Raw genomic sequence first — 142278 nt, forward strand, 5'->3', positions numbered from 1 at the left:
CTGTCTGATGGAGCGGTCATCATCGGAGTTTTCTGAGTCAGAGTGGTAAGGCTTTGGCTCAACAGGGCTTCGGCAAGAACAGGCAGGAGCAAGGTAAGTAGGTAATCTCACTCCTTATTTATTATTTAACTCTGAGAGAATGGGGGTATGTCGACAGGGCCAATGTTCTGTTCTGGATGTCACATGTGGGATTTCCAGGAGACTACCAGCCTCTCCGATGGCCACATCTGCACATGGTGCATCGAGATGCAGCTCCTTAGAGACTGTGTTAGGGAACTGGAGCTACAGCTCAATGACCTACGGCTTGTTAGGGAAAGTGAGGCAGTGATAGATGGGAACTACAGGGAGGTTGTCACCCCAAGAGTACAGGAGATCAATAAATGGGTGACTGTCAGGAGAGGGAAGGTGAAATGCCAGATAGTGGAGGGCACCCTTGTGGCCATCCCCCTCAACAATAAATAATCCATTTTGAGCACTGTTGGGGCAGTATCTACCTGGGGGGGAGCAACAGTTGTGCCTCTGGCACTGAGTCTGGCCCTGTGGTTTAGTAGGGTAGGAAACTTTATGAGACTCTGTAGTTAGGGATACAAATAGGTGATTCTGTGGATGCGACAAAGAGACAGGGAAGGTTGCTTGCCTCCCAAGTGCCAGGGTTTGTGATGTTTCTGAGCACGTCCACAATATCCCGAAAAGGGAGGGAGAAATACAATCTGGCAGATATATCAGCCGAAATAGCTCAGTTGGGAGAGCGTTAGACTGAAGATCTAAAGGTCCCTGGTTCAATCCCGGGTTTCGGCACTGGGAAGTATTTATTGTCACCGCGATAGTATAGCAGTTAGTCTGACACTATTACAGCTCATAATGCCAGAGTGTGGAGTTCAATTGTGGCATCTTCTGTAAGTAAGTTTGTATGTCCTTCCCTTGTATACAGTCCCTCTGTCCAAAGCCAGACTGGTTAGTAGGTTAATTGTATTTCTTAAACTGTACCATAATTAGGTTAGGGTTAAATCGGTGGATTCCTGGGTGGAATAGCTGGGTGGGATGAACAGGCCTGTTCAGCAATCTCTCAATAAAGTAAAATAAATATTATTCTGTAATTATTCGTAGACACAGCAGAATCGTTCCTGTGCAAGTCTGGCTAAAAGCTTTAAAAACCCAGTCTGCATAAAAGAAGGGTCCTGTCTAGTGGAGCGGTCATCATCAGAGTGTTCTGAGTCAGAGTGGTAAGGCTTTGGCTCAACATGGCTATGGCAAGAACAGGTGGGTGCAAAGTAAGTAGGTAAGTTCACTCTATACTTCTTGTTTCTTTTTTTCTTATTTAATTGTTGAGAGAATAGGGGGTATCTCTGAAGGGCCAGTGTTCTGTACTGGGTGTCAGATGTGGCATTTCCGGGAGACTCCCAGTCTCCCCAGTGGCCACATCTGCACCTGGTGCATCGAGATGCAGCTCCTTAGAGACTGTGTTAAGGAACTGGAGCTACAGCTCGATGACCTTTGGGTAGTTAAGGAAAGTGAGGCAGTGATAGGAGCTACAGGGAGGAAGTCACCCCAAGGCTACAGGAGGCAGATAAATGGGTGACAGTCAGGAGAGGGAAGGGAGAACTTCAGATAGTGGAGAGCACTCCTATAGCCAGCCCCTTCAATGATAAATGCTCCATTTTGAGCACTTCTGGGGGGGAGGGTGGAAAGCTCCCTGGGGGAAGAAACAGCGGATCGCAAGAGAGGGAACGTTGAATGCCGTTGAGATGGCATTTTATGAGCAACTTGTACTTGAGCCTACTCGGGAAAAGGCCATCTTAGATTGGGCATTGTGTAATAACCCAGATCTCTTTAGGGAGCTTAATGTAAAGGATCCCTTAGGAGACAGTGATCATAAAATGATTGAATTCTTACTACGATTTGAGAGGGAAAAGCACAAGTCATATGTACCAGTATCGCAATGGAATAAAGGGAATTACAGAGGCAAGAGAGAGGAGCTTGCCCAGGTGGACTGGAGGGGGATACCGGTGGGGATGACGGCAGAGCAGAGATGGGCTGAAGTTTCTGGAAAAAGTTCACAAGGTGCAGGGTTCATATGTCCCACAAAAGCAGAAGTTCTCAAATGTCAGGAATAGGCAGCCTTGGCTGACGAGGGAAGTTAAGGTCTGCATAAAAGCCAAGGAAAGTGCATATAAGGTGGCAAAACTGAGTGGGAAGTTGGATGATTCGGAAGGTCTTAAAATCCAACTTAATGGGTACTTTGCATCAGCCTTCACTGTGGAAGACACTAGCAGTGTGCCAGAGGTCTGTGAGTGTCAGGGAGCAGGAGTGAGTGCCATTGCTATTACAAAGGAAAAAGTGCTAGGCAAACTCAAAGGTCTTAAGGTGCTTAAGTCACCTGGGCCAGATGGACTACTTTCCCAGAGTCCTGAGAGAAGTTGCTGAAGAGATGACAGATGCATTGGTCGTGATCTTTCAAGAATCACTTGATTCTGGCATGGTCCCAGACGACTGGGAGATTGCACATGTCTCTCCACTCTTTCAGAAGAGAGGAAGGCAAAAAAAAACTATCAGTGAGTAGCCTAACCTCAGTGGTTGGGAAAGTGTTGGAGTCCATTATTAAGGATGGGGTTTCAGGGAACTTGGAGACTAATGATAAAATAAATCAAACTTAGAATGGTTTCTGTAAAGGGAAATCTTGCCTGACAAATCTGTTAGAGTTCTTTGAGGAAGTAACAAGCAGGGAGGACAAAGGAGAGGCTGTGGGTGTCATTTACTTGGATTTTCAGAAGGTATTTGATAAGGTGCCACACATGAGGCTGCTTAACAAGATAAAATCTTACGGTATTACAGGAAAGATACTGACGTGGATAGAAGAATGGCTGACAAGTAGGAGGCAACGAGTGGGAATAAAGGGGGACTTTTCTGGTTGGCTGCCAGTTGCTAGTGGTGTTCCACAGAGGTCAGTATTGGGACTGCTGCTTTTCACATTGTTTGTCAATGATTTAGATAAAGGAATCGAGGGCTTTGTGGCAAAGTTGTGGATGATAGTGCGCGAGGGAGGATAGGCAGATGATAGAGAAGGGACAAGCTCAGTCTGATGGTTTGAGATGTGTCTATTTTAAAGAGAGGAGTATCATGAATAAAGCAGATGAGCTTAGAGTGTAGATCAGCACTTAGAGCTATGATGTTATGGCCATTACAGAGACTTGGATGGTGCAGGGCCAAGAATGGTTACTTCAAGTGCCAAGCTGTAGATGTTTCAGAAAGGACAGGGAGGGAGGAAAAAGAGGTGGGAGTGTGGCACTGTTGATCAGAGATAGTGTCACAGGTGCAGAAAAGGAGGAAGACGTGGAGAGATTGTCTACGAAGTCTCTGTGGGTGGAAGTTAGAAACAGGAAGGGGTCAATAACTCTACTGGGTGTTTTTTATAGACCACCCAATAGTAATAGGGACCTTGAGGAGCAGATAGGGAGATACATTCTGGAAAGGAATAATAATAACAGGGTTGTTGTGGTGGGAGATTTTAATTTCTAAATATTGATTGGCATCTCCCTAGAGTGAGGGGTTTAGATGCGGTGGAGTTTGTTAGGTGTGTTCAAGAAGGTTTCTTGACACAATATAAAGATAAACCTACAAGAGAAGAAGCTGTACTTGATCTGGTATTGGGAAATGAACCTGGTCAGGTGTCAGGTCTCTCAGTGGGAGTGCATTTTGGAGATAGTGATTAAAATTCTGTCTCCTTTACCATAGCATTGGAGAGGGATAGGAACAGACAAGATAGGGAAATATTTAATTGGAGTAAGGGGAAATATAAGGCAATCAGGCAGGAACTTGGAAGCATAAATTGGAAACAGATGTTCTCAGTGAAACGAGTGGAAGAAATGTGGCAAATGTTCACAGGATATTTGCGTGAGGTTCTGAGCAGGTATGTTCCAATGAGACATGGAAAGGATGGTAGGGTACAAGATCTGTGGTGTACAAAGGCTGTTGTAAGTCTAATCAAGAAAAGAAGAGCTTACAAATGGTTCAAAAAACTAGCTAATAATAGGAATCTGGAAGTTTATAAAGCTAGCAGGAAGGAGTTTAAGAATGAAATTAAAAGAGCCAGAAGGGGCTGTGAGAAGGCCTTGGTGGACAGGATTAAGGAAAACCCCAAGACATTCTACAAGTATCTGAAGAGCAAGAGGGTAAGACGTGAGAGAATAGAACCGATCAAGTGTGACAGTGGGAAAGTGTGTATGGAACCAGAGGAGGTAGTGGAGGTACTTAATGAATACTTTGCTTCAGTATTCACTATGGAAAAGGATCTTGGCGATTGTAGGGATGACTTGCAGCAGACTGAAAAGCTTGAGAATGTAGATATTAAGAAAGAGGATGTGCTGGAGCTTTTGGAAAGCATCAAGTTGGATAAGTCGCCAGGACCAGATGGGATGTACCCCTGTGCTGTGGGAGGCGAGGGAGGAGATTGCTGAGCCTCTGGCAATGATCTTTGCATCATCAATGGGGACCAGAGAGGTTCTAGAGGATTGGAGGGTTGCAGATGTTGTTCCTTTATTCAAGAAAGGGAGTAGGGATAGCCCTGGAAATTATAGACCAGTGAGTCTTACTTCAGTGGTTGGTAATTTGATGGAGAGGATCCTGAGAGGCAGGATTTATGAACATTTGGAGAGGTATAATATGATTAGGGATAGTCAGCATGGCTTTGTCAAAGGCAGGTCATGCCTTATGAGCCTGTTTGAATTTTTTGAGGATGTGACTAAGCACATTAATAAAAGTAGAGCCATAGATGTAGTGTACAGTATATGGATTTCAGCAAGGCATTTGATAAGGTACCCCATGCAAGGCTTATTGAGAAAGTAAGGAAGCATGGGACCAGGGGGACATTGTTTTGTGGATCCAAACTGGCTTGCCCACAGAAGGCAAAGAGTGGTTGTAGACGGGTCATATTCTGCACAAAGGTCGGTGACCAGTTGTGTGCCTCAGGGATCTGTTCTGGTTCCCCTACTCTTTGTAATTTTTATAAATAACCCTGGATGAGGAAGTGGAAGGATGGGTTAGTAAGTCTGCTGATGACACAAAGGTTGGAGGTGTTGTGGATAGTGTGGAAGGCTGTCAGAGGTTACAACGGGACATTGATATGATGCAGAACTGGGCTGAGAAGTGGCAGATGGAGTTCAACCCAGATAAGTGTGAGGTGGTTCATTTTGGTAGGTCAAATATGATGGCAGAATATGGTACTAATGGTAAGACTCTTGGCAGTGTGGAGGGTCAGAGGAATTTTGAAGTCCGTGTCCACAGGACTCTCAAAGTTGCTATGTAGGTTAACTCTGTGGTTAAGAAGGCATACGGTGCATTGGCCTTCATCAATCCTGGGATTGAGTTTAAAAGCCGAGAGGTAATATTGCAGCTATATAGGACCCTGGTCAGACCCCACTTGGAGTACTGTGCTCAGTTCTGGTTGCCTCACTACAGGATGGATGTGGAAACTATAGAAAGGGTGCAGAGGAGATTTACAAGGATGTTGCCTGGATTGGGGAGCATGCCTTATGAGAATAGGTTGAATGAACTTGGCCTTTTCTGCTTGGAGTGATGGAGGATGAGAGGTGACCCGATAGAGATGTACAAGATAAATGAGAGGCATTGATCATGTGGATAGTCAGAGGCTTTACCCCAAGGCTGATATGGTTAGCATGAGAGGGCATAGTTTTAAGGTGCTTGGAAGCAGGTACAGAGGAGATGTCAGGGCTAAGTTTTTTACACAGAGAGTGGTGGGTGTGTGGAATGGGCTGCTGGCAATGGTGGTGGAGGTGGAGATGATCGGGATTTCTAAGAGACTCCTGGATGGCTACATGGAGCTTAGAAAAATAGAGGGCTATGGATAAAGCCTAGGTAGTTCTAAGGTAGGGACATGTTCAGCACAGCTTTGTGGGCTGAAGTGCCTGTATTGTGCTGTAGGTTTTCTATGTTTTTATGATACAAAGATAGGTGGAGGGGGTAGGTGGTTCTGAGGAATCAAGGCGACTGCAGCAGGACTTAGACAAATTGGAAGAATAGGCAAAAACATGGCAGATGGAATATCATTTTAGAAAATGTATGATAATGTATTTTGGTAAAAGGAACAAAAGTATGGACTGTTATCTAAATGGGGAGAAGGTTCAAACATCAGAAGTGCAGAGGGACTTAGGAGTCCTCAAGCAAGATTCCCAGAAGGTAAATTTACAGGTTGCAGAGAGCAGTGAATCCGTGGAATGCTCTGCCACAGCTGGTGGAGGATAAGCCCGTGGAAATGTTTAAACCAGAAGTTGATAGATTCCTGATCGATCTGGGCATCAAAGTGTATGGCAAGAAAGCAGGTGTATGGAGTTGTGGGGGATCCAGGATCAGCCGTGGAATGACAGAACAGACTCGAGGGGCTGAATGGCCTAATTCTGCTCACATCTCTTATGGTCTCAGGTGTAGGAAAGGTACAATACTGCAGATACATCAACAGTGAGGTACAAGGCTGAGGAGAACCACAGTTCTGCAGATACAGCAATGGTGAGGTACAAAGCACAGGGATGTACAATGTCATAAATAATGGGAGGATAAGGTTTTATGCCAAGTAGAACTAAAATACTCCAGTTGCTGGAATAGTGAGGTACAAGGCAGAGGAACATACAATAATGCAGATACTGCAGCGGTGAGGTGCAAAGCAGAGGAGGAGCAAATACTGCAGATAGTTCAATGGTGAGGTACAAGACAGATGAGTATACAATACTGCAGATAGAGTTGAAGGGACAAGGCTCAAGAGAAATACAATACTGCAGGTGATGGAACGGTGAGGTACAAAGCACAGGGGAAATGCAATACTGCAGATGACGGAATGGTGAGGTACAAAGTACAGGGAAATACAATACTGCAGATGATGGAAAGGCGAGATAAAGAACAGTGAAGATTAGCACTACTGCAGATACGTCAGCTGAAATAGCTCAGTTGGGAGGGTTTTTGTCTGAAGATCTCTGGTTGAATCCCAGGTTTCGGCACTGGGACTTATTTACTGGACACACCGGTACTGTAGTGGTCTGCGTGTCTCTATTACAGCGTGGGGTGTCAGAGTTTGGAGTTCACTTCTGATGCTCTGTCCAAGTTGGTAAGTCCTTCCCATGTCCATTTCCTCCAACTGCTCTGGTTCCCTCCCACAGACCAAAGATGTACTGGTTGTAGGTTAATTGTTTTTTTTCAAACCATCCCACCATTAGGTTAGAGTTAAATCAGAGTTCCTGAGTGGCACAGCTTGGTGGGCCGGATGGGCCTGTTCTGCGCTCTATCTCTGAATAAAATAAAATAAATAATATTCTGTAATGGTGAGGGACGGGGGAGAGGAGATTCACAATACCATAGACAGCAACAGTAAGGTATGAGGCAGAGGAGTAATACAATACTGCAGATACAGCAATGGTGAGGTACAGCCAGAGGAGAACCACAATTGCACAGATGCAGGGACGTTGAGTTACAAAGCCAATGATATACAATACTGCAGATGCATGAACTGTGAGTGACAAAAAATAGGGAAAGAATGCCAGAGATGCTGGAAGGGTGATGTTTAAAGAACTGAAATACTGCAGATACTGGAATGGTGAGACCATGCAGAGCTGCTTAACGGCTATTGTCCGGTAGCACTCACATCTACAGTGATGTGAGGTTGGTCATGACTAGTCTCAACTCCTGCTTCAGCAAAGGCCTGGACCTATTCCAATTTGCCAATCGCCACAATAGGTCAATGGCAGATGCAATCTCAATGGCTCTTCATACAGCCTCAGACCACCTGGACAATACAAACACCTATGTCAGGATGCTGTTCATCGACTATAGCTCAGCACTTAATACCATCATTCCCACAATCCTGATTGAGAAGTTACAGAACATGTACCTCTGTACCTCCCTCTGCAATTGGATCCTTGACTTCCTAACCTGAAGACCACAGTCTGTGCGGATTGGTGATAACATATCCTCCTCACTGACAATCAACACTGGTGCACCTCAGGGTCGTGTGCTTAGTGCACTGCTCTACTCTCACACATGACTGTGTGGCTAGGCATAGCAGAAATATCATCTGAAAATTTGTTGATGATACAATCATTGTTGGTAGAATCTCAGGTGGTGACGAGAGGGCGTACAGGAGTGAGATATGCCAACTAGTGGAGTGGTGCTGCAGCAACAACCTGGCACTCAACATCAGTATGATGAAAGAACTGATTTTGGACTTTAGGAAGGGTAAAATGAAGGAACACATACCAATCCTCATAGAGGGATCAGAAGTGGAGAGAGTGAGCAGCTTCAAGTTCCTGGGTGTATCTTGGAGAGCATTCTGACAGGCTGCATCACTGTCTTGTCTGGAGGGGCTACTGCACAGGACCGAAAGAAGCTGAAGAAAGTTGTGAATTTAGTCAGCTCCATCTTTGGTACTAGCCTAGACAGTACCCAGGACACCTTCAAGGAGCTGTGTCTAAGAAGGGCAGCATCCATTATTAAGGACCTCTAGCACCCAGGGCATGCCCTTTTCTCACTGTTACCATCAGGTAGGAGGTACAGAAGCCTGAAGGCACATACTCAGTGATTCAGGAACAGCTTCTTCCCCTCTGCCATCCAATTCCCAAATGGACATTGAACCTGTGGACATGACCTCACTTTTTTAATATGCTTTATTTCTGTTTTTTGCACAATTTTAATATATTCAATGTATGTAATACTGTAATATCTTTTAATTGTTTATTATTTCTATTGTTCTGCATTATGTATTGCATTGAACTGCTGCTGTTAAGTTAACAAATTTCATGACACATACCGGTGATAAACCTGTTTGTGATTCATATTATGAAATATTGGAATGCTGAGGTACAAGACAGAGGCAAACCACAGAAATGCAGATATATCAGCCGAAATAGCTCAGTTGGGAGAGCGTTAGATTGAAGATCTAAAGGTCCCTGGTTCAATCCCGGGTTTCGGCATGGGAATGAACATATTTATTGGCACCATGATAGCATTGCAGTTAGTGTGACACTATTACAGCTTGTGGCACCAGAGTTCTATTGTGGTATCCTCTGTAAGTAATGTCCTTCCCTTCTACACAGTCCCTCCATCAAAAAGCAGACTGGTTAGTAGGTTAATTGTGTTTTTAAACCAGTTCACAATTAGCTTAGGCTTAAATCAATGGATCCCGGGTGGAACAGCTGGGTGGGTCTGCTGGGCCTGCTCTGTGCTCTATCTCTCAATAAAATAAAATAAATAATATTCTGTAGTGGTGAGGGACGAGGCACAGAGCTGTAAAAAGCAAGAAGTTTCCTCGGCACACGTCGTTGATTGGAGTACCACACAGATGCAGTAGAGTCGTTCACGTCAGGCAAAAACCTTTCAAAACCCAGCCTGCATAAAAGTGTGGTACTGCCTCGTGGAGCGGTCATCATCAGAGTGGTCTGAGTCAGAGTAGTAAGGCTTTGGCTCAACAGGGCTTCGGCAAGAACAGGCAGGAGCAAGGTAAGTAGGTAATATCACTCCTTATTTATTACTTAACTCTGAGAGAATGGGGGGTACTTCTACAGGGCCAATGTTCTGTCCTGGATGTCACATGTGGGATCTATGCGAGACTACCAGCCTCCTCAATGGCCACATCTGCACCTGGTGCATCGAGGTGCAGCCCCTTAGAGACCGTGTTAGGGAAGTGGAGCTGCAGCTCGATGACCTTCGGCTTGTTAGGGAAAGTGAGGCAGTGAGAGACAGGAGCTACAGGGAGGTAGTCACCCCAAGGCTACAGGAGACGGATAGATGGGTGACTGTCCAGAGAGGGAAGGGAGAACAGATAGTGGAGAGCACCCCTGTGCCAGCCCCTTCAACAATAAATACTTTATTTTGAATAATCTTGGGGCGGGGGACCTACCTGGGTGAAGCAATAGCAGCCATGCCTCTGGCACTGAGTCTGGCCCTTGTTGCCCAGGAGGGTAGGGAACTAACAAGGATGGCAGCAGTGATTCGGACTCTATTATTAGGGGGACAGACGGGTGATTCTGTGAATGTGAGAAAGAAACACGGATGATTGTTTGCCTCCCAGGTGCCAGGGTTCGTGATGTTTCTGAGCATGTCCACAATATCCTGAAATGGGAGGGAGAGCAGCCAGAGATCGTGGTACATATTGGTACCAATGACGTGGGTAGAGAAAGGGAGGAGGTCCTGAAAACAGAATACAGGGAGTTGGGAAGGAGGCTGAGAAGCAGGACCTCCAGAGTAGTAGTCTCGGGATTGCTGCCTGTGCCACATAACATTGAGGTGGCAGAGAAATAATTAAAGAATTGGAGGGGGCAGGGATTCAGATTTTTGGATAATTGGAACCTCTTCTGCGGCAGATGTGACCTGCACAAAAGGGGCAGGTTGCACTTGAATCCAAGGGGGACCAATATTCTTGTGGGCAGGTTCAGTGGAGCTGTTGGGAGCGGTTTAAACTAATATGGTGGGGCATGGGAACCAGTATGATAGAGCTGAGGATGAGCTGACAGGATTGCAAGTAGATGATGGGTGCAACCTGAATGTAAGGAAAGACAAGCCTATGATTAGGTACAAATGCAGTCAGAGCAAATTGTACCACTGAGGCAAACTTGTACCACAGAAGAATGCAGGACTGAAGGTGTTGTATTTAAATGGCTTAGCATTCGGAATAATGTGGATGAACTCGTGGTGCAATTAGAGATTGGTCAGTATGAAGTTGTGAGCATCACTGAGTCGTGGCTTAAAGAAGGTCATTGTTGGGAACTTATCATCAAAGGATAAACTTTGTATTGAAAGGACAGACAGGAAGGCAAAGGCAGTGGTGTGGCTCTGCTGGTAAGAGAGGGAATTACATCTTTAGAAAGAGGTGACATAGGGTCAGAGAAGGTTGAAACTTTGCGGGTGGGCTTAACATACTGTAAGGGTGGAAAAACACCATTATGGGAAATGTATATAGGCCTCGAAATAGTAGCCAAGATGTGGGGATGTGATTGCACAGGGAGCTGAAAAAGGAATGTAATATGGGTAATGTCACATTTGTAAATGAGGGCAAACTAGCCAATAATATAAAGCAGGAACAGTAGTGCAGACTATTAACTAAATGGGGAGAAGGTTCAAACAGCAGAGTTGCGGAGGTATTTAGGAGTCCTTGTACATGATTCCCAGAAGGTAAATTTACAGGTTCTCAGAGAGCAGTGAATCTGTGGAATTCTCTGTCACAGACTGTGATGGAGGACAAACCCGTGGATATGTTTAAACCAGAAGTTGATAGATTCCTGATCAGTCAGGGCATCAAAGAATATGGCAAGGAGACAGGTGTATGGAGTTGGTGGGGCATCCAGGATGAGCCTTGATGGAATGACAGAGCAGACTTGATGGGCTGAATGGTACAATACTACAGACACAGCAATGGTGAGGTACAAGTCTGAAGAGGGGAAAACCACTGTAGATGCTGGAATGGTGAGGAACCTTAATACCGCAGATAAAACTATGGTGAGGTACAAGGCGCAGGAGAAATATAAATCTGCAGATACTGTGATGTTGAAGTACAAGACACAGGAAAGATCCAATCACGCAGATACAGCAAGGGTGAGTTACAAAGCACAGAAGTAATACAATACCGCAGATACAGGAATGGTGAGGTTAAGGCAGAGGAGAATCGCAATTCCACATTTACTAGAATGTTGAGGCTCAGAGCACAGGAGAAATACAATACTGCAGAGTCCGGAAAGATGAGGTACGAAGCACGGGGTAGTACAATACCACTGGTGCTGGAGCCGTGAGGTACAAGGCAGAGGAGAAATGAAATACCACATACACAAGAACAGAGTTTTAAAGCACATTTGAACAACAATACTGCAGATGATGGACCGGTGAGGTAGGAAGCATATGGAAATACAACAGTGCAGATGCTGGAATTGTGAGGTACAATGTACAAGAGACATACAATACTGCAGATGCTGCAATGGTGAGGTACACGAGAGTGGAGAATAACAATACAGCAGCTGTATCAGCCGAAATAGCTCAGCTGGGAGAGCGTTAGACTGAAGATCTAAAGGTCCCTGGTTCAATCCCGGGTTTCGGCATGGGAATGAACATATTTATTGGCACCATGATAGCATTGCAGTTAGTGTGACACTATTACAGCTTGTGTCACCAGAGTTCTATTGTGGTATCCTCTGTAAGTAACGTACTTCCCTTCTACACAGTCCCTCCATCAAAAAGCAGACTGGTTAGTAGGTTAATTGTGTTTTTAAACCAGTTCACAATTAGCTTAGGCTTAAATCAATGGATCCCGGGTGGAACAGCTGGGTGGGTCTGCTGGGCCTGCTCTGTGCTCTATCTCTCAATAAAATAAAATAAATAATATTCTGTAGTGGTGAGGGACGAGGCACAGAGCTGTAAAAAGCAAGAAGTTTCCTCGGCACACGTCGTTGATTGGAGTACCACACAGATGCAGTAGAGTCATTCACGTCAGGCAAAAACCTTTCAAAACCCAGCCTGCATAAAAGTGTGGTACCGCCTCGTGGAGCGGTCATCATCAGAGTGGTCTGAGTCAGAGTGGTAAGGCTTTGGCTCAACAGGGCTTCGGCAAGAACAGGCAGGAGCAAGGTAAGTAGGTAATATCACTCCTTATTTATTACTTAACTCTGAGAGAATGGGGGGTACTTCTACAGGGCCAATGTTCTGTCCTGGATGTCACATGTGGGATCTATGCGAGACTACCAGCCTCCTCAATGGCCACATCTGCACCTGGTGCATCGAGGTGCAGCCCCTTAGAGACCGTGTTAGGGAAGTGGAGCTGCAGCTCGATGACCTTCGGCTTGTTAGGGAAAGTGAGGCAGTGATAGACAGGAGCTACAGGGAGGTAGTCACCCCAAGGCTACAGGAGACGGATAGATGGGTGACTGTCCAGAGAGGGAAGGGAGAACAGATAGTGGAGATCACCCCTGTGCCGAGCCCCTTCAACAATAAATACTTTATTTTGAATAATCTTGGGGCGGGGGACCTACCTGGGTGAAGCAATAGCAGCCGTGCCTCTGGCACTGAGTCTGGCCCTTGTTGCCCAGGAGGGTAGGGAACTAACAAGGATGGCAGCAGTGATTCGGACTCTATATTTAGGGGGACAGACAGGTGATTCTGTGAATGTGAGAAAGAAACACGGATGATTGTTTGCCTCCCAGGTGCCAGGGTTCGTGATGTTTTTGAGCATGTCCACAATATCCTGAAATGGGAGGGTGAGCAGCAAGAGGTCGTGGTACATATTGGTACCAATGACGTGGGTAGAGAAAGGGAGGAGGTCCTGAAAATAGAATACAAGGAGTTGGGAAGGAGGCTGAGAAGCAGGACCTCCAGAGTAGTAGGATTGCTGCCTGTGCCACATGGCATTGAGGTGGCAGAGAAATAATTAAAGAATTGGAGGGGGCAGGGATTCAGATTTCTGGATAATTGGAACCTCTTCTGCGGCAGATGTGACCTGCACAAAAGGGGCAGGTTGCACTTGAATCCAAGGGGGACCAATAATCTTGTGGGCAGGTTCAGTGGAGCTGTTGGGAGCAGTTTAAACTAATATGGTAGGGCATGGGAACCAGTATGATAGAGCTGAGGATGAGCCAGCAGGTTTACAAGTAGATGATGGGTGCAACATGATGTAAGTTGGGACAAACCAGTGATTGGGTACAAATGCAGACAGAACAAAGAGTTAAATTGTACCACAGAGGCAAAATTCAAAAGGGTGAAGAATGCAGGACTGCAGGTGTTGTATTTTGATGGTTTAGCATTCAGAAAAAGGTGGATGAACTCGTGTTGCAACTAGAGGTTGGTCAGTATGAAGTTGTGGGCATCACCTAGTTGTGGTGGAAAGAAGGTTTTTGTTTGGAGCTTATCATCAAAGGATAAACTTTGTATTGAAAGGACAGGCAGGAAGGGATAGATAATGGTGTGGCTCTGCTGGTAAGAGATGGAATTACATCTTTAGAAAGAGGTGACATTGGGTCGGAGAAGGTTGAATCTTTGCAGGTGGGGTTAACGTACTGCAAGGGTGCCAAAACACCATTATGGGAATCGTATATAGGAGCCAAGATGTGGGGTTGTGATTTTGTAATGCCTACTATTGTGCACATGGGTTTCCTGCCACGGTCCAAAGACGTACTGATTAGTAGGTGAATTGGTATTTTAAATCGTCACACGATTAGGGCATGGTTAAATCAGGGGGTTCCAGGTCGGCACAGTTTGGTATGCCAGAAGTTCCTGGTCTTCACTGGATCTGACAATGAAATAAAATAAATAATATTCTGTAATGGTGAGGGATAAGGGATTGGAGGTGTACAATACTGCAGATACAGCAACAGTGAGGTTTAAACATCAGGGGAAATACAATCCTGCAGATTCTTTAACGGTGAGGTACAAGTCAAAAAGGCAGATATGTCAGCCAAAGTAGCTCAACTGGAAAAGTGTTAGACTGAAGATCTAAAGGTCCCTGGTTCAATCCTGGGTTTCGGCACTGGGACTTATTTGTTGGGCCCCACGTTAGCAACAGTTAGAGCAACAGTATTGCAGCTCATTTGATTTCAGAGTTCTGACATCCTCTGTAAGTAGGTTTGAAGTCCTTCCTGTGTGCAAATGGGTTTCTTCCAGGGAGTTGTGGTTTGCTACCAATGTCCAAAGACATACTGGTTATTTTAAGCCATTGCAGGATTGAGTTACAGTTAGAATCCACCCAGTGGATTACTGGATGGCCTGAATCCATCAATTTAACCTTAACCTGATTGTCAGGTGGCACAACTTGGTGGGCTGGATGAGCCTGGTCTGCCCTGTAGCTCTCAATAAAATAAAATAAATAATATTCTGTGCTGGTGAGGGTGGAGGGACAGGAGAACTACAATACTGCAGATACAGCAATGGTGAGATACAAGGCAGAGGAATGTACAATACCGCAGATGGAGGAATGGTCAGGTTTAAAGCATGGGGAAATACAATACTGCAGATGATTCAATGGTGAGGTACATGAGAGTGGAGAACAACAATACTGTAGATGTGTCAGCCGAAATAGCTCAGTTAGGAGAGCGTTAGACTGAAGATCTAAAGGTCCCAGGTTCAGTCCCGGGTTTCGGTACTGGTACATGTTTGTTGGCATCGTGATAGCACAGCAGTTAGTGTGACACAATTACAGTTTGTGGTTAGGGTTCAATTGGTGGGTTCATGTGTGGCACTGCAGGGTGGGCTGGACAGGCCTGTTCTGCGATCTATCTTTTAATAAAATAAAATAAATAATATTCAGTAGTGGGGAGGGACGAGGCAAAGAACCTCAATAAGCAGGAGGTCTTTTCAGCGCGAGTCGTCATTGGAGTACTGCGCAGCTGCCATAGAACAGTTCCTATTCAAGTTGGGCAAAAAACATGGATGGCAACTTGCCTCCCAGGTGCCAGGGTTCGTGATGTTTATAAGCACATCCACAATATCCTGAAATGGGAGGGAGAGCAGCCAGAGGTCGTGGTACACACTGGTACCAATGACATAGGCAGGAAAAGGGAGGAGGTCCTGAAAACAGAATACAGGGAGTTAGGAAGGAAGTTGAGAAGCAGGACCTCAAGGGTCATAATCTTGAGATTGTTGCCTGTGTCACACGACAGTGAGGATAGGAATAGAATGAGGTGGCAGTAAATGCGTGGGTGAAGAATTGGAACAGGAGGCAGGGATTCAAATTTCCGGATATTTAAGATCTCTTCTGTGGCAGATGTGACCTGTATAAAAGGGACGGGTTGCACTTGAATCTAAGAGGGACCAATATTCTTGTGGGCAGGTTTACTAGAGCTGTTGGGAGCGGTTTAAACTAATATGGTGGGGCATGGGAACCAGTATGACAGAGCTGAGGATGAGCCGACAGGATTGCAAGCAGATGATGGGTGCAACCTGAATGTAAGGAAAGACAAGCCTATGATTAGGTACAAATGCAGTCAGAGCAAATTGTACCACTGAGGCAAACTTGTACCACAGAAGAATGCAGGACTGAAGGTGTTGTATTTAAATGGCTTAGCATTCGGAATAATGTGGATGAACTCGTGGTGCAATTAGAGATTGGTCAGTATGAAGTTGTGAGCATCACTGAGTCGTGGCTTAAAGAAGGTCATTGTTGGGAACTGAACATCAAAGGATAAACTTTGTACGGAAAGGACAGGCAGGAAGGGATAGGCAGTGGTGTGGCTCTGCTGGTGAGAGATGGAATTATATCTCTAGAAAGAGGTGACATAGGGTCAGAGAAGGTTGAAACTTTGCAGGCGGGGGTTAACATACTGTAAGGGTGGAAAATCACCATTATGGGAATCATATGTAGGCCTCCAAATAGTAGCCAAGATGTGGGGTTGAGATTGCACAGGGAGCTGAAAAAGGAATGTAATAAGGGTAATGTCACAACTGTAAATGAGGGCAAATTTGCCAATAATATAAAGCAGGAACAGTAGTGCAGACTATTATCTAAATGGGGAGAAGGTTCAAACAGCAGAGGTGCGGAGGTATTTAGGAGTCCTTGTACAAGATTCCCAGAAGGTAAATTTACAGGTTCTCAGAGAGCAGTGAATCCGTGGAATGCTCTGCCACAGACTGTGATGGAGGACAAACCCGTGGATATGTTTAAACCAGAAGTTGATAGATTCCTGATCAGTCAGGGCATCAAAGAATATGGCAAGGAGACAGGTGTATGGAGTTGGTGGGGCATCCAGGATGAGCCTTGATGGAATGACAGAGCAGACTTGATGGGCTGAATGGTACAATACTACAGACACAGCAACGGTGAGGTACAAGGCTGAAGAGGGGAAAACCACTCTTCACTTGATGTTCCACTTGGCTGAGGAACATCAGTACCGCAGATGAAGCAACGGTGAGGTACAAAGCACAGGAGAAATATAAATAGGCAGATACAGTGATGTTGAGGTTAAAGGCATAGGAAAAATACAATAACACAGATACAGCAACAGTGAGTTACAAAGCACAGAATGAATACAATTCCGCAGATACAGGAATGGTGAGGTACAAGGGCAGGAGAAAGACAATTCCACATTTACTGGAACGTTGAGGCTGAAAGCACAGGAGAAATACAATACTGCAGAGTCCGGAAATTGAGGTACGAAGCACGGGGAAATTCAATACCACTGATACTGGAGCAGTGAGGTACAAGGCAGAGGAGAAATAAAATAGCACATACACAAGAATAGAGAGTTTTAAAGCACAGTAGAACTACAATACTGCAGATGATGGACTGGTGAGGTTCAAAGCTCATGGAAATACATCAGTGCAGATGTTGGAATTGTGGGGTATTATGTACAAGAGACATACAATACTGCAGGTACAGCAATGGTGAGGTACAAGGCAGAAGAGTGTACAATACTGCAGATAGAGGGATGGTCGGGTTTAAAGCATGGGGAATACTGCAATGAGGTACACGAGAGTGGAGAATAATAATATTGCAGCTGTGTCAGCCGGAATAGCTCAGTTGGGAGAGCGTTAGACTGAAGATCTAAAGGTCCCTGGTTCAATCCTGGGTTTTGGATCTGGGACTCGTTTACTGGCACCACAGTAGTGCAGTCTCTATTACATCTCGGGGTCTTGGAGTTGAGAGTTCAATTCCGGCGTCCTCTGTAGGTGGGTTTGTAAGTACTTCCCATTTCCCTGTTTCCTCACACAGTCCAAATGATAAGAGGTTACTTGGCTATGTTAAACCGTACTACAAATAAGTTTGGGTTAAATCAGAGGGTTCCTGAGTGGACTGTATCTCTCAATAAAATAAAATAAATAATATTCTGAAATGATGAGGGATGAGTGAGAGAAGATTCAAAATACTGCAGATACAGCTACAGTACAAAAAGCATAGGAGTTATACAATACACAAAATGCTGGTGGAACACAGCAGGCTTGGCAGCATCTATAGGGAGAAGCGCTGTCGACATTTCAGGCTGAGACCCTTCGAAGGAGACCATCAGGATGAAGGGTCTCAGCCCGAAACGTGTGTGGTGTTTGAATTTCCAGCATCTGCAGATTTCCTCGTGTTTGGAGTTACACAATGCTACAGATACAGCAACGGTGAGGTACAAAGCACAAGAAAGGTACAATACCACAGATACAGGAATGATGAGTTACAAAGCACAGAAGTAATACAATTCTGCAGATACAGGAATGGTGAGGTTAAGGCAGAGGAGAATCACAATTCCACATTTACTGAAACGTTAAAGCTCAAAACACAGGAGAAATACAATACTGCAGAGTCCAGAAAGATGAGGTACGAAGAACGGGGAAATACAATACCACTGGTACTGGAGCAGTGAGGTACAAGGCAGAGGAGAAATAAAATACCACTTACACTAGAATAGAGAGTTTTAAAGCACAGTAGAACTACAATACTGCAGGTGATCGACTGGTGAGGTACAAAGCACATGGAAATACAATACTGCAGGTGCTGCAATGGTGAGGTACATGAGAGTGGAGAACAACAATACTACAACATTGTCAGCCGAAATAGCTCAGCTGGGAGAGCGTTAGACTGAAGATCTAAAGGTCCCTGGTTCAATCCCGGGTTTCGGCACTGGGACTTATTTATTGGGCTCCACTTTAGTGTGACTCTGTTGCAGCTTATGTTGTCGGAGGTCAGAGTTTGGAGTTCAATTGCAATGTCCTGTGTAAGTGAGTTTGTAATTCCTTCCATTTTGCACATGGGTTTCCTCTGGCTGCTCTGGTTTCCTGCCACGGTCTGAAGACCTACCGATTAGTAGGTGAATTGGTATTTTAAATCATCACACGGTCAGAGTGATAATTTTCTCAGTGGGAGTCATTGATTGTAGTAATGTGCAGATGTAGTTGAAGAGTTCTTGTGCAAGTCCGGCAAAAAGCTTTAAAAACCGTCTCCATAAAAGAGGAGTTCCGTCTAGTGGAGCGGTCATCATCGGAGTGGTCTGAGTCAGAGTGGTAAGGTTTCGGCTCAACAGGGTTTTGGCAAAAGCTGGGAGCAAGGCAAGTAGGTAAGTTCATTCCTTACTTCTTGTTTCATTTTTTTCTTATTTACTTGTTGAGAGAATAGGGGGCATGTCTAAAGGGCCAGTGTTCTGTACTGGGTGTCAGATGTGGCATTTCAGCCAGACTCCCAGCCTCCCCAGTGACCACATCCACACCAGGTGCATCGAGATGCAGCCCCTTAGAGACCGTGTTAGGGAACTGGAGATGCAGCACATTGACTTCTGGGTAGTTAGGGAAAGTGAGGCAGTGATAGGAGCTACAGGGAGGAAATCACCCAAAGGCTACAGGAGGCAAATAAATGGGTGACTGTCTGCAGGGGGACGGGAGAGCTTCAGATAGTGGAGAGCACCCCTGTGGTCTGCTCCTTCAATGATAAATACTCCATTTTGAGCACTGCTGGGGGAGGATGGAAAGCTCCCTGGGGGAAGAAACAGTGGATGTGACTCTGGCACTGAGTCCTGCCTAGAGTCTCAGGAGGGTGGGGAACTGACAAGGATGGCAGCAGTAATTGAGGACTCTATAGTTAGGGGACAAACAGGTGATTCTGTGGATGTGACAAAGAAACACAGATGGTGGTTTGCCTCCCAGGTGCCAGGATCTGTGATGTTTCTGAACAGAGAAGGTGAGCAGCCAGAGGTCGTGGTACAAATTGGTACCAACAACATTGGTAGAAAAGGGAGGAGGTCCTGAAAGCAGATTACAGGGAGTTAGGAAGGAGGCTGCGAAGGAAGACCTCAAGGGTACTAATCTCCAGCTTGCTGCCTGTGCCAGATGACATTGAGAATAGGAACAGAATGAGTGGACAGAGAAATGAGTGATTGAAGAATTGGAGCAGGAGGCAGGGATTCAGATTTCTAGATAATTGGGACGACTTCTGCTGCAGATGTGACCTGAGTACAGTTTGGGAGTGGTTTAAACTAATATGGTGGGGAATGGGAATCAGTGTGATGGAGCTGAGGATAAGCCAGCAAGTAGATGATGGGTGTAACATGAACGTAAGGAAGCACAAGACAGTAATTGGATACAAATGCAGACAGAGCAAAGAGTTAAATTGTACCACAGAGGCAAAATTCACAAGGGTGTAGAATGCAGGACAGAAGGTACTGTATTAAAATGTGCTCTTTATTATACTTGGGGCACAGTTGTCCGGTATGAAGTTGTGGACATCACTGAGTTGTTGTTGAAGAAAGGTGAAAGTTGGGAGCTGAACATCAAAAGATATACTTTGTATTGAAAGGACAGACAGGAAGGCAAAGGCAGTGATGTGACTCTGCTGGTTAGAGATGGAATTACATCTTTAGAAAGTGGTGACATAGTGTCAGAGAATGTTGAATCTTGCAGTTGGGGTCAATAAACTGTAAGGATGAAAAAAAAACATTATGGGAATCATATACTGTATGGGCCTCCAAATAGTAGCCAAGGTGTGGAGTTGTGATTGCACAGGGAGCTGAAAAAGGAATGTAATAAGGGTAATGTCACAACTGTAAATGAGGGCAAACTAGCCAATGATATAAAGCAGGAACAATAGTGCAGACCATTATCTAAATGGGGAGAACGTTCAAACATCAGAGGTACTTAGGAGTCCTCGTGCAAGATTCCCGAAGATTAATCTACAGATTGCCACAGAGTAGTGAATCTGTGGAATACTCTGCCACGGATGATGTGGGATAAGCCTGTGGGTATGTTTAAATCAGAAGTTGATAAATCCCGAATTGGTCAGGGTATCAAGGATATGGCAAGGAGGAAGGTGTATGGAGTTGAAGGGGATCCAGGATCAGCCATGCTGGAATGACAGAGCAGACTCAATGGGCTGAATGGCCTAATTCTGCTCCCATCTCTTATGGTCTAAGGCACAGGAAAGGTACAATACTGCAAATGCAGCAATGGTGAGATGGAAGGCTGAGGAGAGTCACAGTTCTGCAGATACAGGAACAGTGAGGTTATCTGCAGCTGGATCTTCAACTTCCTCACAGACAGGACCCAGGCTGTAAAAATAGGGGACAAGCCCTCTTCTACAATCATTCTGAGCACCGGTGCCCTACAAGGCTGTGTACTCAGCACCCTGCTGTACTCACATGATTGTGTAGCCAAGTTTCCATCAAACTCAATATATAAGTTTGCTGATGACACCACAATTGTCGGTCGTATCTATTTTCTAATTACGATTTATAATTTACATTTTTTATTATATTTATTTGGATTTGTACTTCAGGGAGCACGAAGCGCAGAATCAAATATCACTGTGATGATTGTACTCTCTAGTATCAATTGTTTGGTGACAATAAAGTAAAGTAACGGTGATAGATCAGCCAAAATACCACCAAAATACCGGTGTCAGCACTGGGACTTGTTTATTGGACACCATGGTAACAGCAGTTAGTGCAACACTATTGAGGCTCACTTGATTTCAGAGTTCAGTTCAGACGTCCTCTGTAAGTAGGTTTGAAAGTCCTTCCCATGTGCATATGGGTTTGTTCCGGGGAGCTGCGGTTTGCTCCGATAGTCCAAAGACGTACTGGTTAGTAGTTGAACTGTTGCAGTTTGTTGTTCTCCACTCTCGTGTACCTCACCATTGCAGCATCTGCAGTATTGTATTTCCTCGCGCTTTAACCCTGACTTTTCCTCTATCTGCGGTATTGTATACTCACCTGCCTTGTACCTCACCATTGAACTATCTGCAGTATTTTGCTCCTCCTCTGCCTGGTTCCTCACCGTTGCTGTATCTGCAGCATTGTTGTTCTGCTCTGCCTTGTACCTCAGTATTCCAGCATATAAGTTTATACGTCCTTCACTTGTACAGAGACCCTCCAAAGATAGTATAGTTAGAAGGTTAACTGTGTTTTTAAACCAGACCAAGAGAAATACAAAGCACAAGAGAAATACAATACTGCAGATGATCGAACACCGAGGTACAAAGCACATGAGAAATACAATACTGCAGATGCTGCAACGGTGAGATAAAGAACCGTGGAGAATAACAGTATTGCTGAAATAGCTCAGTTGGGAGAGCATTAGACTGAAGATCTAGATTAGACTGAAGACTGATTAGACTGAAGACTGATTAGACTGAAGGTTTCGGCACTGGGACTTGTTTATTGGGCCCCATGGTCCCATAGCAGTTGTGACACTATTGCAGCTCGGGGCTTCAGAGTTTGGAGTTCACATTGTAAGTTTATACATCCTTCACTTGTACAGAGCCCCTCCAAAGATAGTATGGTTAGAAGGTTAATTGTTTTTTTAAACCAGACCATAATTAGGTTAGGGTTAAATCAGTGGATTTCTGGGTGGCTGGACTGGCATGTTCTGTGCTCTATCTCTCAACAAAATAAAATAACTAATACTCTGTAGTGGTGAGGGATGAGGCAAAGAGCTTTAAAAATCGGGAGGATTTTCTCAGTGGGAGTTGTTGATTGTAGTAATGTGCAGATGTGGTCGAAGTGTCCATGTGCAATCCAGAAAAAAGCTTTAAAAGCCCAGTCTGCATAAAAGAGGGGTCCCGCTTAGTGGAGCGGTCATCAGAGTGGTCTGAGTCAGAGTGGTAAGGCTTTGGCTCAACAGGGCTTTGGCAAGAACAGGTGGGAGCAACGTAAGTAGGTAAGTTCATTTTTTACTTCTTGTTTTTTGTTTATTTAATTGTTGAGAGATTATTGGGCATGTCTACAGACTCGGAGTTCCGTTCTGGGTGTCAGATGTGGGATTTCCGTGAGACTCCCAGGCTCCCTGATGGCGACAGCTTTAGCTGGTGAATCGAGATGCAGTTCCTTAGAGACCGTGTTAGGGAACTGGAGCTGCAGCACATTGACCTTTGGGTAATTAGGGAATTTGAGGAAGTGATAGGAGCTGCAGGGAGGAAGTCACCCCAAGGCTACAGGAGGCTGATAAATGGGTGACTGTCAGGAGAGGGAAGGGAGAACTTCAGATATTGGAGAGCACCCCTGTGGCCAGCCCCTTCAAAGATAAATACTCCATTTTGAGAACTGCAAAGGGTAGGGGGAGGATGGAAAGCTCCCTAGGGGAAGCAACAGCGGATGTGACTCTGGAACTGAGTCTGGCCCCGTGTCTCAGGAGGGTAGGGAACTGACAAGGATGGCAGCTGTAATAAAACTAATATGGTGGGGAATGGGAGCCAGTGTGATGGAGCTGAGGATAAGCCAGCAAGTAGATGATGGGTGTAACTTGAATGTAAGGAAGCACAAGACAGTAATTGGATACAAATGCAGACAGAGCAAAGAGTTAAATTGTACCACAGAGGCAAAATTCACAAGGGTGTAGAATGCAGGACAGAAGGTACTGTATTAAAATGTGCTCTTTATTATACTTGGGGCACAGTTGTCCGGTATGAAGTTGTGGACATCACTGAGTTGTTGTTGAAGAAAGGTCAAAGTTGGGAGCTGAACATCAAAAGATATACTTTGTATTGAAAGGACAGACAGGAAGGCAAAGGCAGTGATGTGACTCTGCTGGTTAGAGATGGAATTACATCTTTAGAAAGAGGTGACATAGGGTCAGAGAATGTTGAATCTTGCAGGTGGGGTCAATAAACTGTAAGGATGAAAAAAAATTATGGGAATCATGTACTGTATAGGCCTCCAAATAGTAGCCAAGGTGTGGAGTTGTGATTGCACAGGGAGCTGAAAAAGGAATGTAATAAGGGTAATGTCACAACTGTAAATGAGGGCAAACTAGCCAATGATATAAAGCAGGAACAATAGTGCGGACCATTATCTAAATGGGGAGAACGTTCAAACATCAGAGGTACTTAGGAGTCCTCGTGCAAGATTCCCGAAGATTAATCTACAGATTGCCACAGAGTAGTGAATCTGTGGAATACTCTGCCACGGATGATGTGGGATAAGCCTGTGGGTATGTTTAAATCAGAAGTTGATAAATCCCGAATTGGTCAGGGTATCAAGGATATGGCAAGGAGGAAGGTGTATGGAGTTGAAGGGGATCCAGGATCAGCCATGCTGGAATGACAGAGCAGACTCAATGGGCTGAATGGCCTAATTCTGCTCCCATCTCTTATGGTCTAAGGCACAGGAAAGGTACAATACTGCAAATGCAGCAATGGTGAGATGGAAGGCTGAGGAGAGTCACAGTTCTGCAGATACAGGAACAGTGAGGTTATCTGCAGCTGGATCTTCAACTTCCTCACAGACAGGACCCAGGCTGTAAAAATAGGGGACAAGCCCTCTTCTACAATCATTCTGAGCACCGGTGCCCTACAAGGCTGTGTACTCAGCACCCTGCTGTACTCACATGATTGTGTAGCCAAGTTTCCATCAAACTCAATATATAAGTTTGCTGATGACACCACAATTGTCGGTCGTATCTATTTTCTAATTACGATTTATAATTTACATTTTTTATTATATTTATTTGGATTTGTACTTCAGGGAGCACGAAGCGCAGAATCAAATATCACTGTGATGATTGTACTCTCTAGTATCAATTGTTTGGTGACAATAAAGTAAAGTAACGGTGATAGATCAGCCAAAATACCACCAAAATACCGGTGTCAGCACTGGGACTTGTTTATTGGACACCATGGTAACAGCAGTTAGTGCAACACTATTGAGGCTCACTTGATTTCAGAGTTCAGTTCAGACGTCCTCTGTAAGTAGGTTTGAAAGTCCTTCCCATGTGCATATGGGTTTGTTCCGGGGAGCTGCGGTTTGCTCCGATAGTCCAAAGACGTACTGGTTAGTAGTTGAACTGTTGCAGTTTGTTGTTCTCCACTCTCGTGTACCTCACCATTGCAGCATCTGCAGTATTGTATTTCCTCGCGCTTTAACCCTGACTTTTCCTCTATCTGCGGTATTGTATACTCACCTGCCTTGTACCTCACCATTGAACTATCTGCAGTATTTTGCTCCTCCTCTGCCTGGTTCCTCACCGTTGCTGTATCTGCAGCATTGTTGTTCTGCTCTGCCTTGTACCTCAGTATTCCAGCATATAAGTTTATACGTCCTTCACTTGTACAGAGACCCTCCAAAGATAGTATAGTTAGAAGGTTAACTGTGTTTTTAAACCAGACCAAGAGAAATACAAAGCACAAGAGAAATACAATACTGCAGATGATCGAACACCGAGGTACAAAGCACATGAGAAATACAATACTGCAGATGCTGCAACGGTGAGATAAAGAACCGTGGAGAATAACAGTATTGCTGAAATAGCTCAGTTGGGAGAGCATTAGACTGAAGATCTAGATTAGACTGAAGACTGATTAGACTGAAGACTGATTAGACTGAAGGTTTCGGCACTGGGACTTGTTTATTGGGCCCCATGGTCCCATAGCAGTTGTGACACTATTGCAGCTCGGGGCTTCAGAGTTTGGAGTTCACATTGTAAGTTTATACATCCTTCACTTGTACAGAGCCCCTCCAAAGATAGTATGGTTAGAAGGTTAATTGTTTTTTTAAACCAGACCATAATTAGGTTAGGGTTAAATCAGTGGATTTCTGGGTGGCTGGACTGGCATGTTCTGTGCTCTATCTCTCAACAAAATAAAATAACTAATACTCTGTAGTGGTGAGGGATGAGGCAAAGAGCTTTAAAAATCGGGAGGATTTTCTCAGTGGGAGTTGTTGATTGTAGTAATGTGCAGATGTGGTCGAAGTGTCCATGTGCAATCCAGAAAAAAGCTTTAAAAGCCCAGTCTGCATAAAAGAGGGGTCCCGCTTAGTGGAGCGGTCATCAGAGTGGTCTGAGTCAGAGTGGTAAGGCTTTGGCTCAACAGGGCTTTGGCAAGAACAGGTGGGAGCAACGTAAGTAGGTAAGTTCATTTTTTACTTCTTGTTTTTTGTTTATTTAATTGTTGAGAGATTATTGGGCATGTCTACAGACTCGGAGTTCCGTTCTGGGTGTCAGATGTGGGATTTCCGTGAGACTCCCAGGCTCCCTGATGGCGACAGCTTTAGCTGGTGAATCGAGATGCAGTTCCTTAGAGACCGTGTTAGGGAACTGGAGCTGCAGCACATTGACCTTTGGGTAATTAGGGAATTTGAGGAAGTGATAGGAGCTGCAGGGAGGAAGTCACCCCAAGGCTACAGGAGGCTGATAAATGGGTGACTGTCAGGAGAGGGAAGGGAGAACTTCAGATATTGGAGAGCACCCCTGTGGCCAGCCCCTTCAAAGATAAATACTCCATTTTGAGAACTGCAAAGGGTAGGGGGAGGATGGAAAGCTCCCTAGGGGAAGCAACAGCGGATGTGACTCTGGAACTGAGTCTGGCCCCGTGTCTCAGGAGGGTAGGGAACTGACAAGGATGGCAGCTGTAATAAAACTAATATGGTGGGGAATGGGAGCCAGTGTGATGGAGCTGAGGATAAGCCAGCAAGTAGATGATGGGTGTAACTTGAATGTAAGGAAGCACAAGACAGTAATTGGATACAAATGCAGACAGAGCAAAGAGTTAAATTGTACCACAGAGGCAAAATTCACAAGGGTGTAGAATGCAGGACAGAAGGTACTGTATTAAAATGTGCTCTTTATTATACTTGGGGCACAGTTGTCCGGTATGAAGTTGTGGACATCACTGAGTTGTTGTTGAAGAAAGGTCAAAGTTGGGAGCTGAACATCAAAAGATATACTTTGTATTGAAAGGACAGACAGGAAGGCAAAGGCAGTGATGTGACTCTGCTGGTTAGAGATGGAATTACATCTTTAGAAAGAGGTGACATAGGGTCAGAGAATGTTGAATCTTGCAGGTGGGGTCAATAAACTGTAAGGATGAAAAAACATTATGGGAATCATGTACTGTATAGGCCTCCAAATAGTAGCCAAGGTGTGGAGTTGTGATTGCACAGGGAGCTGAAAAAGGAATGTAATAAGGGTAATGTCACAACTGTAAATGAGGGCAAACTAGCCAATGATATAAAGCAGGAACAATAGTGCAGACCATTATCTAAATGGGGAGAACGTTCAAACATCAGAGGTACTTAGGAGTCCTCGTGCAAGATTCCCGAAGATTAATCTACAGATTGCCACAGAGTAGTGAATCTGTGGAATACTCTGCCACGGATGATGTGGGATAAGCCTGTGGGTATGTTTAAACCAGAAGTTGATAAATCCCGAATTGGTCAGGGTATCAAGGATATGGCAAGGAGGAAGGTGTATGGAGTTGAAGGGGATCCAGGATCAGCCATGCTGGAATGACAGAGCAGACTCAATGGGCTGAATGGCCTAATTCTGCTCCCATCTCTTATGGTCTAAGGCACAGGAAAGGTACAATGCTGCAGATGCAGCAATGGTGAGATGGAAGGCTGAGGAGAGTCACAGTTCTGCAGATACAGCAATGGTGAGGTACAAAGCACAGGGCAGCACAATGTCATAGATACTGGAAGGATGTGATTTTAAGGAGAGAAGATCTACATATGCAGGAATACTGAGGTACAAGGCAGAGCAGAACCACAATGCTGCAGATACAGCAACGGTGAGGAACCAGGCAGAGGAGGAGCAAAATACTGCAGATTGTTCAATGGTGAGGTACAAGGCAGTTGAGTATACAATTCTGCAGATAGAGGAAAGGTCAGGGTTAAAGCGCGAGGAAATACAATACTGCAGATGCTGCAATGGTGAGGTACACCAGAGTGGAGAACAACAATATTGCAGCTGTGCAGCCGAAATAGCTCAGTTGGGAGAGCGTTAGACTGAAGATCTAAAGGTCCCTGGTTCAATCCCGGGTTTCGGCACTGGGACTTATTTATTGGGCCCCACGGTCCATGGTCACCTAGCAGTTGGTGTGCCACTATTGCAGCTCGGAGCATCACAGTTTGGAGTTCAATTGTGACGTCCTCTGTACACAAGTTTCTACGTCCTTCTCATGTGCACATGGGCTTCCTCTGGGAGCTCTGGGTTCACCCCACGTCTAAAGACAGACTGGTCAGTAGTTTAATTGGTTATTTTAAAAGGTAATAGGATTAATTTAGAGGGTTCCTGAGTGGCACAGTTTGCTCTCTCTCAATAACATCCAATAAATAATAACTTGTAATGGTGAGGGACGAGGGAGCAGAGAAATACAATACCGCAGATACAGGAATGGTGAGTTACAAAGCAGGGAAGTAATTCAATTCTGCAGGTACAGGAATGTTGATGTTAAGGCAGAGGAGAAACACAATTCCACATTTACTGGAATGTTGAGGCTTAGAGCACAGGAGAGATACAGGAGGGTCCGGAAGCTGAGGTACGAAGAACGGGGAAATTCAATACCACTGATACTGGAGCAGTGAGGTACAAGGCAGAGGAGAAATAAAATAGCACATACACAAGAATAGAGAGTTTTAAAGCACAGTAGAACTACAATCTATCCAGCAGGTGATAGACTGGTGAGTTACAAAGTACATGAAAATACAACAGTGCAGGTGCTGGAATTGTGATGTACATGAGAGTGGAGAATAACGATACTATAACATTGTCAGCCGAAATAGCTCAGTTGGGAGAGTGTTAGACTGAAGATCTAAAGGTTCCTGGTTCAATCCCGGGTTTCGGCACTGGGACTTATTTATTGGGCTCCACTTTAGTGTGACTTTGTTACATTTTGTGTTGTTGGAGTTTGGAGTTCAAATTGCAATATCCTGTGTAAGTGAGTTGGTAATTCCTTCCATTTTGCACATGGGTTTCCTCCAGCTGCTCTGGTTTCCAGCCACGGTCCAAAGACGTACTGATTAGTAGGTGAGTTGGTATTTTCAATTGTCACACCATTAGGGTATGGTTAAATCGACCTGTTCCAGCTCGGCACAGATTGGTGGGCCAGAACTTCATGTTCTTCATTGCATCTTGCAATGAAATAAGATAAATAATATTCTGTAATGGTGAGGGATGAGGGAGTGGAGGAGTAGAATACCGCAGATACAGCAACAGTGAGGTTTAAAGCACAGGGGAAATACAATCCCGCAGATACAGGAACCGTGAGGCGCAAGACAGAGGTGAACCACAAAAGTATGCCATATAGTGGAGTGGTGTCAAAGCAATAACCCGGCACTCGCCGTCAGTAAGACGAAAGAGCTGATTGTGGACTTCAGGAAGGGTAAGACGAAGGAACACACACCAATCCTCATAGAGGGATCTGAAGTGAAAAGTGTGAACAGTTTCAAATTCCTGAGTGTCAAGATCTTTGAGGACCGAACCTGGTCCCAACATATTGATGCAGTTATAAAGACGGCAAGATAGTGACTATACTTCGTTAGGAGTTTGAAGAGATTTTGCATGCCAACAAATACACTCAAAAACTTATATAGCTGTATCGTGGGGAGCATTCTGACAGGCTGCATCACCGCCTGGTGTGCGGGGGAGGGGGAGCTACAGCAAAGGACAGAAAGGGGGTTGTGAATTTAGTCGGCTCCGACAAAGTACCCAGGACATCTTCCAGGAGCGGTGTATCAGAAAGGCAGTGTCCATTATTAAGGTTCTCCCAGCAGCCAGGGCATACATTATTTTTTTTTTCATGATTTTGAACTATTCAATATATGTGATATGGTAAATCGACTTATTTATTTATATATATATTTTTCTTGTTCCATGTTATGTATTGCATTGAACCGCTGTTGGAAAGTTAATAAATTTCAGGACACATGCTGGTGATAATGAACCTGATTCTGATTCTGAGATACTGGAAGGGTGAGGTTTAAGGAACTACAATAATGCAGAAGGTGGAATGGTGAGATACCATACAGAGGGAAATACAATACTGCAGATACTGGAATGGTGAGGTACAAGACAGAGGTGAACCACAAAAATTTGCCTCCCAGGTGCCGGGGTTTATGATGTTTCTGAGCATGTCAACAATATCCTGAAAAGGGAGGGAGAACCACATTCTGACAGATAGATCAGCTGAAATAGCTCAGTTGGGAGAGCGTTAGACTGAAGATCTAAAGGACACTGGTTCAATCCCGGGTTTTGACACTGGGACTTTTTTATTGGGCCCCACGGTCACATAGCAATTGGGGGATATTATTGCAGCTCGGGGCTTCATAGTTTTAAGTTCAATTGTGGCATCCTCTGTATGCAGGATTCTACGTCCTTCCCTTGTACAGAGACCCTCCAAAGGTAGTATGATTAGAGGGTTAATTGTACTTTTAATCCATACCATAATTAGGTTAGGGTTAAATCGGTGAATTCCTGGGTGGACGGACTGGCGTGTTCTGTGCTCTTTCTCTCAACAAAATGAAATAATTAATATTTTGTAGTGGTGAGGGATGAGGCAACAGCTTTAAAAATTACGAGGTTTTTCTCAGTGGGAGTCATTGATTGTAGTAATGTGCAGATGTAGTCGAAGAGTTCTCGTGCAAGTCCGGCAAAAAGCTTTAAAAACCGTCTCCATAAAAGAGGAGTTCCGTCTAGTGGAGCGGTCATCATCGGAGTGGTCTGAGTCAGAGTGGTAAGGTTTCGGCTCAACAGGGTTTTGGCAAAAGCTGGGAGCAAGGCAAGTAGGTAAGTTCATTCCTTACTTCTTGTTTCATTTTTTTCTTATTTACTTGTTGAGAGAATAGGGGGCATGTCTAAAGGGCCAGTGTTCTGTACTGGGTGTCAGATGTGGCATTTCAGCCAGACTCCCAGCCTCCCCAGTGACCACATCCGCACCAGGTGCATCGAGATGCAGCCCCTTAGAGACCGTGTTAGGGAACTGGAGATGCAGCACATTGACTTCTGGGTAGTTAGGGAAAGTGAGGCAGTGATAGGAGCTACAGGGAGGAAATCACCCAAAGGCTACAGGAGGCAAATAAATGGGTGACTGTCTGCAGAGGGACGGGAGAGCTTCAGATAGTGGAGAGCACCCCTGTGGCCTGCTCCTTCAACGATAAATACTCCATTTTTGAGCACTGCTGGGGGGAGGATGGAAAGCTCCCTGGGGGAAGCAACAGTGGATGTGACTCTGGCACTGAGTCCTGCCCAGAGTCTCAGGAGGGTGGGGAACTGACAAGGATGGCAGCAGTAATTGCGGACTCTATAGTTAGGGGACAAACAGGTGATTCAGTGCAGGTGAGAAAGAAACACAGATGGTGGTTTGCCTCCCAGGTGCCAGGGTCTGTGATGTTTCTGAACAGAGAAGGTGAGCAGCCAGAGGTCGTGGTACAAATTGGTACCAACAACATCGGTAGAAAAGGGAGGAGGTCCTGAAAGCAGGAAGGAGGCTGCGAAGGAAGACCTCAAGGGTACTAATCTCCAGCTTGCTGCCTGTGCCAGATGACATTGAGAATAGGAACAGAATGAGTGGACAGAGAAATGAGTGATTGAAGAATTGAAGCAGGAGGCAGGGATTCAGATTTCTAGATAATTGGTACCTCTTCTGCTCAGATGTGACCTGAGAACAGTTTGGGAGTGGTTTAAACTAATATGGTGGGGAATGGGAATCAGTGTGATGGAGCTGAGGATAAGCCAGCAAGTAGATGATGGGTGTAACTTGAATGTAAGCAAGCACAAGACAGTGATTGGGTACAAATGCAGACAGGGCAAAGAGTTAAATTCTACCACAGAGGCAAAATTCACAAGGGTGTAGAATGCGGGATTAATGGAGCTGTATTTAAATGAGTTTAACATTCGGAATAAGCTGGATGAACTTGTGGTGCAATTGGTTGGTATGAAGTTGTGGGCATCTGAGTGTTGTTGCTGAAAGAAGGTGAAAGTTGGGAGCTTAACATTTAAGGATATACTTTGTACTAAAAGGACGGGCAGCAAGGGATAGGCAGTGGTGTGGCTCTGCTGGTAAGAGATGGAATTACATCTTTAGAAAGAGGTGACATAGGGTCAGAGAATGTGGGGTCAACAAACCTCAAGGGAGAAAAAAAAACCATTGTGGGAATGATACGTAGGCCTCCAAATAGTAGCCAAGATGTGGGGCTGAGATTGCACAGGGAGCTGAAAAAGGAATGTAATAAGGGTAATGTCACATTTGTAAATGAGTGGAAACTAGTCAATAACATAGAGCAGGAACAATAGTGCGGCCTATTATTTAAATGTGGAGAAGATTCAAACATCAGAGGTACAGAGGTACTTAGGCTCCCAGAAGGTTAATTTAGAGACCACCACAGAGCAGTGAATCCACGGAATGCTCTGCCACAGGTGGTGGAGGACAAGCCCGTGGGTATGTTTAATGCAGAAGCTGATAGATTCCTGATCGGTCAGGGCATCAGAGGATATGGCAAGGAAGCAGGTGTATGGAGTTGAGGGCGATGCAGGATCATCCATGATGGAATGACAGAGCAGACTCAATGGGCTGAATGGCCTAATTCTGCTCCCATCTCTTATGGTCTAAGGCACAGGAAAGGTACAATACTGCAGATGCAGCAACGGTGAGATATAAGGCTGAGGAGAATCACAGTTCTGCAGATACAGGAATGGTGAGGGACAAAGCACAGGGCAGCACAATGTCATAGATTACTGGAAGGATGTGGTTTTAAGGAGAGAAGATCTAAATATGCTGGAATACTGAGGTACAAGGCAGAGCAGAACCACAATGCTGCAGACACAGCAACGGTGAGGATCCAGGCAGAGGAGGAGCAAAATGCTGGACCGGTGAGGTACAAAGCACAAGAGAAGTACAATACTGCAGATGCTGGACCGGTGAGGTACAAAGCACAAGAGAAGTACAATATTGCAGATGCTGCAATGGTGAGATAAAGAACCATGGAGAATAACAATACAGTAGCTGTGTCAGCCGAAATAGTTCAGTTGGGAGAGCGTTAGACTGAAGATCTAAAGGTCCCTGGTTCAATCCCGGGTTTCGGCACTGGGACTTAATTATTGGGCCCCATGATCACGTAGCAGTTGTTGTGACACTGTTACAGTTTGTAGTAACAGTCTGTGTTTGGATTTAAATTCTGGCATCCTGTGTAAGTAAGTTTGTCCGTCCTTCCAATGTACACAGTCCCATTGTCCACAGCCAGATTAGTTAGTAAGTTAATTGTACTTTTTAAATCATACGTCCCGGGTGGAACAGCTTTAAAAATCAAAAGGTTTTCTTACTGTCAGTCATTGATTGGAGTACTGTACAGACACAGTTGACGTGTTCCCATTCAAGTTGGGCAAAATGCTCAAAAAGCCCAGTCTGTGTAAAAGAGGGGTCCCGTCCAGTGGAGCGGTCATCATCAGAGTGGTCTGAGTCAGAGTGGTAAGGCTTTGACTCAACAGGGTTTCGGCAAGAACAGGTGGAAGCAAGGTAAGTAGTAAGTTCACTCTGTACTTCTTGTTTCTTTTTTTCCTTATTTAACTCTGAGAGAATAGGGGTATGTCTATAGAGCCAGTGTTCTGTTCTGGGTGTCAGATGTGGGATTTCCGCGAGACTACCAGCCTCCCTGATGGCCACATCTGCACCTGGTGCATCGAGATGCAGCTGTTTAGAAACAGTGTAAGGGAACTGGAGCTGCATCTCGATGACCTTCGGCTTGTTAGGGAAAGTGAGGCAGTGAGAGACAGGAGCTACAGGGAGGTAGTCACCGCAAGGCTACAGGAGACAGATAGATGGGGAGAGGGAAGGGGAAATGCCAGATAGTGGAGGGCACCCCTGTGGCCATCCCCTTCAACAATAAATACTCCATTTTGAGCATTGGTATTGGGGTGAACCTACCTGGGGGGAAGCAACAGCTGCTGTGCCTCTGGCACTGAGTCTGGCCCTGCTCAGTAGGGTAGGGAACTCTATGAGACTATATAGTTAGGGGGTCACATAGGCGATTCTGTGGACGCAACAAAGACACAGAGATGGTAGTCTGCTTCCCAGGTGACAGGGTTCGTGATGATACTGAGCCCGTCCACAATATCCTGAAAAGGGAAGGAGAACCACAATCTGACAGATACATCAGCCGAAATAGCTCAGCTGAGAGAGCGTTAGACTGAAGATCTAAAGGTCCCTGGTTCAATCCCGGGTTTCGGCACTGGGACTTTTTTTTGGGCCCCATAGTTCCATAGCAGTGGTTGTGACACTATTGCAGCTCGGGGCTTCAGATTGTAAGTGGAGTTCACATCGTAAGTTTATACATCCTTCACTTGTACAGAGTCCCTCCAAAGATAGTATAGTTAGAAGGTTAATTGTATTTTTAAACCAGACCATAATTAGGTTAGGGTTAAGTCGGTGGACTTCTGGGTGGCCGGACTGGCATGTTCTCTGCTCTATCTCTCAACAAAATAAAATAACTAATACTCTGTAGTGGTGAGGGATGAGGCAAAGAGCTTTAAAAATCGGGAGGACTTTCTCAGTGGGAGTTGTTGATTGTAGTAATGTGCAGATGTGGTCGAATCGTCCTCTTGCAAGTCCGGAAAAAAGCTTTAAAAACCCAGTCTGCATATAAGAAGGGTACCGTTTAGTGGAGCAGTCATCATCAGAGTGTTCTGAGTCAGAGTGGTAAGGCTTTGGTTCAACAGGGTTCTGGCAAGAACAGGTGGGAGCAAGGTAAGTAGGTAAGTTCATTTCTTACTTCTTGTTTTTTGTTTATTTAATTGTTGAGAGATTATTGGGCATGTCTACAGACTCGGAGTTCTGTTCTGGGTGTCAGATGTGGGATTTCCGTGAGACTCCCAGGCTCCTCGATGGCCACAGCTGCAGCTGGTGAATCGAGGTGCAGTTCCTTAGAGACCGTGTTAGGGAACTGGAGCTGCAGCACATTGACCTTTGGGTAATTAGGGAATTTGAGGAAGTGATAGGAGCTGCAGGGAGGAAGTCACCCCAAGGCTACAGGAGGCTGATAAATGGGTGACTGTCAGGAGAGGGAAGGGGGAACTTCAGATAGTGGACAGCACCCCTGTGGCCAGCCCCTTCAAAGATAAATACTCCATTTTGAGCACTGCAAAGGGTAAGGGGAGGATGGAAAGCTCCCTAGGGGAAGCAACAGCAGATGTGACTCTGGAACTGAGTCTGGCCCCGTGTCTCAGGAGGGTAGAGAACTGACAAGGATGGCAGCTGTAATAAAACTAATATGGTGGGGAATGGGAGCCAGTGTGATGGAGCTGAGGATAAGCCAGCAAGTAGATGATGGGTGTAACATGAATGTAAGGAAGCACAAGACAGTAATTGGATACAAATGCAGACAGAGCAAAGAGTTAAATTGTACCACAGAGGCAAAATTCACAAGGGTGTAGAATGCAGGACAGAAGGTACTGTATTAAAATGTGCTCTTTATTATACTTGGGGCACAGTTGTCCGGTATGAAGTTGTGGACATCACTGAGTTGTTGTTGAAGAAAGGTCAAAGTTGGGAGCTGAACATCAAAAGATATACTTTGTATTGAAAGGACAGACAGGAAGGCAAAGGCAGTGATGTGACTCTGCTGGTTAGAGATGGAATTACATCTTTAGAAAGTGGTGACATAGGGTCAGAGAATGTTGAATCTTGCAGGTGGGGTCAATAAACTGTAAGGGTAAAAAAAAACATTATGGGAATCATATACTGTATAGGCCTCCAAATAGTAGCCTAGGTGTGGAGTTGTGATTGCACAGGGAGCTGAAAAAGGAATGTAATAAGGGTAATGTCACAACTGTAAATGAGGGCAAACTAGCCAATGATATAAAGCAGGAACCATAGTGCAGACCATTATCTAAATGGGGAGAACGTTCAAACATCAGAGGTACTTAGGAGTCCTCGTGCAAGATTCCCGAAGATTAATCTACAGATTGCCACAGAGTAATGTATCTGTGGAATGCTCTGTCACAGATGGTGCAGGACAAGCCTGTGGGTATGTTTAAACCAGAAGTTGATAAATTCCTGACCGGTGAGGGCATCAAAGGATATGGCAAGGAGGAAGGTGCATGGAGTTGAGGGGGATGCAGGATCAGTCATGGTGGAATGACAGAGCAAACTCAATGGGCTGAATGGCCAAATTACACTCCCATCTCTTATGGTCTAAGGCACAGGAAAGGTACAATACTGCACGTGCAGCAATGGTGAGATGGAAGGCTGAGGCGAACCACAGTTCTGCAGATACAGGAATGGTGAGGGACAAAGCACAGGGCAGCACAATGTCATAGATACTGGAAGGATGAGGTTTTAAGGAGAGAAGATCTACATATGCTGGAATACTGAGGTACAAGGCAGAGCAGAACCACAATGCTGCAGACACAGCAACGGTGAGGATCCAGGCAGAGGAGGAGCAAAATACTGTAGGTAGTTCAATGGTGAGGTACACGGCAGGTGAGTATACAATACTGCAGATAGAGGAAAGGCCAGGGTTAAAGCGCGAGGAAATAGAATACTGCAGATGCTGCAATGGTGAGGTACACCAGAGTGGAGAATAACAATACTGCAGCTGTGTTCAGCCGAAATAGCTCAGTTGGGAGAGCGTTAGACTGAAGATCTAAAGGTCCCTGGTTCAATCCCGGGTTTCGGCACTGGGACTTATTTATTGGGCTCCACTTTAGTGTGACTCTGTTACAGTTTGTGTTGTCAGAGTTCAGATTTTGGTGTTCAGTTGCAACGTCTTGTGTAAGAGAGTTTGTAATTCCTTCCACTTTGCACATGGGTTTCGTCCAGCTGCTCTGGTTTCCTGCCATGGTCCAAAGACGTACTGATTAGTAGGTGAGTTGGTGTTTTCAATTGTCACACCATTAGGGTATGGTTAAATCGACCTGTTCCAGCTCGGCACAGTTTGGTGGGCCAGAACTTCCTGTTCTTCATTGCATCTTGCAATGAAATAAAATAAATAATATTCTGTAATGGTGAGGGATGAGGGAGTGGAGGAGTACAATACTGCAGATACTGCAACAGTGGGGTTTAATGCACAGGGGAAATATAATCCTGCAGATACAGGAACTGTGAGGTGCAAGACAGAGTTAACAAATTTCTAAGTTTACAAATTTCAGGACACATACCAGTGATAATGAACCTGATTCTGAGATTCTGGAAGGGTGAGGTTTAAGGAATGACAATACTGTAGATACTGGAATGGTGAGGTATAAGACAGAGGTGAACCACATTCTGACAGATATATTAGCTGAAATAGCTCAGCTGGGACAGCATTAGACTGAAGATCTAAAGGACACTGGTTCAATCCTGGGTTTTGACACTGGGACTTATTTATTGGGCCCCACGGTTACATAGCAATTGGGGGATATTATTGCAGCTCGAGGCATCACAGTTTGAAGCTCAATTGTGGCATCCTCTGTATGCAGGATTCTACGTCATTCCCTTGTACAGAGACCCTCCAAAGGTAGTATGATTAGAGGCTTAATTGTACTTTTAATCCATACCACAATTAGGTTAGGGTTAAATCGGTGAATTCCTGGGTGGACGGACTGGCGTGTTCTGTGCTCTTTCTCTCAACAAAATGAAATAACGAATGTTTTGTAGTGGTGAGGGATGAGGCAACAGCTTTAAAAATTACGAGGTTTTTCTCAGTGGGAGTCATTGATTGTAGTAATGTGCAGATGTAGTTGAAGAGTTCTCGTGCAAGTCTGGCAAAAAGCTTTAAAAACCGTCTCCATAAAAGAGGAGTTCTGTCTAGTGGAGCGGTCATCATCGGAGTGGTCTGAGTCAGAGTGGTAAGGTTTCGGCTCAACAGGGTTTTGGCAAAAGCTGGGAGCAAGGCAAGTAGGTAAGTTCATTCCTTACTTCTTGTTTCATTTTTTTCTTATTTACTTGATGAGAGAATAGGGGGCATGTCTAAAGGGCCAGTGTTCTGTACTGGGTATCAGATGTGGCATTTCATCCAGACTCCCAGCCTCCCCAGTGACCACATCCGTACCAGGTGCATCGAGATGCAGCCCCTTAGAGACCGTGTTAGGGAACTGGAGATGCAGCACATTGACTTCTGGGTAGTTAGGGAAAGTGAGGCAGTGATAGGAGCTACAGGGAGGAAATCACCCAAAGGCTACAGGAGGCAAATAAATGGGTGACTGTCTGCAGAGGGACAGGAGAGCTTCAGATAGTGGAGAGCACCCCTGTGGTCTGCTCCTTCAACGATAAATACTCCATTTTGAGCACTGCTGGGGGGAGGATGGAAAGCTCCCTGGGGGAAGCAACAGTGGATGTGACTCTGGCACTGAGTCCTGCCCAGAGTCTCAGGAGGGTGGGGAACTGACAAGGATGGCAGCAGTAATTGAGGACTCTATAGTTAGGGGACAAACAGGTGATTCAGTGCAGGTGAGAAAGAAACACAGATGGTGGTTTGCCTCCCAGGTGCCAGGATCTGTGATGTTTCTGAACAGAGAAGGTGAGCAGCCAGAGGTCGTGGTACAAATTGGCACCAACAACATCGGTAGAAAAGGGAGGAGGTCCTGAAAGCAGATTACAGGGAGTTAGGAAGGAGGCTGCGAAGGAAGACCTCAAGGGTACTAATCTCCAGCTTGCTGCCTGTGCCAGATGACATTGAGAATAGGAACAGAATGAGTGGACAGAGAAATGAGTGATTGAAGAATAGAAGCAGGAGGCAGGGATTCAGATTTCTAGATAATTGGGACTTCTTCTCCCACAGATGTGACCTGAGAACAGTTTGGGAGTGGTTTAAACTAATATGGTGGGGAATGGGAATCAGTGTGATGGAGCTGAGGATAAGCCAGCAAGTAGATGATGGGTGTAACTTGAACGTAAGGAAGCCCAAGACAGTGATTGGGTACAAATGCAGACAGGGCAAAGAGTTAAATTCTACCACAGAGGCAAAATTCACAAGGGTGTAGAATGCGGGATTAATGGAGCTGTATTTAAATGAGCTTAACATTCGGAATAAGCCGGATGAACTTGTGGCGCAATTGGTCGGTATGAAGTTGTGGGCATCACAGTGTTGTTGCTGAAAGAAGGTGAAAGTTGGGAGCTTAACATCAAAGGATATACTTTGTATTGAAAGGACAGACAGGAAGGCAAGGGCAGTGGTGTGGCTCTGCTGGTAAGAGATGGAATTACATCTTTAGAAAGAGGTGACATCGGGTCTGAGAATGTGGGGTCAACAAACTGCAAGGGAGAAAAAAAAACCATTGTGGGAATCATACGTAGGCCTCCAAATAGTAGCCAAGATGTGGGGCTGAGTTTGCACAGGGAACTGAAAAAGGAATGTAATAAGGGTAATGTCACATTTGTAAATGAGTGGAAACTAGCCAATAATATAAAGCAGGAACAATAGTGCGGACTATTATTTAAATGTGGAGAAGATTCAAACCTCAGAGGTACAGAGGTACTTAGGCTCCCAGAAGGTTAATTTAGAGACCACCACAGAGCAGTAAATCCACGGAATGCTCTGCCACAGGTGGTGGAGGACAAGCCCGTGGGTATGTTTAAAGCAGAAGCTGATAGATTCCTGATCGGTCAGGGCATCAAAGGATATGGCAAGGAAGCAGGTGTATGGAGTTGAGGGTGATGCAGGATCATCCATGATGGAATGACAGAGCAGACTCGATCTGTTAACTGTCCTAATTCTGCTCCCATCTCTTATGATTTAAGGCACAGGAAAGGTACAATACTGCAGATGCAGCAATGATGAGATATAAGGCTGAGGAGAATCACAGTTCTGCAGATACAGGAATGGTGAGGGACAAAGCACAGGGCAGCACAATGTCATAGAAACTGGAAGGATGAGGTTTTAAGGAGAGAAGATCTAAATATGCTGGAATACCGAGGTACAAGGCAGAGCAGAACCACAATGCTGCAGACACAGCAACGGTGAGGATCCAGGCAGAGGAGGAGCAAAATGCTGGACTGGTGAGGTACAAAGCACAAGAGAAATACAATACTGCAGATGCTGCAATGGTGAGATAAAGAACCATGGAGAATAACAATACAGTAGCTGTGTCAGCCGAAATAGCTCAGTTGGGAGAGCGTTAGACTGAAGATCTAAAGGTCCCTGGTTCAATCCCGGGTTTCGGCACTGGGACTTAATTATTGGGCCCCATGATCACTTAGCAGTTGTTGTGACAGTGTTACAGTTTGTAGTAACAGTCTGTGTTTGGATTTAAATTCTGGCATCCTGTGTAAGTAAGTTTGTCCGTCCTTCCAATGTACACAGTCCCATTGTCCACAGCCAGATTAGTTAGTAAGTTAATTGTACTTTTTAAATCATACGTCCCGGGTGGAACAGCTTTAAAAATCAAAAGGTTTTCTTACTGTCAGTCATTGATTGGAGTACTGTACAGACACAGTGGACGTGTTCCCATTCAAGTTGGGCAAAATGCTCAAAAAGCCCAGTCTGCGTAAAAGAGGGGTCCCGTCTAATGGAGCGGTCATCATCAGAGTGGTCTGAGTCAGAGTGGTAAGGCTTTGGCTCAACAGGGCTTCGGCAAGAACAGGTGGAAGCAAGGTAAGTAGTAAGTTCACTCTGTACTTCTTGTTTCTTTTTTTCCTTATTTAACTCTGAGAGAATAGGGGTATGTCTATAGAGCCAGTGTTCTGTTCTGGGTGTCAGATGTGGGATTTCCGCGAGACTACCAGCCTCCCTGATGGCCACATCTGCACCTGGTGCATCGAGATGCAGCTGTTTAGAAACAGTGTAAGGGAACTGGAGCTGCATCTCGATGACCTTCGGCTTGTTAGGGAAAGTGAGGCAGTGAGAGACACCCCAAGGCCACAGGAGACAGATAGATGGGGAGAGGGAAGGGGAAATGCCAGATAGTGGAGGGCACCCCTGTGGCCATTCCCTTCAACAATAAATACTCCATTTTGAGCATTGGTATTGGGGTGAACCTACCTGGGGGGAAGCAACAGCTGCTGTGCCTCTGGCACTGAGTCTGGCCCTGCTCAGTAGGGTAGGGAACTCTATGAGACTATATAGTTAGGGGGTCACATAGGCGATTCTGTGGACGCAACAAAGACACAGAGATGGTAGTCTGCTTCCCAGGTGACAGGGTTCGTGATGATACTGAGCCCGTCCACAATATCCTGAAAAGGGAAGGAGAACCACAATCTGACAGATACATCAGCCGAAATAGCTCAGCTGAGAGAGCGTTAGACTGAAGATCTAAAGGTCCCTGGTTCAATCCCGGGTTTCGGCACTGGGACTTTTTTTTGGGCCCCATAGTTCCATAGCAGTGGTTGTGACACTATTGCAGCTCGGGGCTTCAGATTGTAAGTGGAGTTCACATCGTAAGTTTATACATCCTTCACTTGTACAGAGTCCCTCCAAAGATAGTATAGTTAGAAGGTTAATTGTATTTTTAAACCAGACCATAATTAGGTTAGGGTTAAGTCGGTGGACTTCTGGGTGGCCGGACTGGCATGTTCTCTGCTCTATCTCTCAACAAAATAAAATAACTAATACTCTGTAGTGGTGAGGGATGAGGCAAAGAGCTTTAAAAATCGGGAGGACTTTCTCAGTGGGAGTTGTTGATTGTAGTAATGTGCAGATGTGGTCGAATCGTCCTCTTGCAAGTCCGGAAAAAAGCTTTAAAAACCCAGTCTGCATATAAGAAGGGTACCGTTTAGTGGAGCAGTCATCATCAGAGTGTTCTGAGTCAGAGTGGTAAGGCTTTGGTTCAACAGGGTTCTGGCAAGAACAGGTGGGAGCAAGGTAAGTAGGTAAGTTCATTTCTTACTTCTTGTTTTTTGTTTATTTAATTGTTGAGAGATTATTGGGCATGTCTACAGACTCGGAGTTCTGTTCTGGGTGTCAGATGTGGGATTTCCGTGAGACTCCCAGGCTCCTCGATGGCCACAGCTGCAGCTGGTGAATCGAGGTGCAGTTCCTTAGAGACCGTGTTAGGGAACTGGAGCTGCAGCACATTGACCTTTGGGTAATTAGGGAATTTGAGGAAGTGATAGGAGCTGCAGGGAGGAAGTCACCCCAAGGCTACAGGAGGCTGATAAATGGGTGACTGTCAGGAGAGGGAAGGGAGAAATTCAGATAGTGGAGAGCACCCCTGTGGCCAGCCCCTTCAAAGATAAATACTCCATTTTGAGAACTGCAAAGGGTAGGGGGAGGACGGAAAGCTCCCTAGGGGAAGCAACAGCAGATGTGACTCTGGAACTGAGTCTGGCCCCGTGTCTCAGGAGGGTAGAGAACTGACAAGGATGGCAGCTGTAATAAAACTAATATGGTGGGGAATGGGAGCCAGTGTGATGGAGCTGAGGATAAGCCAGCAAGTAGATGATGGGTGTAACATGAATGTAAGGAAGCACAAGACAGTAATTGGATACAAATGCAGACAGAGCAAAGAGTTAAATTGTACCACAGAGGCAAAATTCACAAGGGTGTAGAATGCAGGACTTGAAGGTACTGTATTAAAATGTGCTCTTTATTATACTTGGGGCACAGTTGTCCGGTATGAAGTTGTGGACATCACTGAGTTGTTGAAGAAAGGTCAAAGTTGGGAGCTGAACATCAAAAGATATACTTTGTATTGAAAGGACAGACAGGAAGGCAAAGGCAGTGATGTGACTCTGCTGGTTAGAGATGGAATTACATCTTTAGAAAGAGGTGACATAGGGTCAGAGAAAGTTGAATCTTGCAGTTGGGGTCAATAAACTGTAAGGGTAAAAACAACATTATGGGAATCATATACTGTATGGGCCTCCAAATAGTAGCCAAGGTGTGGAGTTGTGATTGCACAGGGAGCTGAAAAAGGAATGTAATAAGGGTAATGTCACAACTGTAAATGAGGGCAAACTAGCCAATGATATAAAGCAGGAACAATAGTGCGGACCATTATCTAAATGGGGAGAACGTTCAAACATCAGAGGTACTTAGGAGTCCTCGTGCAAGATTCCCAGAAGATTAATCTATAGATTGCCACAGAGTAATGAATCTGTGGAATGCTCTGTCACAGATGGTGCAGGACAAGTCTGTGGGTATACTTAGACCAGAAGTTGATAAATTGCTGACCGGTGAGGGCATCAAAGGATATGGCAAGGAGGAAGGTGCATGGAGTTGAGGGGGATGCAGGATCAGTCATGGTGGAATGACAGAGCAAACTCGATGGGCTGAATGGCCGAATTCCGCTCCCAATTCTTATGGTCTAAGGCACAGGAAAGGTACAATACTGCAGATGCAGCAATGGTGAGATGGAATGCTGAGGAGAACCACAGTTCTGCAGATACAGGAATGGTGAGGTACAAAGCACAGGGCAGCACAATGTCATAGATACTGGAAGGATGAGGTTTTAAGGAGAGAAGATCTACATATGCTGGAATACTGAGGTACAAGGCAGAGCAGAACCACAATGCTGCAGGCACAGCAACGGTGAGGAACCAGGCAGAAGAGGAGCAAAATACTGTAGGTAGTTCAATGGTGAGGTACACGGCAGGTGAGTATACAATACTGCAGATAGAGGAAAGGTCAGGGTTAAAGCGCGAGGAAATACAATACTGCAGATGCTGCAATGGTGAGGTACACCAGAGTGGAGAATAACAATACTGCAGCTGTGTTCAGCCGAAATAGCTCAGTTGGGAGAGTGTATCTGGTTCAATCCTGGTTTTTGGCACTGGGACTTGTTTATTGGGTCCCATGGTCACATAGCAATTGGGGGATATTATTGCATCTCGGGGCATCACAGTTTGAAGCTCAGTTGTGGCATCCTCTGTATGCAGGATTCTACGTCCTTCCCTTGTACAGAGACCCTCCAAAGGTAGTATGATTAGAGGGTTAATTGTACTTTTAATCCATACCATAATTAGGTTAGGGTTAAATCGGTGAATTCCTGGGTGGACGGACTGGCGTGTTCTGTGCTCTTTCTCTCAACAAAATGAAATAACGAATGTTTTGTAGTGGTGAGGGATGAGGCAACAGCTTTAAAAATTACGAGGTTTTTCTCAGTGGGAGTCATTGATTGTAGTAATGTGCAGATGTAGTTGAAGAGTTCTCGAGCAAGTCCTGCAAAAAGCTTTAAAAACCGTCTCCATAAAAGAGGAGTTCTGTCTAGTGGAGCGGTCATCATCGGAGTGGTCTGAGTCAGAGTGGTAAGGTTTCGGCTCAACAGGGTTTTGGCAAAAGCTGGGAGCAAGGCAAGTAGGTAAGTTCATTCCTTACTTCTTGTTTCATTTTTTTCTTATTTACTTGTTGAGAGAATAGGGGGCATGTCTAAAGGGCCAGTGTTCTGTACTGGGTGTCAGATGTGGCATTTCATCCAGACTCCCAGCCTCCCCAGTGACCACATCCGTACCAGGTGCATCGAGATGCAGCCCCTTAGAGACCGTGTTAGGGAACTGGAGATGCAGCACATTGACTTCTGGGTAGTTAGGGAAAGTGAGGCAGTGATAGGAGTTACAGGGAGGAAATCACCCAAAGGCTACAGGAGGCAAATAAATGGGTGACTGTCTGCAGAGGGACGGGAGAGCTTCAGATAGTGGAGAGCACCCCTGTGGTCTGCTCCTTCAACGATAAATACTCCATTTTGAGCACTGCTGGGGGGAGGATGGAAAGCTCCCTGGGGGAAGCAACAGTGGATGTGACTCTGGCACTGAGTCCTGCCCAGAGTCTCAGGGGGGGGGGGGGGAACTGACAAGGATGGCAGCAGTAATTGCGGACTCTATAGTTAGGGGACAAACAGGTGATTCAGTGCAGGTGAGAAAGAAACCCAGATGGTGGTTTGCCTCCCAGGTGCCAGGATCTGTGATGTTTCTGAACAGAGAAGGTGAGCAGCCAGAGGTCGTGGTACAAATTGGTACCTACAACATCGGTAGGAAAGGGAGGAGGTCCTGAAAACAGATTACAGGGAGTTAGAAAGGAGGCTGCGAAGGAAGACCTCAAGGGCACTAATCTCCAGCTTGCTGCCTGTGCCAGATGACATTGAGAATAGGAACAGAATGAGTGGACAGAGAAATGAGTGATTGAAGAATTGAAGCAGGAGGCAGGGATTCAGATTTCTAGGTAATTGGGACCTCTTCTGCCACAGATGTGACCTGAGAACAGTTTGGGAGTGGTTTAAACTAAAATGGTGGGGAATGGGAATCAGTGCGATGGAGCTGAGGATAAGCCAACAAGTAGATGCTGGGAATAACGTGAACGTAAGGAAGCACAGGACAGTGATTGGGTATAAATGCAGACAGGGCAAAGAGTTAAATTCTACCACAGAGGCAAAATTCACAAGGGTGTAGAACGTGGGATTAAAGGAGCTGTATTTAAATGAGTTTAACATTCGGAATAAGCTGGATGAACTTGTGGCGCAATTGGTTGGTATGAAGTTGTGGGCATCTGAGTGTTGTTGCTGAAAGAATGTGAAAGTTGGTAGCTTAACATTTAAGGATATACTTTGTATTAAAAGGACGGGCAGGAAGGGATAGGCAGTGGTGTGGCTCTGCTGGTTAGAGATGGAATTACATCTTTAGAAAGAGGTGACATAGGGTCAGAGAATGTGGGGTCAACAAACCTCAAGGGTGAAAAAAAAACCATTGTGGGAATCATACGTAGGCCTCCAAATAGTAGCCAAGATGTGGGGCTGAGATTCCACAGGGAGCTGAAAAAGGAATGTAATAAGGGTAATGTCACATTTGTAAATGAGTGGATACTAGTCAATAACATAGAGCAGGAACAATAGTGCGGACTACTATTTAAATGTGGACTCCCAGAAGGTTAATTTACAGACTACCACAGAGCAGTGAATCCACGGAATGCTCTGCCACAGGTGGTGGAGGACAAGCCCGTGGGTATGTTTAAAGCAGAAGCTGATAGATTCCTGATTGGTCAGGGCATCAGAGGATATGGCAAGGAAGCAGGTGTATGGAGTTGAGGGTGATGCAGGATCATCCATGGTGGAATGACAGAGCAGACTCAATGGGCTGAATGGCCTAATTCTGCTCCCATCTCTTATGGTCTAAGGCACAGGAAAGGTACAATACTGCAGATGCAGCAATGATGAGATATAAGGCTGATGAGAATCACAGTTCTGCAGATACAAGAATGGTGAGGGACAAAGCACAGGGCTGCACAATGTCATAGAAACTGGAAGGATGAGGTTTTAAGGAGAGAAGATCTACATATGCTGGAATACTGAGGTACAAGGTAGAGCAGAACCACAATGCTGCAGACACAGCAACGGTGAGGAACCAGGCGGAGGAGGAGCAAAATGCTGCAGATGATGGAACTGTGAGGTACAAAGCTCAAGAGAAATACAATACTGCAGATGCTGCAATGGTGAGATAAAGAACCAAGGAGAATAACAATACAGTAGCTGTGTCAGCCGAAATAGCTCAGTTGGGAGAGCATTAGACTGAAGACCTAAAGGTCCCTGGTTCTTTCCCGGGTTTTGGCACTGGGACTTGTTTATTGGGCCCCATGGTCCCATAGCAGTTGTTGTCACATTATTGCAGCTCGGGGCTTCAGAGTTTGGAGTTCACATCGTAAGTTTATACATCCTTCACTTGTACAGAGCCCCTCCAAAGATAGTATAGTTAGAAGGTTAATTGTATTTTTAAACTAGACCATAATTAGGTTAGGGTTAAGTCGGTTGACTTCTGGGTGGCTGGACTGGCATGTTCTGTGCTCTATCTCTCCACAAAATAAAATAACTAATACTCTGTAGTGGTGAGGGATGAGGCAAAGAGCTTTAAAAATCGGGAGGACTTTCTCAGTGGGAGTTGTTGATTGTAGTAATGTGCAGATGTGGTCGAAGCATCCTCGTGCAATCCAGCAAAAAGCTTTAAAAGCCCAGTCTGCATAAAAGAGGGGTCCCGTTTAGTGGAGCGGTCATCATCAGAGTGTTCTGAGTCAGAGTGGTAAGGCTTTGGCTCAACAGTTCTACGGTAAGAACAGGTGGGGGCGAGGTAAGTAGGTAAGTTCAATCCACACTCCTTATTTAAATAAGAACTCCAGATTTTAATTAACTGTTGAGAGAATAGGGGAATGTCTACAGGGCCAATGTTCTGTTCTGGTTGCTCACCGTCCCCAGTGGTGACATCCGCACCTGGTGCATCAAGATGCAGCCCCTGAGAGACTGTGTTAGGGAACTGGAGCTGTAGCTCAATGACCTTCAGCTTGTTAGGGAAAGTGAGGCAGTGATAGACAGGGACTATTGGGAGGTCGTCACCCCAAGAGTACAGGAGATCGATAAATGGGTGACTGTCAGGAGAGGGAAGGGAGAACACCAGATAGTGGAGAGCACCCCTGTGACTGGCCACTTCAACAATAAATGCTCCATTTGAGTACTGTTGGGGAAGGGGGGGATCTCCATGGGGGAAGTGACAGTGACGATGCCTCTGTCACTTAGGAATCGGTATTCCTTTTTTAATATTAGAAAACTGATTAATATAATTTATACTTCATCACCTATAACCCCAGAATGTGTTATCTCATTAGATGCTGAAAAAGCCTTTGATAGAGTGGAATGGACATATTTACTTAATGCATTGAGAAATTTTAATTTTAGTCCTAATTTTATATCATGGATTAAATTAATATATTATAAACCTGTTGCTTCTGTTCTTACAAATAATTATAGATCCTCTTTTGTTCAATTATCTCGTGGTACGAGACAAGGTTGTCCTTTAAGTCCTTTATTATTTAATATTGCATTAGAACCTTTAGCTATTGCTATTCGTGAGTCTCCTAATATTTTTGGTATTACCCGTAATGAGAAGTTATACAAATTATCGCTTTATGCTGATGATTTGTTGTTATATATTTCTAATCCTAGTAGGTCTATTCCTGCTATTTTATCCTTGTTGGCTCAATTTGGTAGCTTTTCTGGTTATAAGCTAAACTTAGATAAGAGTGAGTTATTCCCTTTAAACGCGCAAACCTTATTGAGTGATAGGATGCCATTTAAAGTTGTTACTGATAACTTTATCTATTTAGGTATAAAAATCACCAAGAAATATAAAGATTTATTTGGACTGAATTTTTTACCTATGCTTCATCAAATTCAACAACTTACTACAAGATGGTCTCCCTTATTTTTATCATTAGTTGGTCGGATTAATGCTATTAAAATGATGATTTTACCGAAATTTTTATATTTATTCCAAGCTTTACCAATTTTCATTCCTAAATCTTTTTTTGATAATATTGATTCAAAAATTTCCTCATTTGTGTGGCAAAATAAAAATCCTAGGTTAAGCAAACGGCAATTACAAAAGTCTAAAAAAGATGGTGGTCTAGCTTTACCTAACTTTAGATTTTATTATTGGGCGAATAATATTCGTAACCTAATGTACTGGAAACTAGATTTGGATTCACCTGTGTGCCCACAGTGGGTAAATTTGGAATGTAGTGAGGTTAAGGGATATTCTATATTTTCCGTTCTTGGTTCTTTTTTTCCTATTGATTTAGCCAAATTCAATAAACAGATATCTAACCCTGTTGTTAAACATACACTACGAATTTGGTTTCAATTTCGCAAATTCTTTAATCTGAAAAACTTTGCTTTGGACAGCCCTATTTTATGTAATTTTTTTTTCAAACCTTCATTGACAGATCAAGCTTTTAGTATATGGAAAAGAAAAGGTATAAAATGTTTTCGTGATCTTTTTTTTGAAGGTATTTTGATGTCTTTTGATCAACTATCCAACAAATTTGAATTACCTAAATCTAATTTTTTTAGATACTTACAAATTAGAAATTTCTTACATAAAATTCTTCCGTCTTTTCCTAATTCAACTCCATCGGATTTTTCAGATTTGATTTTTACTTTTAATCCTTGTCAGAAGGGATTAGTAGCTTTTATTTATAACATGATTATGAAGATACAGCCAGAAATATCGGATAGAATTAGACAAGAATGGGAAAAAGAACTTCGATGTAATATATCAACAGATAAATGGGAAAAAATTTTACAAATGGTTAATTCCTCTTCTATTTGTGCTAAACATGCTTTAATACAATTTAAAATTGTACATAGAGCTTATATGTCTAAAGATAAGCTTGCCCGATTTTATTCGCATATTAATCCTCAATGTGACAGATGTCACTTAGAAGTGGCTTCATTGACTCACATGTTTTGGTCATGTCCCACTTTACATAACTATTGGAAGGACATTTTTGATGTCATTTCCTCAGTATGGAATATCGATTTACAACCCCATTTTATTACTGCAATTTTCGGTATACCAAATGAAGATGGCAATCAGCTTTCCCCTTCAATCAGACGAATGATTGCCTTTGTAACATTAATTGCCAGAAGGTCTATATTACAAAACTGGAAAGAAGTAAATCCTCCTACTACATTTCAGTGGTTCTCCCAAACCATTTCTTATTTGAGTTTGGAAAAAATCAGAAGCACTATCTTTGATTCTTCAATTAAATTTGAAGAAACCTGGGGACCATTTATTCGACATTTTCATATGAATTAATTTGGCCTATTTCAGATCCTTTTCTCTACTTATCCTTGTTCAGGTATGGAGTTCCGGAGTTCTTTTCTTGACACCTTTATATATTTATAAAGTGCTATTATTGCCCATGTTAGTTTAGTTTAGTATTTTTTTTTCAATATATATTTTTTCTCATATATAATTTCAATTTTTTTTTTCTTTTTTCGATGATTATTTTTGTTTTTTTTCATATATATTTATATAGACTTGATTGATTTATGTACCTTTTGTTGATTGATGTTTAATAGGATATTATTATCCTATTACTAATGTAATTTCAAGTTTATTGAATTTGTAATCTGTTCATTATTATGTGTTGTTTTTTTTATATATGAAATTTAATAAAAAGATTGAAAAAGAAAGATGCCTCTGTCACTGAGTCTGGCCCTGTGGCCCAGGAGGGTGGGGAACTGACAAGGATGGCAGCAGTGATTTGGACTCTATAGTTAGGGGGACAGACAGGTGATTCTGTGGACGCGACAAAGAAATACAGATGGTAGTTAGACTCCCAGAAGCCAGTGTTCGTGATGTTTCTGAACGATTCCACAATATCCTGAAATGGGAGGGAGAGCAGTAAGAGTTTGAGTACATATTGGTACCAATGACGTGGGTAGAAAATGGGAGGAGTTCCTGAAAGCAGAATACAGGGTTAGGAAGGAAGCTGAGAAGCAGGACCTCAGGGGTAGTAATCTTAAGATTCCTGCCTGTGCCACACGACAGTGAGGATAGGAATAGAATGAGGTGGCAAATAAATGTATGGGTGAAGAATTGGAGCAGAGTGCAGGGATTTAGATTTCTGGATAATTGGGACCTGTTCTGTGGCAGGTGTGACCTTTACAAAAGGGATGGTTTGCACTTGAATCCGAGGGGAACCAATATTTTTGTGGGCAGTTTTACTGGAACTGTTGGGAGCGGTTTAAACTAATATGGTGGGGCATGGGAACCAGTGTGATAGAGCTGAGGATGAGCCAGCAGGTTTACAAGTAGATGATGGATGTAACATGAATTTAAGGAAGGACAAGCTGATGATTGGGTGCAAATGCAGACAGAGCAAAGAGTTCAATGGTACCACAGTGGCAAAATTCAAAAGGGTGAAGAATACAGGACTGAAGGTGTTGTATTGAAATGTCCTTAACATTCAGAATAATGTGGACAAACTTGTGGCGCAATTAGAGATTGGTCAGTATGACATTATGGGCATCACTGAGTTGTGGCTGAAGGAAGGTTATTGTTGGGAACTGAACATCAAAGGATATACTTTGTACGGAAAGGACAGACAGGAAGGGATAGGCGGTAGTGTGCCTCTGTTGGTAAGAGATGGAATTACAACTTTAGAAAGCGGTGACATAGGGTCAGAGAATGTTGAATCTTTGTGCATGTGGTTAACAAACTGTAAGGGTAAAAAAACCACTATGGGAAATAAGGGTAAAATAAATGTAATAAGGGTAATGTCAGAACTGTAAATGAGGGCAAACTAGACAATGATACAAAGCAGGAACAATCGTGCAGACTATTATCTAAGTTTGTGAGGGTATCAAAGGATATGGTAAGGAGACAGGTGTATGGAGTTGGGGGGGGGGGGTGGGTGGATCCAGGATCAGCCAGGGTGGAAATGACAGAGCAGACTCGATGGACTGAATGGCCTATTTCTGCTCCCATCTCTTATGGTCTAAGGCAGAGAGAATTCTGCAGATGCAGCAGCGGTGAGGTACAAGGCAGAGGAGGAGAAAAACACTGCAGATACTGGAACAGTGAGGGACCAGGCAGAGCAGAACCACAATAATGAAAATACAGCAATGGTGAGGAAAAATGCAGATGAGTATACAATACTGCAGTTATCGCACGGTGAGATACAAGGCAGAGGAATAAAATATTGCAGATGCTGGAATGGGAGGAACCTCAAGACCGCAGATAAAGCAACGGTGAGTTATAAAGCACAAGAGAGTTACAATACCGTAGATAGAGCAATGGTGAGTTATAAAGCACAAGAAAGGTACAATACCGCAGATAAAGGAATAGTGAGGTACAAAGCACAAGTGGAGAATAGCAATAGTGCAACTGTGTCAGCCGAAATAGCTCAGTTGGGAGAGTGTTAGACTGAAGATCTAAAGGTCCCTGGTTCAATTCTGGGTTTCGGCACCCGGACCTTTTTATTGGGCCCCAACTCCGTTACAGCTTGTGGTGTCAGAGTTCAGACTTTGGAGTTCAATTGCAACATCCTATGTAAGAGAGATTGTAATTCCTTCCATTTTGCACATGGGTTTCCTCCAGCTGCTCTGGTTTCCTGCCACGGTCCAAAGACGTACTGATTAGTAGGTGAGTTGGTATTTTTGAATTATCACACAATTAAATCAGGGAGTTGCAGGTCAGCACAGTTTGGTGGGCCAGAAGTTCCTGTTCTTCACTGGATCTCTCAATGAAATAAAGTAAGTAATATTCTGTAATGGTGAGGGATGAGGGAGTGGAGGAGTACAATACCGCAGATACAGCAACAGTGAGGTTTAAAGCACAGGGGAAATACAATCCCGCAGATACAGGAACAGTGAGGCGCAAGACAGAGTTGAATCACAAAAGTATGCCATATAGTGGAGTGGTGTCATAGCAATAACCTGGCACTCGCCGTCAGTAAGACGAAAGAGCTGATTGTGGACTTCAGGAAGGGTAAGACGAAGGAACACACACCAATCCTCATGGACGGATCAGAAGTGAAAAGTGTGAAAAGTTTCAAATTCCTGGGTGTCAAGATCTCTGAGGACCAAACCTATACTTTATCAGGAGTTTGAAGAGGTTTGACATGTTAACAAATACACTCAAAAACTTATATAGCTGTACCGTGGGGAGCATTCTGACAGGCTGCATCACTGTCTGGTGTGCAGGGGAGGGGAAGCTAAAGCACAGGACAGAAAGGGGGTTGTGAATTTAGTCGGCTCCGACAAAGTACCCAGGACATCTTCCAGGAGTGGTGTCTCAGAAAGGCAGTGTCCATTATTAAGGTCCTCCAGCACCCAGGGCATGCCCTTTTCTCACTGTTACCATCAGACAGGAGGTACACAAACCTGAAGGTGCACACTCAGTGATTCAGAAACAGCTTCTTCCCCTCTGCCATTCGTTTCCTAGATGGCCATTTAACCTGCGAATAATACCTTAGTGTTTTCCTCTACATTACTTCTGTTTTTGCATGATTTTAACCTATTCAATATATGTGATACGGTGAATTGACTTATTTACTTTTTGTTATTTTTTTCTTCTTCTTCCGTATTATGTATTGCATTGAACTGCTGCTGCTAAGTTAACAAATTTCAGGACACATGCCAGTGATAATGAACCTGATTCTGATTCTGAGATACTGGAAGGGTGAGGTTTAAGGAACTACAATACTGCAGAAGATGGAATGGTGAGATACCATACAGAGGGAAATACAATACTGCAGATACTGGAATGGTGAGGTACAAGATAGAGGCGAACCACAAAAATTTGCCTTCCAGGTGCCAGAGTTTGTGATGTTTCTGAGCATGTCAACAATATCCTGAAAAGGGAGGGAGAAACATATTCTGACAGATAGATCAGCCACAATAGCTCAGTTGGGAGAGTGTATCTGGTTCAATCCTGGTTTTTCTCAGTGGGAGTCATTGATTGTAGTAATGTGCAGATGTAGTCGAAGAGTTCTCGTGCAAGTCTGGCAAAAAGCTTTTAAAACCGTCTCCATAAAAGAGGAGTTCTGTCTAGTGGAGCGGTCATCATCGGAGTGGTCTGAGTCAGAGTGGTAAGGTTTCGGCTCAACAGGGTTTTGGCAAAAGCTGGGAGCAAGGCAAGTAGGTAAGTTCATTCCTTACTTCTTGTTTCATTTTTTTCTTATTTACTTGTTGAGAGAATAGGGGGCATGTCTAAAGGGCCAGTGTTCTGTACTGGGTGTCAGATGTGGCATTTCAGCCAGACTCCCAGCCTCCCCAGTGACCACATCCACACCAGGTGCATCGAGATGCAGCCCCTTAGAGACCGTGTTAGGGAACTGGAGATGCAGCACATTGACTTCTGGGTAGTTAGGGAAAGTGAGGCAGTGATAGGAGCTACAGGGAGGAAATCACCCAAAGGCTACAGGAGGCAAATAAATGGGTGTCTGTCTGCAGAGGGACGGGAGAGCTTCAGATAGTGGAGAGCACCCCTGTGGTCTGCTCCTTCAACAATAAATACTCCATTTTGAGCACTGCTGGGGGGAGGATGGAAAGCTCCCTGGGGGAAGCAACAGTGGATGTGACTCTGGCACTGAGTCCTGCCCAGAGTCTCAGGAGGGTAGGGAACTGACAAGGATGGCAGCAGTAATTGAGGACTCTATAGTTAGGGGACAAACAGGTGATTCTGTGGATGTGACAAAGAAACCCAGATGGTGGTTTGCCTCCCAGGTGCCAGGGACTGTGAAGTTTCTGAACAGAGAAGGTGAGCAGCCAGAGGTCGTGGTACAAATTGGTACCTACAACATCGGTAGAAAAGGGAGGAGGTCCTGAAAACAGATTACAGGGAGTTAGGAAGGAGGCTACAAAGGAAGACCTCAAGGGTACTAATCTCCAGCTTGTTGCCTGTGCCAGATGACATTGAGAATAGGAACAGAATGAGTGGACAGAGAAATGAGTGATTGAAGAATTGAAGCAGGAGGCAGGGATTCAGATTTCTAGGTAATTGGGACTTCTTCTGCCGCAGATGTGATCTGAGAACAGTTTGGGAGTGGTTTAAACTAATATGGTGGGGAATGGGAATCAGTGTGATGGAGCTGAGGATAAGCCAGCAAGTAGATGATGGGTGTAACTTGATTGTAAGGAAGCACAAGACAGTGATTGGGTACAAATGCAGACAGGGCAAAGAGTTAAATTCTACCACAGAGGCAAAATTCACAAGGGTGTAGAATGCGGGATTAAAGGAGCTGTATTTAAATAAGCTTAACATTCGGAATAAGCTGGATGAATTTGTGGCGCAGTTGGTCGGTTTGAAGTTGTGGGCATCTGAGTGTTGTTGCTGAAAGAAGGTGAAAGTTGGAAACTTAACATCAAAGGATATACTTTGTATTGAAAGGACAGACAGGAAGGCAAGGGCAGTGGTGTGGCTCTGCTGGTAAGAGATGGAATTACATCTTTAGAAAGAGGTGACATAGGGTCTGAGAATGTGGGGTCAACAAACCTCAAGGGAGAAAAAAAAACCATTGTGGGAATCATACGTAGGCCTCCAGAGAGTAGCCAAGATGTGGGGCTGAGATTCCACAGGGAGCTGAAAAAGGAATGTAATAAGGATAATGTCACATTTGTAAATGAGTGGAAACTAGCCAATAATATAGAGCAGGAACAATAGTGCGGACTATTATTTAAATGTGGAGAAGATTCAAACCTCAGAGGTACAGAGGTACTTAGGCTCCCAGCAGGTTAATTTAGAGACCACCACAGAGCGGTGAATCCACGGAATGCTCTGCCACAGGTGGTGGAGGACAAGCCCGTGGGTATGTTTAAAGCAGAAGCTGATAGATTCCTGATCGGTCAGGGCATCAGAGGATATGGCAAGGAAGCAGGTGTATGGAGTTGAGGGCGATGCAGGATCATCCATGATGGAATGACAGAGCAGACTCGATCGGTTGAATGTCCTAATTCTGCTCCCATCTCTTATGGTCTAAGGCACAGGAAAGGTACAATACTGCAGATGCAGCAATGATGAGATCGAAGGCTGAGGAGAACCACAGTTCTGCAGATACAGGAACAGTGAGAGACAAAGCACAGGGAAGTACAATGTCATAGATATTGGACGGACGAGGTTTTAAGGAGAGAAGATCTGCATATGCTGGAATACTGAGGTACAAGGCAGAGCAGAACCACAATGCTGCAGATACAGCAACGGTGAGGAACCAGGCAGAGGAGGAGCAAAATACTGCTGGTAGTTCAATGGTGAGGTACACAGCAGGTGAGTATACAATACTGCAGATAGAGGAAAGTTCAGGGTTAAAGCGCGAGGAAATACAATACTGCAGATGCTGCAATGGTGAGGTACACCAGAGTGGAGAACAACAATATTGCAGCTGTGCAGCCGAAATAGCTCAGTTGGGAGAGCGTTAGACTGAAGATCTAAAGGTCCCTGGTTCAATCCCGGGTTTCAGCACTGGGACTTATTTATTGGGCCCCACGGTCCATGGTCACCTAGCAGTTGGTGTGCCACTATTGCAGCTCGGAGCATCACAGTTTGGAGTTCAATTGTGACGTCCTCTGTACGCAAGTTTCTACGTCCTTCTCATGTGCACATGGGCTTCCTCTGGGTGCTCTGGATTCACCCCACATCTAAAGACAGACTGGTTAGTAGTTTAATTGGTTATTTTAAAAGGTAAAGTTTGGTGGGCCAGAACTCCCTGTTCTTCATTGCATCTTGCAGCAATGAGGTGTGAGCAATGAGCAGTGAGGTGCTAGACAGAGTTAACAAATTTCTAAGTTAACAAATTTCAGGACATATGCTGGTGATAATGAACCTGATTCTGATTCTGAGATACTGGAAGGGTGAGGTTTAAGGAACTACAATACTGTAGATACTGGAATGGTGAAGTACAAGACAGAGGTGAACCACAAAAATGCAGACATATCAGCCGAAATAGCTCAGTTGGGAGAGCGTTAGACTGAAGATCTAAAGGTCCCTGGTTCAATCCCGGGTTTCGGCACTGCTACATCTTTATTGTAACCGTGATAGCATAGCAGTTAGTGTGGCACTGTTACAGCTCATAGTGTTAAGAGTTTGGAATTCAGTTGTAGCATCCTCTGTAAGTAAGTTTGTACGTCCTTCCCATGTACACAGTCCCTCTGTCCACAGCCAGACTGGTTCATAGGTTAATCGTATTTTTTAAACCGTACCACAATTAGGTTACGGTTAAATCGGTGGATTCCTGGGTGGAACAGCTGGGTGAGCTGGATGGGCCTGTTCTGTGCTGTACCTCTCAGTGAAATAAAATGAATAATATTCTGTAGAGGTGAGGGACGAGGCGAAGAGCATTAATAAGCAGGAGGTTTTCTCGGCGCACTTCGTTGATTGGAGTACTGTGCATACACAATGAAGCATTCCTATTTAAATTGTGCAAAAAGCTTTATAAATCCAGTCTGCATAAAAGAGGGGTCCCGTTTAGTGGAGCGGTCATCAATGGAGTTGTCTGAGTCAGAGTGGTAAGGCTTTGGCTCAACAGGGCTTCGGCAAGAACAGGTGGAAGCAACGTAAGTAGGTAAGTTCACTCCTTACTTAAATAAGAACTCCAGCTTTAAAAATCCAGTCTGCATAAAAGTGTTGTACCGTCTTGTGGAACGGTTATCATCAGAGTGGTCTGAGTCAGAGTGGTAAGGCTTTGACTCAACAGGGCTTTGGCAAGAACAGGCAGAAGCAAGGTCTGTAGGTAATCTCACTCCTTATTTATTATTTAAATCTGGAGAGAACAGGGTGTATGTCCACAGGGCCAGTGTTCTGTTCTGGGTGTCAGATGTGGGATTTCCGGGAGACTCCCAGTCTCCCCAGTGGCCACATCTGCACCAGGTGCATCGAGATGTAGCTCCTGACAGACTGTGTTAGGGAACTGGAGCTGTATCTCAATGACCTTTGGGTTGTTAGGGAAAATGAGGCAGTGATAGACAGGAACTACAGGGAGGGAGTCATCTCAAGGTTACAGGAGACAGATAAATGGGTGACTGTCAGGAGAGGGAAGGGAGAACTTTAGATATTGGACAGCACCCTTGTGACCAGCCCGTTCAACAATAAACTCTCCATTTGAGTGCTGTTGGGGTGGGGTGGGGTCGGGATCTACATGGGGGAAGTGACAGTGGCCGTGTCTCTGTCACTGAGTCTGGCCCTGTGGATCAGGAGGGTAGGGAACTGACAAGTATGGCTACAGTAATCGGGGACTCTATAGTTAGTGGGACAGACAGGTGATTCTGTGGACATGACAAAGAAATACGGATGGTAATTTGCCTCCCAGGTGCCAGTGTTTGTGATTTTCTGAGTGTGTCCACAATATCCTGAAATGGGAGGGAGAGCAGCCAGAGGTCGTGGTACATATTGGTACCAATGACGTGGGTAGAAAAGGGAGGAGGTCCTGAAAACAGAATACAGGGAGTTCGGAAGGAAGCTAAGAAGCAGGACTGCAACGGTAGTCATCTCGGGATTACTGCCTGTGCCACGCGACAGTGAGAGTAGGAATAGAATGAGGTGGAGGATAAATGCGTGGTTGAGGGATTGGAGCAGAGGGCAGGTATTCAGATTTCTGGATAATTGTGACCTCTTCTGCGGCAGGTGTAACATGTACAAAAGGGTCGGTTTGCACTTTTACCCGAGGGGGACCAATATTACTGTGGGCAGGTTTACTAGAACTGTTGGGAGCGGTTTAAACTAATATGGTGGGGCATGGGAACCAGTGTGATAGAGCTGAGGATGAGCCAGTGGGTTTACAAGCAGATGATGGATGTAACATGAATTTTAAGGAAGGACAAGCAAATGCAGACAGAGCAAAGAGTTCAATAGTACCACGGTGGCAAAATTCAAAAGGGTGAAGAATACAGGACTGAATGTGTTGTATTGAAATGTCCTTAGCATTCGGAATAATGTGGATAAACTCGTGGCGCAATTAGAGATTGGTCAGTATGAAGTTGTGGGCATCACTGAGTCGTGGCTGAAAGAAGGTGATTGTTGGGAGCTTAACATCAAAGGATATACTTTGTATTGAAAGGACAGACAGGAAGGGATAGGCGGTAGTGTGCCTTTGTTGGTAAGAGATGGAATTACATCTTTAGAAAGAGGAGACACAGGATCAGAGAATGTTGAATCTTTGTGCGTGGGGTTAACAAATTGTGAAAAAACATTATGGGAATCATATACTGTATGGGCCTCCAAATAGTAGCCAAGGTGTGGAGTTGAGTTTGCACAGGGAGCTGAAAAAGGAATGTAATAAAGGTAATGTCACAACTGTAAATGAGGGCAAATTAGCCAATGATATAAAGCAGGAACAATAGTGCAGGCGATTATCTAAATTTGTGAGGGTATCAAAGGATATGGTAAGGAGACAGGTGTATGGAGTTGGGGGGGGGGGGTGGAATCCAGGATCATCTATGGCGGAAATGACAGAACAGACTCAATGGACCGAATGGCCTAATTCTGCTCCCATCTCTTATGGTCTAAAGCAGAGAGAAGGTACAATACTGCAGCTGCAGCAATGATGAGGTATAAGGCGAAGGAGAACCACAGTTCTACAGATAAAGGAACGGTGAGGTGCAAAGTACAGGGAAGTACAATGTTATAGATACCGGAAGGATGAGGTTTTACGTAGAGGAGACGCAGGGATAGTGAGGGACAAGGCAGAGGAGTGTACAATGTTGCAATGGAGTGTACAAAGGAGGAGAAAAACACTGCAGATGCTGGAACAGTGAGGAACCAGGCAGAGCAGAACCACAATACTGCAACACAGTACTGCCGACAGTAGTAATACAGAAGACACAGCAATGTTGAGGAAAAAGGCAGATGAGTATACAATACTGCAGATATCACACGGTGAGGTACAAGGCAGAGGAATAAAATATTGCAGATGCTGGAAACGGAGGAATCTCAATACCACAGATAAAGCAATGGTGAGGTACAAAGCACAAGAGAGGTACAATTCCGCTGATACAGGAATGGTGAGGTACAAGGACAGGAGAAAGACAATTCCATATTTACTGGAATGTTGAGGCTCAAAGCACAGGAGAAATACAATTCTGCAGATACAGGAATGGTGAGGTACAAGGACAGGAGAAAGACAATTCCACATTTACTGGAATGTTGAGGCTCAAAGCACAGGAGAAATACAATTCTGCAGATACAGGAATGGTGAGGTACAAGAACACGAGAAAGACAATTCCACATTTACTAGAATGTTGAGGATCAAAGCACAGGAGAAATACAATACTGCAGAGTCCGGAAAGATGAGGTACGAAGCACAGGGTAATACAATACCACTGGTGCTGGAGCCGTGAGGTACAAGGCAGAGGAGAAATGAAATACCACATACACAAGAATAGAGTTTTAAAGCACAGTAGAACTACAATACTGCAGATGATGCACCGGTGAGGTACAAATTACATGGAAGTACAACAGTGTGAATGCTGGATTGTGAGGTATAATGGACAAGAGACATATAATACTGCAGATTCTTCAATGGTGAGGTACATGAGAGTGGAGAACAACAATATTGCAGCTGAGTCAGCCGAAATAGCTCAGTTGGGAGAGCGTTAGACTGAAGATCTAAAGGTCCCTGGTTCAATCCCGGGTTTCGGCACTGGGACTTATTTATTGGGCCCCACGGTCCATGGTCACTTAGCAGTTGGTGTGCCACTATTGCAGCTCGGGGCATCACAGTTTGCAGTTCAATTGTGACGTCCTCTGTACGCAAGTTTCTACGTCCTTCTCATGTGCACATGGGCTTCCTCTGGGAGCTCTGGGTTCACCCCACGTCTAAAGACAGACTGGTCAGTAGTTTAATTGGTTATTTTAAAAGGTAATAGGGTTAATTCAGTGGGTTCCTGAGTGGCAAAGTTTGCTCTCTCTCAATAACATCCAATAAATAATAACTTGTAATGGTGAAGGACGAGGGAGCAGAGAAATACAATACAGCAGATACAGGAATGGTGAGTTACGAAGCAGGGAAGTAATACAATTCTGCAGGTACAGGAACGTTGATGTTAAGGCAGAGGAGAAACACAATTCCACATTTACTGGAATGTTGAGGCTTAGAGCACAGGAGAGATACAGGAGGGTCAAGAAAGCTGAGGTACGAAGAACGGGGAAATTCAATACCACTGATACTGGAACAGTGAGGTACAAGGCAGAGGAGAAATAAAATAGCACATACACAAGAATAGAGAGTTTTAAAGCACAGTAGAACTACAATACTGCAGATGATGGACCGGTGAGGAACAAAATATATGAAAATAGAACAGTGCAGAATGCTGCAATGGTGAGGTACACGAGAGTGGAGAATAACAATACCTTAGCATTGTCAGCCGAAATAGCTCAGCTGGGAGAGCGTTAGACTGAAGATCTAAAGGTCCCTGGTTCAATCCCGGGTTTCGGCATTGGGACTTACATATTGGGCTCCACTTTAGTGTGACTTTGTTACATTTTGTGTTGTTGGAGTTTGGAGTTCAAATTGCAATATCCTGTGTAAGTGAGTTTGTAATTCCTTCCATTTTGCACATGGGTTTCCTCCAGCTGCTCTGGTTTCCAGCCACGGTCCAAAGACGTACTGATTAGTAGGTGAGTTGGTATTTTCAATTGTCACACCATTGGGATATGGTTAAATCGACCTGTTCCAGCTCGGCACAGATTGGTGGGCCAGAACTTCCTGTTCTTCATTGCATCTCGCAATGAAATAAGATAAATAATATTCTGTAATGGTGAGGGATGAGAGAGTGGAGGAGTACAATACCGCAGATACAGCAACAGTGAGGTTTAAAGCACAGGGGAAATACAATCCCGCAGATACAGGAACCGTGAGGCGCAAGACAGAGGTGAACCACAAAAGTATGCCATATAGTGGAGTGGTGTCAAAGCAATAACCCGGCACTCGCCGTCAGTAAGACGAAAGAGCTGATTGTGGACTTCAGGAAGGGTAAGACGAAGGAACACACACCAATCCTCATAGAGGGATCAGAAGTGAAAAGTGTGAACAGTTTCAAATTCCTGGATGTCAAGATCTCTGAGGACCAAACCTGGTCCCAACATATCGATGCAGTTATAAAGACGGCAAGATAGTGACTATATAGATTTTGCATGTCAACAAATACACTCAAAAACTTATATAGCTGTATCGTGGGGAGCATTCTGACAGGCTGCATCACTGTCTGGTGTGCGGGGGAGGGGGAGCTACAGCAAAGGACAGAAAGGGGGTTGTGAATTTAGTCGGCTCCGACAAAGTACCCAGGACATCTTCCAGGAGCGGTGTATCAGAAAGGCAGTGTCCATTATTAAGGTTCTCCCAGCAGCCAGGGCATACATTATTTCTGTTTTTGCATGATTTTGAACTATTCAATATATGTGATATGGTAAATTGACTTATTTATTTATAATTTTTTTTCATCTTGTTCCATGTTATGTATTGCATTGAACCGCTGTTGGAAAGTTAATAAATTTCAGGACACATGCCGGTGATAATGAACCTGATTCTGATTTTGAGATACTGGAAGGGTGAGGTTTAAGGAACTACAATACTGCAGAAGATGGAATGGTGAGATACCATACAGAGGGAAATACAATATTGCAGATACTAGAATGGTGAGGTACAAGACAGAGGTGAACCACAAAAATTTGCCTCCCAGGTGCCTGGGTTTATGATGTTTCAGAGCATGTCAACAATATCCTGAAAAGAGAGGGAGAACCACATTCTGACAGATATATCAGCCGAAATAGCTCAGTTGGGAGAGCGTTAGACTGAAGATCTAAAGGACACTGGTTCAATCCTGGGTATTGACACTGGGACTTAATTATTGGGCCCCATGGTCACATAGCAATTGAGTGATATTATTGAAGCTTGGGGCATCACAGTTTGAAGTTCAATTGTGGCATCCTCTGTATGCAGGATTATATGTCCTTCCCTTGTACAGAGACCCTCCAAAGGTAGTATGATTAGAGGGTTAATTGTACTTTTAATCCATACCATAATTAGGTTAGGGTTAAATCGGTGAATTCCTGGGTGGACGGACTGGCGTGTTCTGTGCTCTTTCTCTCAACAAAACGAAATAACTAATATTTTGTAGTGGTGAGGGATGAGGCAACAGTTTTAAAAATTACGAGGTTTTTCTCAGTGGGAGTCATTGATTGTAGTAATGTGCAGATGTAGTCGAAGAGTTCTCGTGCAAGTCTGGCAAAAAGCTTTAAAAACCGTCTCCATAAAAGAGGAGTTCTGTCTAGTGGAGCGGTCATCATCGGAGTGGTCTGAGTCAGAGTGGTAAGGTTTCGGCTCAACAGGGTTTTGGCAAAAGCTGGGAGCAAGGCAAGTAGGTAAGTTCATTCCTTACTTCTTGTTTCATTTTTTTCTTATTTACTTGTCGAGAGAATAGGGGGCATGTCTAAAGGGCCAGTGTTCTGTACTGGGTATCAGATGTGGCATTTCAGCCAGACTCCCAGCCTCCCCAGTGGCCACATCCACACCAGGTGCATCGAGATGCAGCCCCTTAGAGACCGTGTTAGGGAACTGGAGATGCAGCACATTGACTTCTGGGTAGTTAGGGAAAGTGAGGCAGTGATAGGAGCTACAGGGAGGAAATCACCCAAAGGCTACAGGAGGCAAATAAATGGGTGACTGTCTGCAGAGGGACAGGAGAGCTTCAGATAGTGGAGAGCACCCCTTTGGCCTGCTCCTTCAATGATAAATACTCCATTTTGAGCACTGCTGGGGGAGGATGGAAAGCTCCCTGGGGGAAGCAACAGTGGATGTGACTCTGGCACTGAGTCCTGCCCAGATTCTCAGGAGGGTGGGGAACTGACAAGGATGGCAGCAGTAATTGAGGACTCTGTAGTTAGGGGACAAACAGGTGATTCTGTGCAGGTGAGAAAGAAACCCAGATGGTGGTTTGCCTCCCAAGTGCCAGGATCTGTGATGTTTCTGAACAGAGAAGGTGAGCAGCCAGAGGTCGTGGTACAAATTGGTACCAACAACATTGGTAGAAAAGGGAGGAGGTCCTGAAAGCAGATTACAGGGAGTTAGGAAGGAGGCTGCGAAGGAAGACCTCAAGGGTACTAATCTCCAGCTTGCTGCCTGTGCCAGATGACATTGAGAATAGGAACAGAATGAGTGGACAGAAAAATGAGTGAATGAAAAATTGGAGCAGGAGGCAGGGATTCAGATTTCTAGATATTTGGGACCTCTTCTGCGGCAGATGTGACCTGCACAAAAGGGACGGGTTGCACTTGAATCTGAGGGGGACCAATATTCTTGAGGGCAGCATTAGGAGAACAGTTTGGGAGTGGTTTAAACTAATATGGTGGGGAATGGGGATCAGTGTGATGGAGCTGAGGATAAGCCAACAAGTAGATGCTGGGAATAACGTGAACGTAAGGAAGCACAAGACAGTGATTGGGTACAAATGCAGACAGGGCAAAGAATTAAATTCTACCACAGTGGCAAAATTCACAAGGATGTAGAACGCGGGATTAAAGGAGCTGTATTTAAATGAGCTTAACATTCGGAATAAACTGGATGAACTTGTAGCGCAGTTGCTCGGTATGAAGTTGTGGGTATCACAGTGTTGTTGCTGAAAGAAGGTGAAAGTTGGAAACTTAACATCAAAGGATATACTTTGTATTGAAAGGACAGACAAGAAGGCAAGGGCAGTGGTGTGGCTCTGCTGGTAAGAGATGGAATTACATCTTTAGAAAGAGGTGACATAGTGTCAGAGAATGTGGGGTCAACAAACCTCAAGGGTGAAAAAAAACCATTGTGGGAATCATACGTAGGACTCCAAATAGTAGCCAAGATGTGGGGCTGAGATTCCACAGGGAACTGAAAAAGGAATGTAATAAGGGTAATGTCACATTTGTAAATTAGTGGAAACTAGTCAATAATATAAAGCAGGAACAATAGTGCGGATTATTATTTAAATCTGGAGAAGATTCAAACCTCAGAGGTACAGAGGTACTTAGGCTCCCAGAAGGTTAATTTACAGACTACCACAGAGCAGTGATTCCACGGAATGCTCTGCCACAGGTGGTGGAGGACAAGCCCGTGGGTATGTTTAAAGCAGAAGCTGATAGATTCCTGATCGGTCAGGGCATCAAAGGATATGGCAAGGAAGCAGGTGTATGGAGTTGAGGGTGATGCAGGATCATCCATGATGGAATGACAGAGCAGACTCGATCTGTTGACTGTCCTAATTCTGCTCCCATCTCTTATGGTCTAAGGCACAGGAAAGGTACAATACTGCAGATGCAGCAATGGTGAGATATAAGGCTGAGGAGAATCACAGTTCTGCAGATACAGGAATGGTGAGGGACAAAGCACAGGGCAGCACAATGTCATAGATACTGGAAGGATGAGGTTTTCAGGAGAGAAGATCTACATATGCTGGAATACTGAGGTACAAGGCAGAGCAGAACCACAATGCTGCAGATACAGCAACGGTGAGGAACCAGGCAGAAGAGGAGCAAAGTACTGCAGAAGATGGAACGGTGACATACAAAGATCAAGAGAAGTACAATACTGCAGATGCTGCAACAGTGAGATAAAGAACCGTGGATAATAACAATATTGTAGCTGTGTCAGCCGAAATAGCTCAGTCGGGAGAGCGTTAGACTGAAGACCTAAAGGTCCCTGGATCAATCCCGGGTTTCAGCACTGGGACTTGTTTATTGGGCCCCATGGTCACATAGCAGTTGTTGTGACATTATTGCAGCTCGGGGCTTCAGAGTTTGGAGTTCACATCGTAAGTTTATACATCCTTCACTTGTACAGAGTCCCTCCAAAGATAGTATAGTTAGAAGGTTAATTGTAATTTTAAACCAGACCATAATTAGGTTAGGGTTAAATCGATGGATTTCTGGGTGGCCGGACTGGCATGTTCTGTGCTCTATCTCTCAACAAAATAAAATAAATAATACTCTGTAGTGGTGAGGGATGAGGCAAAGAGCTTTAAAAATCAGGAGGTTTTTCTCAGTGGGAGTTGTTGATTGGAGTAATGTGCAGATGCGGTTGAAGCGTCCTCGTGCAATCCAGAAAAAAGCTTTAAAAACCCAGTCTGCATATAAGAGGGGTCCCGTCTAATGGAGCAGTCATCATCAGAGTGTTCTGAGTCAGAGTGGTAAGGCTTTGGCTCAACAGGGTTCTGGCAAGAACAGGTGGGAGCAAGGTAAGTAGGTAAGTTCATTTCTTACTTCTTGTTTTTTGTTTATTTAATTGTTGAGAGATTATTGGGCATGTCTACAGACTCGGAGTTCTGTTCTGGGTGTCAGATGTGGGATTTCCGTGAGTCTTCCAGGCTCCCCGATGGCCACAGCTGCAGCTGGTGAATCGAGATGCAGTTCCTTAGAGACCGTGTTAGGGAACTGGAGCTGCAGCACATTGACCTTTGGGTAATTAGGGAATTTGAGGAAGTGATAGGAGCTGCAGGGAGGAAGTCACCCCAAGGCTACAGGAGGCTGATAAATGGGTGACTGTCAGGGGAGGGAAGGGAGAACTTCAGATAGTGGAGAGCACCCCTGTGGCCAGCCCCTTCAAAGATAAATACTCCATTTTGAGAACTGCAAAGGGTAGGGGGAGGACGGAAAGCTCCCTAGGGGAAGCAACAGCGGATGTGACTCTGGAACTGAGTCTGGCCCCGTGTCTCAGGAGGGTAGGGAACTGACAAGGATGGCAGCTGTAATAGAACTAATATGGTGGGGAATGGGAGCCAGTGTGATGGAGCTGAGGATAAGCCAGCAGGCAGATGATGGGTGTAACATGAATGTAAGGAAGCACAAGACAGTAATTGGGTACAAATGCAGACAGAGCAAAGAGTTAAATTGTACCACAGAGGCAAAATTCACAAGGGTGTAGAATGCAGGACAGAAGGTACTGTATTAAAATGTGCTCTTTATTATACTTGGGGCACAGTTGTCCGGTATGAAGTTGTGGACATCACTGAGTTGTTGTTGAAGAAAGGTCAAAGTTGGGAGCTGAACATCAAAAGATATACTTTGTATTGAAAGGACAGACAGGAAGGCAAAGGCAGTGATGTGACTCTGCTGGTTAGAGATGGAATTACATCTTTAGAAAGAGGTGACATAGGGTCAGAGAATGTTGAATCTTGCAGGTGGGGTCAATAAACTGTAAGGATGAAAAAAAATTATGGGAATCATATACTGTATAGGCCTCCAAATAGTAGCCAAGGTGTGGAGTTGTGATTGCACAGGGAGCTGAAAAAGGAATGTAATAAGGGTAATGTCACAACTGTAAATGAGGGCAAACTAGCCAATGATATAAAGCAGGAACAATAGTGCAGACCATTATCTAAATGGGGAGAACGTTCAAACATCAGAGGTACTTAGGAGTCCTCGTGCAAGATTCCAGAAGATTAATCTACAGATTGCCACAGAGTAATGAATCTGTGGAATGCTCTGCCACAGATGGTGCTGGACAAGACTGTGGGTATGTTTAAACCAGAAGTTGATAAATTCCTGATTGGTCAGGGTATCAAAGGATATGGCAAGGAGGCAGCCATATGGAGTTGAGGGGGATCTAGGATCAGCCATGCTGGAATGACAGAGCAGACTCAATGGGCTGAATGGCCTAATACTGGTCCCATCTCTTATGGTCTAAGGCACAGGAAAGGTATAATACTGCAGATGCAGCAACGGTGAGATGGAAGGATGAGGAGAATCACAGTTCTGCAGATAGAGGAATGGTGAGAGACAAAGAACAGGGAAGCACAATGTCAGATACTGGAAGGATGTGATTTTAAGGAGAGAAGATCTACATATGCTGGAATACTGAGGTAAAAGTCAGAGCAGAACTACAATGCTGCAGATGCAGCAACGGTGAGGTTTAAAGCAGCGGGGAAATACAGATACAGGAACAGTGAGCTAATCTGCAGCTGGATCTTCAACTTCCTCACAGACAGGACCCAGGCTGTAAAAATAGGGGACAAGCCCTCTTCTACAATCATTCTGAGCACCGGTGCCCTACAAGGCTGTGTACTCAGCACCCTGCTGTACTCAAATGATTGTGTAGCCAAGTTTCCATCAAACTCAATATATAAATTTGCTGATGACACCACAATTGTAGGCCGTATCTATTTTCTATGTTCTAATTATAATTTACATTTTTTATTATATTTACTTGGATTTGTACTTCAGGGAGCACGAAGCGCAGAATCAAATATCACTGTGATGATTGTACGCTCTAGTATCAATTGTTTGGTGACAATAAAGTAAAGTAATGCAGATAGATCAGCCAAAATACCACCAAAATACAGGTGTCAGCACTGGGACTTGTTTATTGGACACCATGGTAACAGCAGTTAGTGCAACACTATTGCAGCTCACTTGATTTCAGAGTTCAATTCAGACGTCCTCTGTAAGTGGGTTTGAAAGTCCTTCCCATGTGCATATGGATTTGTTCCGGGGAGCTGCGGTTTGCTCCGATAGTCCAAAGACATACTGGTTAGTAGTTGAACTGATTATTTTAAAGCATCCCACATTGGGGCGGCACAAATCCACCAATTTAACCCTGATTGCAGGGTGGCACAGCTTGGTGGGCCAGACGGACCAGTCGTGCGCTGTAGGTCCCCATAAAATAAAATAAATAATATTTTATGATAGTGAGGGTCGAGGGATAGGAGAACTACAATACCGCAGATACAGCAATGGTGAGGTGTAAGGCAGAGGAGTGTACAATACCGCAGATGGAGGAATGGTCAGGTTGAAAGAACGGGGAAATACAATACTGCAGATGCTGCAATGGTGAGGTACATGACAGTAGAGATCCACAATACTGTAGATATGTCAGAGAAATAGCTCAGTTGGGAGAGCGTTAGACTGAAAATCTAAAGGTCCCTGGTTCAATCACGGGTTTCAGCACTGGGACTTGGTTATTGGGCCTCGTGGTCATACAGCAGCATCAGAGTGTGGCACCCTCAGTACGTAGAGGGTTTGTACACCCATCCCTTGTACACAGCCTCTCCAAACGTAGTATGTATTTGTTAAACTGTACCACAATTATGTTCGTGTTCCTGGGTGTCACTTGGTGGGCTTGTTCCTTGGTGGGCTGTATCTCTCAATAAAATAAAAAAATATTCTGTAATGGTGAGGGACGATATTCAATATTCAGGTTTCTTTGGTGGGATTATTGATTGGAGTACTGTGTAGAAGTGCACACAATGCTTCATACAGTGGAAGCATTCCCATGCAAGTCCTGCAAAAAGCTTTAAAAACCCAGTCTGCATAAAAGAAGCGTCCTGTCTAATGGAGCGGTCATCATCAGAGTGGTCTGAGTCAGAGTGGTAAGGCTTTGACTCAACAGGGCTTCAGCAAGAACAGGTGGGAGCAAGTTAAGTAGGTAAGTTCACTCCTTACTTAAATAAGAACTCCAGATTTTATTTAACTGTTGAGAGAATAGGAGGTATGTCTACAGGGCCAATGTTCTGTTCTGGATCCTTACCCTCCCCAGTGGTGACATCCGCACCTGGTGCATCGAAATACAGCTCCTGAGAGACTGTGTAAGGGAACTGGAGCAGCAGCTCAATGACCTTCAGCTTGTTAGGGAAAGTGAGGCAGTGATAGACCGGGACTATTGGGAGGTAGTCACCCCAAGGGTACAGGAGATCGATAAATGGGTGACTGTCAGGAGAGGGAAGGGAGAACACCAGATAGTGGAGAGAACCCTGGTGACTTGCCACTTCAAAATAAATGCTCCATTTGAGTACTGTTGGGGGTGGGGATCTACATGGGGGAAGTGACAGTGGCCATGCCTCTGTCACTGAGTCTGGCCCTGTGGCCCAGGAGGGTAGGGAACTGACAAGGATGGCAGCAGTGATTCGGACTCTATAGTTAGGGGGACAAACAGGTGATTCTGTGGACGCGACAAAGAAATACAGATGGTAGTTAGACTCCCAGATGCCAGTGTTCGTGATGTTTCTGAACGATTCCACAATATCCTGAAATGGGAGGGAGAGCAGCCAGAGTTCTAGTACACATTGGTACCAATGATGTGGGTAGAAAATAGGAAGAGGTCCTGAAAACAGAATACAGGGAGTTGGGAAAGACGTTGAGAAGCAGGACCTCTAGGGTAGTGATCTTGAGACTCCTGTCCGTGCCAGACAACAGGGAGGGTAAGAATAGAATGAGGTGGCAGATAAATACGTAGGTGATGAATTGGAGCAGAGTGCAGGGATTCAGATTTCTGGATAATTGGGAGCTCTTCTGCGGCAGTCTGGTGTGGGGGGCGGGGCTACTGCACAGGACTGAAAGGGGGTTGTGAATTTATTTGGCTCCATCTTGCGTACTAAACTACAAAGAACCCAGGACATAGAAACATAGACATAGAAACATAGAAAATAGGTGCAGGAGTAGGCCATTCAGCCCTTTGAGCCTGCACCGCCATTCAATATGATCATGTCTGATCTTCCAACTCAAAACACTGTACCTGCTTTCTCTCCATACCCCCTGACCCCTTTAGCCACAAGGGCCATATCTAACTTCCTCTTAAATATAGCCAATGAACCGGCCTCAACTGTTTCCTGTGGCAGAGAATTCCACAGATTCACCACTCTCTGAGTGAAGAAGTTTTTCCTCATCTCGTTCCTAAAAGGCTTCCCCTTTATCCTTAAACTGTGACCCCTCGTTCTGGACTTTCACAGCTTCAAGGAGCAGTGTCTCAGAAAGGCAGTGTCCATTATTAAGGTCCTCCAGCACCCAGGGCATGCCCTTTCTCACTGTTACCATCAGGTAGGATGTACAGAAACATGAAGGCACACACTCAGCGATTCAGGAACAACTTCTACCCCTCTGCCTTTCATTTCCTAAATGGCTATTTAACCTGCAAATACTACCTCACTTTTTTCTTATACATTATTTCTGTTTTTGCACAATTTTAATGTATTCAATACTCGTAACATGGGAAATCGACTTATTTATTTATTTATTATTCTTCTTCTTCTATATTATGTATTGCATTGAACTGCTGCTGCTAAGTTAACAAATTTCAGGACACATGCCTGTGACAATGAACCTGATGCTGATTCTGAGATACTGGAAGGGTGAGGTTTAAGGAACTACAATACTGCAGATACTGGAATGGTGAAGTACAAGACAGAGGTGAACCACAAAAATGCAGACATATCAGCCGAAATAGCTCAGTTGGGAGAGCGTTAGACTGAAGATCTAAAGGTCCCTGGTTCAATCCCGGGTTTCGGCACTGCTACATCTTTATTGTCACCGCGATAGCATAGCAGTTAGTGTGACACTATTACAGCTCATAGTGTTAGAGTTTGGAATTCAGTTGCAGCATCCTCTGTAAGTAAGTTTGTACGTCCTTCCCATGTACACAGTCCCTCTGTCCGCAGCCAGACTGGTTAGTAGGTTAATTGTATTTTTTAAACCGTACCACAATTAGGTTACAGTTAAATCGGTGGATTCCTGGGTGGAACAGCTGGGTGAGCTGGATGGGCCTGTTCTGTGCTGTACCTCTCAGTAAAATAAAATGAATAATATTCTGTAGAGGTGAGGGACAAGGCGAAGAGCATTAATAAGCAGGAGGTTTTCTCGGCGCACATCGTTGATTGGAGTACTGTGCAGACACAGTAGAAGCATTCCCATTCAAATTGTGCAAAAAGCTTTATAAATCCAGTCTGCATAAAAGAGGGGTACCGTCTAATGGAGCGGTCGTCATCAGAGTGGTCTGAGTCAGAGTGGTAAGGCTTTGGCTCAAAAGGGCTTCAGCAAGAACAGGTGGAAGCAACGTAAGTAGGTAAGTTCACTCCTTACTTAAATAAGAACTCCAGCTTTAAAAATCCAGTCTGCATAAAAGTGTTGTACTGTCTCATGGAACGGTTATCATCAGAGTGGTCTGAGTCAGAGTGGTAAAACTTTGGCTCAACAGGGTTTTGGCAAGAACAGGTGGGAGCAAGGTAAGTAGGTAAGTTCATTTCTTACTTCTTGTTTTTTGTTTATTTAATTGTTGAGAGATTAGGGGGCATGACTACAGACTCGGAGTTCTGTTCTGGGTGTCAGATGTGGGATTTCCGTGAGTCTCCCAGGCTCCCCGATGGCCACAGCTGCAGCTGGTGCATCGAGATGCAGTTCCTTAGAGACCGTGTTAGGGAACTGGAGCTGCAGCACATTGACCTTTGGGTAATTAGGGAATTTGAGGAAGTGATAGGAGCTGCAGGGAGGAAGTCACCCCAAGGCTACAGGAGGCTGATAAATGGGTGACTATCAGGAGAGGGAAGGGAGAACTTCAGATAGTGGAGAGCACCCCTGTGGCCAGCCCCTTCAAAGATAAATGCTCCATTTTGAGCACTGCAAAGGGTAGGGGGAGGACGGAAAGCTCCCTAGGGGAAGCAACAGCGGATGTGACTCTGGAACTGAGTCTGGCCCCGTGTCTCAGGAGGGTAGAGAACTGACAAGGATGGCAGCTGTAATAGAACTAATATGGTGGGGAATGGAAGCCAGTGTGATGGAGCTGAGGATAAGCCAGCAGGCAGATGATGGGTGTAACATGAATGTAAGGAAGCACAAGACAGTAATTGGGTACAAATGCAGACAGAGCAAAGAGTTAAATTGTACCACAGAGGCAAAATTCACAAGGGTGTAGAATGCAGGACAGAAGGTACTGTATTAAAATGTGCTCTTTATTATACTTGGGGCACAGTTGTCCGGTATGAAGTTGTGGACATCACTGAGTTGTTGTTGAAGAAAGGTCAAAGTTGGGAGCTGAACATCAAAGGATATACTTTGTATTGAAAGGACAGACAGGAAGGCAAAGGCAGTGATGTGACTCTGCTGGTTAGAGATGGAATTACATCTTTAGAAAGAGGTGACATAGGGTCAGAGAATGTTGAATCTTGCAGTTGGGGTCAATAAACTGTAAGGATGAAAAAAACATTATGGGAATCATATACTGTATGGGCCTCCAAATAGTAGCCAAGGTGTGGAGTTGTGATTGCACAGGGAGCTGAAAAAGGAATGTAATAAGGGTAATGTCACAACTGTAAATGAGGGCAAACTAGCCAATGATATAAAGCAGGAACCATAGTGCAGACCATTATCTAAATGGGGAGAACGTTCAAACATCAGAGGTACTTAGGAGTCCTCGTGCAAGATTCCCGAAGATTAATCTACAGATTGCCACAGAGTAGTGAATCTGTGGAATGCTCTGTCACAGATGATGCAGGACAAGCCTGTGGATATGTTTAAACCAGAAGTTGATAAATTCCTGATTGGTCAGGGTATCAAAGGATGTGGCAAGGAGGAAGGTGTATGGAGTTGAGGGGGATCCAGGATCAGCCATGCTGGAAAGACAGAGCAGACTCAATGGGCTGAATGGCCTATTTCTTCTCCCATCTCTTATGGTCTAAGGCACAGGAAAGGTACAATACTGCAGGTGCAGCAATGGTGAGATGGAAGGCTGAGGAGAGTCACAGTTCTGCAGATACAGGAACAGTGAGGTTATCTGCAGCTGGATCTTCAACTTCCTCACAGACAGGACCCAGGCTGTAAAAATAGGGGACAAGCCCTCTTCTACAATCATTCTGAGCACCGATGCCCTATAAGGCTGTGTACTCAGCACCCTGCTGTACTCACATGATTGTGTAGCCAAGTTTCCATCAAACTCAATATATAAGTTTGCTGATGACACCACAATTGTCGGTCGTATCTATTTTCTAATTACGATTTATAATTTACATTTTTTATTATATTTACTTGGATTTGTACTTCAGGGAGCACGAAGCGCAGAATCAAGTATCACTGTGATGATTGTACTCTCTAGTATTAATTGTTTGGTGACAATAAAGTAAAGTAACGGTGATAGATCAGCCAAAATACCACCAAAATACCGGTGTCAGCACTGGGACTTGTTTATTGGACACCATGGTAACAGCAGTTAGTGCAACACTATTGAGGCTCACTTGATTTCAGAGTTCAATTCAGACGTCCTCTGTAAGTGGGTTTGAAAGTCCTTCCCATGTGCATATGGGTTTGTTCCAGGGAGCTGCGGTTTGCTCCGATAGTCCAAAGACGTACTGGTTAGTAGTTGAACTGATTATTTTAAAGCATCCCACAACTGGGTGGCATGAATCCACCAATTTAACCCTAACCTGATTGAGGGGTTGTACAGCTTGGTGGGCTGGACGGGCCTGTTGTGCGCTGTAGGTCTCAATAAAATATAATAAATAAATTCTGTGATGGTGAGGGTCAAGGGATAGGAGAACTACAATACCGCAGATACATCAACGGTGAGGTATAAGGCAGAGGAGTGTACAATACCGCAGGTAGAGGAACAATCAGGTTAAAAGCACGGGGAAATACAATACTGCAGATGCTGCAATGGTGAGGTACATGACAGTAGAAATCCACAATACTGTAGATATGTCAGAGAAATATCTCAGTTGGGAGAGCGTTAGACTGAAAATCTAAAGGTCCCGGTTCAGTCCCGGGTTTCAGCACTGGGACTTGGTTATTGGGCCTCATGGTCATACAGCAGCATCAGAGTGTGGCACCCTGTGTACGTAGAGGGTTTGTACATCCTTCCCTTGTACACAGCCTCTCCAAACGTAGTATGTATTTGTTAAACTGAACTACAGTTAGGTTAGGGTTCCTGGGTGTCTCTTGGTGGGCTTGTTTCTTGGTAGGTTGTATCTCTCAATAAAATAAATAATATTGTGTAATGATGAGGGACCAGGTGAAGTGCTTTAAAAAGCATGACGTTTCCTTGGTGGGATTTGTTGATTGGAGTACTGTGTACATACAGTAGAAACATTCCCAAGCAAGTCCTGGAAAAAGCTTTAAAAACCCAGTCTGCATAAAAGAATCGTCCTGTCTAATGGAGCCGTCATCATCAGAGTGGTCTGAGTCAGAGTGGTGAGGCTTTGACTCAACAGGGCTTTGGCAAGAACAGGTGGAAGCAATGTAATTAGTTAAGTTCACTCCTTACTCCTTACTTAAATAAGAATTCCAGATCGTATTGAACTGTTGAGAGAATAGGGGAATGTCTACAGGGCCAATGTTCTGTTCTGGTTGCTTACCCTCCTCAGTGGCCACATCCGCACCTGGTGCATCGAGATGCAGCTCCTGAGAGATTGTGTAAGGGAACTGGAACTGCAACTCAATGACCTTCAGCTTGTTAGCGAAAGTGAGGCAGTGATAGACAGGAACTACAGGGAGGTAGTCACCCCAAGGGTACAGGAGATTGATAAATGGGTGACTGTCAGGAGAGGGAAGGGAGAATGCCAGTTAGTGGAGAGAACCCTGGTGACTGGCCACTTCAAAATAAATGCTCCATTTGAGTACTGTTGGGGAGGGGGGGATCTACATGGGGAAAGTGACAGTGACCATGCCTCTGTCATTGAGCCTGGCTCTGTGGCCCAGGAAGGTGGGGAACTGACAAGGTTGGCAGCAGTGATTCAGACTCTATAGTTAGGGGGACAGACAGGTGATTCTGTGGATGTGACAAAGAAATACGGATGATAGTTAGACTCCCAGATGCCAGTGTTCGTGATGTTTCTGAACGATTCCACAATATCCTGAAATGGGAGGGAGAGCAGCCAGAGATCGTGGTACATATTGGTACCAATGACGTGGGTAGAAAAAGGGAGGAGGTCCTGAAAACAGAATACAGGGAGTTGGGAAGGAAGTTGAGAAGCAGGACCTCAAGGGTAGTAATCTTGAGATTGTTGCCTGTGCCACATGACAGTGAGCGTAGGAATAGAATGAGGTGGCAGATGAATACGTAGGTGAAGAATTGGAGAAGAGAGCAGGGATTCAGGTTTCTGGATAATTGGGACCTCTTCTGTGGCAGGTGTGACCTTTACAAAAGGGACGGTTTGCACTTGTATCCGAGGGGGACCAATATTTTTGTGGGCAAGTTTACTAGAGCTGTTGGGAGCGGTTTAAACTAACATGGTGGGGCATGGGAACCAGTGTGATAGAGCTGAGGATGAGCCAGCGGGTTTACAAGCAAATGATGGATTTAACATGAATTTAAGGAAGGACAAGCCAATGATTGGGTGCAAATGCAGACAGAGCAAAGAGTTCAATAGTACCACAGTGGCAAAATTCAAAAGGGTGAAGAATACAGGACTGAATGTGTTGTATTGAAATGTCCTTAGCATTCGGAATAATGAGGATAAACTCGTGGCACAATTAGAGATTGGTCAGTATGACATTATGGGCATCACTGAGTTGTGGCTGAAAGAAGGTGATTGTTGGGAGCTTAATATCAAAGGATATACTTTGTATTGAAAGGACAGACAGGAAGGGATAGGCGGTAGTGTGCCTCTGTTGGTAAGAGATGGGATTACAACTTTAGAAAGAGTTGACATAGGGTCAGAGAATGTTGAATCTTTGTGCATGGGGTTAACAAACTGTAAGAGTAAAAAAATCATCATGAAAATCATATGTAGGCCTCTAAATAGTAGCCAAGATGTGGGGTTGCACAGGGAGCTGAAGAAGAAATATAATAAGGGTAATGTCACAACTGTAAATTTGGGCAAACTAGCCAATGATATAAAGCAGGAACAATAGTTCAGACTATTATCTAAATTGGTGAGGGTATCAAAGGATATGGTAAGGAGACAGGTGTATGGAGTTGGGGGGTGGGGTGGATCCAGGATCAGCCAGGTGGAAATGACAGAACTGACTCGATGGACTGAATGGCCTAATTCTGCTCCCATCTCTTATGGTCTAAGGCAGAGAGAACGTACAATACTGCAGATGCAGCAATGATGAGGTATAAGGCGAAGGAGAACCACAGTTCTACAGATAAAGGAATGGTGAGGTGCAAAGTACAGGGAAGTACAATGTTACAGATACTGGAAGGATGAGGTTTTATGTAGAGGAGACGCAGGGATAGTGAGGGACAAGGCAGAGGAGTGTACAATGTTGCAGATACTGCAACGGTGAGGTACAAGGCAGAGGAGGAGAAAAACACTGCAGATGCTGGAACAGTGAGGGACCAGGCAGAGCAGAACCACAATAATGAAAATACATCAACGGTAAGGATCAAGACAGATGAGTATACAATACTGCAGATATCGAACGGTGAGGTACAAGGCAGAGGAGAAATAAAATACCACTTACACAAGAATAGAGAGTTTTAAAGCACAGTAGAACTACAATACTGCAGATGTTGCACCTGTGAGATAAAAATTACGTGGAAATACAACAGTGCAGATGCTGGAATTGTGAGGTATAATGTACAATTGACATATAATATGGCAGATTCCGCAATGGTGAGGTACAAAGCACATGGAAATACAACAGTGCAGATGCTGGAATGCTTCTACTGTATGTACACAAGAGTAGAAAACGACAATATTACAACTGTGTCAGCCAAAATAGCTCAGTTGGGAGAGTGTTAGACTGAAGATCTAAAGGTCCCTGGTTCAATCCTGGGACTTATTTTTTGGACACCATGGTCACAGCGGTTCAAGCAACACTATTGCAACTCATTTGATTTCAGAGTTCAGAAATCCTCTGTAAGTGGGCTTGAACATCCATCCTGTGTGCATATGTGCATATCCATCCGGGCTGTTTCCTTCCAGTCCAAAGACGTACACCAGTTATTAGTTTACCTGATTATTTTAAAGCATTCCACAATTGGGTTAGAGGTAACTCAATGTATTCCTGGGTGGCCTGAATCCACCGATTTAACCCTAACCCGATTGTCAGATGGTACAGCTTCCTGGCCAGACAGGCCTGGTCTGCGCTGTAGCTCTCAATAAAATATAATAAATAATATTCTGTACTAGTGAGGGTCGAGGGACAGGAGAACTACAATACAGCAGATACAGCAATGGTGAGGTACAAGGCAGAGGAGTACATAATACCGCAGATAGAGGAAAGGTCAGGGTTAAAGCGCGAGGAAATGCAATACTGCAGAAGCTGCAATGGTGAGGTACACGAGAGTGGAGAACAACAATATTGCAGCTGTGTCGGCCGAAATAGCTCAGTTGGGAGAGCGTTAGACTGAAGATCTAAAGGTCCCTGGTTCAATCCCGGGTTTCGGCACAGGGCTCCACTTTAGTGTGACTCTGTTACAGCTTATGTTGTCAGAGTTCGGAGTTTGGAGTTCAATTGCAATGTCTTATGTAAGAGAGTTTGTAATTCTTTCCATTTTGCACATGGGTTTCCTCCAGCTGCTCTGGTTTCCAGCCACGGTCCAAAGACGTACTGATTAGTAGGTGAGTTGGTGTTTTCAATTGTCACACCATTGGGGTATGGTTAAATCGACCTGTTCCAGCTCGGCACAGATTGGTGGGCCAGAACTTCCTGTTCTTCATTGCATCTCACAATGAAATAAAATAAATAATATTCTGTAATGGTGAGGGATGAGGGAGTGGAGGAGTACAATACCGCAGATACAGCAACAGTGGGGTTTAAAGCACAGGGGAAATACAATCCCGCAGATACAGGAACCGTGAGGCGCAAGACAGAGGTGAACCACAAAAGTATGCCATATAGTGGAGTGGTGTCAAAGCAATAACCCGGCACTCGCCGTCAGTAAGACGAAAGAGCTGATTGTGGACTTCAGGAAGGGTAAGACGAAGGAACACTCACCAATCCTCATAGAGGGATCCGAAGTGAAAAGTGTGAACAGTTCCAAATTCCTGGGTGTCTAGATTTCTGAGCTTAATATCAAAGGATATACTTTGTACGGAAAGGACAGACAGGAAGGGATAGGTGATAGTGTGCCACTGCAGGTAACAGATGGAATTACATCTTTAGAAAGAGGTGACATAGGGTCAGAGAATGTTGAATCTTTGTGCATGGGGTTAGCAAATTGTGAAAAACCATTGTGGGAATCATACGTAGGCCTTCAAATAGTAGCCAAGATGTGGAGTGGAGATTGCACAGGGAGCTGAAAAAGGAATGTAATAAAGGTAATGTCAGAACTGTAAATTAGTGCAAACTGGCCAATAATATAAAGCAGGAAAAATAGTGCAGACTATTATCTAAATCGGTGAGGGGATCAAAGGATATGGTAAGGAGACAGGTGTATGGAGTTGGGGGGTGGGGTGGATCCAGGATCAGCCAGGGTGGAAATGACAGAGCAGACTCGATGGACTGAATGGCCTAATTCTGCTCCCATCTCTTATGGTCTAAAGCAGAGAGAAGGTACAATACTGCAGATGCAGCAATGATGAGGTACAAGGTGAAGGAGAACCACAGTTCTACAGATAAAGGAATGGTGAGGTACAAAGTACAGGGAAGTACAATGTTATAGATACTGGAAGGATGAGGTTTTACGTAGAGGAGACGCAGGGATAGTGAGGGACAAGGCAGAGGAGTGTACAATGTTGCAGATACTGCAACGGTGAGGTACAAGGCAGAGGAGGAGAAAAACACTGTAGATGCTGGAACAGTGAGGGACCAGGCAGAGCAGAACCACAATAATGAAAATACATCAATGGTGAGAAAAAAGGCAGATGAGCATACAATACTGCAGTTATCGAACGGTGAGGTACAAGGCAGAGGAATAAAATATTGCAGATGCTGGAATGGGAGGAATCTCAATACCACAGATAAAGCAATGGTGAGATACAAAGCACAAGAAAGCTGCAATACTACATCTAAAACAACAGTGAGGTACAAAGCACAAGAGAGGTACAATACCGCAGATAAAGCAACGGTGAGTTACAAAGCACAGAAGTAATACAATTCCGCAGGTACAGGAATGGTGAGTTACAATGCACAGAAGTAATACAATTCCGCAGATACAGGAATGGTGAGGTTAAGGCAGAGGGGGATCACAATTCCACATTTACTGGAATGTTGAGGCTGAAAACACAGGAGAAATACAAAACTGCAGAGTCTGGAAAGGTGAGTTACAAAGCACGGGGGAATACAATATCACTGATGCTGGAGCAGTGAGGTACAAGGCAGAGGAGAAATAAAATACCACATACACAAGGATAGAGAATTTTAAAGCACAGTAGGACTACAATACTGCAGGTGACAGACTGGTGAGGTACAAATTATATGAAAATAGAACAATGCAGGTGCTGCAATGGTGAGGTACACGAGAGTGGAGAATAACAATACTTTAGCATTGTCAGCCGAAATAGCTCAGCTGGGAGAGCGTTAGACTGAAGATCTAAAGGTCCCTGGTTCAATCCCGGGTTTCGGCACTGGGACTTATTTATTGGGCTCCACTTTAGTGTGACTCTGTTACAGCTTATGTTGTTGGAGGTCGGAGTTTGAAGTTCAATTGCAATGTCCTGTGTAAGTGAGTTGGTAATTCCTTCCACTTTGCACATGGGTTTCCTCCAGCTGCTCTGGTTTCCTGCCACGGTCCAAGGACCTACTGATTAGTAGGTGAATTGGTATTTTAAATCATCACATGATTAGAGTGACAATAAAGTAAAGTAATGCAGATAGATCAGCCAAAATACCACCAAAATACTGGTGTCAGCACTGGGACTTGTTTATTGGACACCATGGTAACAGCAGTTAGAGCAACACTATTGAGGCTCATTTGATTTCAGAGTTCAGTTCAGACGTCCTCTGTAAGTAGGTTTGAAAGTCCTTCCCATGTGTATATGGGTTTGTTCCGGGGTGCTGCGGTTTGCTCCCACAGTCCAAAGACGTACTGGTTAGTAGTTGAACTGATTATTTTAAAGCATCCCACAACTGGGCAGCATGAATCCACCAATTTAACCCTAACCTGATTGAGGGGTTGTGCAGCTTGGTGGGCTGGACGGGCCTGTTGTGCGCTGTAGGTCTCAATAAAATATAATAAATAATATTCTGTGATAGTGAGGGTCGAGGGATAGGAGAACTTCAAAACCGCAGATACAGCAATGGCGAGGTATAAGGCAGAGGAGTGTACAATACCGCAGATGGAGGAACAGTCAGGTTAAAAGCACGGGGAAATACAATACTGCAGATGCTGCAATGGTGAGGTACATGACAGTAGAGAACCACAATACTGTAGATATGTCAGAGAAATAGCTCAGTTGGGAGAGCGGTAGACTGAAAATCTAAAGGTCCCGGTTCAGTCCCGGGTTTCAGCACTGGGACTTGGTTATTGGGCCTCATGGTCATACAGCAGCATCAGAGTGTGGCACCCTTTGTACGTAGAGGGTTTGTACATCCTTCTCTTGTACACAGTCTCTCCAAAAGTAGTATGTATTTGTTAAACTGAACTACAGTTAGGTTAGGGTTCCTGGATGTCAATTGGTGGGCTTGTTCTTTGGTAGGTTGTATCTCTCAATAAAATAAATAATATTGTGTAATGGTGAGGGACCAGGTGAAGTTCTTTAAAAAGCAGATTGTTTTCCTTGGTGGGATTTGTTGATTGGAGTACTGTGTACATACAGTAGAAACATTCCCATTCAAGTCTTGGAAAAAGCTTTAAAAACCCAGTCTGCATAAAAGAAGTGTCCTGTCTCATGGAGCAGTCATCATCAGAGTGGTCTGAGTCAGAGTGGTAAGGCTTTGACTCAACAGGGCTTTCGCAAGAACAGGTGGAAGCAACGTAAGTAGTTAAGTTCAGTCCTTACTCCTTACTTAAATAAGAATTCCAGATCTTACTTAACTGTTGAGAGAGTAGGAGGTATGTCTACAGGGCCAATGTTCTGTACTGGTTGCTTACCCTCCCCAGTGGCCACATCCGCACCTGGTGCATCGAGATGCAGCTCCTGAGAGACTGTGTAAGGGAACTGGAGCAGCAGCTCAATGACCTTCAGCTTGTTAGGGAAAGTGAGGCAGTGATAGACAGGAACTACAGGGAGGTAGTCACCCCAGGGCTACAGGAGATCGATAAATGTGTGACTGTCAAGAGAGGGATGGGAGAACTTTATACATTGAAGAGCACCCCTGTGACCTGCCACTTCAGAATAAATACTTCATTTGAGTACTGTTGGGAGGGGAGGGGGGGGATCTACATGGGGGAAGTGACAGTGGCCATGCCTCTGTCACTGAGTCTGGCCCTGTGGCCCAGGAGGGTAGGGAACTGACAAGGATGGCAGCAGTGATTCGGACTCTATAGTTAGGGGGACAGACAGATGATTCTATGAACGTGACAAAGAAATACGGATGGTAGTTTGACTCCCAGATGTCAGTGTTCGTGATGTTTCTGAACAATTCCACAATATCCTGAAATGGGAGGGAGAGCAGCCAGAGGTCGTGGTACATATTGGTACCAATAGCATAGGACTGAATGGCCTAATTCTGCTCCCATCTCTTATGGTCTAAGGCAGAGAGAAGGTACAATACTGCAGATGCAGCAATGATGAGGTACAAGGTGAAGGACAACCACAGTTCTACAGATAAAGGAACAGTGAGGTACAAAGTACAGGGAAGTACAATGTTATAGATACTGGAAGGATGAGGTTTTACGTAGAGGAGTTGCAGGGATAGTGAGGGACAAGGCAGAGGAGTGTACAATGTTGCAGATCCTGCAACGGTGAAGTACAAGACAGAGGTGAGCCACATTCTGACAGATATATTAGCTGAAATAGCTCAGTTGGGAGAGTGTTAGACTGAAGATCTAAAGGACACTGGTTCAATCCTGGGTTTTGACACTGGGACTTATTTATAGGGCCCCATGGTCACATAGCAGTTGTTGTGACACTATTGCAGTTTGGGGCTTCAGAGTTTTAGAGTTCATTTGTGGCATCCTGTGTACATAAGTTTATATGTCCTTCACTTGTACAGAGTCCCTCCAAAGATAGTATAGTTAGAAGGTTAATTGTATTTTTAAACCAGACCATAATTAGGTTAGTGTTAAATCAGTGGATTTCTGGGTGGCCGGACTGGCATGTTCTGTGCTCTATCTCTCAACAAAATGAATTAACTAATACTCTGTAGTGGTGAGGGATGAGGCAAAGAGCTTTAAAAATCGGGAGGATTTTCTCAGTGGGAGTTGTTGATTGTAGTAATGTGCAGATGTGGTCGAAGTGTCCTCGTGCAAGTTTAAAAACCCAGTCTGCATATAAGAGGGGTCCCGTTTAGTGGAGCGGTCATCATCAGAGTGTTCTGAGTCAGAGTGGTAAGGCTTTGGTTCAACAGGGTTTTGGCAAGAACAGCTGGGAGCAAGATAAGTAGGTAAATTCATTTCTTACTTCTTGTTTTTTGTTCATTTAATTGTTGAGAGATTATTGGGCATGTCTACAGACTCGGATTTCTGTTCTGGGTGTCAGATGTGGGATTTCCGTGAGTCTCCCAGGCTCCCCGATGGCCACAGCTGCAGCTGGTGAATCGAGATGCAGTTCCTTAGAGACCGTGTTAGGGAACTGGAGCTGCAGCACATTGACCTTTGGGTAATTAGGGAATTTGAGGAAGTGATAGGAGCTGCAGGGAGGAAGTCACCCCAAGGCTACAGGAGGCTGATAAATGGGTGACTGTCAGGAGAGGGAAGGGAGAACTTCAGATAGTGGAGAGCACCCCTGTGGCCAACCCCTTCAAAGATAAATGCTCCATTTTGAGAACTGCAGGGGGCTGGGAGGATGGAAAGCTCCCTCGGGGAAGCAACAGCGGATATGACTCTGGAACTGAGTCTGGCCCCGTGTCTCAGGAGGGTAGGGAACTGACAAGGATGGCAGCTGTAATAAAACTAATATGGTGGGGAATGGAGCCAGTGTGATGGAGCTGAGGATAAGCCAGCAAGTAGATGATGGGTGTAACATGAATGTAAGCAAGCACAAGACAGTAATTGGGTACAAATGCAGACAGCAAAGAGTTAAATTGTACCACAGAGGCAAAATTCACAAGGGTGTAGAATGCAGGACAGAAGGTACTGTATTAAAATGTGCTCTTTATTATACTTGGGGCACAGTTGTCCGGTATGAAGTTGTGGACATCACTGAGTTGTTGTTGAAGAAAGGTCAAAGTTGGGAGCTGAACATCAAAAGATATACTTTGTATTGAAAGGACAGACAGGAAGGCAAAGGCAGTGATGTGACTCTGCTGGTTAGAGATGGAATTACATCTTTAGAAAGAGGTGACATAGGGTCAGAGAATGTTGAATCTTGCAGGTGGGGTCAATAAACTATAAGGGTAAAAAAAACATTATGGGAATCATATACTGTATAGGCCTCCAAATAGTAGCCAAGGTGTGGAGTTGTGATTGCACAGGGAGCTGAAAAAGGAATGTAATAAGGGTAATGTCACAACTGTAAATGAGGGCAAACTAGCCAATGATATAAAGCAGGAACAATAGTGCAGACCATTATCTAAATGGGGAGAATGTTCAAACATCAGAGGTACTTAGGAGCCCTCGTGCAAGATTCCCGAAGATTAATCTACAGATTGCCACAGAGTAGTGAATCTGTGGAATGCTCTGTCACAGATGGTGCAGGACAAGCCTGTGGGTATGTTTAAACCAGAAGTTGATAAATTCCTGATTGGTCAGGGTATCAAAGGATATGGCAAGGATGCAGGTGTATGGAGTTGAAGGGGATGCAATATCAGCCATGGTGGAATGACAGAGCAGACTCAATGGGCTGAATGGCCAAATTCTGCTTCCATCTCTTATGGTCTAAGGCACAGGAAAGGTACAATACTGCAGATGCAGCAATGGTGAGATGGAAGGCTGAGGAGAATCACAGTTCTGCAGATACAGGAATGGTGAGGTACAAAGCACAGGGCAGCACAATGTCATAGATACTGGAAGGATGTGATTTTAAGGAGAGAAGATCTACATATGCTGTAATACCGAGGTACAAGGCAGAGCAGAACCACAATGCTGCAGATACAGCAATGGTGAGGAACCAGGCAGAGGAGGAGCAAAATACTGCAGATAGTTCAATGGTGAGATACATGGCAGGTGAGTATACAATACTGCAGATAGAGGAATATTGGAGGGACAGGGCTCAAGAGAAATATAATACTGCAGATGATGGAACGGTGAGGTACAAAGCAGAAGGGAAATATAATACTGCAGATGCTGCAATGGTGAGATAAAGAACCGTGGAGAATAACAATACTGCAGCTGTATCAGCCGAAATAGCTCAGTCGGGAGTGCGTTAGGCTGAAGATCTGAAGGTCAGTGGTACAATCCTGGGGTTCAGCACTTGGACATGGTTATTGGCCCCCACTTTAGCGTGACTCTATTACAGCTTGTGTTGTCAAATTGCAACATCTTGTGTGAATTTGTAATTGTAATTAACTAAATTATGCACGTGGGTTTCCTCCGGCTGCTCTGGTTTTGTACCACGGTCCAAAGACGTACTGATTAGTAGGTGAATTGGTATTTTAAATCATCACATGATTAGGGCATGGTTAAATCAGGGGTTTCCTGGCCAGCACAGTTTGGTGGGCCAGAAGTGCCTGTTCTTCACTGGATCACTGTATTTGTTCACTCTACACGTTAATTGTAATTTTAAACCAGACCATAATTAGGTTAGGGTTAAATCGGTCGATTTCTGGGTGGCCAGACTGGCATGTTCTGTGCTCTATCTCTCAACAAAATAAAATAACTAATACTCTGTAGTGGTGAGGGATGAGGGCGTGGTGCACTACAATACTGCAGATACAGCAACAGTGAGGTTTAAAGCAGAGGGGAAATACAGATACTGGAACAGTGAGGTAATCTGCAGCTGGATCTTCAACTTCCTCACAGACAGGACCCAGGCTGTAAAAATAGGGGACAAGCTCTCCTCTACAATCATTCTGAGCACCGGTGCCCCACGAGGCTGTGTACTCAGCACCCTGCTGTACTCACATGATTGTGTAGCCAAGTTTCCATCAAACTCAATATATAAGTTTGCTGATGACACCATAATTGTAGGCCGTATCTATTTTCTATTTTCTAATTATGATTTATAATTTACATTTTTTATTATATTTACTTGGATTTGTACTTCAGGGAGCACGAAGCGCAGAATCAAATATCACTGTGATGATTGTATGCTCTACTATCAACAGTTTAGTGACAATAAAGTAAAGTAATGCAGATCGATCAGCCAAAATACCACCAAAATACAGGTGTCTGGGACTTACAGGTGTCTGGGACTTGTTTATTGGACACCATGGTAACAGCAGTTAGGGCAACACTATTGCAGCTCACTTGATTTCAGAGTTCAATTCAGACGTCCTCTGTAAGTGGGTTTGAAAGTCCTTCCCATGTGCATATGGGTTTGTTCCGGGGAGCTGCGGTTTGCTCCCACAGGTCAAAGACGTACTGGTTAGTAGTTGAACTGATTATTTTAAAGCATCCCACAACTGGGTGGCATGAATCCACCAATTTAACCCTAACCTGATTGAGGGGTTGTGCAGCTTGGTGGGCTGGACGGGCCTGTTGTGCGCTGTAGGTCTCAATAAAATATAATAAATAATATTCTGTGATAGTGAGGGTCGAGGGATAGGAGAACTTCAAAACCGCAGATACAGCAATGGCGAGGTATAAGGCAGAGGAGTGTACAATACCGCAGATGGAGGAACAGTCAGGTTAAAAGCACGGGGAAATACAATACTGCAGATGCTGCAATGGTGAGGTACATGACAGTAGAGAACCACAATACTGTAGATATGTCAGAGAAATAGCTCAGTTGGGAGAGTGGTAGACTGAAAATCTAAAGGTCCCGGTTCAGTCCCGGGTTTCAGCACTGGGACTTGGCAGCATCAGAATGTGGCACCCTTTGTATGTAGAGGGTTTGTACATCCTTCTCTTGTACACAGCCTCTCCAAAGGTTGTATGTATTTGTTAAACTGCACTACAGTTAGGTTAGGGTTCCTGGGTGTCTCTTGGTGGGCTTGTTCCTTAGTAAGCCGTATCTCGCATAAAAATAAATAATATTGTGTAATGATGAGGGACCAGGTGAAGTGCTTTAAAAAGCATGACGTTTCCTTGGTGGGATTTGTTGATTGGAGTACTGTGTACATACAGTGGAAACATTCCCAAGCAAGTCCTGGAAAAAGCTTTAAAAACCCAGTCTGCATAAAAGAAGCGTCCTGTCTAATGGAGCAGTCATCATCAGAGTGGTCTGAGTCAGAGTGGTAAGGCTTTAGCTCAACAGGGCTTCAGCAAGAACAGGCAGAAGCAAGGTATGTAGGTAATCTCACTCATTTATTATTGAAATCTGGAGAGAATAGGGAGTATGTCTACAGGGCCAGTGTCCTGTTCTGGGTGCCAGATGTGGGATTTCCACGAGACTACCTGCCTCCCCAGTGGCCATATCTGCACCCGGTGCATCGAGATGCAGCTCCTGAGAGACTGTGTTAGGGAACTGGAGCTGCTTCACAACAACGTTCAGCTTATTAGGGAAAGTGAAGCAGCGATAGGCAAGAGCTACAGGAAAGTAGTTACCCCAAGGGTAAGGAGACAGTTAAATGGGTGACTGTCAGGAGAGGGAAGGGAGAACTACAGATAATGGAGAGTGCATCTGTGGCCGGCCCCTTCAATAATAAATACTACATTTGATTACTGTTGGGGGAGGGGGGGCAGGATCTACATGGGGGAAGTGACAGTGAACTCGTGGCGCAATTAGAGATCGGTCAGCATGAAGTTGTGGGCATCACTGAGTCGTGGCTTAAAGAAGATCAAAGTTGGGAGCATAACATCAAAGGATAAACTTTGTACGGAAAGGACAGACAGGAAGGGATAGGCGGTAGTGTGCCTCTGTTGGTAAGAGATGGAATTACATCTTTAGAAAGAGGTGACATAGGGTCAGAGAATGTTGAATCTTTGTGCATGTGGTTAGCAACTTGTGAAAAAACATTGTGGGAATCATATGTAGGCCTTCAAATAGTAGCCAAGATGTTGGGTTGCGATTGCACAGGGAACTGAAAAAGGAACGTAATAAAGGTAATGCCACAATTGTAAATGAGAACAAACTAGCCAATAATATAAAGCAAGAACAATATTGTGGATAATTATCTAAATGGGGAGAAGGTTCAAATGTCAGAGGTTCAAAGAGACTTGGGAGTGCTCGTGCAAGATTCCCAGAAGATAAATTTACAGGTTCTCAGAGAGCAGTGAATCTGTGAAATTCTCTACCACAGACTGTGGTGGAGGACAAGCCCGTGGGTATGTTTAAAGCAGAAGTTGATAGATTCCTTATCGGTCAGGGCATCAAAGTATATGGTGATAGGTGCATGGAGTTGTGGGGGACCAGCCATGGAGTGACAGAACAGACTCGAGGGGCTGAATGGTCTAATTCTGCTCCCATCTCTTCTGGTCTCAGATTTAGGAAAGGTACAATACTGCAGATACAGCATTGGTGAGGTACAAGGTTGAGTAGAACCCACAGTTCTGCAGATACAGGAATGGTGAGTTACAAAGAACAAGAAAGCTACAATACTGCAGATACAGCAAAGGTGAGTTACAAAGCACAAGAAAGCTACAATACCACAGATAAAGCAATGGTGAGTTATAAAGCACAAGAAAGCTACAATACTGCAGATAAAGCAATGGTGAGTTACAAAGCACAAGAAAGCTACAATACTGCAGATAAAGCAATGGTGAGTTACAAAGCACAAGAAAGCTACAATACTGCAGATAAAGCAATGGTGAGTTACAAAGCACAAGAAAGCTACAATACTGCAGATAAAGCAATGGTGAGTTATAAAGCACAAGAAAGCTACAATACTGCAGATAAAGCAATGGTGAGTTACCAGGCACGAGAAAGGTACAATGCCACAGATGAAGCAACTGTGAGGTACAAAGCACAGGAGAAATATAATTCTGCAGATACAGTGATGTTGAGGTTAAAGGCACAGGAAAGCTATAATAACATGGGTACAGCAACGGTGAGGTACAAAGTGGAGGAGGAGCAATACTACAGATGCTGGAGCAGTGAGGAGCCAGGCAGAGGAGAACTACAATATCACAGATACAGCAACAATGAGTTACAAAGCACAGAAGTAAAACAATTCCACAGATACAGGAATGGTGAGGTACAAGGCAGAGGAGAATCACAATTCCACATTTACTGGAATCTTGAGGCTCAAAGTACAGGAGAAATACAATACTGCAGAGTCCAGAAAGGTGAGTTACGAAGCACGGGGAAATACAATACCACTGATGCTGGAGCAGTGAGGTACAAGGCAGAGGAGAAATAAAATACCACATACACAAGGATAGAGAGTTTTAAAAAACAGTAGAACAACAATACTGCAGATGATGGACTGGTGAGGTAGAAAGCACGTGGAAATACAACAGTGCAGATGCTGGAATTGTGAGGTACACAAGAGAGGAAAATGACAATAAAAATTGTAAAAAATTTTGTAAGAAATGACACAGCAGCTGTGTCAGCTGAAACAGCTCAGTTGGGAGAGCGTTAGACTGAAGATCTAAAGGTCTCTGGTTCAATCCTGGGTGTCAGCACTGGGACTTGTTTATTGGACACCATGGTAACAGCAGTTAGAGCAACACTATTGAGGCTCATTTGATTTCAGAGTTCAGTTCAGACGTCCTCTGTAAGTGGGTTTGAAAGTCCTTCCCATGTGCATATGGGTTTGTTCCGGGGAGCTGCAGTTTGCTCCGATAGTCCAAAGATGTACTGGTTAGAAGTTTAACTGATTATTTTAAACCATCCCATGATTGGGTTAGACTTAAATCAGTGGATTCCTAGGCGGCTGGCATGAATCCATCGATTGCACAGCCTGGTAGGCCGGACTGGCGTGTTCTGCACTGTAGTTCTGAATAAAATAAAATAAATAATATTCTGTACTGGTCAGGGTCGAGGGACAGGAGAACTACAACACCGCAGATACAGCAAAGGTGAGGTACGAGGCAGAGGAGTGTACAATACCGCAGACAGAGGAATGGTCAGGTTAAAAGCACAGTGAAATACAATACTGCAGAAGCTGCAATGGTGAGGTACACAAGAGTGGAGAACAACAATACTGTAGATATGTCAGCCAAACTAGCTCAGTTGGGAGAGCATGAGACTGAAGATTTAAAGGTACCTGGTTCAATCCCGGGTTTTGGCACTGGGACTTATTTATTAGGCCGCATGGTCACATAGCAGTTGATGTGACACTTTTACAGCTAGGGGCAGCACAGTTTAGAGTTCAACTGTGGCGTCCTCTGTATGCAAGTTTGTATGAACTTCTCATTTGCTCCTGGGCTTCCTCTGGGTGCTCTGGGTTCACCCCACAGTCTAAAGACAGACTGGTTAGTAGTTCAATAGTTATTTTTAAAAGGGATTTAAAAATTATGGTTAATTCAGAATGTTCCTGGTTGGCAGAGTTTGGTCTCTCTCAATAAAATCAAATAACTAAAATTCTGTAACCGTGAGGGACGAGGGAGCGATAAATCACAATACCGCAGATACAAGAATGGTGAGTTACAATGCACAGAAGTAATGCAATTCCGCAGATACAGGAATGGTGAGGTTAAGGCAGAGGAGAATCACAATTCCACATTTACTGGAATGTTGCGGCTCAGAGCACAGGAGAAATACAATACTGCAGAGTCCAGAAAGATGAGGTAGGAAGCACGGGGTAATACAATACCACTGATGCTGGAGCAGTGAGGTACAAGGCAGAGGAGAAATAAAATACCACATACACAAGAATAGAGAGTTTTAAAGCACAGTCAAACAACAATACTGCAGATGACGGACCAGTGAGGTACAAAGTACATGGAAATACAACAGTGCAGATGCTGGAATTGTGAGGTACAATGTACTGGAGACATACAATACTGCAGATGCTGCAATGGTGAGGTACACGAGAGTGGAGAATAACAATACAGCAGCTGTGTCAGCCGAAATAGCTCAGTTGGGAGAGCGTTAGACTGAAGATCTAAAGGTTCCTGGTTCAATCCCGGGTATCAGGATTGGCTTCGCTATAGCATAGTAGTTAGTGTGACACTATTTCAGTACGTAGAGTCAGAGGTGGAATTCAGTTGTGGCATCCCCTGTAAGTAAGTTTGTACGTCCTTCCCACGTACACAGTCCCTCTGTCCAAAGCCAGACTGGTTCGTAGGTTATTTTTATTTTTAAACCATACCACAATTAGGTTAGGGTTAAATCAGTGGATTCTTGGTTGGCACAGCTGGGTGGGCTGGACGGGCCATCTGGGTGGAAGCTCCGTGGCAGAAGCAACAGTGGATGTGACTCTGGCACTGAGTCTGCCCCGTGTCTCAGGAGGGTGGGGAACTGACAAGGATGGCAGCTGTAATTGAGGACTCTATAGTTAGGGGGACAAACAGGTGATTCTGTGGATGCAACAAAGAAACACAGATGGTGGTTTGCCTCCCAGGTGCCAGGGTCTGTGATGTTTCTGAACTGAGAAGGTGAGCAGCCAGAGGTCGTGGTACAAATTGGTACCAACAACATCGGTAGAAAAGGGAGGAGGTCCTGAAAGCAGATTACAGGGAGTTAGGAAGGAGGCTGCGAAGGAAGACCTCAAGGGTACTAATCTCCAGCTTGCTGCCTGTGCCAGATGACATTGAGAATAGGAACAGAATGAGTGGACAGAGAAATGAGTGATTGAAGAATTGGATCAGGAGGCAGGGATTCAGATTTCTGGATAATTGGGACCTCTTCTGCAGCAGATGTAACTGCACAAAAGAGGCAGGTTGCACTTGAATCCGAGGTGGACCAATATTCTTGTGGGCAGGTTCACTAGAGCTGTTGGAAGTGGTTTAAATTAAAATGGTGGGGAATGGGTAGCAGTGTGATGGAGCTGAGGATAAGCCAGCAAATAGATGGATGGGTGTAACATGACTGTAAGGAAGGACAAATGCAGACAGAGCAAAGTGTTCATTTGTACCACAGAGGCAAAAGGGTGTAGAATGCAGGACTGAAGGAGCTGTATTAAAATGCGCTTAACATTTGGAATAAACTGGATGAACGTGTTGCACAGTTGGTCGGTATGAAGTTGTGAGCATCACAGTGTTGTTGCTGAAAGAAGGTGAAAGTTGCGAGCTTAACATCAAAGGATAAACTTTGTATTAAAAGGACAGGCAGTAAAGCATAGGCAGTGGTGTGGCTCTGTTGGTAAAAGATGGAATTACATCTTTAGAAAGAGGTGACATAGGGTCAGAGAATGTTGAATCTTGCAGGTGGGGGCAACAAACTGCAAGGATAGAAAAAAACGTTGTGGGAATCATATACTGTATGGGCCTCCAAATAGTAGCCAAGGTGTGGAGTTGTGATTGCACAGGGAGCTGAAAAAGGAATGTAATAAGGGTAATGTCACAACTGTAAATGAGGGCAAACTAGCCAATGATATAAAGCAGGAACAATAGTGCAGACCATTATCTAAACGGGGAGAAGGTTCAAACATCAGAGGTACAGACGAACTTAGGAGTCCTCAAGCAAGATTCCCAGAAGGTTAATTTACAGGTTGCCAGAGAGCAGTGATTCCACGGAATGCTCTGCCACAGGTGGTGGAGGACAAGCCCGTGGGTATGTTTAAAGCAGAAGCTGATAGATTCCTGATCGGTCAGGGCATCAGAGGATATGGCAAGGAGGAAGGTGCATGGAGTTGAGGGCGATGCAGGATCATCCATGATGGAATGACAGAGCAGACTCGATCGGTTGAATGTCCTAATTCTGCTCCCATCTCTTATGGTCTAAGGCACAGGAAAGGTACAATACTGCAGATGCAGCAACGGTGAGATATAAGGCTGAGGAGAACCACAGTTCTGCAGATACAGCAATGGTGAGGTACAAAGCACAGGGAAGCACAATGTCACAGATACTGGAAGGATGAGGTTTTAAGGAGAGAAGATCTACATATGCTGGAATACTGAGGTACAAGGCAGAGCAGAACCACAATGCTGCAGATACAGCAACGGTGAGGATCCAGGCAGAGGAGGAGCAAAATACTGCAGATAGTTCAATGGAGAGGTACAAGGAAGATGAGTATACAACACCGCAGATAGAGAAACGTTGCAGGGACAAAGCACAGGGAAAATAGAATACTGCAGATGATGGAACGATGAGATAAAGAACAGTGGAGAATAATAATACTGCAGCTGTGTCAGCTGACATAGCTCAGTTGTGAGAGCGTGATACTGAAGATCTAAAGGTCCCTGGTTCAATCCTGGGTTTTGGATCTGGGATTTATTTATTGGGCCCCACTTTAGTGTGGTTAAATCAGGGGGTTCCAGGTCGGCACAGTTTGGTGGGCCAGAAGTTCCTGTTCTTCACTAGATCTCTCAATCAAATAAAATAAATAATATTCTGTAATGGTCCAGGATGAGGGAGTGGAGGAGTACAATACTGCAGATACAGCAACAGTGAGGTTTAAAGCACAGGGGAAATACAGATACTCGAAAGGTGAGTTAATGCAGATATATCAGCCAAAGTAGCTGTGCCACCCAGGAATCCATCGGTTTAACGGTAACCTAATTGTGGTACGGTTTAAAAAGTACAATTAACCTACGAACCAGTCTGGCTGTGGACAGAGGGACTGTGTACGTGGGAAGGACGTACAAACTTACTTACAGAGGATGCCACAACTGAATTCCAAACTCTGACTCTACGAGCTGCAATATTGTCACACTAAATGCTGTGCTATCGTGGTGACAATAAATATGTAGCAGTGCCGAAACCCGGGATTGAACCAGGGACCTTTAGATCTTCAGTCTAACGCTCTCCCAACTGAGCTATTTCGGCTGATATATCCGCATTTTTGTGGTTCACCTCTGTCTTGTACCTCATCATTCCAGTATCTGCAGTATTGTAGTTCCTTAACCCTCACCCTTCCAGTATCTCAGAATTAGAATCAGGTTCATTGTCACCGGCATGTGTCCTGAAATTTGTTAACTTAGCAGGAGCGGTTCAATGCAATACATAACATAGAAGCAGAAGAAGAAAATACATACATACATACATACATACATACATACATACATACATACATACATACATACATAAATAAATAGATAGATAGATAAATAGATAGATAAGTCGATTTACTGTATCACATATATTCAATAGGTTAAAATCGTGCAAAAACAGAAATAATGTATAGGAAAACAGTGAGGTAGTATTCGCGGGTTAAATGGCCATCAAGTAATGAATAGCAGAGAGGAAGAAGTTGTTCCTGAATTGCTGAGTGTGTGCCTTCAGGTTTCTGTACATCCAACCTGATGGTAACAGTGAGAAAAGGGCATGTCCTTGGTGCTGGATGATCTTAATAATGGACGCTGCCTTTCTGAGACACCGCTCCCTAAAGATGTCCTGCGTACTTTGTCGGCTGGTACGCAAGACGGAGCCGATTAAATTCACAACCCCCTTTTGGTCCTTTGCAGTAGCTCAGTCCCTCCACCCCCACACCGGACAGTGATGCAGCCTGTCAGAATGCTCTCCACGGTACAGCTATATAAATTTTTGAGTGTATTTGTTGACAACCAAATCTCTTCAAACTCCTAATGAAGTATAGTCACTATCTTGCCGTCTTTATAACTGCATCGATATATTGGGACCTGGTTAAGTGCTCAGAGATTTTGACACCCAGGAATTTGAAGCTGCTCACTCTCTCCACTTTGATCCCTCTATGAGGACTGGTGTGTGTTCCTTCATCTTACCCTTCCTGAAGTCCACAATCAGCTCTTTCGTCTTACTGACGTTGAGTGCCAGGTTGTTGCTGCGACACCACTCCACTGTATGGCATACCTCACTCTTGTTACCATCTGAGATTCTACCAACAATGGCTGTATCATCAGTAAGTTTATAGACGGTATTTGAGCTATGCCTAGCCACACTGTCATGGGTATAGAGAGAGTAGAGCAGTGGGCTAAGCACACACCCCTGAGGTACACCAGTGTTGATCGTCAGTGAGGAGGATATGTTATCACCAATCCATACATATTGTACCCTACTGGTTTGGAAGGCGAGGATCCAGTTACAGAGGGAGGTAAAGAGACTCAAGTTCTGTAAATTTTCAATCAGGATTGTGGGAATGATGGTATTAAATGCCGAGCTATATTCGATGAACAGCATCCTAACGTAGGTGTTAGTATTGTCCAGGTGAGCTAAGGCTATATGCGGAGCCATTGGGATTGCATCTGCCATTGACCCATTGTGGTGATAGGCAAATTGCAATGGGTCCAGGTCCTTGCTGAGGCAGGAGTTGAGTCTAGTCATGACCAACCTCTCAAAAGTATTTCATCACTGTAGATGTGAGTGCTACCGGGCAATAGTCATTAAGGCAGCTCTGCATGGTCTCACCATTCCAGTATCTGCAGTATTGTAGTTCTTTAGACATCACCTTTCCAGTATCACTGGCATTCTTTCCCTGTGTTTTGTTACTCACAGTTCCTGCATCTGCAGTATTGTATATCATTGGCTTTGTAACTCAACGTCCCTGCATCTGTGCAATTGTAGTTCTCCTCTGCCTGTAACTCACCATTGTTGTATCTACAGTATTGCATTACACCTGTGCTTTGTAACTCACTGTTGCTATATCTGCAGTATTTGATTCTTCAGCCCCTCGTCCCTTACCATTACAGAATATTATTTATTTTACATTCTTGGGAGATATAGCTCACCAAGCTGTGACACCCTTTGTGGTATGGTTTAAAATAACCAATTAACTTCCTAACCAGTACACCTTTGGACTGTGGGAGGAAAAAGGGGCACCCAGAGGAAACTCATGTGCACATGGGAAATACAAACCTACCTACAGAGGTCGCCGGAATCGAACTCTTAATTCCAACACCCCGAGCTATGCCAATAAATAAATCCCAGTGCCGAAACCCAGGATTGAACCAGGGTCCTACAGATCTTCAGCTGAACACTCTCCCAACTGAGCTATTTCAGCTGACACAGCTGCAGTATTGTATGTCTCTAGTACATTGTACCTCACAATACCAGCATCTGCACAATACCACTATCTGCACCATAGATGATGCTTCAGCTAAGCCTAGTCACATAGTCATGGGTATAGAGAGAGTAGAGCAGTGGGCTAAGCACACACCCCTGAGGTGCGCCAGTGTTGATCGTCAGTGAGGAGGATATGTTATCACCAATCCGTACATATTGTACCCTACTGGTTTGGAAGGCAAGGATCCAGTTACAGAGGGAGGTAAAGAGACCCAGGTTCTGTAACTTTTCAATCAGGATTGTGGGAATGATGCTGTCCAGGAATCCACTAACTTACCTCTGACCCAATCATAGGATGCTTTAAAATAATCAGTTAACTTCTAACCAGTACGTCTTTGGACTATCGGAGCAAACTGCAGCTCCCCGGAACAAACCCATATGCACACGGGAAGGACTTTCAAACCCACTTACAGAAGATGACAGAATTGAAATTTACAGGTTGCAGAGCACAGTGTAACTGTGGAATGCTCTGCCATAGATGGTCCAGGGCAAGCCCATGGGTATGTTTAAAACAGAAGTCGATAAATTCCTGATGAGTCAGAGTATCAAAGGATATGGCAAGGAGGCAGTTGTATGGAGTTGAGGGGGTTGCAGGATCAGCCATGATGGAATGACAGAGCAGACTCAATGGGCTGAATGGCCTAATTCTGCTCCCATCTCTTATGGTCTAAGGCACAGGAAAGGTACAATACTGCAGATGCAGCAACGGTGAGATATAAGGCTGAGGAGAACCACAGTTCTGCAGATACAGGAATGGTGAGGTACAAAGCACAGGGCAGCACAATGTCATAGAAACTGGAAGGATGTGATTTTAAGGAGAGAAGATGTACATATGCTGGAATACTGAGGTACAAGGCAGAACAGGCAGAGGAACCAGGGAGATGAGGAGCAAAATACTGCAGATAGTTCAATGGTGAGGTACAAGACAGGTGATTATACAATACCGCAGATAGAGGAACGTTGGAGGGACAAGGATCAAGAGAAATACGATACTGCAGATGATGGAACTGTGAGGTACAAAGCAAAGGGAAATACAATAGATGCTGCAATGGTGAGATAAAGAACAGTGGATAATAACATAGAAAACCTACAGCACAATACAGGCACTTCGGCCCAGAAAGTTGTGCTGAACCTTCCTACCTTTGAAATTACTAGACTTCCCCATAGCCCTCTATATTTCTAAGCTCCATGTACCTACCTAAAAGTCTCTTAAAAGACCTGATCGTATCCACCTCCACCTCCGTTGCCAGAAGCCCATTTTACGCACTCACCCTTCTCTAAGTAAAAAACTTACCCCTGAAATCTCCTCTGTACCTACTCCCCACAACCTTAAACATGTGTCCTCTTGTGGCAACCATTTCAGCCCTGGGCAAAAGCCTCTGACTATCCACATGATCAATGCCTCTCATCATCTTATACACCTCTATCAGGTCACCTCTCATCCTCCGTCACTCCAAGGAGAAAAGGCCGAGTTCACTCAACCTATTCTCATAAGGCATGCTCCCCAATCCAGGCAACATCATTGTAAATCTCCTCTGCACCCTTTCTACGGCTTCCACATCCTTCCTGTAGTGAGGCAAACCGAACTGAGCACAGTACTCCAAGTGGGGTCTGACCAGGGTCCTATATAGCTGCAACATTACATCTGGGTTCCTAAACTCAATTCCATGATTGACGAAGGCCAAAACATCGTATGCCTTCTTTACCACAGAGTCAACCTGCACAGCAGCTTTGAGATTCCTATGGACTGAGACCCCAAGATCCTTCTGATCCTCCACACTGCCAAGAGTTTTACCATTAGTACCATATTCGGTCATCATATTTGACTTACCAAAATGAACCACTTCACACTTATCTGGGTTGAACTCCATCTGCCACTTCTCAGCCCAGTTCTGCATCATATCAATGTCCCGTTGTAACCTCTGACAGCCTTCCACACTATCCACAACACCTCCAACCTTTGTGTCATCAGCAAACTCACTAACCCATCCCTCCACTTCCTCATCCAGGTCATTTATAAAAATCACGAAGTGTAAGGGTCCCAGTACAGACACCCAAGACACACCACTGGTGACCGACCTCCATTCAGAATATGACCCGTCTACAACCACTCTTTGCCTTCTGTGGGCAAGCCTTTTCTGGATCCACAAAGCAATGTCCCCTTGGATCCCATGCCTCCTTACTTTCTCAATAAGCCTTGCATGGGGTATCTTATCAAATGCCTTGCTGAAATCCATATACATTACATCTACTGCTCTTCTTTCATCAATGTGTTTAATCACATCCTCAAAAAATTCCATCAGGCTCATAAGGCACGACCTGCTCTTGACAAAGCCATGCAGACTATTCCTAATCACATTATACCTCTCCAAATGTTCTTAAAAGCTGTCTTGCAGGAACTTCTCCATCAACTTACCAACCACTGAGGTAAGACTCACTGGTCTATAATTTCCTGGGCTATCTCTACTCCCTTACTTGAATAAAGGAACAACATCCACAACCCTCCAATCCTCTAGAACCTCTCCAGTCCCCATTGATGATTCAAAGATCATCACCAGAGGCTCAGCAATTTCCTCCCTTGCCTCCCACAGTAGCCTGGGGTACATCTCATCTGGTCCCGGCGACTTATCCAAGTTGAGGCTTTCCAAAAGCCCCACACATCCTCTTTATTAATATCTACATGCTCAAGCTTTTCAGTCTGCTGCAAGTCAGCACTACAATCGCCAAGATCCTTTTCCATAGTGAATACTGAAGGAATGTATTCAATAAGTACCTCTGCTATTTCCTCCGGTTCCATACACACTTTTCCACTGTCACACTTGATAGATCCTATTCTTTCACATCTTATCCTCTTGCTCTTCAGATACTTGTAGAATGCCTTGGGGTTTTCCTTAATCATGCCCATCAAGGCTTTCTCATGACCCCTTCTGGCTCTCCTAATTTCCTTCTTAAGCTCTTTCCTGTTAGCCTTATAATCTTCTAGATCTCTAACATTACCTAACTCTCTGAAACTTTTGTGAGCTTTTCTTCTTGACTAGATTTATTACAGCCTTTGTACACCATGGTTCCTGTACCCTACCATAAATTCCCTGTCTCATTGGAACGTACCTGTGCAGAACTCCACACAAATATCCCCTGAACATTTGCCACATTTCTTCCGTACTTTTCCCTGAGAACACCTGTTCCCAATTTAAGCTTCCAATTTCCTGCCTGATAGCCTCATAATTCCCCTTACTCCAATTGAACGCTTTTCTAACGTGTCTGTTCCTATCTCTCTCCAATGCTATTGTAAAGGGGATAGAATAATGATCACTATCTCCAAAATGCTCTCCCACTGTGAGATCTGACACCTGACCAGGTTCATTTCCCAATACCAAATCAAGTATAGTCTCTCCTCTTGAAGGTTTATCTATATATTCTGTCAAGAAGTCTTCCTGAACACACCAAACGAAATCCACCCCTTCTAAACCACTTGCTCTAGGGAGATGCCAATCGATATTTGGAAAATTTAAATCTCCCATCACGACAACTCTTATTATTACACCTTTCCAGGATCTGTTTCCCTACCTGCTCCTCAATATCCCTGTTACTATTACGTGGCCTATAAAAAACACCCAGTAAGGTTATTGACCCCTTCCTGTTTCTAACCTCCACCCACAGAGACTCTGTAGACAATGACGTCCATGACGTCCACCTTTTCTGCAGCCATGACACTATCTTGGATCAACAGTGCCACACCCTCTCCTCTTTTACTTACCTCCCTCTCCTTTCTGAAACATCTAAAACTTGAGGTAACCATTTCTGTCCCTGAGCCATCCAAGTCTCTGTAATGGCCACCACATCATATCTCCAAGTACTGATCCATGTTCTAAGCTCATCCGCTTTGTTCACTATACTCCTTGCGTTAAAATAGACACATCTCAAACCATCCATTTTAGTGCTCCCTTCTCTATTACCTGCCTATCCTCACTTACACACTGTCTCCAAACTTTCTCTATTTGTGAGCCAATCACCTCTTCCCCAGTCTCTTCAGTTCGGTTCCCACTCCCCAACAGTTCTAGTTTAAACTCTCCCCTTAACCTAGCAAACCTCCCCGCCAGGATATTGAACCCCTGGGATTCAAGTGGAACCCGTCCTTTTTGTAGTGGTCACACCTGCCCCAAAAGAGGTCCCAATGATCCAGAAATCTGAATCCCTGCCCTCTGCTCCAATCCCTCAGCCACACATTTATCCTCCACCTCATTCTATTCCTATACTCACTGTTGTGTGGAGCAGTAATCCCGAGATGACTACCTTTGTGGTCCTGCTCCTTAACTTCCTTCTTAACTCCCTGTAGTATTTTTTCAGGACCTCTTCCCTTTTCCTACCTAAGTGTCTAGTGGAAATCCCACATCTGACATCCAGATCAGAACACTGGCCCTGTAGACATACCCCCTATTCTCTCAAAAGTTAAATAAGAATAAAAGAATCAAGAAGTAAGGAGTGAACTTGCCTGCTTACCTTGCTTCTTTCTGCCTGTTCTTGCCGAAGCCCTGTTGAGCCGAAGCCTTACCACTCTGACTCTAATCACTCCGGTGATGACCGCTCCACTAGACGGGGCCCCTCTTTTATGGAGACTGGGTTTTTAAAGCTTTTTGCCGGACTTGTACAGGAACGCTTCTACTGTGTCTGCGCAGTACTCCAATCAACGACTCGCACTAAGAAAACCTCCTGCTTAGTAAAGCTCTTCGCCTCGTCCCTCACCACTACAAAATATTATTTATTTTATTCTTTTGAGAGATGCAGCCCAGAACAGGCCCATCAGACCCACCGAGGAATCCACTGATTTAACCCCAACCTAATTGTGGTATAGTTTAAAAAATTAGAATTAACCTACCAACTAGAAGATGTTTGGAGGGATTGTTTATAACAGAAGGACATACGAACTTGCCCCGAGTATCAAACCAACTGGTGGTATGTGACCATGGGGCCCAATAATTAAGTCCCAGTGCTGAAACCCGGGATTGAACCAGGGACCTTTAGATCTTCAGTCTGTTATGAATGAAGGGAGCAAAGTCGCCTCCCCACCTTTTTGAGAATCGCAAAATCGCCATTATTTCGGGTCTGATACCCAGGAAATGAGAGAGATACACAGCATGTCAGTAATGAGAGAGACACAGGATAACAGCAAAGGCAGTTGTTATAGACAATGTAGAATACACAAGGTGGAATGTCTCCTATTGACAAAGAGAGAGATTACTGCTATTGTCTCTTGAAGGAGCAATTGGGTATTGAGTACTGTACTATTCTTTGAAACCCCAACAGAGTGGTCTGGTTGAGGGATTGCATCATCCCAACCTGATTGACATCTGAGACCCCGTGAGTGAGGATAAAAGTAGGGTCTGGGGAAACACCCCTCAGACACACCAGGAGAAACTCTACGAGACCGATGGGGGCTTGTGTGTGTGTCCACCCTTGTCTGGGTGACTAGTCCTCCTCAGAACGTCTAGCTAAAGGATGGATACTGATCAAGATCGTAACAAGGAAAGTCGGCAAGTTTCTCTCTCTCTCTCTCTCTCTCTCTCTCTCTCTCTCTCTCTCTCTCTCTCCCTCTCTCCAACAATTGCCACACGGTGATCAGCAACGACTGCAGCCTGTATAAACTGAACTGAATTCCATCGGACAATTCATTATCCCCTAGACAACGATAGAGCATATTTCTTATTGATTATTATTATACCCACACTTTTAGGTTTAGTATTGATGATGTATATTATCTGTATATTTGCATTGATTTTATTTTTGTGTATTTTTACTAATAAATACTGTTATAAATAGTATCACCAGACTTCAACAGATACTCCTATCTTTGCTGGTAAGACACCCAGTTACGGGGTTCGTAACAAGTCTAACGCTCTCCCAACTGAGCTATTTCGGCTGACACTGCTGCTGCATTGTTGTTCTCCACTCTTGTGTACCTCACCATTGCAGTATCTGCAGTATTGTATGTGTAACCCCCTGGGTCGCCTCAGGCTCGCTCAGCTTGTCCCGTCTAGGGGGAGCAGCCTTTGGCCCAGCCAAACTGGGTATCAGCTGGTGTGGATGCTGTGCGACGTCCCCGCCTCGCCAAAAAACAGATCGTACACCATATGCGATTAAATGAGTACAATTTATAAAGGTTACTATAACTAAGTGATTAATAATGATACAGTATATATGAAGAAAAAAATAAAGAAAAGGCGCCAAACTTATCAAAGTCTAAACCACTTCGTGCACAGCCGTTGGAGCTCAATTACTGAAGTCTTCTGGCCACCATTCGATCCCCTCCGAACTCCTCGACTCGCAGCTCAGGACCATCCGAAGTGGTCAACCAAGCACATCTAGCTTCATCTCCTCTCTTTGGAGTACCTCCTGGCCTCGGACCCCCGCTTGGGGTCCGTTCCTCGATCAGCTTACAGCATCGCGCCCTCTCTCTCTCACCCCCTCGCGCCGATCTGCCCAAAAGCCCGCCAACAATAGCTTACAGACTCAGAAGAAAGAACAACATTAATCCCAATTGGTTTACAAAGGAATACCATTCTCATTATCAGTAAATTTTAGCCCAAACAAGCTCCCAGCACTCTCGCAACAAAAAAGCATTCCTACTTTAAACAAAACGAAGCCATTTTGATTACATACACAGTAACAAAGAAAAAAGAAGAAACTCCCTTTACATATGTCTATTGTACATTGGCTAAGTGAACGCGACCTTTTCTCCTTGGATCAACGGAAGATGACAGGTGACCTGATAGAGGTGTATAAGATGTTTAACAATATATCTATAACAGTATGTGTATAACAATACTGAAGATGTGTCAGCTGAAATACCTCATTTGGGAGAGTGTTAGAATGAAGATCTAAAGATCCTTGGTACTGGCACTTAAATATTGGTGTACTCTATTACAGCTCAGGGTGTTGGAGTTAAGAGTTCAATTCCGGCATCCTCTGTAAGTAAGTTTGTAAGTACTTCCCATGTGCACATGGGTTTACTCTGGGTGCCCCTGCTTCCTCCCACAGTCCACAGGCCTACTGTTTCAGAGGTTAATTGGTTATTTCAAACTGTACCACAAATACATTAGAGTTAAATCAGAGGGTTCCTGGGTGTCACAGCTTGGTGGGCTGTATCTCTCAATAAAATGAAATAAGTAATATTCTGTAATTGTGAGGGACAAAGAAATAGTGATTCACAATAACACAGATACAGGAATGGTGAGGTACAAGGCAAAGGAGAATCAGAATTCCACATTTACTGGAATGTTGAGGCTCAAAGCACAGGAGAAATACAATACTGCAGAGTCCGGAAAGGTGAGATACGAAGCACAGGGAAATACAATACCACTGGTGCTGGAGCCGTGAGGTACTGTGTACATACAGTAGAAACATTCCCAAGCAAGTCCTGCAAAAAGCTTTAAAAACCCAGTCTGCATAAAAGAAGGGGCCTGTCTAATGGAGCGGTCATCATCAGAGTGGTCTGAGTCAGAGTGGTAAGGCTTTGACTCAACAGGGCTTTGGCAAGAACAGGTGGGAGCAAGGTAAGTAGGTAAGTTCACTCCTTACTTAAATAAGAACTCCAGATCTTATTTAACTGTTGAGAGAATAGGAGGTATGTCTACAGGGCCAATGTTCTGTTCTGGTTGCTTACCCTCCCCAGTGGTGACATCCGCACCTGGTGCATCGAGATGCAGCTCCTTGGAGACCGTGTTAGGGAACTGGAGCTGTAGCTCAATGACCTTCAGCTTGTTAGCGAAAGTGAGGCAGTGATAGGTAAGAGCTACAGGGAGGTAGTCACCCAGACGCTACAGGAGACAGATAAATGGGTGACTACAGGAGAGGGAAGGGAGAACTTTAGATATTGCAGAGCACCCCTGTGACCAGCCACTTCAACAATAAATACTCCATTTGAGTTCTGCTGGGGAGGGGTGGAGACAGGATCTACATGGGGGAAGTGACTTTTGGCCCAGGACAGTAGAATACTGACAAGGATGGCAGCAGTGATTTGGACTCTATAGTTAGGGTGATAGACAAGTGAATCTGTGGACGTGACAAAGAAATACAGATAGTAGTTTGACTCCCAGATGCCAGTGTTCGTGATGTTTCTGAATGATTCTACAATCCTGAAATGGGAGGGAGAGCAGCCAGAGGTCGTGGTACATATTGGTACCAATGACATGGGTAGAAAATGGGAAGAGGTCCTGAAAACAGAATACAGGGAGTTAGGAAGGAAGTTGAGAAGCAGGACCTCAGGTGTAGTAATCCTGTGATTCCTGCCCATGCCACATGATAGTGAGGGTAGGAATAGAATGAGGTGGCAGATAAATACGTAGGTGAAAAATTGGAGCAGAGTGCAGGGATTCAGGTTTCTGGATAATTGGAGCTGTCCTGCGGCAGTCTGGTGTGGGGGGGGGCGGGGGTTACTGCACAGAACTGAAAGGGGGTTGTGAATTTAGTCGGCTCCATCTTGCATACTAAACTACAAAGAACCCAAAACATCTTCAAGGAGTGGTGTCTCAGAAAGGCAGTGTCCATTATTAAGGTCCTCCAGCACCCAGGGCATGCCCTTTTCTCACTGTTACCATCAGGTAGGATGTAGACAAACCTGAAGGTACACAATCAGCGACTCAGGAACAGCTTCTTCCCCTCTGCCCTTCATTTCCTAAATGGCCATTTAACCTGCAAAGACTACCTCACTTTTTTCCTATACATTATTTCTGTTTTTGCACAATTTATAAGTATTCAATAGATGTAATACAGTAAATTGACTTATTTATTTATTATAATTATTTTTCTTCTTCTATATTATGTATTGCATTGAACTGCTGCTGCTAAGTTAACAAATTTCAGGACACATGCCGGTGATAATGAACCTGATGCTGATTCTGAGATACTGGAAGGGTGAGGTTTAAGGAACTACAATACTGCAGAAGATGGAATGGTGAGATACCATACAGAGGGAACTACAATATTGCAGATACTGGCATGCTGAGGTACAAGACAGTGAACCACATAATGCAGATATATCAGCCGAAATAGCTCAGTTGGGAGAGCGTTAGACTGAAGATCTAAAGGTCCCTGGTTCAATCCCGGGTTTCGGCACTGCTACATCTTTATTGTCACCGCGATAGCATAGCAGTTAGTGTGACACTGTTACAGCTCATAGTGTTAGAGTTTGGAATTCAGTTGTGGCATCCTCTGCAAGTAAGTTTGTACGTCCTTCCCATGTACACCGTCCCTCTGTCCAAAGCCAGACTGGTTCGTAGGTTAATTGTATTTTTTATACCATACACTAATTAGGTTACGGTTAAAACAATATACCCATCTCTCTCTCATGACTCAGTCTCTATAGCCCTCCTGGGTGCAGAATTTTAAATATTCATTATTTTCTGGGTGAAGATATTTCCTCTGACTTCTGACCCCTTACTTTGAGATTGTGGCCCTAGTTCTAGATAACCCAGCCTGGGAGTCACTTGTATTGCATTTACTCTGTATTTCAGGAATTTCGTATGTTTTATAGACAATAGGTGCAGAAGTAGACCATTCGGCCCTTCGAGCCTGCACCGCCATTTTGAGATCATGGCTGGTCATCTACTATCAATACCCGGTTCCTGCCTTGTCCCCATATCCCTTGATTCCCCTATCCATAGGATACCTAGCTAGCTCCTCCTTGAAAGCATCCAGAGAATTGGCCTCAACTGCCTTCCGAGGCAGACCCCCACAACTCTCTGGGAGAAGAAGTTTTTCCTTAACTCTGTCCTAAATGACCTCCCCCTCATTCTCAAACCATGCCTTCTGGTACTGGACTCTCCCAGCATCTGGAACATATTTCCTGCCTCTATCTTGTCCAATCCCTTAATAATCTTATATGTTGCAATCAGATCCCCTCTCAATCTCCTTAATTCCAGCAAGTACAAGCCCAGTCTCTCTAACCTCTCTGCGTAAGACAGTCCTGACACCCCAGGAATTAACCTCGTGAATCTACGCTGCACTTCCTCTACAGCCAGGATGTCCTTCCTTAACCCTGGAGACCAAAACTGTACACAATACTCCAGGTGTGGTCTCACCAGGGCCCTGTACAAATGCAAGAGGATTTCCTTGCTCTTGTACTCAATTCCCTTTGTAATAAAGGCCAACATTCCATTAGCCTTCTTCACTGCCTGCTGCACTTGCTCATTCACCTTCATTGACTGATGAACAAGGACTCCTAGATCTCTTTGTATTTCTCCCTTACCTAACTCTACACTGTTCAGATAATAATCTGCCTTCCTGTTTTAAAGAAACCGCTCATCTTTCTCCGAAACTCCAGAGTATTGAACCCATTCAGAGGCAAGAATATATTGGTCTTTGACCAGAGACGTATATGAACTCCACAGCACAGCACAGCACTTAGATTAGGAGAGATAAATATGTGAAGACGTGGCTTTAGGGTGAAAGTGGAAAGGTTTAGGGGGAACATTACGGGGAATTTCTTCACTCAGGGAGTGGCGGGAGTGTGGAATGAGCTGCCATCTGACTTGGTAAGTGCGGGCTCACTCTTAAGTTTTAAGAATAAATTGGATAGATACATAGATAGATAGAGGTGTGGAGGGTTATGGACTGGATGCAGGTCAATGGGACTAGCGGAATAAGGTTTTGGCACAGACTAGAAGGGCTGGATGGCCTGATTTCTGTGCTGTAGTGTTCTATAGTTTTAATCGGTGGATTCCTGGGTGGGCTGGACAGGCCTGTTCTGTGCTCTACCTCTCAATAAAATAAAATGAATAATATTCTGTAGTGGTGAGGGACGAGGTGAAGAGCTTTAATAAGCAGGAGGTTTTCTTGTCACGCATTGTTGATTGGAGTACTACGCAGATGCAGTAGAAGCATTCATGTTCAAGTTGTGCAAAAAGCTTTAAAAATCCAGTCTGCATAAAAGTGTGGTACCGTCTCGTGGAACGGTTATCATCAGAGTGGTCTGAGTCAGAGTGGTAAGGCTTTGATTCAACAGGGCTTCAGCAAGAACAGGCAGGAGCAAGGTCTGTAGGTAATCTCACTCCTTATTTATTATTTAAATCTGGAGAGAACAGGGTGTACGTCCACAGGACCAGTGTTCTGTTGTGGGTGTCAGATGTGGGATTTCCGGGAGACTCCCACATCTGCACCTGGTGCATCGAAATACAATTCCTTAGAGACTGTGTTAGGGAATTACAGCTGCAGCACGTTGACCTACGGCTTGTTAGGGAAAGTGAGGCAGTGATAGACAGGAGCTACAGGGAGGTAGCCACCCCAAGGCTACAGGAGACAGATAAATGGGTGTCTGTCAGGGAAGAAAAGGGAGAACTTCAGATAGTGGAGAGCACCCTTGTGACAGGCCCCTTCAACAATAAATACTCCATCTGAGTACTGTTGGGGAGGGTGTCATGATCGACATGGGGGAAGTGACAGTGGCCATGCCTCTGTCACTGAGTCTGGCCCTGTGGCCCAGGAGGGTGGGGAACTGACAAGGATGGCAGCAGTGATTTGGACTCTATAGTTAGGGGGACAGACAGGTGATTCTGTGGATGTGACAAAGAAATACGGATGGTAGTTTATCTCCCAGAAGCCAGTGTCCGTGATGTTTCTGAGTGTGTCCACAATATCCTGAAATGGGAGGGAGAGCAGCCAGAGGTCGTGGTACACATTGGTACCAATGACATAGGTAGAGAAAGGGAGGAGGTCCTGAAAACAGAATACAGGGAGTTAGGAAGGAAGCTGAGAAGCAGGACCTTAAGGGTTGTAATCTTGAGATTGTTGCCTGTGCCACGCGACAGTGAGGATAGGAATAGAATACGGTGGCAGATAAATGCGTGGGTGAAGAATTGGAGCAGAGTGCAGAGATTCAGATTTCTGGATAATTGGGACCTCCTGCAGCAGATGCGGCCTGTTTAAAAGGGGTTGGTTGAACTTGAATCCGAGGAGGGCCAATATTATTGTGGGCAGGTTCACTAGAACTGTTGGGAGCGGTTTAAACTAATATGGTGGGGCATGGGAACCAGTGTGATAGAGCTGAGGATGAGCCAGCGGGTTTACAAGTAGATGATGGATGTAACATGAATTTAAGGAAGGACAAGCTAATGATTGGGTGCAAATGCAGACAGAGCAAAGAGTTCAATTGTACCACAGAGGCAAAATTCAAAAGGGTGAAGAATGCAGGACTGAAAGTGTATTGAAATCTGCTTAGCATTCAGAATAAGGTGGATGAACTAGTGGTTCAATTAGAAATTGGTCAGTATGAAGTTGTGGGCATCACTGAGTCGTGGCTGAAAGAAGGTGATTGTTGGGAACTTAACATCAAAGGATATACTTTGTATTGAAAGGACAGACAGGAAGGCAAGGGCAGTGGTGTGACTCTGCTGGTTAGAGATGGAATTACGTCTTTAGAAAGAGGTGACATAGGGTCAGAGAAAGTTGAATCTTTGTGCGTGGGGTAAAACAAACTATAAGGGTAAAAAAAACATTATGGGAATCATATACTGTATGGGCCTCCAAATAGTAGCCAAGGTGTGGAGTTGAGATTGCACAGGGAGCTGAAAAAGGAATGTAATACGGGTAATGTCACAACTGTAAATGAGGGCAAATTAGCTCAATAATATAAAGCAGGAACAATAGTGCAGACCATTTTCTAAATGGGGAGAAGGTTCAAACATCAGAGGTGCAGAGGTACTTAGGAGTCCTCGTACAAGATTCCCAGAAGATTAATTTACCGGTTGCCAGACAGCAGTGAATCTGTGGAATTCTCTGTCACAGACTGTAGTGGAGGACAAGCCCGTGTGTATGTTTAAGCAGAAATTGATAGATTCTTGATCGGTGAGGGTATCAAAGGATATGGTAAGGAGACAGGTGTATGGAGTTAGGGGGGGAGGGGTGGATCCAGGATCAGCCATGGTGGAAATGACAGAGCAGACTCGATGGACTGAATGGCCTAATTCTGCTCCCATCTCTTATGGTCTAAAGCAGAGAGAAGGTACAATACTGCAGATGCAGCAATGATGAGGTACAAGGTGAAGGAGAACCACAGTTCTACAGATAAAGGAATGGTGAGGTGCAAAGTACAGGGAAGTACAATGTTACAGATACTGGAAGGTTGAGGTTTTACGTAGAGGAGTCGCAGGGATAGTGAGGGACAAGGCAGAGGAGTGTACAATGTTGCAGATACTGCAACGGTGAGGTACAAGGCAGAGGAGGAGAAAAACACTGCAGATACTGGAACAGTGAGGGACCAGGCAGAGCAGAACCAGAATACTGAAGATACAGCAACGGTGAGGAAAAAGGCAGATGAGTATACAATACTGCAGATATCGAACGGTGAGGTACAAGGCAGAGGAATAAAATATTGCAGATGCTGGAACGGGAGGAATCTCAATACCGCAGATAAAGCAACGGTGAGTTCTAAAGCATAAGAAAGCTACAATACCGCAGATAAAGCAATGGTGAGGTACAAAGCACAAGAAAGGTACAGTAACATAGATAATGCAACAGTGAATTACAAAGCAGAGAAGTAATACAATTCTGCAGGTACAGGAATGGTGAGGTGGAAGGCAGAGGAGAATCACAATTCCACATTTACTGGAATGTTGAGGCTCAAAGCACAGGAGAAATATAATACTGCAGAGTCCGGAAAGCTGAGGTACGAAGTACAGAGGACTACAATACCGCTGATGCTGGAGCAGTGAGGTACAAGGCAGAGGAGAAATAAAATGCCATATACACAACAATAGTGAGTTTTAAATCACAAAAGAACTACAATACTGCAGATGATGGGCTGTTGAGGTAAAAAGTACATGGAAATACAATAGTGCAGATGCTGGAATTGTGAGTTAAAGTGTACAAGAGACGTTAAATATTGCAGATGCTGCAATGGTGAGGTACACGAGAGTGGAGAATAACAATATTGTAGCAGTGTCAGCAGAAATAGCTCAGTTGGGAGAACGTTAGACTGAAGATCTAAAGGTCCCTAGTTCAATCCCGGGTTTCAGCACTGGGAATTATTTATTGGGCCCCAGTGTGACTCTATTACAGCTTGTGTCATCAGAGTTCGGAGTTTGGAGTTCAAATTGCAACGTCTTGTGTAAGAGAGTTTGTAATACCTTCCATTGTTTACATGGGTTTCCTCCGGCTGCTCTTGTTTCCTGCTACGGTCCAAAGACGTACTGATTAATAGGTTAATTTGTATTTTAAATCATCACACAATTAGGGTATGGTTAAATCAGAGGGTTCCTGTTCTTCACTGGATCTCTCAATGAAATAAAATGAATAATATTCTGTACTGGTGAGGGATGAGGGAGCGGAGGACGACAATACTACAGATACAACAACAGTGAGGTTTAAATAGCAGGAGAAATACAATACTGCAGATACTGCAACAGTGAGGTTTAAATTGCAGGAGAAATACAATACTGCAGATACAGCAACAGTGAGGTTTAAATTGCAGGAGAAATACAATACTGCAGATACAATAACAGTGAGGTTTAAATAGCAGGAGAAATACAATACTGCAGATACAGTAACAGTGAGGTTTAAATTGCAGGAGAAATACAATACTGCAGATACAGCAACAGTGAGGTTTAAATTGCAGGAGAAATACAATACTGCAGATACAGCAACAGTGAGGTTTAAATTGCAGGAGAAATACAATACTGCAGATACAGCAACAGTGAGGTTTAAATTGCAGAAGAAATACAATACTGCAGACACAGCAACAGTGAGGTTTAAATCGCAGAAGAAATACAATACTGCAGACACAGCAACAGTGAGGTTTAAATCGCAGGGGAAATACAATACTGCAGACACAGCAACAGTGAGGTTTAAATCGCAGAAGAAATACAATACTGCAGACACAGCAACAGTGAGGTTTAAATCGCAGGGGAAATACAATACTGCAGATACAGGTACAGTGAGGTGTAAGACAGAGGTGAACCACAAACATAGAGACATATCAGCCGAAATAGCTCAGTTGGGAGAGCGTTAGACTGAAGATCTAAAGGTCCCTGGTTCAATCCCGGGTTTCGGCACTGCTACATATTTATTGGCACTGCAATAGCATAGCAGTTAATGTGACACTATTACAGCTCATGGAGTCAGAGTTTGGAATTCAATTGTGGCATCCTCTGAAACTAAGTTTAGTACGTCCTTCCCATGTACGCCGTCCCTCTGTACAAAGCCAGACTAGTTAGTAGGTTAATTGTATTTTTAAACCATACCATAATTAGGTTACGGTTAAATTGGTGGATGCCTGGGTGGAACAGCTGGGTGAACTGGACAGGCCTGTTCTGTGCTCTATCTCTCATTAAAATAAAATAAATAATATTCTGTAGTGGTGAGGGACGACATAAAGAGCTTTAATAAGCAGGAGATTTTTCAGCATGTATTGTGATCTGAGTATTGCACAGACGCAGTAGAAGCGTTCCCATGCAAATCGGGCAAAAAGCTTTAAAAACCCAGTCTGCATAAAAGAGGGGTCCCGTCTAGTGGTGTGGTCATCACCGGAGTGGTAAGGGTTTGGCTCAACAGGGCTTCAGCAAGAACAGGCACAAACAAGGAAATAGATCATCTCACTCCTTTTTATTATTAAATGCTCGAGAGAATAGGGGTTATGTCTACAGGGCCAGTGCCCTATCCTGGGTGCCAGATGTGGGATTTCCACAAGACTACCTGCCTCCCCAGTGGCCACACCTGCACCCGGTGCATCGAGATGCAGCTCCTGAGAGACTGTGTTAGGGAACTGGAGCTGCTTCACAACAACGTTCAGCTTATTAGGGAAAGTGAAGCAGTGATAGGCAAGAGCTACAGGAAAGCAGTCACCCCAAGGGTAAGGAGACAGTTAAATGGGTGACTGTCAGGAGAGGGAAGGGAGAACTATAGATAGTGGAGAGTGCATCTGTGGCCGGCCCCTTCAATAATAAATACTACATTTGATTACTGTTGGGGGAGGGGCAGGGCGGGATCTACATGGGGGAAGTGACAGTGAACTCGTGGCGCAATTAGAGATCGGTCAGCATGAAGTTGTGGGCATCACTGAGTTGTGGCTTAAAGAAGATCAAAGTTGGGAGCATAACATCAAAGGATAAACTTTGTATGGAAAGGACAGGCAGGAATGCATATGCGGTAGTGTGCCTCTGTTGGTAAGAGATGGAATTACATCTTTAGAAAGAGGAGACATAGTGACAGAGAATGTTGAATCTTTGTGTGTTGGGTTAACAAACTGCAAAAGTAAAAAAACCCATTATGGAAATCATATGTAGGCCTCCAAATAGTAGCCAAGATGTGGGGTTGCAATTGCACAGGGAACTGAAAAAGGAACGTAATAAAGGTAATGCCACAATTGTAAATGAGAACAAACTAGCCAATAATATAAAGCAAGAACAATATTGCGGATAATTATCTAAATGGGGAGAAGGTTCAAATGTCAGAGGTTCAAAGAGACTTGGGAGTGCTCGTGCAAGATTCCCAGAAGATAAATTTACAGGTTCTCAGAGAGCAGTGAATCTGTGGAATTCTCTGCCACAGACTGTGGTGGAAGACAAGCCCGTGGGTATGTTTAAAGCAGAAGTTGATAGATTCCTTATCGGTCAGGGCATCAAAGTATATGACAAGGAGACAGGTGTATGGAGTTGTGGGGGATCCAGGACCAGCCATGGAGTGACAGAACAGACACCAGGGGCTGAATGGTCCAATTCTGCTCCCATCTCTTATGGTCTCAGGTATAGGAAAGGTACAATACTGCAGATACAGGAACGGTGAGGTACAAAGCACAGGGAAGTACAATGTCATAGATACTGGAAGGATAAGGTTTATGCAGGGGAGAACTAAAATACTACAGATGCTAGAATAGTGAGGTACAAGGCAGAGGAGCACACAATGCTGCAGATACAGCAACGGTGAGGTACAAGGCAGAGGAGGAACAAAACACTGCAAATACTGGAATTGTGAGGAACTTCAATACCACAGATAAAGCAACAAGGCAGAGGAGGAGGAAAATACTGCAGATAGTTCAATGGTGAGGTACATGGCAGATGAGTGTACAATACTGTTGGAGGTACAGAGCACAGGGAAAATATAATACTGCAGATGCTGCAATGGTGAGATAAAGAACAGTGGAGAATAACAATACTGTAGATATGTCAGCTGAAATAGCTCAGTCGGGAGAGCGTTAGACTGAAGATCTAAAGGCCCTGGTTCAGTCCTGGGTTTCAGCACTGGGACTTATTTATTGGACACAATGGTACTGGAATGGTCTGCGTGACACCATTACAGCGTGGGGTGACAGAGTTCAGAGTTCACTTTTGATGTTCTGTCCAAATTGGTAAGTCCTTCCCATCTTCTCATCTCCATGTCCTCCATCTGTTCGTTCCACAGTCCAAAGACATACTGGTTAGTAGGTTCATTGATTTTTTTTAAACCATCCCACCATTAGGTTAGTGCTAAATCAGAGCTCCTGAGTGGCACAGCTTGGTGGGCCGGATGGGCCTGTTCTGCGCTCTATCTCTGAATAAAATAAATAATATTCTGTAATGGTGAGGGACGGGGGAGAGGAGATTCACAATACCATAGACAGCAACAGTGACATACAAGGCAGAGGAGGAACAAAATACTCCAGATGCTGGAACAGTGAGGGATGTCAATACCGCAGATAAAGCAATGGTGAGTTACAAAGCACAAGAAAGCTACAATACCACAGATGAAGCAATGGTGAGGTACAAAGCACAGGCGAAATAAAATTCTGCAGATACAGTGATGTTGAGGTTAAAGGCACAGGAAAGCTATAATAACACGGGTATAGCAACAGCGAGGTACAAAGCGGAGGAGGAGCAATACTACAGATGCTGGAGCAGTGAGGAGCCAGGCAGAGGAGAACTACAATACCACAGATACAGGAACGGTGAAGTACAAAGCAGAGGAGAATCACAATTCCACATTTACCAGAATCATGAGGCTCAAAGTACAGGAGAAATACAATACTGCAGAGTCCGGAAAGGTGAGTTACGAAGCACAGGGAAATACAATACCACTGATGCTGGAACAGTAAGGTACAAGGCAGAGGAGAAATAAAATACCACATACACAAGGATAGAGAGATTTAAAGAACAGTAGAACAACAATACTGCAGATGATGGACTGGTGAGGTAGAAAGCACATGGAAATACAACAGTGCAGATGCTGGAATTGTGAGGTACAATGTACAAGAGATATACAATACTGCAGATGCTGCAATGGTGAGGTACACAAGAGAGGAAAATGACAATAAAAGTTGTAAAAAAATTTGTAAAAAATGACACAGCAGCTGTGTCAGCTGAAACAGCTCATTTGGGAGAACGTTAGATTGAAGATCTAAAGGTCTCTGGTTCAATCCTGGGTTTCAGCACTGGAACTTACTTAATAGGCACAATGGTAACAGCAGTTAGAGTGACACTATTGGAGCTCATTTGATTTCAGAGTTCAATTCTGACATCCTCTGTAAGTAGGTTTGAAAGTCCTTCCCATGTGCATATGGGTTTCTTCCGGGGTGCTGCGGTTTGCTCCCACAGTCCAAAGACGTACTGGTTAGAAGTTTAACTGATTATTTTAAACCATCCCATGATTGGGTTAGACTTAAATCAGTGGATTCCTAGGCGGCTGGCATGAATCCATCGATTGCACAGCCTGGTAGGCCGGACTGGCGTGTTCTGCGCTGTAGTTCTGAATAAAATAAAATAAATAATATTCTGTACTGGTCAGGGTCGAGGGACAGGAGAACTGCAGCACCGCAGATACAGCAAAGGTGAGGTACGAGGCAGAGGAGTGTACAATACCGCAGACAGAGGAATGGTCAGGTTAAAAGCACGGTGAAATACAATACTGCAGAAGCTGCAATGGTGAGGTACACAAGAGTGGAGAACAACAGTACTGTAGATATGTCAGCCGAACTAGCTCAGTTGGGAGAGCATGAGACTGAAGATTTAAAGGTACCTGGTTCAATTCCGGGTTTTGGCACTGGGACTTACTTATTAGGCCGCATGGTCACATAGCAGTCGGTGTGACACTTTTACAGCTTGGGGCACAGTTTAGAGTTCAACTGTGGCGTCCTCTGTATGCAAGTTTGTATGTCCTTCTCATGTGCAGAGTCTGGTCTCTCTCAATAAAATCAAATAAATAAAATTCTGTAATGGTGAGGGACGAGGGAGCGATAAATCACAATTCCGCAGATACAGCAACGGTGAGTTACAAAGCACAGAAGTAATGCAATTCCGCAGATACAGGAATGGTGAGGTTAAGGCAGAGGAGAATCACAATTCCACATTTACTAGAATGTTGAGGCTCAGAGCACAGGAGAAATACAATACTGCAGAGTCCGGAAAGATGAGGTAGGAAGCACGGGGTAATACAATACCACTGGTGCTGGAGCAGTGAGGTACAAGGCAGAGGAGAGTTTTAAAGCACAGTAGAACTACAATACTGCAGATGATGGACAGATGAGGTACAAAGCATATGGAAATGCAACAGTGCAGATGCTGGAATTGTGAGGTACAATGTACTGGAGACATACAATACTGCAGATGCTGCAATGGTGAGGTACACAAGAGTGGAGAACAACAATACAGCAGCTGTGTCAGGCGAAATAGCTCAGCTGGGAGAGTGTTAGACTGAAGATCTTTAAAGGTCCCTGGTTCAATCCCGGGACTTGTTTATTGGGCCTCATGGTCACATAGCAGTTGGTGTGACAGTATTGCAGCTCGGGGCATCACAGTTTGGAATTCAATTGTGGCATCCTCTGTACACAGGTTTGTACGTGCTTCCCTTATACACTGCCCTGCCAAACATAGTATGGTCAGTAGGTTAATTGTATTGTTAAACTGTACCACAATTATGTTAGTGTTCCTGGGTGTCTCTTGGTGGGCTTGTTCCTTGGTGGGCTGTATCTCTCAATAAAATAAATAATATTCTGTAATGGTGAGGGACGAGGCGAAGAGCTTTAAAAAGCTGGAGGTTTTCTACATGGGAGTTGTTGATAGGAGTACTGTGCAGTAGAATGGTTCCTGTGCAAGTCCATCAAAAAGCTTAAAAAATCCCAGTCTGCATAAAAGAGGGGTCCCGTCTTGTGCAGTGGTCATCATCAGAGTGGGCTGAGTCAGAGTGGTAAGGCTTTGGCTCAACAGGCCTTTAGCAAGAACAGGTGGGAGCAAGGTAAGTAGATAAGTTCACGTCTTACTTAAATAAGAACTCCAGATCTTATTTAACTGTTGAGAGAATAGGAGGTATGTCTACAGGGCCAATGTTCTGTTCTGGTTGCTTACCCTCCCCAGTGGCGACATCCGCACCTGGTGCATTGAAATGCAGCTCCTGAGAGACCGTGTAAGGGAACTGGAGCTGCAGCTTGATGACCTTCGGTTTGTTAGGGAAAGTGAGGCAGTGATAGACAGGAGCTACAGGGAGGTAGTCACCCCAAGGCTAAAGGAGACAGATAAATGGGTGACCGTCAGGAGAGGGAAGGGAGAACTTCAGATAGTAGACAGCACCCCTGTGGCCAGCCCCTTAAATGATAAATACTCCATTTGAGTACTGTTGGGGGGGGGGGGTGGTTCGGGATCTACATGGGGGAAATGACAGTGGCCGTACCTCTGTTACTGAGTCTGGCCCTGTGGCCCAGGAGGGTGGGGAACTGACAAGGATGGCAGCAGTGATTCGGACTCTATATTTAGGGGGACAGACAGGTGATTCTATGGATGTGACAAAGAAATACGGATGGTAGTTTGCCTCCCAGGTGCCAGTGTTCGTGATGTTTCTGAATGATTCTACAATATCCTGAAACGGGAGGGTGAGCAGCCAGAGGTTGTGGTACATATTGGTACCAATGACGTGGGTAGAAAATGGGAGGAGTTCCTGTAAACAGAATACAGGGAGTTAGGAAGGAAGCTGAGAAACAGGATCTTAAGGGTCATAATCTTGAGATTGTTGCCTGTGCCACGCGACAGAGGGTAGGTATAGAATGAGGTGGCAGATAAATGCGTGGGTGAAGAATTGGAGCAGAGTGCAGGGATTCGGATTTCTGGATAATTGGGACCTGTTCTGCGGCAGGTGTGACCTTTACAAAAGGGACGGTTTGCACTTGAATCCGAGGGGGGCCAATATTTTTGTGGGCAGGTTCACTAGAGCTGTTGGGGGCGGTTTAAACTAATATGATGGGGAATGGGAACCAGTGTGATAGATCTGAGGATGAGCCAGCAAGTAGATGATGGACATAACATGAATTTAAGGAAGGTCAAGGCAATGGTTCGGTACAAATACAGACAGAGCAAGGAGTTAAATTGTACCACAGAGGCCAAATTCAAAAGGGTGCAGAATGCAGCACTGAAGATGTTGTATTTAAATACTGGTAAAAGATGGAATTACATCTTTAGAAAGGTGACATAGGGTCAGAGAATGTTGAATCTTTGTGGGTGGGGTTAACAAATTGCAAAGGAAAAAAAATTCTCGGAATCATATATAGGCCTCCAAATAGTAGCCAAGGTGTGGGGTTGAGTTTGCACAGGGAGCTGAAAAAGGAATGTAATAAGGGTAATGTCACAACTGTAAATGAGGGCAAACTAGCCAATGATATAAAGCAGGAATAATAGTGCAGACCATTATCTAAACGGGGAGAAGGTTCAAACATCAGAGGTGCAGACGAACTTAGGAGTCCTTCTACAAGATTCCCATAAGGTTAATTTACAGGTTGCCAGAGAGCAGTGAATCCACGGAATGCTCTGCCACAGGTGGTGGAGGACAAGCCCGTGGGTATGTTTAAAGCAGAAGTTGATAGATTCCTGATCGGTCAGGGCATCAAAGGATATGGCAAGAAGGCAGGTATATGGAGTTGAGGGGGGTCCAGGATCAGCCATGATGGAATGGCAGAGCAGACTCGATGGGCTGAATGGCCTAATTCTGCTCCCATCTCTTATGATCTAAGGCACAGATAAGGTACAATACTGCAGATACAGCAAAGATGAGGTATAAGGCTGCAGAGAACTACAGTTCTGCAGATACAGGAATGGTGAGGTATAAAGCACAGGGACGTACAATGTCATATATACTGGAAGGATGTGGTTTTAAGGAGAGAAGATCTAGATATGCTGGAATACTGAGGTACAAGGCAGAGCAGAACCACAATGCTGCAGATACAGCAACGGTGAGGATCCAGGCAGAGGAGAACTAAAATAACATAGATGCTGGAATAGTGAGGTACAAGGCAGAGGAGGAACAAACACTGCAGATAGTTCAATGGTGAGGTACAAGGCAGGTGAGTATACAGTAATGCAGATAGAGGGATGTTGGAGATACAAAGGACAGGGGAAATACAATACTGCAGATGCTTCAATAGTGAGATAAAGAACAATGGAGAATAACAATACTGCAGATATGTCAGCTGAAATAGCTCAGTTGGCAGACAGTTCAGCTGAAGATCTGTAGGACCCTGGTTCAAACCCGGGTTTCAGCACTGGGACTTATTTATTGGATACAACGGCACCGTAGTGGTCTGTGTGACACTATTACAACGTGGGGTGTCAGAGTTCACTTTCGATGTTCTGTCTAGGTTGTTAATTCCTTCCCATGTCCATTTCCTCCAACTGCTCCGGTTTCCTCCCACAGTACAAAGACGTACTGGTTAGTAGCTTCATTGCTTTTTCAAACCATCCCACCATTAGGTTAGGGTTAAATCAGAGTTCCTGAGTGGCACAGCTTGGTGGGCTGGACGGGCCGGTTCTGCACTCTATCGCTGAATAAAATAAAATAAATAATATTCTGTGATGGTGAAGGACAAGGGAGAGGGGATTCAGAATACAGTAGACAGCGATGGTGAGGTACAAGGCAGAGGAGGAACAAAATATAGTGAGGATCTTCAATACTGCAGATGAAGCAATGGTGAGTTACCAGGCACAAGAAAGCTACAATACCACAGATAAAGCAACAGTGAGGTATATAGGACAAGAAAGGTACAATTCTGCAGATAAAGCAAGTTACAGAGCACAGAAGTAATACAATTCTGCAGATACAGTAATGGTGAGGTATAAAGCACAGGAGAAATATAATTCTATATAATACAGGAATGGTGTGGTACAAGGACAAGAAGAACCACAATTCCACATTTACTGGAATGTTGAGGCTCAGAGCACAGGAGAAATACAATACTGCAGAGTCCGGAAAGGTGAGGTAGGAAGCATGGGGTAATACAATACCACTGATGCTGGTGCAGTGAGGTACAAAGCAGGGGAAAAATAAAATACCACATACACAAGAATAGAGAGTTTTAAAGCACAGTAGAACTACAATACTGCAGATGATGGACTGTTGAGGTACAAGGTACATGGAAATACAATAGTGCAGATGCTGGTATTGTGAGGTACAATGTACCTGAGACATACAATACTGCAGCTGTGTCAGCTGAAATAGCTCAGTTGGGAGAGTGTTCAGCTGAAGATCTGTAGGACCCTGGTTCAATCCTGGGTTTCGGCACTGGGATTTATTTATTGGCACAGCTTGGGGTGTTGGAATTAAGAGTTCGATTCCGGCGACCTCTGTAGGTAGGTTTGTATTTCCCATGTGCACATGAGTTTCCTCTGGGTGCCCCTTTTTCCTCCCACAGTCCAAAGGTGTACTGGTTAGGAAGTTAATTGGTTATTTTAAACCATACCACAAAGGGTGTCACAGCTTGGTGAGCTATATCTCCCAAGAATGTAAAATAAATAATATTCTGTAATGGTAAGGGACGAGGGACTGAAGAATCAAATACTGCAGATACAACAATGGTGAGTTACAGGCAGAGGAGAACCACAATTGCACAGATGCAGGAATGGTGAGTTACAAAACCAATGATATACAATACTGCAGATGCAGGAACTGTGAGTAACAAAACACAGGGAAAGAATGCCAGAGATACTGGAAGGGTGAGACCATGCAGAGCTGCCTTAATGACTATTGCCTGGTAGCACTCACATCTACAGTGATGAAATACTTTTGAGACGGTGGTCATGACTAGACTCAACTCCTGCCTCAGCAAGGACCTGGAACCATTGCAATTTGCCTATCGCCACAATGGGTCAATGGCAGATGCAATCCCAATGGCTCCGCATATAGCCTTAGCTCACCTGGACAATACTAACACCTACGTTAGGATGCTGCTCATCGAATATAGCTCGGCATTTAATACCATCATTCCCACAATCCTGATTGAAAATTTACAGAACTTGGGTCTCTTTACCTCCCTCTGTAACTGGATCCTCGCCTTCCAAACCAGTAGGGTACAATATGTATGGATTGGTGATAACATATCCTCCTCACTGACGATCAACACTGGTGCACCTCAGGGGTGTGTGCTTATCCCACTGCTCTACTCTCACCCGTGACTGTGTGGCTAGGCATAGCAGAAATAGCATCTGTAAATTTGCTGATGATACAGCCATTGTTGGTAGAATCTCAGATGGAGATGGGAAGGCGTACAGGAGTAAGATATGCCAACTAGTGGAGTGGTGTTGTAGCAATGACCTTGCACTCAACGTCAGTAAGCCAAAAGAGCTGATTGTGGATTTCAGGAAGGGAAAAACAAAGGAACACACACCAATCCTCATAGAGGGATCAGAAATGGAGAGAGTGAGCAGTTTCAAATTCCTGGGTGTCAAGATCTCTGAGCACTTAACCAGGTCCCAATATATCGATGCAGTTATAAAGAAGGCAAGATAGTAACTATAATGTTGACGAGGGTAAGGCAGTGGATGTAGTCTATATGGACTTCAGCAAAGCCTTTGACAAAGTTCCACATGGAAGGTTAGTTAAGAAGGTTCAGTCGTTAGGTATTAATGCTGGAGTGATAAAATAGATTCAACAGTGGCTAGATGGGAGATGCCAGAGAGTAGTGGTGGATAATTGTTTATTGGGATGGAGGCCGGTGACTAGCGGGGTGCCTCAGGGATCTGTTCTGGGCCCAATGTTGTTTGTAATATACATAAATGGTCTGGATAATGGGGTGGTAAATTGGATTAGTAAGAATGACGATGATACTAAGGTAGGAGGTGTTGTGGATAATGAGGTGGGGTTTCAAAGCTTGCAGGGAGATTTATGCCGGTTAGAAGAATGGGCTGAATGTTGGCAGATGGAGTTTAATGCTGAGAAGTGTGAGGTTCTACATTTTGGCAGGAATAATCCAAATAGAACATACAGGGTAAATGGTAGGGCATTGAGGAATGCAGAGGAACAGAGAGATCTAGGAATAACAGTGCATAGTTCCCTGAAGGTGGAGTCTCATGTGGATAGGGTGGTGAAAAAGGCTTTTGGAATGCTGGCCTTTATAAATCAGAGCATTGAGTACAGAAGTTGGGATGTAATGTTAAAATTGTACAAGGCATTGGTAAGGCCAAATTTAGAATATTGTGTGCAGTTCTGGTCACCAAATTATAGGAAAGATATCAATAAATTAGAGAGAGTGCAGAGACGATTTACTAGGATGTTACCTGGGTTTCAGCACTTAAGTTACAGAGAAAGGTTGAACAAGTTAGGTCTCTATTCATTGGAGCGTAGAAGGTTGAGGGGGGATTTGATCGAGGTATTTAAAATTTTGAGAGGGATAGATAGAGTTGACGTGAATAGGCTGTTTCCATTGAGAGTAGGGGAGATTCAAACGAGAGGACATGATTTGAGAGTTAGGGGGCAGAAGTTTAAGGGAAATACAAGGGGGTATTTCTTTACTCAGAGAGTGATAGCTGTGTGGAATGAGCTTCCTGTAGAAGTAGTAGAAGCCAGTTCAGTTGTGTCATTTAAGGTAAAATTGGATAGGTATATGGACAGGAAAGGAGTGGAGGGCTATGGGCTGAGTGCGGGTAGGTGGGACTAGGTGAGATTAAGAGTTCGGCATGGACTAGGAGGGCCGAGATGGCCTGTTTCCGTGCTGTGATTGTTATATGGTTATATGGTTATACTTCATTAGGAGTTTGAAGAGATTGGTATGTCAACAAATACATTCAAAAACTTATATAGCTGTACTGTGGAGAGCATTCTGACAGGCTGCATCACTGTCTGGTGTGGGGGGTGGGAGCTACTGTACAGGACTGAAAGTGGGTTGTGAAATTAGTCAGCTCCATCTTGCGTACCAGCTGACAAAATACCCAGGACATCTTCATGAGGCGGTGTATCAGAAAGGCAGTGTCCATTATTAAGGTCCTCCAGCACCCAGAGCATGCCCTTTTCTCACTGTTACCATCAGGTAGGAGTTACAGAAACCTGAAGACACACACTCAGCAATTCAGGAACAACTTTTTCCCCTCTGCCATTCATTTCCTAGATGGTCATTTAACCCACGAATACTACCTCACTTTTTTCCTATGCATTATTTCTGTTTTTGCACAATCTAATCTATTCAGTATGTGTAATATGGTAAATTGACTTATTTATTTATTATTATTATTTTCTTCTTCTTCTTCTATATTATGCAATTAGTCAGGATATCAAGGGATATGGTGAAAAAGACAGAAATTGGAACTAGATGGGAGAATAGTTTAGCTCATGGAGGAGTGGCGGAGCAGACTCGATGGGCCGAATGGCCTACGTCTGCTCCTTTGTCTTGTGATCTTGTGATGTATTGCATTGAACTGCTGCTGCTAAGTTAACAAATTTCAGGACACATGCCGGTGATAATGAACCTGATTCTGATTTTGAGATACTGGAAGGGTGAGGTTTAAGGAACTACAATACTGCAGAAGCTGGAATGGTGAGATACCATGCAGAGGGAAATACAACACTGCAGATACTGGAATGGTGAGGTACAAGACAGAGGTGAAACTGCAAAAATGCAGACATATCAGCCGAAATAGCTCAGTTGGGAGAGCGTTAGACTGAAGATCTAAAGGTCCCTGGTTCAATCCTGGGTTTCGGCACTGCTACATATTTATTGTAACCATGATAGCATAGCAGTTAGTGTGACACTGTTACAGCTCATAGTGTTAGAGTTTGGAATTCAATTGTGGCATCTTCTGTAAGTAAGCTTGTACATCCTGCCCATGTACACCATCCCACTGTCCACAGCCAGACTGGTTAGTAGGTTAATCGTATTTTTTAAACCATAGCACAATTAGGTGAGGGCTAAATTGGTGGATTCCTAGGTGGAACAGCTGGGTGAGCTGGATGGCCCTGTTCTGCGCTGTACCTCTCAGTGAAATAAAATAAATAATATTCTGTAGTGGTGAAGGACGAGCCGAAGAGCTTCAATAAGCAGGAGGTTTTCTCGGCGCGCGTCATTGAACGCAGTAGAAGCGTTCGTGTTCGTGTCAGGTAAAAAGCTTTTAAAACAGTCTTTATAAAAGTGCGGTACCATCTAATGGAGCCGTCATCATCAGAGTGGTCTGAGTCAGAGTGGTAAGGCTTTGGCTCAACAGGGCTTCAGCAAGAACAGGCAGAAGCAAGGTATGTAGATAATCTCACTCCTTATTTATTATTTAAATCTGGAGTGAATAGGGGGTATGACTACAGGGCCAATGTTTTGTTCTGGGTATCAGATGTGGGATTTCCACGAGACTACCTGCCTCCCCAATGGCCACATCTGCACCCGGTGCATCGAGATGCAGCTCCTGAGAGACTGTGTTAGGGAACTGGATCTGTATCTTGATGACCTTCAGCTTGTTAAGGAAAGTGAGGCAGTGATAGACAGGAGCTACAGGGAGGTAGTCACCCAAAGGCTACAGGAGAAGCTACAGGGAGGTAGTCACCCAAAGGCTACAGGAGAAGCTACAGGGAGGTAGTCACCCAAAGGCTACAGGAGACAGATAAATGGGTGACTGTCAGGAGAGGGAAGGGAGAACTTCAGATGGTGGAGAGCACCCCTGTGGCCAGCCCCTTCAACAATAACTACTCCATTTTGAATAATGTTGGCAGGGAGGGGGTGGGAAATCTACCTGGGTCTCTGGCACTCAGTCTGGTCCTGTGGCCCAGGAGGGTGGGGAACTGACAAGGTTGGTAGCAGTAATAGGCGACTCTATAGTCTGGAGGACAGACAGGTGATTCTGGGATGTGGCAAAGAAATACGGATGGTAGTTTGCCTCCCAGGTGCCAGGGTTCATGTTGTTTCTGAGTGCGTCCACAATATCCTGAAATGGGAGGGAGATCAGCCAAAGGTCATGGTACCTCTGACTGGGAGACCTCAGTCAGTCCGGATCGAAGGCAGCATCTCCAACACCATCACACTGAGCATGAGGGCTCCCCAGGGCTGTGTGCTCAGTCCACTGCTGTTCACTCTGCTGACCCACGACTGTGCTGCAACACACAGCTCGAACCACATCATCAAGTTTGCCGATGACACGACTGTGGTGGGTCTCAACAGCAAGAACGACGAGTCAGCTTACAGAGAGGAGGTGCAGCGGCTAACAGACTGGTGCAGATCCAACAACCTGTCTCTGAATGTGAACAAAACAAAAGAGATGGTTGTTGACTTCAGGAGGGCACAGAGTGACCACTCCCCACTGAACATCAGTGGCTCCTCAGTAGAGATCGTTAAGAGCACCAAATTGGTGTTTACCTGGCGGAGAATCTCACCTGGTCCCTCAACACCAGGTCCATAGCAACGAAAGCCCAGCAGCCTCTCTACTTTCTGTGAAGGCTGAGGAAAGTCCATCTCCCATTCCCCATCCTCATCACATTCTACAGGGGTTGTATTGAGAGCATCCTGGGCAGCTGCATCACTGCCAGGTTCGGAAATTGCAATGTCTCGGATCGCAAGACCCTGCAGAGGATAGTGAGGACAGCTGTGAAGATCATCGGGGTCTCTCTTCCTACCATCACGGACATTTACACTACACGCTGCATCCGCAAAGCAAACAGCATTATGAAGGACCCCATGCACCCCTCATACAAACTCTTCTCCCTCCTGCCATCTGGGAAAAGGCACCGTAGCATTCAGGCTCTCATGACCAGACTACGTAACAGTTTCTTCTCCCAAGCTATCAGACTCCTCAATACCCAGAGCCTGGTCTGACACCAACTTACTGCCCTATTGTCTTGTTTATTATTTACTGTAATGCCTGCACTGTTTTGAGCACTTTATGCGTTCTGGGCAGGTCTGTAGTCTAGTGTAGTTTTTTTCTGTGTTGTTTTTTTTACATAGTTCAGTCTAGTTTTTGCACTGTTTTATGTAACACCATGGTCCTGTAAAACGTTGTCTCATTTTCACTATGCACTGTACCAGCAGTTATGGTCGAAATGACAATAAAAAGTGACTGGACTTGACATATTGGTACCAATGACATAGGTAGAGAAAGGGAGGAGGTCCTGAAAACAGAATACAGGGGGTTAGGAAGGAAGCTGAGAAGCAGGACCTCAAGGGTAGTAATCTCGGGATTGTTGCCTGTGCCACGTAATAGTGGATAGGAATAGAATGAGGTGGCACATAAATGCGTGGGTGAAGAATTGGAGCAGAGTGCAAGGATTCTGACTTCTGGATAATTAGGAGCTCTTCTGCGGCAGATCTGACCTGCACAAAAGGGGTGGGTTGCACTTGAAGCCGAGGAGGACCAATATTCTTGCGTGCAGGTTCACTGGAGCAGTTGGGAACGGTTTAAGCTAATATGGTGAGGAATGGGAACCAGTGTGATAGAGCTGAGGATGAGCCAGCCGGTTTACAAGTAGAAGATGGGTGTAACATGAATTTAAGGAAGGACAAGCAAATGATTGGGTGCAAATGCAGACAGAGCAAAGAGTTAAATTGTACCACAGAAGCAAAATTCAAAAGGGTGAAGAATGCAGGACTGAAAGTGTATTGAAATGCCCTTAGCATTCGGAATAATGTGGATAAACCCGTGGTGCAATTAGAGATTGGTCAGTATGACATTATGGGCATCACTGAGTCGTGGCTGAAAGAAGGTGATTGTTGGGAGCTTAATATCAAAGGATATACTTTGTACGGAAAGGACAGGCAGGAAGGGATAGGCGGTAGTGTGCCTCTGTTGGTAAGAGATGGAATTACAACTTTAGAAAGAGGTGACATAGTGTCAGAGAATGTTGAATCTTTGTGTGTGGGTTTACAAACTACAAGGGTAAAAAAAACTATTATGGGAATCATATGTAGGCCTTCAAATAGTAGCCAAGATGTGGGGCTGAGATTGCACAGGGAGCTGAAAAAGGAATGTAATAAGGGTAACTTCACATTTGTAAATGAGGGCAAACTAGCCAATGATATAAAGCAGGAACAATAGTGCAGACCATTATCTAAATGGGGAGAAGGTTCAAACATCAGAGGTACTTCTACAAGACTCCCAGAAGATTAATTTACAGGTTGCCAGAGAGCAGTGAATCTGTGGAATTCTCTGTCACAGACTGTAGTGGAGGACAAGCCCGTGGGTATGTTTCAGCAGAAATTGATAGATTTCTGATCGGTGAGGGTATCAAAGGATATGGTAAGGAGACAGGTGTATGGAGTTGTTGGGGGGTGGGGTGGATCCAGGATCAGCCATGGTGGAAATGACAGAGCAGATTTGATGGACTGAATGGCCTAATTCTGCTCCCATCTCTTATGGTCTAAGGCAGAGAGAAGGTACAATACTGCAGATGCAGCAATGATGAGGTATAGGGCGAAGGAGAACCACAGTTCTACAGATAAAGGAACGGTGAGGTACAAAGTACAGGGAAGTACAATTCTGCAGATAAAACAATGGTGAGTTACAGAGCACAGTAGAAATACAATTCTGCAGATACAGGAATGGTGAGATATAAAGCACAGGAGAAATATAATTCTAAAGATACAGGAATGGTGACGTATAAGGACGAGGAGAACCACAATTCCACATTTACTGGAAAGTTGAGAAGTACAATACTGCAGAGTCCAGAAGGTGAGGAATGAAGCATGGGGAAATACAATACCACTGATACTGGAGCTGTGAGGTACAAGGCAGAGGAGAAATAAAATACCACATACACAAGAATGGAGAGTTTTAAATCACAGAAGAACTACAATACTGCAGATGATGGACCGGTGAGGTACAAAGCACAGGGAAATACAACACTGCAGATGCTGCAATGGTGAGGTACACAAGAGTAGCAAACGACAACAATGCAGATATGTCAGCTGAAATAGCTCAGTTGGGAGAGCCTTCCATTGTGCACATGGATTTCCTCTGGCTGCTCTGTTGAATGACACACTGATTAGTAGGTTAATTGGTATTTTAAATCATCACACAACTAGGTTGTGGTTAAATCAGGGGGTTCCTGGTCAGCATAGTTTGGTGGGCCAGAAGTCCCTGTTCTTCGCTGGATCTCTCAATGAAATAGAATAAATAATATTCTGCAATGGTGAGGGATGAGGGAGTGGAGGAGTACAATACCGCAGATACAGCAACAGTGGGGTTTAAAGCACAGGGGAAATACAATCCTGCAGACCCAAGAATGGGGAGGTACAAGATAGATGTAACCCTCAAAAAGGCAGATCTGTCAGCAGAAATAGGTCAATAGGGAGAGCGTTAAACTGAAAGGTTCCTGGTTGAATCCTGGGTTTCAGCAGTGGGCCACAGGGAAGTACAATACTGCAGTGTCGTGGTTAGTGTGACACTGAGACTATTAGGTATCCTCTGTAAGCAACCATGTCAATGCCATGTGCATAAACAGTAAAGATAAATATGAAAATAAAAGACAAAGACTGTCATGAGCCCTGCAGACCTCTGCAACATGCTGTAGAGTGTGGAGCATTGAGGTTTCTCGAACAAGTGTAATTATTAATTGACCTTGTAATGAGAGACATTAAACCCTGTGTTCTCTGTATAATCTGGTCAGTTAAATGTGGCAGGCATGGGTTTTCTGCATTCTGTGATTATTTAAAGCTGACTCCCGAATAGCGCCTGTCATGGGGTCCGTTGAGTTGAGAATGATTTGACTCGTGCTGTCACTTGGTTGTGCCACTGATGCTCTATTGGAATCCCTTCGTAAAACCATCTGTTTCCGTCTCTACACGGCAGACTGGAGTTCCTCTGAACCTGGGTTCAGTCACCGGCAACACTCATCATTCCATACCACCACACCTGGGTTCAGTCACTGCCAACACTCATCATTCCGATCCACCACACCTGGGTTCAGTCACCGGCAACACTCACCATTCCATACCACCACACCTGGGTTCAGTCACCGGCAACACTCACCATTCCATACCACCACACCTGGGTTCAGTCACTGCCAACACTCACCATTCCATACCAGGACACCTGGGTTCAGTCACTGCCAACACTGACCATTCTGATCCACCACACCTGGGTTCAGTCACTGCCAACACTCACCATTCCATACCACCACACCTGGGTTCAGTCACTGCAAACCCTCACCATTCCATACCAGCACACCTGGGTTCAGTCACTGCCAACACTCACCATTCCGATCCTCCACACCTGGGTTCAGTCACTGCCAACACTGACCATTCTGATCCACCACACCTGGGTTCAGTCACTGCCAACCCTCACCATTCCATACCACCACACCTGGGTTCAGTCACTGCCAACCCTCACCATTCCATACCACCACACCTGGGTTCAGTCACTGCCAACACTGACCATTCTGATCCACCACACCTGGGTTCAGTCACTGCCAACCCTCACCATTCCATACCACCACACCTGGGTTCAGTCACTGCCAACAATCACCATTCCATACTACCACGCCTGGGTTCAGTCACTGCCAACACTCACCATTCCATTCCACCACACCTGGGTTCAGTCACTGCCAACACTCACCATTCCGATCCACCACACCTGGGTTCAGTCACTGCCAACACTCACCATTCCATACCACCACACCTGGGTTCTGTCACTGCCAACACTCACCATTCCATACCAGCACACCTGGGTTCAGTCACTGCCAACACTCACCATTCCATACCAGCACACCTGGGTTCAGTCACTGCCAACACTCACCATTCCATACCACCACACCTGGGTTCAGTCACTGGCAACACTCACCATTCCATACCAGCACACCTGGGTTCAGTCACTGCCAACACTCACCATTCCATACCAGCACACCTGGGTTCAGTCACTGCCAACACTGACCATTCCATAGCACCACACCTGGGTTCAGTCACTGCCAACACTCACCATTCCGATCCACCACACCTGGGTTCAGTCACTGCCAACACTCACCATTCCATACCACCACACCTGCGTTCAGTCACTGCCAACACTCACCATTCTGATCCACCACACCTGGTTTCAGTCACTGCCAACACTCACCATTCCATACCACCACACCTGGGTTCAGTCACTGCCAACACTCACCATTCTGATCTTCCACACCTGGGTTCAATTCACTGCCAACACTCACCATTCCGTACCACCACAGCTGGGTTCAGTCACTGCCAACACTCACCATTCCATACCTCCACACCTGGGTTCAGTCACTGCCAACACTCACCATTCCATACCACCACACCTGGGTTCAGTCACTGCCAACACTCACCATTCCATACCAGCACACCTGGGTTCAGTCACTGCCAACACTCACCATTCCATACCACCACACCTGGGTTCAGTCACTGCCAACACTCACCATTCCATACCACCACACCTGGGTTCAGTCACTGCCAACACTCACCATTCCATACCAGCACACCTGGGTTCAGTCACTGCCAACACTCACCATTCCATACCACCACACCTGGGTTCAGTCACTGCCAACACTCTCCATTCCGATCCACTATACCTGGGTTGTCATTAGCAGCGTTCGACAGTCCTCAGTGCATTTTAACTTCCACCATCGACTGCGATACTGCATGATCCCATCTCCCAACAAGGAACAGTCCATCCTGATGCCATTCAGATCATTTTTGGTCTGTGATGGGATATTAGACATTCCTTATCTTAGTATAACAGCAGTCTTGTATGTTTGGGACGTCAGGTCCTGCAGGTTATATGCTTATTGTAATTGGGCAGAGATTTCTTTAAACAAGCCTGCTTGCAGTCCCCGACCCTTAGATGAACTATGATTCTGTCCACCATTGAGCACATCCACTTGAAATGCTTTAACAGGAAGGTTGCATCCATCATCTGGGATGTCCACCATCCAGACCTTCTCTCTTTTCCCTGCTACCATCAGGAAGAAGATACAGGAGCCTCATGATTCACACCACCAGGTTCATGAACAGTCTTTACCCTTGCTGCCATCAGGACCTTGAACCAAACGGGATAACTTCACGCACACCATCTGTTCACACAACCTATGGAGTTGCTTTCAAGGACTTGTCATCTCATGTTCTCTATATTTGTTGCATATCAGTTTACTTTTTTGTATTTGCAGTTTATTGTCTTCTGCACACTGGTTGAACACTTGAGTTGGTGTGGTCTTTCATTAATTCTGTAATGTTATTATTGTATTAGACCATAAGATATAGGAGCAGAAGTAGGCCATTCAGCACATCAAGTTTGCTCCACCAAATATAATGGATTTATTGAGAATGCTAACAAGAAAATGAATCTTATGGCTGTATGTGGTGACGTGTATGTACTTTGGTAATAAACTTACCTTGAACTGTGAAATAAAGATGTGTTGAGCTGGTGGTTAAAAGTACCGAGTCTGCATCCTTTATAGTTTTAGGTGCTGAGATCCACAGTTTAGGAGGGAAGTTCAGAAAAGCAATTGAAGGTTTTTGGTCACCTTCTGATCTTTGGGTCCCATTCTAGAATCCATGGGACTGGGAGATGAAGACACTCCCTCTCCTGAATCCTGGGAGGGATAGCATCATGCCTGGCTATATGTTACCCTTCAGTCTCACTAATTTCTCTAATACTAAATATATAGTGGTTCCTTAAGGTTGTTGTAGCCAGGGAAGGCAGTGGGGGTGAGCTCCTACGACCTATTAAATGCCATGTGTCTGAAATAGCCTCTGACAACCAAGTCCAACTCCTGGCCTTCACGTGTGGCTTAACTACTAAGCCCAGTAGAACCATTTCTACTGACAGGAGAAAGGGTAAAGGCAGGTTACTGGTGCCTTAAAAACCAGTCATTTCAGGCAGATGGGGCTTATCAGCCATGGTTGGCGGCTCTTCTTTCTTTTGCAATCTTTTTATTATTGTTATTAATATCAACAAAATAAAATTGATACATAGATAATGGGATTACAAACATACACATTTCAATTGAACATGAAGGAATACATAAGCAATGATTACTGTATAGATGAGTATTCCCAAATCATGGGCGATACAATATACAAATAAACAAGGCAAACCTAGGTATATCACAATATATATAATAAAAAAAACAGAAAAAAGAGAAAAGAGAAAAAAAAAATGGGAAAAGAAAAAATGGAAAAAGAAAAAAAGGGCTGTTTATAATATCTCACAGAAATACAAAATCATCAGTGTCATCAACTCCGATCCTCTCAACATATATAAAATCGAAACTGGAAAATCAAATAGGCCTGGAACAGGGTCATATTACATCATATGAAAATATTGAATAAATGGTCTCCATATCTTTTCAAATTTAATAGAAGTATCAAATACACCACTTATATTTTTTCTAAATTTAGACATAACATAGTTTGAGAAAACCAATGAAATACAGTAGGAGGATCAATTTCTTTCCAATTCAACAAAATAGATCTTCTAGCCATTAGTGTAAGAAATGCAATCATTTGACAAGCAGAAGATGATAAATGGATTGAGTCCATCATTGGTAAACCAAAAATTGCAGTAATAGGATGAGGTTGTAAATCAATGTTCAATACCGCAGAAATAATATCAAAAATATCTTTCCAATATTTTTTCGAAAGCGGACACGACCAGAACATATGAGTTAAAGACGCTATCTCAGAATGACATCTGTCACAAATAGGATTTATATAGGAATAAAAGTGAGCCAATTTATCCTTGGACATATGAGCCCTGTGCACAACTTTAAACTGTATTAATGAATGTTTAGCACATATAGATGATGTATTAACTAATTGAAGAATTTTATCCTAATTCTCAATAGGGATAGTAAGGTTAAGTTATCTTTCTTTTCTTTCTTTTTAAGTCTTTTTATTAGTTTTAAACAAACATAAATGAAACATGAATACAAAGTGTTTGAGAATACATAATTAATAGTTTAAATAGACATTCAGATATATAATAATAAAAATATATAACCTCTCAAACTCAGAACATTAATGAACAAAGAAGTAAAAAGAAAAAAAAAGAAAAACCCCAAAAAAAAGAGAGAGAAAAAAAACAAAAAAAAAACACTAACCAACATGGACCATTGAATAATATTAAGTACATATACAGTAGTGCCAATAACTCCAAATAATTAAGGATAATATAAGTAAGGTTTAGGAAAAGACAATTCAACTCATATGAAAATGTTGAATAAAAGGTCTCCAAGTTTCTTCAAATTTAACTGAAGGATCAAAAACCACACTTCTAATTTTTTCTAAACTCAAACAAGAAATAGTTTGAGAAAACCATTGAAATACAGTTGGAGGATTAATTTCTTTCCAATTCAATAAAATAGATCTTCTAGCCATTAATGTAACAAATGCAATCATTCGTTGAGATTAAGCGGATAAACGGTTATTATCCGTCATTGGTAAACCGAAAATTGCAGTAAGAGGATGCGGTTGGAAATTAATATTTAAAACTCTTGAAATAATACTGAAAATATCTTTCCAATAATTTGGTAATCAAGGACAAGACCAGAACATATGAGTCAATGAAGCAACATCAGAATGACATCTATCGCAGGTTGAATTAAGATGAGAATAAAATCGAGCCAGTTTATCCTTAGACATATGAGTTCTATGTACAACCTTAAATTGTATTAGGGCATGTTTAGCACAAATAGAGGATGAATTTAACAAATTAAAATTTTATCCCATTGCTCAGCAGATATAGGACAATGCAACTCTTCTTGCCATTCCTTCTTAATTTTTTCTGATGCATCTGACTGTAAATTCATGATCATCTTATAAATGATGGCTACTAGACCCTTTTGATAAGGATTAAGGGCTAAAATTCTTTCTGTAATGTCCAATGGACATTCTTTCGAAAAAGACTGTAACTCATTATACAAAATATTTCTAACTTGCAAATATCTAAAAAAATGGGTTTTAGGTAAATTATATTTATTAGATAGCTGTTCAAAGGACATAATGTTATCATCCAGAAACAGATCATGAAAATATGTTATACCTTTTGTTTTCCGTAAAAGAAAAGCTTGATCCATAGATGAAGGCTGAAAAAAATAATTAGATATTATAGGACATGATAAAATAAATTTATTCAAACCAAAAAATTTACGAAATTGAAACCAAGTTCGTAATGTATATCTGACTATAGGATTAGTTATCCGTTTATTCAATTTGAATAAAGAAAAAGGAAGTGAAGATCCTAAGATTGAAATCAGTGAAAAATCTTGCACAGATTTACATTCCAAATTTACCCATTGTGGGCAAGTAGCTATAGTCCATTCTTGTGTCCAGAATATTAAATACCGTATATTGACTGCCCAATAGTAAAATCTTAAGTTTGGTAAAGCCTTCTTAGGCTTCTGTAAATATTTTTTGCCCAATCTAGAATTTTTGTTCTGCCACAAGTAAGAAGATATTTTGGAGTCAATAGTATCAAAGAAAGCTTTAGGAATAAAAATTGGTAATGCTTGAAATAAATATAAGAATTTAGGTAGTATCATCATCTTAATAGCATTAACTCTACCAACCAATGACAAAGATAGTGGAGACCACCTAATAGCAAGTTGCTTAATTTGATCAATTAAAGGTAAAAAGTTAACCTTAAATAAATCTTTATGTTTTTTAGTAATTTTAATACCTAAGTAAGTAAAATAATCTGTAACAATTTTATATGGTAAATGTTTATAAATTGGAACTTGCATATTTAATGAAAATAGTTCACTCTTGTTAAAATTCAATTTATAACCAGAAAAATTACTAAATTGAGCAAGCAAAGATGAAATAGCAGGAATAGATCTTTCAGGGTCAGATATATATAATAACAAATCATCAGCATATAATGATACTTTATACGTCCTCTCCCCATGGGTAATACCTAGAATATTAGGTGATTCACGAATAGCTATAGCCAAATGTTCTAGAGCGATGTCAAATAGTAAAGGACTTAAAGGACAACCTTGCCTTGTACCATGAAATAGCTGAAAAAAAGGGGATCTTTGATTATTGGTAAAAACCGAAGCTAAAGGTTTATGGTATATTAATTTAATCCATGATATAAATTTTGAACTAAAATTAAATTGTTGCATTGTAGTAAATAAATATGGCCATTCAACTCTATCAAATGCTTTTTCAGCATCTAAAGAAATAACACATTCTGGTATTTTAGATGAAGAAGTATAAATAATATTAATTAACTTTCTAATGTTAAAAGATGAAAAGCGATTTTTAATAAATCCAGTCTGATCTTCAGAAATAATTCAAGGTAATATATTTTCTAATCTAATAGCCAAAATTTTACTGAAAATCTTAAAATCTGTATTTAACAAGGATATAGGCCGATAGGATGCACATTCAGTAGGGTCTTTATCTTTTTTAAGAATTAAAGAAATAGAAGCTTCATAAAAAGATTGTGGTAATTTACCTATACTTAATGCATCTTTTAAAATTTTACAAAGCCAAGGAGAAAGTATAGAAGAAAAAGATTTTAAAAATTCTACGGGAAAACCATCTGGACCAGAAGCTTTACCAGAATTCATTGAAAAAAATAGCCTTTTCTATTTCAGACTCCGTAATAGGTGTATCTAAAATTACGTTATCCTCAACAGTTACTTTTGGAATATTCAATTTCCTTAAAAATTCATATATTATAGAAAAGTCCTAGTGAATTCTGATTGATATAAGGAGTTATAAAAATCTTGAAAGGCTTTATTTATCTCTTTGTGGTCGATCGTCAGAGTACCATCTTGTTTACGAATCCTAGTAATCTGTCGTTTATCCAAAACAATTTTCATTTGGTTAGCCATTAATTTACCAGATTTATCTCCATACATATAGAATTGGGTTTTTGATTTAATTAACTGACTTTCAATCAAAGAGGATAATAATAAACTATGTTCCATTTGAAGTTCCACTCTTTCTTTATAAAGTTCTTTGCTAGGGGTCATTGAATAAATCTTATCAATTGCTTTGATTTTATCAACTAATGTTAATATTTTAGAATTAGTTCATTTCCTAACTCCAGCAGAGTATGAAATAATCTGTCCACGAATATATGCTTTAAAAGTATCCCACAAAATTCCACTAGAGATCTCTGCTGTAGAATTTGTTGAGAAAAACAAATCAATTTGTTGTTTAATAAAGTTAACAAAGTCTAAATCCTGCAATAAAATTTAGCATTGATATATGAATCCATTATTTTAATAGATAACTTCAGAGGTGCATGATCAGATATGGTAATACAGTCATATTTACAATCAGTGACATCTGTAAGTAAATGGTGATCAATGAAAAAGTAATCAATTCTTGAGTAATTATGATAAACATGGGAAAGGTATGAAAACTCTTTGTCATTAGGGTGTAGAAAATGCCAAATTTCACAAATAGCTGAATCAATCATAAAAGAGTTAATAAGAGAAGCCGATTTATTCTGAAGAATTTGGGTGGGCTTGGATCTATCCACCAAAGGGTTTAAACAACAGTTAAAATCCCCACCCATTATCAATCTATATTGATTCAGATTCGGAAAGGATGTAAATAAGCATTTAAAAAATTCAGGACAATCAATATTTGGAGCATAAACATTAACTAAAACAACTTTTTGATTAAAAAGTAGACCAGTAATAAGCAAAAATCTACCTTGTGGATCTGAAATTGTTTCATGATGTATAAAAGAAGTTGATGAGTCTATAAAAATAGAAACACCTCTTACTTTGGCTTGCGAATTTGAGTGATACTGTTATCCCTTCCAAAACCTAAAAAAAACGTTGACTACCCACCTTCCTTACATGAGTCTCCTGCACAAAAGTAACATTGGCATTCATTCTATGGAATACTTTGAATATTTTTTTCTGCTTGATCGGATTATTTAAACCATTAGTATTCCAAGAAACAAGATTAATAATCCTATCCATATTGACAATATTTATTACAGTTAACACATGAGTTTAAAAAAAACTGAACTCATGAACCCGGAAGAAGGAAGTGAGTTCAAGGAGAAACCGGAAGTCACGGCACTGCAACAAGTTCTCTTTCCCAATCATTTTTATACTTATAAAAGGGCTCTGAACGTATCTTCATAATTATATTGTAAAGTTTTGATATTAGCCCTTTCTGAAAAGGGTTTAGTTCAAACAAATTCTCCAAAATACCTGAAGACACAAAATTTGGAAAAGTAGGAAGCACAGTATTTAAGAAATTCCTAATCTGTAAATATCTAAAAAATGAAATCTAGGCAAATTATATTTATTAGATAATTGCTCAAAAGACATAAAACAATTATCCAAAAATAAATCAGAAAATTGTAGTAATCCTTTAGTCTTCCAAGCTGAATAAGCTTGGTCTATAATAGAAGGATAAAATAAAGCAATTGGATACAATAGGAATATTTAAAACAAACTGAGTCAAGCCAAAAAATTTCTGAAATTGAAACCATATACGTAAAGTATGTTTAACTATTGGGTTGTCAATTCGTTTTGGCAATTTAGAAAGAGCAAAGGGAAGAGAAGTCCCTAAAATAGAACCCAATGTAAATCCTTGTACAGATTTAATTTCCAGGTTCACCCACTGAGGGCTAAAAGATATATCCCAACCCTTTAACCAATATATCAAATATCGGATATTAACTGCCCAATAATAAAATCTAAAATTAGGCAATGCCAATTCACCTTCCTTCCTTGCCTTCTGTAAATATATTTTACCTAACCTAGGATATTTATTCTGCCATATATATGAGGAAATTTTTGAAACAACATTAGCAAAAAAAGATTTCAGAACAAAAATTGGTACCGCTTGAAATATATATATAAACTTGGGTAAAATAACCATCTTAATAGAATTAATCCGACCTATCAGAGATAAAGATAGTGATGACCACTTAGTAAACAAACACTTAATCTGATCGATTAAGGGTAAAAAATTAACCTTAAATAAGTCTTTATAGTTTTTTGTGATTTTAATCCCTAAGTAAATAAAAGAGTCATTAACTAATTTAAAAGGGAAATTTCCATAAATTGGAACCTGTTTATTTAAAGGAAACAATTCACTCGTATTAAGATTTAATTTATACCCGAAAAAATCACTAAATTGAGCCAACAATGATAAAACTGCAGGAATGGATTTCTCAGGATCAGAAATAAATAATAATAAATCATCTACATATAATGATAACTTATGTATATCTGTCCTACGATTAATGCCAAAAATATTCTGTGATTCTCTGATAGCAATTGCCAAGGGTTCTAAAGCAATATCAAATAATAATGTACTAAGAGGAGAGCCTTGTCTAGTGCCCCGAAATAAATTAAAAAAGGGAGATCTTTGATTGTTAGTAAGCACTGAGGCTACTGGAGTATGATATATCAGTTTAATCCAGGAAATGAATGTCAGACTAAAATTAAACTTCTCCATCACATTAAATAAGTATGGCCATTCAACTCTATCAAATGCTTTCTCCACATCTAATGAAATAACACATTCTGAAGGGCTATGTGAAGGAGTATAAACAATATTCAATAATCTCCTAACATTGAAAAAAGAATAGTGATTTTTAATAAAACTGGTTTGATCTTCCGAAATTATTTGGGGTAATACCTTCTCCAACCTGGATGCCAGTAACTTGGAAAATATCTTGGAATCTACATTCAATAAAGATATTGGTCAATAGGATGTGCAGTCAGTAGGGTCTTTATCTTTCTTCAATATTAAAGAAATGGAAGCTCTATAAAAAGATTGTGGCAAATTGCCCAATCTAATTGCTTCTTCAAAAACCCTGTATAACCAAGGAGAAAGATAGCGGAAAAACATTTAAAAAATTCTACTGTATACCCATCTGGACCTGGTGCTTGCCCAGAATTCATGGAGGAAATAACCCCTTTAATTTCTGCATCTATAATAGGAGTTTCTAATATTGAAAGATCATCTGATGATAATTTTGGAAAACCAATTTCCCAAGAAAATCACACATGGTATTACGATCATGAGGGAATTCAGAATGATACAGGGAGGTATAAAAATCTTGAAATGATTTATTTATCTCATCATGGTTAACTGTCAAATCCCCATTCTGCTGATGGATATTAGTAATTTGACGTTTAACCAAAGCATTCTTCAAATTGATTAACTAATAGTTTACCCGATTTGTCACTATGTATATAAAAATCAGATCTGGTTTTCATTAATTGATTTTCAATCGAAGATGTAAGTAATAAACTATGTTCCATTTGAAGTTCAACCCTTTGTTTGTAAAGCTCCTTACTAGGAGTGATCGAATTTTTCTTGTCAATCTCTTTAATTTTATGAACCAATAAAAGAGTTTCCTTCTTAATGCGTTTTCTCAGACCAACAGAGTAAGAGATAATCTGTCCACGTATATATGCTTTAAAGGTGTCCCAATGTGTTCCGCAAGAAATGTCATCCATGGAATTAGTTGAAAAAAAGAAATCGATCTGTTCCTTCATAAATTTAATAAAATCCGGATCTTGCAGTAAGGTAGAATCAAATCACCATTGTCTAGCATTAGAAGCTGTATCCGTAAATTTAATAGAAAGTTTTAATGGAGCATGGTCGGAGATGGCTATAATATCATAATTACTACCAATTACTGATGGAATAAAACAAGAGTCAATAAAAAATAATCAATTCTCGAGTAGGAATGATAAACATGTGAGAAAAAAGAAAACTTTGGCCTTAGAATGCCGAAATCTCCAAATATCAAAAATTCCATTATCAGTCAAAGTGGCCGACTTATTGGGTAAAGTCTGAGTAGATATAGATTTGTCCATCAAAGGATTTAAACAACAATTAAAGTCACCACCCATTATTAACATATTCATTTAGATTAGGTAGAGAAGTAAATAAGGACTTAAAAAAATCAGGACAATCCACATTTGGAGCATAAACATTAACCATAGCAACCTTTTTGTTAAAAAGTAAGCCAGTAATTAACAAAAATCTACCATTCAGATCCAAAAAGATATCATGTTGGACAAATGCAATAGAGGAGTCAATAAAAATTGAAACTCCCTTTACTTTGGCATTCAAATTCGAATGGTACTGTTGACCCATCCAAAACCGAAAAAAGCGATAATTATCCTCTTTCCTCACATGAGTTTCTTGTACAAAAATAATATGAGCACTAAGTCTTTGGAATACTTTGAAAATCTTTTTCCGTGTAACCGGATGGTTTAAGCCATTAGTATTCCAAGAGACAAAATTAATGGTCTGAGCCATATTTCTGAAATCAACCCTTTGGTAAATAAAGGGTTAACCAAATTATGAACTCATGCACCCGGAAGAGGAACAAAAATAAGGAGCAGACACGGAAGTGACGACATCGCGGACATTTTTGTAGTTCAAAATCAGCCCAAATGAAAAAACTGAAAAAACTGATATAAGAAACATAAGATTTAGAAAAAGACCTCCCACCCCCCACCCAAGAGGAAAAAAAGACCACCTCAGCCAAGGATAGGCTGGGAAAAGGGAAAGATGAAACTAAATCTACCCCCATATCAGCAGAAGACAACCGTATATAAAGGATAAAAAAAATCCACCCAAACTCTAAAGAAATTATAATCACTATCCTAAAATCAAACTTCTTAATATAATTGATAGTAAAAAAACAAAGAGAATATAATCACTAGTAACTTATAAATCGGGTTAAAACCCAAACAAACCAAAAAAAAATTTAAACTGTGATAAGAGATGCATTATAGGAAGAAGACGAGAGAAAAAAAAGCCAAAAATATTTTAGAGGAAAAAACCGCCATCTTAGTAAAAAAATATTCACCTTTGAAGGATTCAAAGTTCACCTTCAAAGGATTAATAATAATAACCAAAGATAAAGTACAGTGGTTGAAGTAAATGAAATAAAAAGATTAGTATGTCAAAAAAAACTTTAACTAGAGTATAAAATATAGAGTAAACCCACACCAATAGCCAGAAACAAAATCTGGTTTTGGAAATAAAAATCATCTTGCATGATCAAAATCACTCATTTATTAGAGAGTGTTCAACACTGACTGACAACTCCCATGGCACCGCTGTGCCAATCTGTATTGGTCTCTGCTGTTCCTTTGGGTTCATCAGATGCGTGGAGAGTGGTAGGCTGCTACATGGTGCTATTTTGTACTATCCTGTCTTGTATATCACATAGACAGCCAAGCCACAACATCCATTGTTGACTCTAACAAAGGCCCATCAATGGGTCAGTTCTACTAACCTCCACATACACTCTCACCCTGTTCTCTACCCTTTCTGTGACAGATTAATCCAGAGTACCTCCTTTATATCCCTGCCACTTCTTACTCATCAGATCCAGCTCTCTTCTGAATACCACAACTGAATCTGCCTCCACTGAAACCATTGCCCCATCTCCCAACAGGTTAACTTGCAGGTTGAGTCTATGATGAGGAAGGCAAATGTGATACTAGCGTTCATTTCAGGAAGACTAGAATATAAAAGCAGGGTTGTAATACTGAGGCTTTAGTCAAACTGCGTTCAGAGTATTGTGAGCGGTTTTGGGCCCCTTATTTAAGAAGATGTGCTGGCTTTGGAGAGGAGGCTCACGAGAAAGGTTCCAGAAAAGAAAGGGTTAATGTACAAGGAGCGTTTGATGGCTCTGGGCTTGTACTTGCTGAAGTTAGAAGAATGGGGTTGGGGGAAATCTTATTGAATATTTAAAGCCTAGATAGAGTGAATATGGCGAAGATATTTCCTATAGTGGGTGATGGTAGGACCAGAGGGCACAGCCTCAGAATAGAGGGACATCCATTTAGAGCATGAGGAGGAATTTCTTTCTCCTCCACAGAGGGTAGTGAATCTGTGAAATTCACTGCCACAGATGGCTGTGGAGGCCAAGTCATTGGGTATATTTAGAGCTCAGGTTGATAGGTACTTGATTTGTCAAGGTGTCAAAGGGTATAGGGAGAAGGCAGGAGAATGGCCCTTCGAGTCTGCTCTGCCACTCAATTATGATCCCTCTCTTCCCCATTCTCCTGCCTCTCCATGCTTCCATCAAGGCCTCTTCCTGCACCTGTTTCTGTTCTTCTTACAATGCCTGAGCCTGTTACTGCATTACAAACTATTTCCCATCAGCAGCTACTGAACTTTCCCAATCCACTTGGGAACTTCTTTTCTTCTTTTGAACAATATCAGTCTGCCAAATTAGTTAAAAGGTTGTTTAACATCATTTCCAGCACACAAGTGTGAAGGAGAACAAAATGAAAGTTACTCTGGATCTGATGTAGCACAAAAAATACAATAAGATAATGAACACGACAATAATAGTAAAACACAATAAATATAAGTACATAAGATAGCTTATATACACAGATTGATTGTGTGAAAGTGATGCTCGGGACAGGAGTGTCTGTACATAAGGTGACTGACAGGAAATGGTAAAGTAATGGTGTTGGGGGTGTGGAGGGGTGGGTTAGTGGGTGGAGGTGTCGATCAGCCTTACTGCTTGGGGAAATGATGCACCATCAATAACTCACTCTGAGACGTAAGGCGAGATATCGGCTTTTATTGACTGGAAGAAGGAACAAGCAGTGAGTGACCACCATACTACATCCTGGAGACTGAGAGGCCGGGCTCAGGCCTCGATCGCCTTTATACAGGGGTCTGTGGGAGGAACCATAGGAACCATAGGAGCAGTCATAGGGGCGTGTCCAGACAGGTATATGTAGTTCACCACAGGAAAGTAACTGTTTTTGAGTCTGGTGGTCCTGGTGTGGATGCTACGTAGCCTCCTCCCTGATGGGAGTGGAACAAACAGTCCATGATCAGGGTGGGTGGGATCCTTCAGGATGTTATGGGGGGGGGGGAGGGGTGTGTGTGTTATTTTATTTTATTTTTTTCAGAGTTAAGACTTGCATCACCAAGTTCAGGAGCAGTTATTACCCCTTAAACATCAGGAAGGAGGTACAGGAGCCTCAGGATTCACACCACCAGGTTCAGGAACAGTTATTACTCCTCAACCATCAGGAAGGAGGTACAGGAGCCTCAGGATTCACACCACCAGGTTCAGGAACAGTTATTACTTCTTAAACATCAGGAAGAAGGTACAGGAGCCTCAGGACTCACACCACCAAGTTCAGGAACAGTTATCACCCCTCAACCATCAGGCTCTCTCAATCAGAGGGGATAACTTCACTTGCCCCATCATTGAAATATTCCCACAACCAATGGACTCATTTTCAAGGACTCTTCAACTCAGATTTTTGATATTTATTGTTTGTTTATTTATTATTATTATTATTATTATTTCTTTTTTTGTATTTGCACAGTCTGTTGTCTTCTCACTCTGGTTGAACACCCTAGTGGTCTTAATTAATTCTGTTATAGTTATTATTCCATAGATTTGTTGAGTATGCCCACAGGAAAATGGATCTCAGGGTTGTATATGGTGACATATCTGTACTTTGATAATAAATTTATCTTGAAATTTGGAGAATGGAGAACCAACATGCTATCCTCCATTGGTCAGGAAATGGAGAATACAGTGTAATTCAGTGCGTTCCCAAAGACCTTATAGGGGCACCATAGAAATGTGTTATCTAGATGTCTCATGGTTTGGTACAGCAACTGCTCTGCACAAAGGAACATCAGAAAATCGTGGACACACCTCAGCACATCATGGAAATCAGCCTCCCCTCCAGAGTCTCCACTCTTCTTGTTGCCTCAGTAAAGCAGCCAGAATAATCAAAGACTCCGACCTCCCTGGACATTCTCTCTCTGCTCCTCTCCCATTGGGCAGAAGATACAACAGCCTGAAAGCACGTGCCACCAGGCTCAAGGACAGCTTCTGTCCCTTTGTTATCAGACTCTTGATTGCACCTCACATACTTTGAAAGATATATTCTAGGTTTCCCATTATACTTTGTCGTGACGTTTTGCACTGTATTTGTCTGTGTGCATTGCATGTTCTTCTGTGTTGCTATACAATATTCTGTAATCTGTTTTCTTTTCTTTTAACTTCTCAAATCTAAATCAGAATCAAGTTTAATATCACTGGTGTATGTTGTGTATCCTGATGATCAGTCTTGGCCCAAAACATCGGCCCTTTATTCATCTCCATAAATGCGGCCTGAGCTGCTGAGTTCCTGCAGCATTTTGTGTGTGTTGCTCTGTAGAACCTCCTGTTGTAAAATCTGTTGCTATGCAGCAGCAGTACATGCCAATGTGTAATAATAAAACAATCTATAAATTACAATAAGAAATTAATTAAATAATTTAATTAAATGATTAGTGCAAAAAGAAGAGAGGCATCTCCTTTTGAAGATTTTTAAGGGTGAAAGGTGAAATATCTAACCTGAGGAAAAACTTCTTCACTGAGAGGATGGTGGAAGTGTGGAATGAGCTGCCAGTGCAAATAGTGCATGCGAGCTCGATTGCAATGTTTAGGAGGAGTTTGGATAGGTACATAGATGGTAGGGGTATGGAAGGTTATGGTCTGGATGCAGGTCAATGAGAGAGTTGTGGATCTATGGAATGCTGTGCCTCAGAAGGCAGTGGAGGCCAATTCTCTGGATGCTTTCAAG

General features: G+C 43.6%; 39 non-coding genes across 39 annotated transcripts; 38 read left to right on the forward strand and 1 right to left on the reverse strand.

The window, feature by feature from the left end:
- The first annotated feature begins 725 nt into the window (after nt 1-725).
- On the forward strand, nt 726-798 carry trnaf-gaa (transfer RNA phenylalanine (anticodon GAA)). The gene has a single exon. It is a non-coding gene; the product is annotated as a tRNA-Phe (tRNA).
- An 8098-nt stretch (nt 799-8896) lies between these two features.
- Nucleotides 8897-8969, forward strand: trnaf-gaa (transfer RNA phenylalanine (anticodon GAA)). Its single transcript has one exon. It is a non-coding gene; the product is annotated as a tRNA-Phe (tRNA).
- A 3041-nt stretch (nt 8970-12010) lies between these two features.
- On the forward strand, nt 12011-12083 carry trnaf-gaa (transfer RNA phenylalanine (anticodon GAA)). Its single transcript has one exon. It is a non-coding gene; the product is annotated as a tRNA-Phe (tRNA).
- A 2344-nt stretch (nt 12084-14427) lies between these two features.
- On the forward strand, nt 14428-14500 carry trnaf-gaa (transfer RNA phenylalanine (anticodon GAA)). The gene has a single exon. It is a non-coding gene; the product is annotated as a tRNA-Phe (tRNA).
- Nucleotides 14501-15039: 539 nt separating this feature from the next.
- On the forward strand, nt 15040-15112 carry trnaf-gaa (transfer RNA phenylalanine (anticodon GAA)). Its single transcript has one exon. It is a non-coding gene; the product is annotated as a tRNA-Phe (tRNA).
- A 2358-nt stretch (nt 15113-17470) lies between these two features.
- Nucleotides 17471-17545, forward strand: trnaf-gaa (transfer RNA phenylalanine (anticodon GAA)). The gene has a single exon. It is a non-coding gene; the product is annotated as a tRNA-Phe (tRNA).
- Nucleotides 17546-18498: 953 nt separating this feature from the next.
- trnaf-gaa (transfer RNA phenylalanine (anticodon GAA)) lies at nt 18499-18571 on the forward strand. The gene has a single exon. It is a non-coding gene; the product is annotated as a tRNA-Phe (tRNA).
- Nucleotides 18572-27622: 9051 nt separating this feature from the next.
- trnaf-gaa (transfer RNA phenylalanine (anticodon GAA)) lies at nt 27623-27695 on the forward strand. Its single transcript has one exon. It is a non-coding gene; the product is annotated as a tRNA-Phe (tRNA).
- A 725-nt stretch (nt 27696-28420) lies between these two features.
- trnaf-gaa (transfer RNA phenylalanine (anticodon GAA)) lies at nt 28421-28493 on the forward strand. The gene has a single exon. It is a non-coding gene; the product is annotated as a tRNA-Phe (tRNA).
- Nucleotides 28494-29831: 1338 nt separating this feature from the next.
- On the forward strand, nt 29832-29904 carry trnaf-gaa (transfer RNA phenylalanine (anticodon GAA)). The gene has a single exon. It is a non-coding gene; the product is annotated as a tRNA-Phe (tRNA).
- A 2751-nt stretch (nt 29905-32655) lies between these two features.
- Nucleotides 32656-32728, forward strand: trnaf-gaa (transfer RNA phenylalanine (anticodon GAA)). The gene has a single exon. It is a non-coding gene; the product is annotated as a tRNA-Phe (tRNA).
- Nucleotides 32729-33796: 1068 nt separating this feature from the next.
- On the forward strand, nt 33797-33869 carry trnaf-gaa (transfer RNA phenylalanine (anticodon GAA)). The gene has a single exon. It is a non-coding gene; the product is annotated as a tRNA-Phe (tRNA).
- Nucleotides 33870-36242: 2373 nt separating this feature from the next.
- trnaf-gaa (transfer RNA phenylalanine (anticodon GAA)) lies at nt 36243-36315 on the forward strand. The gene has a single exon. It is a non-coding gene; the product is annotated as a tRNA-Phe (tRNA).
- A 3391-nt stretch (nt 36316-39706) lies between these two features.
- Nucleotides 39707-39779, forward strand: trnaf-gaa (transfer RNA phenylalanine (anticodon GAA)). Its single transcript has one exon. It is a non-coding gene; the product is annotated as a tRNA-Phe (tRNA).
- A 1047-nt stretch (nt 39780-40826) lies between these two features.
- trnaf-gaa (transfer RNA phenylalanine (anticodon GAA)) lies at nt 40827-40899 on the forward strand. Its single transcript has one exon. It is a non-coding gene; the product is annotated as a tRNA-Phe (tRNA).
- A 5117-nt stretch (nt 40900-46016) lies between these two features.
- trnaf-gaa (transfer RNA phenylalanine (anticodon GAA)) lies at nt 46017-46089 on the forward strand. Its single transcript has one exon. It is a non-coding gene; the product is annotated as a tRNA-Phe (tRNA).
- Nucleotides 46090-51207: 5118 nt separating this feature from the next.
- trnaf-gaa (transfer RNA phenylalanine (anticodon GAA)) lies at nt 51208-51280 on the forward strand. The gene has a single exon. It is a non-coding gene; the product is annotated as a tRNA-Phe (tRNA).
- A 3920-nt stretch (nt 51281-55200) lies between these two features.
- Nucleotides 55201-55273, forward strand: trnaf-gaa (transfer RNA phenylalanine (anticodon GAA)). Its single transcript has one exon. It is a non-coding gene; the product is annotated as a tRNA-Phe (tRNA).
- Nucleotides 55274-55747: 474 nt separating this feature from the next.
- trnaf-gaa (transfer RNA phenylalanine (anticodon GAA)) lies at nt 55748-55820 on the forward strand. Its single transcript has one exon. It is a non-coding gene; the product is annotated as a tRNA-Phe (tRNA).
- A 3551-nt stretch (nt 55821-59371) lies between these two features.
- trnaf-gaa (transfer RNA phenylalanine (anticodon GAA)) lies at nt 59372-59444 on the forward strand. Its single transcript has one exon. It is a non-coding gene; the product is annotated as a tRNA-Phe (tRNA).
- Nucleotides 59445-60167: 723 nt separating this feature from the next.
- On the forward strand, nt 60168-60240 carry trnaf-gaa (transfer RNA phenylalanine (anticodon GAA)). Its single transcript has one exon. It is a non-coding gene; the product is annotated as a tRNA-Phe (tRNA).
- A 1323-nt stretch (nt 60241-61563) lies between these two features.
- Nucleotides 61564-61636, forward strand: trnaf-gaa (transfer RNA phenylalanine (anticodon GAA)). The gene has a single exon. It is a non-coding gene; the product is annotated as a tRNA-Phe (tRNA).
- Nucleotides 61637-64423: 2787 nt separating this feature from the next.
- On the forward strand, nt 64424-64496 carry trnaf-gaa (transfer RNA phenylalanine (anticodon GAA)). The gene has a single exon. It is a non-coding gene; the product is annotated as a tRNA-Phe (tRNA).
- Nucleotides 64497-67642: 3146 nt separating this feature from the next.
- trnaf-gaa (transfer RNA phenylalanine (anticodon GAA)) lies at nt 67643-67714 on the forward strand. The gene has a single exon. It is a non-coding gene; the product is annotated as a tRNA-Phe (tRNA).
- Nucleotides 67715-69976: 2262 nt separating this feature from the next.
- trnaf-gaa (transfer RNA phenylalanine (anticodon GAA)) lies at nt 69977-70049 on the forward strand. The gene has a single exon. It is a non-coding gene; the product is annotated as a tRNA-Phe (tRNA).
- Nucleotides 70050-76182: 6133 nt separating this feature from the next.
- On the forward strand, nt 76183-76263 carry trnaf-gaa (transfer RNA phenylalanine (anticodon GAA)). The gene has a single exon. It is a non-coding gene; the product is annotated as a tRNA-Phe (tRNA).
- Nucleotides 76264-76788: 525 nt separating this feature from the next.
- trnaf-gaa (transfer RNA phenylalanine (anticodon GAA)) lies at nt 76789-76861 on the forward strand. The gene has a single exon. It is a non-coding gene; the product is annotated as a tRNA-Phe (tRNA).
- A 2047-nt stretch (nt 76862-78908) lies between these two features.
- trnaf-gaa (transfer RNA phenylalanine (anticodon GAA)) lies at nt 78909-78981 on the forward strand. Its single transcript has one exon. It is a non-coding gene; the product is annotated as a tRNA-Phe (tRNA).
- Nucleotides 78982-81305: 2324 nt separating this feature from the next.
- On the forward strand, nt 81306-81378 carry trnaf-gaa (transfer RNA phenylalanine (anticodon GAA)). Its single transcript has one exon. It is a non-coding gene; the product is annotated as a tRNA-Phe (tRNA).
- A 6670-nt stretch (nt 81379-88048) lies between these two features.
- On the forward strand, nt 88049-88121 carry trnaf-gaa (transfer RNA phenylalanine (anticodon GAA)). Its single transcript has one exon. It is a non-coding gene; the product is annotated as a tRNA-Phe (tRNA).
- A 535-nt stretch (nt 88122-88656) lies between these two features.
- Nucleotides 88657-88729, forward strand: trnaf-gaa (transfer RNA phenylalanine (anticodon GAA)). Its single transcript has one exon. It is a non-coding gene; the product is annotated as a tRNA-Phe (tRNA).
- A 777-nt stretch (nt 88730-89506) lies between these two features.
- Nucleotides 89507-89585, forward strand: trnaf-gaa (transfer RNA phenylalanine (anticodon GAA)). Its single transcript has one exon. It is a non-coding gene; the product is annotated as a tRNA-Phe (tRNA).
- Nucleotides 89586-92297: 2712 nt separating this feature from the next.
- On the reverse strand, nt 92298-92370 carry trnaf-gaa (transfer RNA phenylalanine (anticodon GAA)). The gene has a single exon. It is a non-coding gene; the product is annotated as a tRNA-Phe (tRNA).
- An 11249-nt stretch (nt 92371-103619) lies between these two features.
- trnaf-gaa (transfer RNA phenylalanine (anticodon GAA)) lies at nt 103620-103692 on the forward strand. Its single transcript has one exon. It is a non-coding gene; the product is annotated as a tRNA-Phe (tRNA).
- Nucleotides 103693-108516: 4824 nt separating this feature from the next.
- trnaf-gaa (transfer RNA phenylalanine (anticodon GAA)) lies at nt 108517-108589 on the forward strand. The gene has a single exon. It is a non-coding gene; the product is annotated as a tRNA-Phe (tRNA).
- A 960-nt stretch (nt 108590-109549) lies between these two features.
- trnaf-gaa (transfer RNA phenylalanine (anticodon GAA)) lies at nt 109550-109622 on the forward strand. The gene has a single exon. It is a non-coding gene; the product is annotated as a tRNA-Phe (tRNA).
- Nucleotides 109623-111734: 2112 nt separating this feature from the next.
- On the forward strand, nt 111735-111806 carry trnaf-gaa (transfer RNA phenylalanine (anticodon GAA)). Its single transcript has one exon. It is a non-coding gene; the product is annotated as a tRNA-Phe (tRNA).
- Nucleotides 111807-113507: 1701 nt separating this feature from the next.
- trnaf-gaa (transfer RNA phenylalanine (anticodon GAA)) lies at nt 113508-113580 on the forward strand. The gene has a single exon. It is a non-coding gene; the product is annotated as a tRNA-Phe (tRNA).
- A 7834-nt stretch (nt 113581-121414) lies between these two features.
- On the forward strand, nt 121415-121487 carry trnaf-gaa (transfer RNA phenylalanine (anticodon GAA)). Its single transcript has one exon. It is a non-coding gene; the product is annotated as a tRNA-Phe (tRNA).
- The last annotated feature ends 20791 nt before the right edge of the window (nt 121488-142278 follow it).

Source organism: Hypanus sabinus, chromosome 18 (genome assembly GCF_030144855.1).
Source record: "Hypanus sabinus isolate sHypSab1 chromosome 18, sHypSab1.hap1, whole genome shotgun sequence".
NCBI classification, from domain to species: Eukaryota; Metazoa; Chordata; class Chondrichthyes; order Myliobatiformes; family Dasyatidae; genus Hypanus; species Hypanus sabinus.